At 40.2% G+C, this 121,046-nt stretch overlaps 1 protein-coding gene and 2 pseudogenes across 5 annotated transcripts; 1 reads left to right on the plus strand and 2 right to left on the minus strand.

The window, feature by feature from the left end:
- Positions 1-1,513: 1,513 nt before the first annotated feature.
- On the minus strand, positions 1,514-119,834 carry FKBP5 (FKBP prolyl isomerase 5). Of its 5 annotated transcripts, none has more exons than XM_025925310.2 (12): positions 119,700-119,834; positions 112,812-112,917; positions 59,512-59,637; positions 55,094-55,238; positions 39,469-39,611; positions 38,388-38,502; positions 22,068-22,224; positions 15,220-15,310; positions 12,689-12,772; positions 5,568-5,753; positions 3,622-3,861; positions 1,514-2,705 (listed from the first exon to the last, which is right to left on the minus strand). In XM_025925310.2, exons 3-12 carry the CDS (start codon positions 59,614-59,616, stop codon positions 2,598-2,600), a joined length of 1,374 nt encoding a protein of 457 aa, XP_025781095.1. In that variant the 5' UTR covers positions 59,617-59,637; positions 112,812-112,917; positions 119,700-119,834; the 3' UTR covers positions 1,514-2,597. The 5 variants fall into 5 exon arrangements, with proteins under 5 accessions (XP_025781095.1, XP_086562805.1, XP_086562803.1 ...); XM_086706679.1 differs by having other exon boundaries at positions 59,512-59,640; XM_086706677.1 differs by lacking the exon at positions 119,700-119,834 and adding an exon at positions 118,898-119,128.
- LOC112862981 (U6 spliceosomal RNA) lies at positions 96,529-96,626 on the minus strand (annotated as a pseudogene).
- LOC147580904 (large ribosomal subunit protein eL30 pseudogene) lies at positions 115,860-116,183 on the plus strand (annotated as a pseudogene).
- Positions 119,835-121,046: the final 1,212 nt, after the last annotated feature.

The raw sequence follows: 121,046 nt of genomic DNA on the forward strand, positions 1-121,046 counted from the left end.
ACATGCACACTTAAGCCAGAATATCCCCTGATGCATGCTTATGTTTTACATATTTATTAAAGGGCACTACGAAGTCTCTTCATTTCCCAAATGAACCTTACGATCAGTTAAAATGGCGGAATATCCACAGGCTGATGAGAAAACAAAATCCTCTGGTCTCTCTGATCATGTGGTTCATCTGCACAAAGATGCATCATCCTGCCACCTTTAGTCCCACGCTGGTTTCCAGCTGTCCTCAGAGCAAGGAAGACAATATGGCCTCCAGCCAATTTTCTGATGTCACATGTCTTCAACTTGGCCCCCATGGTTTTCCAACCAAAACAACTTTTCCTGAAGACTACTGAAGCAAAACCAAGAATAATGGAAAGTTTATGTCTGGTTGTTTTTAAAATTTATTTGAGGAACACAAAAAAGTGTATCTGAGTGATTTTTTTAAAAACAAGTTTTTAATTCATCATATGCTGCCTCACCACTCCATATGTAGTCTAAAAGATGGTTCAAACACATCTGATTTCTAGACAAATTAAGATCACTGAATTTGATATAAGAATATATGAAGTTTCTTCTCGAGAGGCGATGGGCACCCACAATCATATGCTCAGAACCACCCACACACCCCTTCCCTCCCCTCCCTGCACTCTTGCCCTCCCTACCCCCGCCCCCCCCCCCCAAATCTGGTGACCCATAACACACACCTGGGAGACAGTTGGCTGGGGTGATCTAATTTTTGGAATTGTTCTTTTGTTTGTTACCTGCAAAACACTAACTGGCCTTTTTAGGATGAAATCTCAGTATTGGCCTCATTGAAGTCATGCTCTAGTCAACAGAGCTACAAATACTAAACAGTTAAGCAAACAAAGCAAAATCAACTTTTGCTTTTCATATTTCCTAGGCGAGACTGGGGCTTTTGAAGAAATCTCATGAAAAAAGACAAAAGTGAGAAATTAAAAGGATTCTAGTTGTCAAAAGAGAAACTCACAATTTCATTCCGTTTGTTCCATGGAGCAGAGAACTGGTATAAAAGGAAATGATTTAATTTTTAGGTTGCCACGTGGGTCCTAACCTAACAACGAAAGTGTTTTGTTAAAACCACCATAAAAGTAAAAATGAAGTTAATTGCCAGTGTTCTTTAGGATTTTACAAATGAGATGTTCCAGGTTGGAGCGACTGTTTCCTTCAGTTGCAGGCGCTTTCCCACGAGAGCCTTCAGGCTGTGGGGAGAGAAAGCCACGCTCAATCTCGCTTACCCTTAAGGACCAAGATTCCACTGCGTGTACGTATTTTAAGACTTGCCCCGATTCACCGCCCCAGTACTGGAGCTTTCAAGGCGAGATGTGCCTGCACAGGAAGCGGTTTTCGATTCTTTTTCACAACCCACACCAGAACAAAGAAGCTATCAGCAGGAGGGGAAAGCTACTGCGTGCCAAACCTGCGAGGAAAACCCTTAATGCACAAGAGCAACTACTTATTTTTACAACTCCACAGATTTTGTTTTTAAAAATTAAGCTACTCATAGTAGTAAAAAGTCGATTTTTTTTGCATGATAGAGGAGTGTAAATAAAGTTCCATAAATCAGTATACATGTTTACAAGGCAGTAATTTTTAAAAGACAAAAACAAAAGCCGCGGCGATCCTAAGTGGATATGTAACTAAATCCACTCCAGGTCAGATATCCTAAGAACAAGTCTTAAATACGTAATAGCAATGGTCAGAATGGAAAGAAGAAAGTGAACGGTAGCAATGCTGGCAGGCAGGGCTGTCCTCCACATTTCTCCTAGAAGGGCCAGAGGAGGGGGGAAAGCATAATTCTGACGGCTATTTTCACGCTTCGGCATCTCAGAGCTTCACCTAAGGCAGGGAAAGCTAGCCCACACACTGCTCTGCTCATTACTGTCGCTAAAGAATGTTTTGGGAATGACAGGGTCCCTCCTCCAGGGCCAGGCTGGGTGCAGGAGAAACCCACTCTCCCAAGGAGGCTGGCTTAGGGAGGAGGGAGTTTGGCTGAGTCAGTGAGCCGGTGGCCTCTGAGGTTCTGGCTTTCAAGTCTGGCGGCTGCTGAGGACCTGAGGGGATTCCAGACGCCTCAACTGTGGGTTCTGTTGGTTAAAAAATGCTAGCACTTCAGTCATTTAAAAAAGCCAAACCTTCTCCTCCTTTCCCCCACCCAACTGTAGGAAAGGAGAAACTCATTAAGCAATTATTTTTAGGTTTCCGCAGTGCTACTGAAGTTCAATCGAATGTAAAACCTGACAGACAGCCCCAAATTGTTAGGATTATCTCAAGGGACCCTGAATTAGATGTCAAAGGCTGACATAAACTGAAATGAGCTGGACTCGAGCTGTTGGCTCAGCCTTGCCACACCAACAGTCATTTCTGTTTTGTTCCACCTGGAGTGGTCCCATGCCACCCCCTCGAGGAGAACACTGGGCAGCAGCAGGGTGGCTGTTTTCTGGGAAGCCACTGGTTTTGCCATTTGCTTCCAGAATCACACAGACTATAACAAACTTTACATTAAACACTGTTTAGTCCTGAGTAGGGTGAAAGCCCATGGAGGAGGGGGCCGAGTTCATCAGGGCTCTTCCCTCCTTGGCGTGGTGTCATACGTGGCCTCCGGCTTTCTCTTCCATCACTTGCCCCTCTGGTTCTTTTTCACGGCTGACGACCCCTTCTATAGTCTTCTTGCCCACTGCCTTACTGGCCTCTTCCTGAGGAAAAAATAAGAAATCAAGAGGGTCAGAGGAACAAGGAACTGAAACACTGAAGGAATTCCTGGCTCCTCCCGACAGGCCGTCAGGTGTGGAACGGGGACGCGACGACCTTACTGGGGTTGCCCGGCCGGGGAAGTCAGGACAGTGCTGCCAACAGTTGAGGGGGCAGCTTTCGCTTTTCCTGGGTGGAGGGGACTAGCCTGCCACCTGCCACAGGCATGGCTGCCAACAAGAGGCTGGGAGCGGGCGGTGAACTCAGGACCAGAGTACAACTCTGCTGTGGGGAGGCCGGCAAAGTAAAGGGTATGATAGCAGGGCTTCCCCATCACAGCCCATCCCTGGCAAAATGGGAAGTCTCAACAAAGACGTACTATCTGAAAAAAATATCTGATGTGCTTGACTTTTTTTTTTATTATATATTTTTTTAAGGTTTATTCATTTTTGAGAGAGAGAGACAGCATGAGCAGGGGAGGGGCAGAGAGAGGGAGACACAGAATCTGAAGCGGGTTCTAGGCCCCAAGCGGTCAGCACAGAGCCCGATGTGGGGCTCAAACCCACAAACTGTGAGATCATGACCTGAGCTGAAGTCCAGAAGCTTAACCGACTGAGCCACTCAGACGCCCCTTGACTTTTAAAAAATAATAAACTTTAGAACGTCTCTAGGGAACTTATTTTCCTCATTTCTTTCACGGATGTGTCAGTGCCTCATAACTCTTGTGTCTGGTGAGTAGAACAGCCCTGTTCTACTTCCAGATCCAAACCAGCCTCAGATAAGATCGGGTATCATTCTCCCCATTCTTGCATCTCTTGGGTTGTCTACCTGTCCTTGTGTCCCATGCTTAACCCTTTTTTTTTAAATTATCAAAAAAAATTTTTTTAATGTTTCTCTTGAGAGAGAGAGTTCTGTACATACCTTTGCATCCTGCTCTGCAAACTTCTTGAACATGTTGGCATATATCCTGCGGTCCCGCTCATTGTGCTCCTTTGCCTTTTTCTGGCACATGGAAATCTGCAGTCGCGCTGCCTTATTCTGGGGATTAACTTCCAACACTTTCTCAAAGTCGCCCTTGGCCGACTCAAACTCGTTCATGAGCAGCTGGGCTTCCCCCCTTCTGTACAAGCCCTTCTCGTTGGCACTGTCTAGTCCAAGGGCCTAGGGACAGAGGTCTACTTTTTAGAAAGGGTGAATGTAACTTGTGTGCTTTGAAGAAATTCAGTATTTAAGTCACTTACCAAAGCTTCTTGGCCAAGAGAATTGGAAAAAGCATATTGAAGAGATGGGGCTCAAGGTAATTAAATACTACCGATCAAAATCCAACTAACTAGGCCCATGTTAACTTCTGTATTTGATATGATTTCTATAAAGATTCCAAGGGGGCTTTGGAGGAGGCTCTTGAGAAATTCATTTTAAAATTCAATGGAAGAAGTAAATGCCCAAGAGTGGCTGAGAAAATTTTGGGAAAACAAAAATAACGAGAGGGGACTTGACCTACAACAGAAAAAAATACACTCTGAAACCACTGAAGAGTTTGCCAGTCTGTGTGCAAAGCGGAACAGAACAAAGCAGAAGCAGATTTATGTGTATGTACATTAAAAGATTTAGCAGTGATAAAGGCGGGAATGTAAATCGGTAGGGAAAGGGCTAACTTTGCAATAAATGGAGCTGAGACACTGGCTATGAACATGGAAAATGAGAATTAAGTTGTTACATCACATCAAAACACAAAAGATCCTAGACCGCGTATACCTATATGCAAAAACAAACCTCACCAAAATATAACACGGTTTACTTTTAATTCATTTTTTAAAAGGCATACCTAGGTAGAGTAGGTTTTGCAAGTACCAAACAGAATTATTTTTATCATCTTAGGGTAGGGAAGAGCTTTCTCATTAGAAAGGAAAGGACAGATTCGACTAAGTAAATATTTAAAACTTTCCTTGCAAGTGAGGAGAACAAGGTCCCTATAGTCAGATAAAGGGTTAGCAGTAATAATGTACAGACTGCCTCAGTCAATATGAAACAGACAAATCATCTAGTTGGAGGATTTGAATAGGCAATTCATAGAAGAAATGCAAATGGCTAATGATGAAAAGATGGATAATTTCATTAGGAACCAAGAAACAAAAATGAAAATTTTTTGTTGCCAATAATATTGACAAAAAAACCCCACGGATAATATCTAATAATCCTGTATTTTGAGAGAGAAAGGCAGCGAAGGGGCAGAGAGAGAAGAGAGAGAGAATCCCAAGCAGGCTTCATGCTGTCAACATGGAACCCATGAGGGTTGGGGCCTGAACTCACGAACGATGAGATCATGACCTGAGCTGAGGAGCTCAGGAGTCGGATGCTTAAATGGCTGAGCTACCCAGGGGCCCCTCAATAATCTATTTTTTGACTCCATATTCCATTCCTAGAAATTTAGCCTGTAGAAACAATGCCGAAAGTATACCTAAGTGACCTCTATGTAAGCAGCTCAACTCTATCATACTCAAGTCCTGAAAGGCTGAAGTTGAATCTGTTCTTAGTAAATTAAACATGAGGAGTTCTATGTCCAATCTGATACCAGATGCCATAGATTTAAGGAAGGTCATGGATGAAAAAAATTTTAACGAAACTTTTCTTCATAGTGTATTATCATCTAGGCATCAGAAAAGTCTGACTATAGTTGTAATGTTTCTGAATTTCCCAATTCATAAGGAGAAACAAAGAATCCCAAGTTAACAAATGAATATAACAAAGCAAAATGAAACACCACCCACCCCTTGGCTAAGAAGAAGCAAAGTAAGAAGACCAAGTATGAAAACGGAGAGAAAGACTGGGACTATGGAAAGTCCAGTTCACACGCAGACACCCTTTACCTTATCACAGCATTCAACAGCTTTGGTGTATTCTCTAAGCTTCAGGTAGCACATGGCCAGGTTCAGGAAGGCAGCCAGCAGAAATGATTCAGAAGCTTTAGATTCCTTCTCTGATAAGCCATATTCCATCTCTAACCAGGATACGATCTTCCCATATTGAATCACTGCCTGCATGTACTTGCCTCCCTAGGAGGAAAAAAAGCTAGGGATTACTTGTTGCACAGGGTCTGGAGGGGGTACAAAAGAAATATAAATTCAGGCCTCCCTGAGAAAACCAAATCCTCAAAATGAAAACAGCCCCCTCATACAAACCATGGTATTTGATCATTTCCTTTTGCTCTTAGGAGATGGGTATCCAGGCCCCTTTCCCCATTCTTTTTGCAGGGCCAGTGACCTGGGAGCTGATTCGAGACAGTGCGCTATAGAATGCTGTTCTCCAGCACGAAGGGGACGGCTCTCCCAGCAGGACGGCATCAAGGCTTTGGGTTACATTCTGGGTGTTAGTATTTCTCAGACTTTCAGAAGGCTGGGGGGTAGTTTTAGAGTAGATCAGTAGTTTACATGAAAGGAAATTACTCTTCCCTTTTCTCCTGAGAAGAAGCACTCCACAGTAGACTACATTCTGGCAAGTGCCAGTCACAAACACAGCGAATCTTAGTTATCTAAACTAGGAGTGGGCAAACTTTTTCTGTAAAGGGGCAGATAAAAAACATTTTAGGCTTTGCAGGCTGAACAATCTGTTGCAACTCTGTCAAGAATAGTGCAAAAGCAGCTACAAACAATATATAAATATACTCGATCCCTGAATAACACAGGGGTTGGGGTGCTGACTCCCCATGTGGTTAGAAATCTGTGTATATTTGATTTAATTACTTTATGTATTCATTTTTTTCTCATCATGACAAGTATACTCTTTAATCCCCATCACCTATTTTACCCATCCCCCTACCTACTACCTCTCCTCTGACAACCATCAGTTTGTTCTCTACGGTGAAGAGTCTGTTTCTTGGTCTTTTTCCCCGTTTGCTCACTTGTTTTGTTTCTTAAATTCCACATTTGAGTGAAATCATAGGGTATCTTTCTCTGACTGGCCTTATTTCGCTTAGCTATACTCTCCAGTTCTACCTACATTGTTCCAAATTGCAAGATTTCATTCATTTTTTTAAATGGCTGAATAATACACATATACATCCATGCCACTTCTTTATTCATTCATGTATCGATGGACACTTGGGCTGCTTCCATTGGCTACTGCAGATAATGCTGTTATAAACACAGGGATGCAGGTGTCCCTCTGAATTAGTGTTTTTGTATTTTGGGGGGGGGGGGGCTTAGCATAGAGCCCGATGCTGGTCTCAATCCCACGACCCCGGGACCATGACCTGAGCTGAAATCAAGAGTCAGATGCTCAGCCGAATGAGCCACCCAGGTGCCCCACTGGTTGTTCAACACATTTTCCACGTTATTTGTACTATATACAGTATTCTTACAATAAAACAAGCTCAAAACAAGCAGAAGTTATTTGGGAAATCATAAAATACATTTATGATGCTGAATTTATTTAAAAAAAGTCTGTATATAAGTGGACCAGTGTAGTTCAAACCCATGTTGTTCAAGGATCACTTGTAAATGTGTGTGGCTGTGTCCTGGTAGAATATTACTAAAACAGGCTGTAGTTTGCTGACCTCTGATCTACACACAACGGAAATACAGAGCTGAATAGCAGCATCCAATATAAATAACTATGAGACATAAATCACATAGATGTCAGCTAACTACATGAGAAAAATCTTTAATATACTGTTGCTCTAGTGATTATAATTTTAACAACTGTGAATAACAACTGTAGAGTCAATTCATGTGAGTTAACTATATGCTCTATACAAGAAATTATGGGGCTGAGATGACATGTTCACTGCCATTTTAAGGTGAAAGAAAGAAGTGACAGCCGGCAAGCACACAAATAAAATGGGAGCACAGGTGAGGAGTCGCCTCTGCAGGAGGTGACTCTTAAAATGGAAAGCAGAGGACATGTCCTACCAGACCTGTAGCCAGACCCCTGAGGATTTTAGATCCAGTGTCTGAGCCACCAACAGTATTCAGATCATGTCACTAGGATCCACCACAGTGAAAGCAGTGTGTGCATCTCAGTGTGGAGCTGTCTCCCCACGTGCACTCCAAAGCTCACCCAATGACTGAGAGAAAAATCACAGAGCAGATCTACCAGAATGTTCCTGTTAAAAAGGACTTCAAGTGGCTGGCATAAGACATGAGCTCCACCTGTAGAAAGAAGCCCTGATGTTGATGAGGATGGAGTAGAGCAGTTCCCCGCGGAAGGCCTACATCTGAAAGCAATGATGGCTACATCCCCCCGTGAACATCCCTCTTCACCAGTGACTTGTTTAGGGAACAGAAGACCTACAGAGCTCACAAGTTCTGCTGTAGAAGGGCAGTGCAAAAGAATTCCGAAGTGCTTTGAAGAAACAGTGTATTAGAATCGAAGTTTATTATCCTCCGTGCCTCAAAGATTTGTGATCTGGGTTATTTATAAGAATAGGAAACCAGGTCCGCTCAGAGTAAATGCTGAATTTTTTTTTAGGAAATTAGATTGTATGTGCTATGGACTGAACTGTGTGCCCCCCACCCCCATTCACATGGTGAGGGCCTATCTCCAACACAATGGTAGCTGGAGATGGGGCCTTTGGGAGGTGATCAGGCCTAAACTGGGTCCCGAGGGCGAGGCCCTCACAATGGACTTCATCCCTTTGTAAGAGACACCAGAGAACTTGCTTCCTCTTTCGCCCATGCTGTCTGTAAGCACCTAGGATAGTTCATCCGAGCACACAGCGAGGAGGAGTGCTCTCACACACACCAGCCCTGCTGGAACTTTGAACTTAGACTTGCACTCTCTGGAGCTGTGACAGATAAACTGTTGTCTCCATCACCCAGACTATGCTGTTTTATTATGGCAGCCCAAGGTAATGAGAACACTAACATCCTGTCAGAGCCTTAGACCCACTATTCCTTTTTTGGGACACTACACAAAAGTCCTCATGAGGCACCGGGTTTGTCATTTCTTTCCGTCACTGTCTTTTCTTTTGTGGATGGTGAGCAATCTGAGGACAGGAAGCGTGTCTTATCCCTTTGGAATATCCAAAGATACTGAGCACAAAGAGGCCCTGAGGAGAGGTGTGCTGAACAAATATTAAGGTCGAAGACAGAACTCTGGAATCAAAATGTTCTCTATGGTTGACAGCAAAAATGGAGAGGTGGGTAGAAATGAAAGGTTATCATTTCATTCAGGTTAGGTAAGAAGGACAGGTATTTTCCCTGTTATGCCTAGTTTCTTCTTCTTCCTCCTTCTCAAATGTACCTATTATCTTTTCTGATGATCTCCTAGTATATTGTTACAGGGAAAGAAAAAGGCCAGGGAGGACAGTGACCCAGAGCTTATCATTGCGGTAGGTTCTAAATAATCAGAATGGTACAAGGCTGTGGTTTCAAACAAAAAATCATACACACACACACACACACACACACACACAAAACCCCAAAAAACCAAAACCAAAGGAAAAAAAACCCCAAACCCCACAAAGTAACAGACTTCACAATGGTTTCTTTACATTTATATAGCATTTTAACTTCTTGAAAGCTCTTTCATCTGTATCACTTATAATTTTTAGAGCTCAACTTCTGACAACAAAAATCTTGTTTTGTGGTATTACTACTTCTAATGTACGAAAACAAGAGTTTTTCAGCTGGGGGTGATTTGCTCCCTGGGGGACATCTGGCAATGTGTAGAGACACTTTTTAGTTGTCACAACCGCGGGGGGGGGGGGGGGGGGGGGTGTGCTACTGGCATCCAGTGGGTAGAAACCAGGGAGGTCACTAAACATCCCACGATGCACATGACAGCCTCTCGGCAAAACAGAACAGCTCCAAATGTCAGCAGTGCCAAGATTGAGAAATCCTACACTAAGTGAATGAGAGGAGAAGAAAGGGAGGGTGGAGACTTCTTAGGAGTTTTTTTTTTTTTAACCTAAAACCCTACAATTCTAGATGACCTGTTAATAAATCACAGCGTTGGTTTTTTGGTTCAGCAAAGTCAAAACACAGCAAAGCCTGGTTTGTCTGAAAAGGGCTCAGCAGTCAATCCTTAACTAGCTTGCCTGAGAAATGCTTTTTTTCCCCGAAGGAGCACAAGGGGGCGCAAGAACCCCGTATCACTGCAGTGTCCTCAGACTTGCCGCTCTGCCTCCAAGTCAGAAAAGAGAACCACTAAACCAAGTAGGATAGTTAATGCTCTGGTCTTGCAGAACCCTATTCAGCTATGAGGGCAAATATCATGTCTGTTTAATTGGCCTGCACAATGCCTGGCACAATGGCATGCTGTTATCTGTTAATTCCGGAGCCTCTCCTGCCTTTCTTCTCTTTAGTGGTCAGGGGTTGATATGAGGGGTTTACAATCTAAACAGCAAAATTACTCCCATTTTAAAACTGAGTGCAGTTCAACTCCACAAAGGGGAGAAATTTACCCACTGATGTGTAAACCAAACCAAGAGGTCAACAAAAATGGAGCCGTAATGTACCAGATGGCACAAAATGTAGATTTTTATTTCACCCCATCTCTGCTCTCACCCACACATCTGGACTCTGTGCATGTGCACAACGTGCCAAGTCAAACACTCTGGAAAGATGAGGCCCAGGAGGGCAGTGTGGCAGATTGAAACCTGCCCTGAAATTTTAAAAGAGAGTGTGTACAGGAAACTACCTACCATTCTGAAGTCTTACATCTAAAACGAGGATCGCTGCTGGAATCTTTTACCTATAATTATGAAGGTGCCTCCAGGGAAGTTTCTAGTAGTACAAAATGTTCAGAGACATTCTGGGAGAAAAGTCTTAGGTCAGTGGTTCTGAACCTTCCATTAATTTTCCCCCAACAGACTAATGTTTTGACAGATTTTGTCTATCAAATTGCATGTTAAAAATAATATGTTCCATATGTGTGACCGCTGATCCAGATTTTATCCAAAGATCAGTAATTTTAAAAGGGTTCACAATATTATGAAATACACAAACCACTACTGCAATTGTGATGCCTAGAAGTGACAAAGTTAAGTCTGTACGGGCACTGAAGCACTGCTCTCTGCTACCGATCACTGACTCTGGCCATCTCTCTGTATATGTTTAGGATACAGCTATACAACACATGGCTTTGCCACATTATTTCAGCACCAATAATGTTCCCCAAAGTTCTGAGTCATCAGCAACCAATTAGAGCTTCTGAACAGCTGAGCTGTATTACTACACAGAGTTGACAGAGTTCTGTTCAACATGGCGAAAACTTCAACTCCTCCATCCCCAAACTATTAATATTCTATTTAGAAGCTGCAGGAAATATAAAAAATACAATAAGGACTTTTATAGACCTCCAGGTACACAGGAAACACCATTTAGGACCTATGGTCCCAAGGGATTTTACAAAAATTATTTCATTCCAGTGTATTGTGTATTTGAGTCTACAAATTACTCGTGGAATTTTACTTGAATAGCTTAGAAGTATCCAATATATTTCAATTAGAATTAAAAAAAACAAATCAAACTTGCTCTCAAGAGTTTCAAAACTCACAGAATTTTAGGGCTAGAAACAAACTTGGGGATCATCTAATCTAACTCTATGTATGACTTTTCACACATGAAAATAACCTCTTTGGACCTTAAACGCCTTTAAATCATTTTGAGCCATAAAGCCTGGCTTTCCCCATTTGGAGCTCAGTCCACCATTCCCCAATGCTTTCTGGTGATTGACACGTTATTTTAGTCTATCTAATAAATGGCTATAAATTAATGCAAATAATTATATATTACCTAAATCAACAGATTTCACATTTATTTAGCTATAACCCACAGCAAGAAATATGTTTTCAGTTATGATCCAGAATCCACTCACACAACAAATTTTATGATACAAAATTTGTCTTTACTACATTAATGCAATACACTTCCCCTAAATTGGGACCATGACCCAATAATGGGTCTGTTCTTACAGTACGGAAAACAAGGAGCACACGTGTTGCCCTCTGGCTGTGTGAATTCTGTGTTGATTATACACGGTCTCACATAATTCTGTAGTTGTTTCACTGGGGTTAACCTTGCTTCCCCTCCCTCCAGACAAGGTTGTCTGTGCAACAGCATGTCTTAGAGCAGCCGCTCCAGGAAGACTGGCTAAAGTACATTTATGTATCACCGTTTTAGACGGTTGAAAACATCATCTACTTTTTTTGCTCATGGACTGCAGTCCATGAAAAAAAGGAAAAAAAAGAAGAAGAAAGAAGAAGAAGAAACCTTGACAAAAACTCCGTTCTTTCACTTTCTGCTTGACGTGGAGAAGATGCTTTGCTGGGGCCGGTGAAGCAATGGGCAGAACGTTCTGGTCAGAACTGAATCAAGTGCTGTTTCTTTCTCTCTTTTATCTGGGGGTTTAAGATCTAAGCGAGAAAGTAACATTCCTAGATATTACAAGAATGGACTTTGGAGAAGCAACCGATAACAAATATCATGCAGGAGTTTCTCAAGATTCCTCACAAAACCAATGGCAGGATCATCCTGGCCACTGGAAGAAATTAATATTCTCCTCCTGCCAGTTTCTTCTGGAATCTGCAATTTCGCTTTCCTTTTGTCACATGCCTTAGCGGCTTCACCAAGAGAGTAGTAGAAAGGAAAATGATGGGGAACTTATCTCTATGAATTCTCACTTGCTACCAATTATTCCATTCATTCTTTGCTTCATTCCACAAACACTTACTGAGTGCCAACTACATCCCAAACAAGATGCCTTAGGTCCTGGGTGATACACTGGTGGGTGGACAAGCCAGACCTGGTCTGCCTTTATGGAGAGTTACAATCTAGGGTAGGATGTGTGAAAGAGGCATCTGTATTCCTTGTGTCACATTAATTCATTCCTTCTCACCACTTCTACACTGAAAATGACAGACTTGTAAAAATTCAGGCTTATTCTTACCCAGAAGTGTACTGACAGAATTCAGAGTAGGGATTATCAGCACAATTCACTGACCAATAAATTCTTTGAGATGGAAAAGATTATACGAGGACTCACACACCTTGAAGTACACAGTTCCCTTCTCTTTGACAATGGCAGCCTGCTCCAGTTTTTCTTTGGTGTCCATCTCCCAGGATTCTTTGGCCTGTTGTGTAAATTTGTAACAATGGTTAGATGAAGAGAGAAGGAAAAAGTATCAGCTGATGCCTGTAAGAACAGACAGCAGCTACTTCTAGGACACCCATGCCTCAAAACACACTGGGTTTTAAACTGCGTGCTATTGCCAGTTCACCGCTGGGTTAGAACTCACTTTCCATGATGACTAAGCTGCAGTGTGACCCATGTTGCTTAAGGAGGAGCAAGACAAAAATACAAGTGAGCAAGCTAGGCTGTTGTGTGCTGTTAAAGAGCATCTTCAGAGCTGTCCGGTGAGGACACACAGCAAAACCGGGCGTCCCTCCTCTCCCCTCCTGCACACTTCACCAGTAAACTGCCATTACAATTTCAGCAAACTGTTTCTCTCTAGCCTCTGTCTATTGACTCTAAAATGGGAACACTATGGTAGTCAAGTCACGGCTGTATATTCACAGAGAATTTTTAAAATTCCAGATCACGTAGTTGTCTTTCGACTCTGAAACCTCTTTGGACCAGCAGATAAACTAAAGCTTCCAAACTGTATCAACTTGCAGACGTATACCTGGGGGACTGAAGGAAAACATAACAGGGAGGGTAAAGCTGATGCAGAAATATTTCAAAGCCATAAACCAACGATTTTATGACCATCTGCTATTTTGTATTATGTGTATTATTGCTCTCCACCACTAGAGATATGAATCCAGGGACAACCGCACTGTCATTATGAACAGCTAGATTTAAAGGGACCATAAAGAGTCAACAGAACAATCTGGGATCCTTTAAAAGGGAAAAGGAAAAAGGCTGTGTCAGTGCTACTGACTACATAGGAATTATGAAACTTCAGTGAGTAACTGTAAAATTCTATTCAGAAAACAATTAGTGATGTATTCCTGCTGCCACCCACCTCACCAAGTGAATAACGAGAGTTACTAGTCTTTCTGGTTTTTAACAACTTAGCTCTTAAAGTCTTTTGTGGTTTTTAACAACTTAGCTCTTTTACTTAAAATTCTAGTCACAAGGGCTCTTTGCATTTTTATACCGAGTTCCGTCTTTATGGAGTATAAATGTATTCTTAATACTACGAGGCAGAGAACTAAATCCCGTTGCTTTTTCCAACAACATCACACTCTCGTGTGGTTTCAAGCATACGCAGCAGTGCTGCATGGAACATGCTCCTGGAGCAGTGAGCGTGCAGGGGCTCGTTACAGCACAACACAGTGAGAATATTCCGCGACAAGCAATGTCCACACAGCCGGGGATCGGAAGGGGCTGTGGGTTACTTGACTAAAATGGAAATAGGAAAGCCAAAGGTCTATATAATCACATGCTAAAGATTATTTTCTCTCTTTAATAATAAAAAAACTTTGTGCTATGAAGACAGTTTTGGAGGATCAGTGCTGAGCTGGAAGGCCTTCAGGAGAAGTGACCTGACAACAAGTGATGGTCACGACAGGAGCATGTGCTTGTTGTGGGGGCATGGTGGGTGGGGGGTACGATCAGGAACATTGCCGTTGGGGGCGAATCCCAAAGCAGTCTGCCCTGACTTTCTAGGTCCAAAGTTACAGCCCTCCGGGACGATGGTTTCCTTTTGGAGTCTAATGAAACATAAACAGTTACATTTCCAGTCCACAGCTTAACGTACAGAACACGGAGGCAGCACTGTGGGAATAAAAAGGGCACACGAAATGCAGTTCTCGGGGCTTTCAGGGAAGAGTGGGGCCTTGGTGATGCAAAGGGGACTTGGCCAGACACGGTAGCTAGTGCAGACATATGTGGTGGGTGCGTCTGGTGAGGCTGCTGCCGGGAGCCTCCAGAGGTGGGTCTGAGATAGAAACACGTTCGAGGAGGCACGCTGTTTCCGGAACCGAAGGCAACGGACAACCTCTCTTTTTTAGACTTGGACAGGTGGGAAAAGAGAAGGCCGCAGGGTGAACAGGTTTGTCTCTTGTGTCCCTTGTCACACAGCCTGGGGGCCCACAAAGCCTTGCCTTTTAGATTACAACTTGGAGCCACGTGAAGGCCTCTTCACAACTCCCGGGAAGGGTACGGTCCGTTCAGCACTGGAGAACTGCACCCCACGCCCCCAAGGAGCTGCTTGGCAGAATGTGAACCTTTTTGTCTTCAACCCAGGAAAAAAAGTACAAAAAGAACAAGTCTAGGAACAAATAAGGGAACAAGTCTTGGATTCTACCCAAAAAAAGTTAAAAAAAAAAAAAAAAAAAAAGGCTGACACATAGGAACAAAATCAGAACACTGAGCTCCTTAGCTGTAGATGAGCCGTGCGGTATCGGCGCTCCCGGGGCCGTGTCTGAGACCAGAGACAAACTTCAGTCACGAAAAGCACCGCATGCGAATAAATGCCATCTCCATCCACACCACCTGACAGGAGAAGTAACTTCTAGAAAGCGCATGGAGAAAACATCCACCATGACTTCGGAGAAGCTGGTATTTTCTCACCTTTTCGAAGCTCTTCAGTGTAACTTCATATATCAGCTCAGCATTAGGCTCAATGCCAAACTTAGGCTTCCCTGCCTCTCCAAAACCATATCTGAAATGGAGAGTAGAACAACAAAACTTTAAACAAACTGCTGTATTTCCAGGCACTTCCTCTGGTATTCTGAGGCAGCACGTTAGCACGGGGCTGCACACTTCACATACCACAGACCCCGCAGACAGACCAGATGTTGACCAGAAGCTACAGTGCCACGTATCACTGCTGTGTTGAAGAAACCAGGCTCGATTTAGCTTTCTTTCCTCCTTCCCAATCACACGTAATGTAACACCTGTGCTCCTTGGGGAAGCTTGCTTGATGGGATTTTAAACGTCACTGCCTTTTTCTCTCTGCTTGATTTTATATCTAGTTCTTTTTATAAAATAGCCATAGCTTGGCCATCAGGACTCTTCCCCGAAGCTTTATCAGCAGGAGGACAGAGAAGACAGGCACTGTAATTGTTACAACCTTGCTCGTCAGAGGCTATGTTTAATAAGCTTTTCACTTTAAAGTGCGGTCTCCTTCCGGCAGTAGCACTTCCAGTCAGATAAACGGGGGGAAGGCTCACACATCGGGAAGGAAATTCATCCTCCCAGTGTTTCTGCAAGACATTTAAAAAGCACACCAGAACACAGAAAAGATATAACAAATGTATCATCAAAAGGAACAGCCTAGCAAGCTCTAACACATCATTAGGAGAAATCCTCTCATAGTTCTGTGGCTATCACACTGGAAAACACTGTACCTTTTAGCCAAAACTTACTAAAGAAAATAAGGATATATAAATTGTTTTCTGTTTCATTTTGAGATCACATCCAAAGCATTCAAGAACATCCTAGAATGGAAGTTCTGGTGGTGTTTGGTCTGTCGGGTCCAACGGTTTTCCCAGCATTTAGTACATACAACGCACGGCATATTATCAAAGTGTTCACTGAGATATATTGTGTTCCCATCTGTTTCACGCCAAACTACTCTTTTTTTTTTTAAGGTTTATTTTTTTAAATGTTTGTTTATTTTTGAGAGAGAGCAGGCAGAGGCAGAGAGAGAGAGACGAAGAGAGAATCCCAACCAGGCTCCGCACTGTCAGTGCAAGGGCTCGACGCAGGGCCCAATCTCATGCACCATGAGATCATGACCTGAGCTGAAATCAAGGGTTGGATGCTTAAATGACCAAGCCACCCAGGTGCCCCTCAAGCCAAACTACTCTTAAGTAAATGGAATTGTACTGCAAACCTTCAGGCTATGGGTTGAAAGATGCCAAAACCAGGTCGATGCTAATACTTCTAATTTTCTCTGGGGTAAAAAGACTAGAGTTGGAACACTCATATTTTGCTGTTCACATCATTTTCTTTACCCCTTGCCTGAATTTTTCAGGAAGAAAATGCTTACTCACCTCCACTATTACACAAGAAAATGAAAGCTGGAGCCAGAGAGAGGCACAGAGACACAAAGAGAGCTGGTAGGAATGGGGCGTGGTACTTTTAATAGCAGGGCAAAGGGTATCTTCAGCTAAGAAATCAAAGAGGACATAATTATCAGTGGCCAATTTTAGGTAGTCATGACTAGTTCTCTACTTCAAGCTCTTAGACCCGTAGATCTCCTATTTTGTTTCTACCATCTGGTAAATAATGGAATAATCTTTGCTGGGACACAGGTGGGTGGGGGAGTCCTTGCTGATCGTGCTTGCTGAGCCCTGTGCTAAACGGGTACACACCCAGCACAGTCTGACGCCTGCCCTAGACCCGTGGCTCTCAATAGGGGTGATTTGAACCTCCCCCCCCTTCCCCCCGGGATAGCAAGCAGTGTCGAGAGGTTTTGGGTTTGCCACAACTAGGGGACTACTACTAGTGGGCAGAGGCCAGGGACACTGTGGAATGTCCTAGAATGACAGAGCAGCCGCCACAACCGAGAAATACCTGGCTCCAAATGTCAGCCGTGCTGAGGATGAGACAAACTGCCTTAGAGGAACTCACAGACAGAAGTCTCAAGGCTGGGGGTGGGGGAGATGCGGGTTGGGTCAAGGAAGGCATCAAACTGCCCTGAGTTATCAATGGGATTAAAGACAACTGAAGGAGGGTATTATTTCTGCAGTCTCTCCTGGGTTCAAACGAAGAGGTTCTGTGAAGATTTATGTGGAGAACACCAGCACGGGGAGGCCTAGGCTCACACCAAACTATTCTGGGAGCATCTAACCCGACCTTCCATGTTACACAGAAAGCTGTCTGACTTATGCCAGATCAGCCTGGGCAAGGAAGGACCCGGGGCACACATCTTCCTCTGACTGAAAGAACACCACAAGTGGGATTCCAGGACTTAACCCAAGGACAGGATGGGCTATAGTAGCAGAAGGAATCTGGTAGTAATGTTCTTGAATGAACAGTTGCAGACAGCAGAGATACAAACAATGATTACCAGTGGCAAGTAAGGCTTTATGGGCATAGAAGAAGCACTTGTACCCTAAGTGCTTACAAACTAAGGTGCAGAGAGACATGCTTCCAGACAGTCACACAAAGAGGCAGTAGCAGAGCCAGGACTTCAATTCAGACCCCATGTGTCCCCAGAAAACTGTTTATTTTTTAACCCGGACTGCCTCATAATTAAACATTATGGCTCTTGGCAGCCTGTGTTTTTGTCGGGGGTTGGTGCAGGACAGAAACATAAGGAAAGGGAGGGGAAAAATTGGAACTAGCCATACTTTAAATGAAAAAGAAGCATCGGTCAGTATTAAAAACAATATAAAGGGGGGCACCTGGGTGGCTCAGTCGGTTAAGCAGCCGACTTCGGCTCAGGTCATGATCTCACAGTCCGTGAGTTCGAGCCCCGCAACGGGCTCTGTGCTGACAGCTCAGAGCCTGGAGCCTGTTTCAGATTCTGTGTCTCCCTCTCTCTGACCCTCCCCTGTTCATGCTCTGTCTCTCCCTGTCTCAAAAATAAATAAAAATGTTAAAAAACAAAACAAAACAAACCAAACAATATAAAAGATACCGTCCCACTGAGGAAAAGAAAATGGGTTCTTTGGAAGTGTTTTATGAATTTACTGTGAAAACATCCTGCCAAGGAGTCTATCAGAGTCAGAGAGAGGTGCGCCCTGAGTGTCTTCTGGGGAGAATGGCACGCAGAGGACAGAGAAGAAATACGGAGCATGTATGTGCAGCAGCCACATTTACAGCAACACTGGGACGCGGTGTTCTGCGGTAAGTGGGGATCTGGACAAGGACACCCACCGTGTGCACATGCCTGGTGCGTGCGGACTGGCTACATACGTGGGCAACGTTACATAGTGCACGCGTGGATGGTCTTGTTCTGCAGAGCGGGCACCTCATGGGACTCTACATACTAACCAGCATCTCAGAAAACAGCACGTTCCTTTCTAACTACGCTAAATTATTTCCATAAAACTATGGAAAAGCTTTTAGACCTAGACATTTATGAAAATTTGATTACTCTTATGATTGAAGATTTGAAAAATCTACCCTATGTTAAAACAGGTCGCTGGGGCGCCTGGGTGGCGCAGTCGGTTGAGCGTCCGACTTCAGCCAGGTCACGATCTCGCGGTCCGTGAGTTCGAGCCCTGCGTCAGGCTCTGGGCTGATGGCTCGGAGCCTGGAGCCTGCTTCCGATTCTGTGTGTCCCTCTCTCTCTGCCCCTCCCCCGTTCATGCTCTGTCTCTCTCTGTCCCAAAAATAAATAAAAAACGTTGAAAAAAAAATTATTATAAAACAGGTTGCCTTGGGGCACCTGGGTGGCTCAGTCGGTTAAGCGTCCGACTTCAGCTCAGGTCACGATCTCGCAGTCCGTGAGTTCGAGCCCTGCGATGGGCTCTGGGCTGATGGCTTAGAGCCTGGAGCCTGCTTCCGATTCTGTGTCTCCCTCTCTCTCTGCCCCTCCCCCATTCATGCTCTGTCTCTCTCTGTCTCAAAAATAAATAAAAACGTTAAAAAAAAAAAACAAAAAAAACAAAACAGGGTCGCCTTTTCCTTGTGGTCTTGAGGGTAAAACAACATAGAAAGAGTCAGCACAATAGCAATAACAGCTAATATACTGAGAGTTTACATTTGTCAGGCACTTTGCAAAGTTCTTTACATGCATTACCTCATTTAGACCTCCACAACTTTATGAAATAGATATGGTTATCCCCGTTTTACAGAAGGGGAAACTGAGGCTGAGGAGTGTTAAGTGACTTGCACAAGTGGACCTAGATGACACGGGGCATGGCAAGGTTTAACCACTAATGATACGACAAACAATTTAAATGTGCAAGGAACCATTTGCATTAGTAAATATAAGGACAATTTGTTTCTCTTTGCCACTAAACTTGAGACATCTGCCCCCCAAATTGTCTTGTCAGCTAGGTTAAAATGTAACAAACTGATTCATACACTATTATATGCCTCCATGTACGCAGAATTATCCTCAGGGAGCTTAAATCTGAAAGCATACAGTGGGCATAAACGCCATTCTCTTTATGTGAGTCTAGGACGATAATTTTAGAATGCTAGATTAAAAATAATTAGAGATTACCTGGATATGGAGGAGATAGCCTCCTCTATTTTCCTTATAGAATGAGAGAAATAAGTTCACCTAAGCGTGAACTACAAATATAGAATAAATGTAAGTAAAACACACTAAAGTAGGAACAGAATAGTGGAAAAAGAACGATAGAGAAAAAGAAGGTATTAAATGAAAGGTGTCTCCGTGAAGGTTCTAAAAGGGTTCAAGGTGTAGAGCGTTTGCAGGCATGGCCAGAACCTCACCCGGGAAACAGGATTATGGCTCAAGAGTTAGGGCAAGGGGGGATATGCTGCTGGGCTAGCACTGAGGCTACACAAAGGCCAGCAGGCATATAAAAGGCACAATTCTACCTACTGGTAAGTGCAGGTCATTCGGATTGTCAATAACCCCAGATCCCAGTGACTGAAATCCAAGGAGCCAAGAGGGAGGAGACTCGAGATAAGCTGATGCACTTTCATGCAAACAGAATCAAAACACCCTGCTTTCTCTCAAGGGTCCATTTATCAAGATAGAAGGGTTAGATTCGTGGTATAATTTTAGGTCTAAAAATAATACCAAACATGTTTTCACAAGAGAGACTGTTAGTGTCTGATAGTTCTAAGCTGGGAAGTGCTAATGGATATCCTTATGATGGGAAAAATTTAGGCAAAAATGAGTCATCTCCGCTGCCTTTAGACCAGGAAGAACACTTTTTTTTCACCCCAGGGACTCTGCATAAGAACAGGTGGCACAAATTCAAGTAGTAATAAGTCATCCAAATGCTTCTACTTCCACCCCTCACATGTTTTACTGCCTCCCACTTAATTTGGAGAAAAGGAAAGAGGGGGCAAGAGAATCACATGAGAAGGGCCAACAGCTTCCTGTCTCGGCAATATGGCAGGCAAACCAATAAACAGCAAAAATTGCCTGTCAGTCCTATCCTTGACACACAACGATCACGGAAACAGCCTCGCAAATCTTTGATATTACAAGGCCCATTAATTCACTCCATGATCATATAGCCTGATTCAATTGTTACCACTGTTAGCATGAACTTCACTGAAAACACTAAAACAGTGATTGAAAAAGCAAGTGTATCCTGTTTTTTTTTTTAATTAAAATATAGTTGACTTACGATGTTTCAGGTGTACAGCATAGTGATTTGACAATTCTACACATTACACTAAGCTCACCTTAAGTGCAGTTACCATCCATTATCATACAATACTAGCACAGTATTATTTACTATATTCCCTATGCTGTATTTTGCATCCCTATGACTTGTAACCATAAGTTTGTACCTGTTAATTCCCCCTTCACCTCTTTCACCTAACCTCCCACCCCTCTGGCAACCACCAGTTTGCTCTCCGTATTTATGATTCTGTCTCTGTTTTGTTTGTTCATTTGTTCCGTTTTTTATATTTCAGGTATAAGTAAAATCATATGGTATCTGTCTTTCTGTCTGCCTTCTTTCACTTAGCGTAACGCCCCCTAGGTCCATCCATGTTGTCACAAATATAAAACACTGATGAAAGAAATCGAAGATGACACAAATGGAAAGATATATCATGCTTATGGACTGCAGGTATTATATTGTTAAAATGTCCACACAACCCAAAGCAATCTACAGATTCAACGCAATCTCTATCAAAATACCAATAGCATTTTTACAGAACTGGAACACACAAAATGTGGACCCACAGAAGACCCTGCACGACCAAAGCAACCCTGAGAAAGAAGAACAAAGCTAGAGGTATCAAAATCCAAGATTTCAAGACACACTACAAAACTGTGATAAGCAAAACAGTATGATACTGGCACAAAACAGACACATAAATCAATGGAACAAGATATAAAGCCCAGAAATAAACCCACACTTATATGGTCAATTAATCCACGCCAAAGGATGTAAGAATATATAATGGGGAAAAGACAGTCTTCAGTAAATGGTGTTGGGAAAACTGACCAGCTACATGCAAAAGAATGAAAGTGGACTTTTTTTTTTTTAATGTTTATTTGAGAGAGAGAGACAAAGTGTGAGTGGACGAGGGGCAGAGAGAGAGGCAAACACAGAATCCAAAGCAGGCTCTAGGCTCTGAGCTGTCAGCACAGAGCCCGATGTGGGCCTCAAACCCAAGAGACATGAGATAATGACCTGAGCCAAAGTTGGACACTCAAATGACTGGGCCACCCAGGCGTCCCGAAAGTGAACCACTTTCTTACACCACTACCACCACACACACACACACACACACACACACACACACACACACCCCAGTCCTTTAGATAACTTCACTATGTACTGAACTGGTATGCTGCTTACCGTGGTCCAAGATATAAAATACACTGTTCTTCCCGCTGCATTTTCTCCAGGGCTTTGTCAATTCCAATTGGAATGTCATGGTCTTCTCCTTCCCCAACGATGAATACCACATCTCTACAATCAAACATCCTTCCATTATAGCGGCCTTCCAGGTGGACTGAGGGAGAGGAGACAGGTCAGTCAACAAAGCTGCTCCGTAGGACTGGTTAATTTAGGGAAGTGATAAATGGTGATTTCCCTTTCTCATTTCATCAAGAGACAAATGGGTATATCTTGTTGACACTTAGTCTACTGAGTCTGAAAATTTAAGAGCCATCCTATTTCTAAGTTTAAACTTATACTTACCAGGAACTGTATCAATACAATAGCTTAGTGGATAATAAAACAAAGTGGAAACACAGGTTTAAATTAAACCTACCATATGAGACTTCCTCACCTATAATACAGGATCAAGAAATAGAATATTTAATAGTAACTATCAAGGTGCCACAAATTTAATTATCAACTATATAAGGGATTAAACATTTATAACTCCATCTTGACTTCAGAGGCTTAGATGAAAAACAACTAAACGGCTATTTCCCCAAAGCTATACAAAGGTTAACTGAATAAAAAAAAAAGCTCTTTAAAAAAAAAAAAAAAAAAAAAGAGTCTTAATCTCATTCACAAATATGTTTGAGTAAAAACAGAAAACCCAAAGCCAACATTATCAGTAACTGTATCATAGCTATATCCCTTAGTGGAGTGATAAATGTAAAGTGTGAAAGGAATCATTAGTCTACTATAACTTCATAAATCAAATTACTTAACCACCTCTTCTGAAATGTTAAAAGATCAATTTCTTGGGGCCTAATTTCTCACTTCACTCACACTCAGCTCATTTCCAGGGTAATTTCAGAACAGATAAGGAGCTTTTATATTTCTTCAAGACAAAATATGAAAAATGTATAGAGATATGTATATTTTTCTTGATCCGTTAGACTTTTTTCCTAGGATAAACAATTCTCTGAATCTTTCCAACTACTTTTCATATTAAAGATATTCATTCTTTTCCATTTAGGTCTTTGACTTAGTAAGAAAAATGAATGGCTCATACAACAGCACAACAGTCACCAAATAATACAATAATTTGTATTTCGTAAGAAAATTCTTTAACTTCTAGGAAACCAATTTGACAATAAATTTCATATATTAAAAAAAAAATGAAAAATTCTTTAACTTCTATAACATAATGGACTAGATTCAAATGTAACAATTTCCTAAAATGCTTTTCTAACACTGGTTTCTCTCCTTTAACTTGCTTTAGAGAGACTAAAAATCACTCACTCTGTTCTACTTGTTTCACGAGACAATTATGATTTTTGAAATACAAATTCAAGTCCAACTTAACTCTACTTTTGAACTATGTGATCTCAAAGGTCCTTTGAAGCTCTAAAATGCTTCAAAGCATTTTAGAATCTATGACCCAGTGATAGAATTCTTGATATAGGCTAGAAACGAGCTTCAAAGCTAATTCCGCAGTTAATCATTTGATCAGGTTACCTTTAGCCCAGCCCTGAGAAATGAAACACTGAAAAGTAAACAGTGGTGATATAGACATCAAGAGCCACAATGTCACATGGACATTATACCTTGAAGCTCTCTACCCTGTTCTGATTTACTAGGATTCATATCATCCTGATGTGTTTCCATCACAGACACAGGATGAAGTCTGAGAAGCTCGGGCCAAATTAGAGAGGGATGGGACTTTCCAAACAAGGGGAAGAAAAACACTGGCTCTCGGGGTGGGGTTGACATATAGGAATTTCACTCTATGTCCCACAGTCATAAATGTAGATGATCTTCTCTATTATAGTCACTTTTGGAATGCTCTAGATAAAATAAAACTCAATCAACTTATAGCACATTGAAAATTCTTTTTAATTGGAAGTATTTTCAAAATAAATTTATTATTTTCAAACATGTACTAGAGAGGTTCTGCAGGGAGTCTAAGGTTTAAGATATTTTTACTAAAATAAATAAAAGATGATGTTCTAAAGGAATTGAGAGTTCTGGAAAGTTTATGTTCTTAAATATTTTAAAATCTGCCCAGGAAATCTAATATAGACCAATGCAATGATACTTTTCACGAAAAAAAAAAAAAAATGCTGAGCAAAGTGAATTTCAGTCCTTGAATTGTGGAATACTCTCAAATATTGAGATTTATCATCCTGCTACCTCACAACTTAGCAGACAGATTTTTCTGTCTGAGGTTTATTGTTAGAAGTATCTTCCTCCCTAAAGGAGAGTACATTTAGTGGGAGAGGAAACTATCAGTACATTCATTGTGGTTTTTGGTTGATCAAGTTTGAATGTGTTTTCAAAACAGGAAATCCAGAGACTGCAAAAGATTCCTGCTCATGTGTCAGTTTCCTAGGCTAGTTTTCAGCTTGATGCATGTACTTGATGTTAAAATTACATAAATAATTTCAGAAGTTTTCTTTACATGGCACAACCCATCATATTAGGAAAAGAAAAAAAAAGATTGGCTACTAGTGAACATAATTGAGAAAGATAAGTGAAGCAAGCAAGCCAAAAAAAAAAAAGGTTCAAATTATAATGAAGGCAAGCAAACTATAATGAAAGCAGCTGGTCTACGAGAGACAATAAATGATAGAACCAATGTTTATGGCCACCTAGTAGAAAGGTAAAAATCTGCAATGACTCTTATACTTACTTACTACCTTATATATGTAATAATCTTTTCTTCTGGTAAATCTAACTCTTCTAAGTTGGACTTGGACACTATCTACAGTACCCTAAAATCTTAAACTGATACATGCATGTGCACAAACACACAGATACCAGTTCGTATGTACTTATAAAGCCACTACCTTTAAAAAAAAAAAAGATTTTAGGAAGAGAGAGAGCGCACGGGAGCATGTGAGCAGGGGAGAGAGGTAGAGGAAGAAAGAGACAGAACCTTAAGCAGGCCCCACGTTCAGTACAGAGCCTGGGACTCGAGCCCATGACCCTGGGATCACGACCTGAACCCAAATCAAGAGTTGGATGCTCAACCGATTTAGCCACCCAGGCGCCCCCAAACCTCTACCTTTTAATCTGGAATGTCAGAGTAAGAGAAGGTATCATAGCCTCGGGGGTATACAGCCCACTGATTCTTTAGGTCTACAAGTAGCAAACGCTATCGCTCTGTTAACTGGTTTCTAAACTTGGAACACTGGTGTGACAAGTTCTACAAGACTGCTGACAAGAACTCATACACCACCCAGGGGGCCACAGAAACCCCAGAACGGCCTGCCATTGTAGGGCCCCTTCACGGTGACAGAAGCAAACCTGCCTGGTTCCTACAGAGCCAGTGCCTTCTTCTTTTTTTTTTTTTTTAATTGTCTCAACAATTGGTACCAAAGAAAACTGTGGCAGCTCTGGTGAAGGAAGACCTGTGGTTGCTTTTGACCTTGCATCTCTTAGTGCAAATACTCACTTAATAAATATTTAATAATAACCATCATGACTCACTGGGAGCTCAGCCTCTAGGGCTCAGGAGGTCTGTTGCTAATTCCAACCAGCATGATTTACGGGAAGTAAATGATCTATGACGTGCCCAAAGAGAATAAAAGTACATACAGGATGCTTCTACTTAGGGCCTTTTTGGTAAAGAAAAAAATACACAAGTTAAAAAGGAACATTTTCCCTTGACTTAAAGTCTACGTAACTCCCCATGAAGTCAAACCAAATGAAATTACCCGAGCTTTGCTGCGCAATCCGAGTGTAACCACATCAAGTAAGCCGGGTCTGCTGCAAAACATCACTTAAACTGGAGCTCTGACTTATTGTTCTCTTACTGCCCTAGAGCAATTTTGTTTTGAAGAGCACAGAACACCCTGTTCTGAATGTGGCTGGCACATGAACTCGATGTGCTGACAGCAATTTGTACTCCGATTAAAATAGGGGGGAAAAGGAAAGAGAGTGCACTGCAGTAACAAAAACTGGAATGCAAGAACCCAAAAACTGTAGAATTTGTATTTTAGGAAGCAAAACTGAGAAGGAGGCTCCATAACCTTAAAAAAAAAAAAAAAAAAAAAAAAGGTGCTGTAAATGCTCCAGCCTAAAGACGTTAGCTCTGGTAAGTGTCTGTTTTTCCCTTTTCTAATTATAGTAGCTGGTGTCTGATAGCTTTGCACTCATTCCCAAAACAATTACTGGGTCATGGGGATCTGAATGGGAATGTTGTAATGGCATTACTACTAGACAAGACCAGTCATCTGGCCAGAGAAAACCAGGTTGTGACAGGTTACTACCACATGGCAAGGGTTTGTTCTGCTGCCTAATTCACGCCAAAATGAGTTTCTCTCTGCCTGCCTAATAGAGCAGAACATCCAAGAGACACTGGATTCTTAATGACCCCCTGAAAAGGCAAATAAAGAAACAGAGATGGATTTGTAACATCAGGAGAGGCATATTAATCACCGATTAGAAGAGAAATGTTCCCATCAAGCATGGTGGTCAAATGTGCCCCGAACTGCCTCCCTTCCTCCTCTGCACTGTTTTACACTAGTAGACATGAACAAATAGCACTAGACGACTGCTTACAGAACTGAGGGTCAGATGCTAGCTGAGAGCGGGCGTGGACCCTGGCCACTGGAACAGAATAGCCCTTATGCAAATGGCTTACAGATCTTCGTCTAAATAGTAAGCACACCCACGGCAATAAATTCCACACCAGCACACATCCTCCTCACGCATCTCTTTACACAGGTATAGCACTTTCGTCAGACCTGGGTGCCAGTCCCATTGTGCCACTTCACAACTGTGGCTTTGGGCACGGTCATCTCAATTACCTGAAGCTCAGTTTCATCCACAGAATTAGGGAAAAGAATATCAGCTAACTAGGGGCGCCTGTGTGGCTCAGTCATTTGAGTGCCTGACTTCGGCTCAGATCACGATCTCATGGTCTGTGAGTTCAAGCCCCACGTTGGGCTCTGCTCTGACAGCTCAGAGCTTGGAGCCTGCTTCGGATTCTGTGTCTCCCTCTCTTTCTGCCCTTCCCCGACTCACGCTCTGTCTCTCTCCCTCTCTCAAAAATAAATAAACATTAAAAAAAATAAAAAAAAAAAATTAGCTAACTCCTTACAGTGGAGAGGATCAAATCAGGGCCCAAATTAGAGCTTTTAGCCCAGCACCTGGCATTTGTTCATGCCTATGTCAGGGTACCTAAGATGTGAAAATATTGTCCTATGTGTGGATACACATAGATGATCTAAATGGAAGTTAGCTATGATTATTTTCCTGCAATTAGTGGTAAATTACGCCAGATTAAACATGTTTTAGAACTTTGGTACAAGCAACTGCTTAATGGCTCCACAGACAGAGCTGTCACAGTGTGAATAAAACTCTACGCAGGCAAAGGCAATGTCTTATAACTTCTTTTGTACCTCAGTGCCTACCACACAGTTCAAGGACAGAGAGTAAGTATTTAACAATTAATTTGAAAACAGGGCATTAAGGAACATGGTAGTAATTTCCACTCCTTATAGAAATTTTCCTTTTTGAATATATTAGTACTCCTATTTTTAACAACTTGCAAGGGCTATTTAAATTTTTCACTGATATGGAGCTTTTGTTTAATATTATTATTACTTTTTTATTTTTTAAACGTTTATTTATTATTGAGAGACATGGCATGAGCATGGGAGGGACAGAGAGAGAGGGAGACACAGAATCCGAAGCAGGCTCCAGCTGTCACCAGAGACAGCCTGACGTGGGGCTTGAACTCGCAAGCCGTGAGATCTTGACCTGAGCTGAAGTCGGATGCTTGACTGAGCCACCCAGGTGCCCCTGTTTAATACTATTCTAAAATGAATGATCCATTGGCTGTATTTTTTTAATAACAGAAAGGACTATTTTTTACTAAGATTTTACTCTACCTGAAGACTTGAAGCTACTGTTTTAGAAGGAGCCATATAAATTCAAGATATTTGAAAGAATAAACACTGCCCATTTTAGACCAAGTACCACACTACGTTATTTTGTGAGAACACATAATAAAGCAGTTTCAAGAATTTGCTCTTTCTTACTGGACAAAATTTACCAGGACATTCATAAATACTTCAGAAGCATGTGAAAAACAAAACCAAAAAAGCCTCATAGTTTGATCAGATCTCAACATGTGCATACATGAAATCATTCCTCTATTTCCAATTTTCAGTACCATGTTGTTTTTAATATTTATTATATTTTATTATATATATTATTATAAAGAACATTTATAGCTAGATTTTGTTGTTGTTTTAAACTTCTGAGAATTTTTGCCTTTAATAGGTGACTTTATCTCATCCATATTTTCGTAACACTATATGATTGGTTTTATTCCTACCATCGTATTTTAGGTTTTCTATATAATCTTTTATTTTTTTATAACTTTTATTAGATTGATTAAATTTTCCTTGTTCCTCTATTTCTTCACGTCACTCCAAAGAAAGTTTAATTTAATTTTTTAAATGTTTATTATTTTTGAGAGACACAGTGTGAGTGGAGGAGGGGCAGAGAGAGAGGGAGACAGAATCCGAAGCAGGTTCCAGACTCTGAGCTGTCAGCACAGAGCCCCAACATGGGGCTTGAACCCATGAGTTCATAACCTGAGCTGAAGTTGGATACTTAACCGGCTGAGCCACCCACCCAGCTGCCCCCCAATTTTTTTTTTAAGATTTTATTTTAAGTAATCTCTACACCCAACATGGGACTCAAACTTACAACCTTGAGATCAAGTATTGCACACTCTACCAACTGAGCCACAAGTTCTGGTTTGGAAGTTCTACATGCTATTCTTCCTAGCACCTAACATTACATTTTAAACAAATCACTTAAAGGTATATATACTTTTATCAATGTTAACAAATTAATCAGCATAATCGTCCCCTGGAATAAAACTATGGATGATTTTGCCTCCCCTCTCCACTTCCCATCTGCACATTTTGTTTAAATGACTCAGAAAACCTAGCTCCAGACTGTTAAGCCATTATTATTTTTAACATTATAGTTATGTCATTTCAGAGATCTTTCAAGATAAATGTATCCAACTTCACTGACATGTTATGGAAATTACTTTTTTGCTCACTAATGTTTCTTATGCCTTGAAGTCTTTACTTCTTGGTTTTGTTTTTTATGATGTTTTAGTATATCCTACAGTATATTTTTCAAAAAGGGCATGAGTCTGCATATTCCCAAAAGCTGATTTTGTTCTCATACTTAAATGATGATTTGGCTGAGGACAGAACTCTGGGGTCAAAATACTCATAGTCACAATGCTCAAAGCATTGTCATGTGGTATGCAGCGTCATGAGTTAAGAAATCTGATGTCATTCTGATTCTCCGTTCTTTGCACAAGGCTTGTTCCTCCCTGGAACAGTTCAAAATTTCCTTTTAAGCTGTGGAATTACGAAATTTCACCAGAATGTACCTAGGTGAAAAAGCACTCTTTACTGTTGTATGGCACTCTTAATCTTTTTTTTTTTTTTTTTAATTTTTTTTTTTTCAACGTTTATTTATTTTTGGGACAGAGAGAGACAGAGCATGAACGGGGGAGGGGCAGAGAGAGAGGGAGACACAGAATCGGAAACAGGCTCCAGGCTCCGAGCCATCAGCCCAGAGCCTGACGCGGGGCTCGAACTCACGGACCGCGAGATCGTGACCTGGCTGAAGTCGGACGCTTAACCGACTGCGCCACCCAGGCGCCCCATTAATCTTTTTTTTTTTTAAGTTGTTTTTTTGTTTAATGTTCTTATTTTTGAGAGAGACAGAGTGCGAGCAGGGGAACGGCAGAAAGAGAGGGAGACACAGAAGCCAAAGCAAGCTCCAGGCTCTGGGCTGTCAGCACAGAGCCTGACATGGGGCTTGAACTCGCAGACCATGAGATCATGACCTGAGCTGAAGTTGGATGCTTAACCGACTGAGCCACCCAGGCACCCCAAGGTCCTTTCAATCTTAAGGCTCTTCTATTTTCTCCAGGAAATTTTCTTCTATCACATGTTTGATTAGATTCAAATGGGCTTTGATTTTTCATCCCTACCTTCTTTCTTTGCCTTTTGTATCTTTGGGGTTTTTTTTTTTTTTTTTTTTTTGCTCTATGTTCTGAGATATTCTTGACTACTTTTTTATATTACCAATTCAGAATTCTGGGACTGTCCATTTTGCCTTTTGGCCCTTGCTCTGAGTTCCAATTTTGCCAATAATATTCTCAATTTCCAGAAACTTTATCCTCCTTTTCCTTTTTCACAGAAGCTGGTTTTTTGACTTATTAACTTAACGTCCCGTTAAACATCTTGAAAGATAATGACGAGTATTTTTAGAAGTTCTCTTCAGGGCACCTGGGTGGCTCAGTCAGTTAAGTGTCCGACTTTGGCTCAGGTCATGAGCTGATGGCTTATGAATTCGAGCCCTACGTCGGGCTGTGCTGACAGCTCAGAGCCCGGAGCCTGCTTCGGATTCTGTGTCTTCCTCTCTCTCTCTGCCCCTCCCCAGCTCACACTCTGTCTCTCTCTCAAAAATAAACAAACATTAAAAAAAAAAAAAAAAAAAAAACAGTTCAAAGACACTTTATGTCCTCAACCTCTAGCCCAAATCTTGACACACAGTCTTCTGAGGCGGATCCCTATTTTATTTTAGAAATCTGGCCTTACAGGCCTTAGCCTGCGAGCAAAAGACATAGCCAGACCCTATAGAGTAATTCTCAATCCTTGGCTGCAAATTAGAATCACCTGGGGAATTTAAAAACTTGTGCCTGGAGTTCCAGCCTGTGAGAGTTAGGATTCTTATTTAATTGGTCTGGGCTGAGGTCTGGGCATCAGGATTTTAAAAGCTCTCCAGGTAATTCTAAATTCAGCCAAAGTTGAGTACTGCTACTAAAGCTTACTGGCCCAGCTGTTCCATATTGTTTTATAACAACCCAGATGATTGCCCCATAGCCTGCTTTGGCTCCCTTGCACCAGCTAGCTGACTGTGAGCTTGGAGTTCTGCCCAAGCTTGTTGAGAAGAATGGTATGTACCTCTGCAGAGATCTTCTCTACACCTGTTTTGAGTTGGGTTCCCTGAGTCTAGTTTCCATCAGTCCAATTTTATCTACTTTACATATTCCAGAAATTCTTCATAATTTCTAATCCACTTCTTGCATTCTCCCTATTTTCCAGCATGGCTATGGATTTCTTTTTTTTTTTTTTTTTTTTTTTTTTATGTTTAAGTGAAAGAGAGCAAACATCATGCGTGCGGGAGGGACAGAGACAGAGCGAGAGTGAGAGCTACAGAGAGCATCCCAAGCAGGCTCTGTGCTGTCAGCGCAGGGCCCAGTGTGGGACTCAAACTCACAAACCCTGAGATCATGACCTGAGCTGAAATCAACAGTTGGATGCTTAATTGACTAAGTCACCCAGGCACCCCCTCCTTACTCTTTTTTGAAGTCATTCTCCAGCCCCTCTCCCATCTTACTCAGTGGGATCTGGAGAGGAAGAGGGGAGAGGGAAGAGGGAGGGTACTCCAACAACTCGAACTCTGCAGACGGCTCTGCTGAAAGGCTCACATTTGAAAACACTGTCAAGCGTCTGCATCCTTGCACTCAGATGTGGTGAAGCACTGTGAGGCAAGACAGCTACATACAGCCGGCATGTGGATGTGTCTACTCCAAGCAATGAAGTAAACAACCAAAAAATGTGTAAGACGGGTGACTTGGGGAAGGAGGAGCGGTAGGCTTATGTCAGTCAGATTCAATTTCTAAGAAAGCTAAGCTTAAAAGTGACAATGCAGCCATTGCTGGCGACTAAAATACAGTGACTAAAGCATCAGTCGCCATCACAGTGTCAACTGGACTACCTTAGAACCCTGTGGCTTTTTTAATGGAAAAAGGACACTGAGTAAGAATTACAAGATGGTCATCTTAACTGACATAAGAAAAAGCACAACAGAAGCTAAAAACCGACTTGCAATTATTAGGATCCTGACAAGAGAGGGCAAACATTTCTCTGAGGAAGAATAAATCCTGTCAACTAATGTAAGTTCTCTCTTCCACAACAAACAAATTAAAAGGAAGCAAAAGATCACAATTGAGTAAAATCCTTTTTTGATTCATTCCGTAACTTTATTCTTCAAAAACCAACCAACCAAACATCCTGGAGAAATAGGATTTAGGCACGATTAGTACTAAGAAGACATATAATTAATTTGAAGACTGTGTTAAAGGCAGAGGCAAATTAATCATGAGTTCCAGGTCAACCCTGGTAGAGCCAAAAGGATTTGCTGATGAATTGGATGTAGAATATAAGAGAATGAAGTGTCGAGGATTTCCTTCCTTAAATCTATTTTAAGGAAGCAAAACCAATTCTATAAGCATAATATAGAGGGTAGAAAAAAGAAATGTAATTTCCATCCTGTACTAGGCACCTTTCTTCATTTAACTGTCCACACAACCTATGTGTGTATAGGAGAAGATCATTCCCATTTTACAGATGGGAAAACTGGATGCCCATGGTTGTTGAGTAACTTGTCTAAAGTCGCAAGAATATCACTTAGTGATTCCAAGATTCAAAATTCATCTATCACTTCCAAAGCCTGTGTGCCCCTCCCTGACTACCCACTATACCTTCACACAGAAGTGACACTTTGTAACTCTTCTGTGTCTATAATGATATATTATAATTAAAAAAAATTTTTTTAAAGTTTTTTTTTTTAACGTTTATTTATTTTTGAGACAGAGAGAGACACAGCATGAATGGGGGAGGGGCAGAGAGAGAGGGAGACACAGAATCGGAAGCAGGCTCCAGGCTCCGAGCCATCAGCCCAGAGCCTGACGCGGGGCTCGAACTCACGGACCGCGAGATCGTGACCTGGCTGAAGTCGGACGCTTAACCGACTGAGCCACCCAGGCGCCCCTAAAAAAATTTTTTTTAATGTTTATTTATTTTTGGAGAGAGGGAGAGTGCGAGTGGGGGAGGGGCAGAGAGAGGGGGAGACACAGAATCCGAAGCAGGCTCCAGGCTCCAAGCTGTCAGCACAGAGCCAAACACGGGGCTCAAACTCACAAATCACGAGATCATGATCTGAGCTGAAGTTGGACGCCCAACCGACTGAGGCACCCAGGCTCCCCTATAATGATATATTGTAATGGATCATCATTGTCTCCTGTTCTCTTCACAGCAGAACTGGCTTTAGTTTGGGGATTTCTTCCTGGCTTTGAATCTAAGTGTTATGGGCAATGCTATGAAAAAAGGCAAGCTGGTAAAGACCTGAGAAGACTTTATTTTTTAATTTTTTTTTCAATGTTTTTATTTATTTATTTTTTTTATTTTTGGGACAGAGAGAGACAGAGCATGAACAGGGGAGGGGCAGAGAGAGAGGGAGACACAGAATCGGAAGCAGGCTCCAGGCTCTGAGCTGTCAGCACAGAGCCCGACGCGGGGCCCAAACCTACGAATGGGGAGATCATGACCTGAGCTGAAGTCGGACGCTTAACCGACTGTGCCACCCGGGCGCCCCAAGAAGACTTTAAAAGAACAAAGTGCTTGTGGTTTCTGACAGGCACCACTTTTTTTTTTTTTTTTTTTAATGTTTGTTTATTTTAAGACAGAGAGACAGGGAGAGAGAATCCTAAGCAGGCTCTGCACTGTCAGCACAGAGCCCGACGTGGGGCTCGGTCTTATGAACCATGAGATTATGACTGAGCCTAAATCAAGAGTTGGATGCTTAACTGACTGAGCCACCTAGGTGCCCTTGACAGGCACCACTTTTAAGTCAACCTTCTGTCCTCCTCCCACACACAGTGAACTTGTTTCAAAGAGGGATAAGTGAAAATACAATATGTTTTTATAAAATTGATTTGTTCCAGAAAACCAAATAGGGCTTTTGGATGAAAAAAGTAAAAATAAACCATTTACTCTAAACTTTCCAGAAAGTAAAATCTAACAAGATGAGAGACAAAAGATTAGTCATTACCCTTTTTTAAGATATTAGGAAACAGAAAAAGCAAAATTAGATAAAGAATTATTCAAGTATTTTTTTTTAAAACCCATCGATAGTATGTTACCCTCCGTACAAAAAGGAAGGGGACATAAAAGAAAAAAATACAGATACCTGCTCATTTCTGTAAAAGAAACACAAGAAGTATAAACCAAGAAGAAATGTGACTGGTGACCTACAGGAGGTAGGCAGGAAGGAAGGTGGAAATAATGGGGAAATGGGAACCGGTTAGTACAGAGGATGGGGGAATAACACTTCTGTGTATATCTTTTTGTTTAGTTTAGAACCATGGCACTGTTTCATCTACCCCAAACACAAATAAATAGTTAAAAGCAACCGGAGTGTGGGGGGTGACCCTAAATGGCATCCAAACATAACAAATGAACATAACTGCGTTATAAATAAATAACATAACCACACTGAAGGGAGTGAGAACACAGAACTAACCTAAGTTGGAAAACAGTGTTTTCAATGTATGCTCTAAGGCTGGTGACTACAGGAACTTCTACACAAATACTTCCTGCGTTTACGAAGTGCGTTTTTTGAAGGGGTGTGGGTTAGCAATTTTGAAACTACTTTCTGTGTAAACTACAATTAAGCAAATAAACAAATACATCGTGGATAGGAGAGAGAGGTTTCTCACTGCTGGAGAAAGCAGTTTTAAATAAGTGAAGGGAGAAGGTAAGGATGAACATGAGGTGCTGGATCGGAACTGCAGGCATGCGTATGTGCTCCTAGCTTTTAATAGACATACGGACTAACAGAGAACACGTACAGCTAATAGAGAACACGTAAAGCTGTGTACACGTGCCTTCTGTGGTACATCTATTTCCCAGCTCTGTCAAGTTAAGAAGCAATAACGTTCCACAGTGTGAGGATACCCGGCACCCAGATCTTGGTTTCTAAATACTGTTTTCTAATAAAAGAAATCAGAGCTCCTTGGAGAAATGGTTGATTCCAGCCCTGGGGTGGGGAAGCTACAAAATGAGCCTAGAGCATCTTGTACCAAAAGTAAGGAAGTGCTTAAAAAACAAAGGAGGGGGGTGCCTGGGTGGCTCAGTGGGTTAAAGGTCTGACTTTAGCTCAGGTCATGACCTCGTGTTCCTTCAGGGCCCGTGTCAGGCTCTGTGCTGACAGATCAGAGCCTAGAGCCTACTTTGGATTCTGTGTCTTCCTTTCTCTGCCCTGCCCCCACCTCTCAAAAATAAACATTAAAAAAAAAAAAAAAAAAAAAAGGATGTCTGTTGAAAAGACACAAAAGCTAGGTTAAGAACCTTTCAATGGCCAAATCTGGGACAATCTGACCAACAAAGTAAGAGTAGCAATGAATAATAACCTACAGAATAAAATAAATACCAATGACTCTACACTATTATAAATAACTGAATAAACAGGGAAGAAGAGGCAGATCTTCCTTATGGCAGAATTCCAATTAAATTGTAGAAAGAACGGTGGAAATAGAAAAATCACCATTAGGCAAATCCTACAGTAATAACTGTTGCATGGAAATATCACTCATGGATCAGGGGCGCCTGGGTGGCTCAGTCAGTTAAATGTCTGACTCCTGATTTTGGCTCAGGTCATGATCTCATGGTTCATGGGATTGAACTCCTGCTGACAGCATGAAACCTACCTGGGATTCTCTCTCCCCCCTCACCCACTTCTCTCTCTCTACCCTACCCACCCCGCTTTGTGCTCTCCTCTCTCTCAAAATAAATAAACTTTAAAAAAAAACAACATTCATGGATCAGTGTGTGAAGATGTGATGCAAAAGACACCTGCATGGTCTCCTAGTAGTTAGATCCCTCCCAAAGAGATACTTAGTAAGGCAAAAATAGCAACTTTACAAAGGAGAAACATGGAAGATCCCACCTTAACCAAGTGACCCAAGTTAACATCAATATCATGTACCTCCTGATAATGATGAACTGATAAGGCACGGCATCACTTACATGGTATTTAAAAAAAAACAAAAAATGCTTAACTCCAATCTAATCATGGAGAACATCAGACAAACCCAAATTGAAATATATTCTAAATAGGCCAGTTGTCTTCAAAAGTGTTAAAATCATGAAAAAACACAGGAAGACTGATAATTGTCACAGACTGGAGACTACTACTAGAGGGACAAAATATAGCACTGGATCCTGAATCTGACCATGACCAGAAGAGGACATCAGTACGGCAAATGAGGAAACTCACACAAGATCTGTAGAATAATATTAACAGTATTTTTTAAAGTTCATTTATTTTGAGAAAGAGAGAGAGAAAGCACACGTACGTGAGAGGGAGAAGGGCAGAGAGAAAGAGGGAGAGAATCACAAGCAGGTTCCATTCTGTCAGTGCAGAGCCTGACACTGGCTTGATCCCACGAACTATGAGATCATGACTTGAGCCAATACCAAGAGTCAGACGCTCAACCAACTGAGCCACCCAGGCACCCCTAATAGTTAATAGTATTTTATTGGTGTTAATTTCCTGATTTTGATAAATGCAGCACTGTGGTGAGGGATGATGTTACCATTAGGGGAAGCTGGATGAAGCATATAAGTGAATTCTCTGTACTAGTTTCGCAATTTGTCTGTAAGGCGAAAATGATTTCAAAACAAAGTTAAAAATAAGGACTCCCACCAAAAATACTACCAAAAGCAAGATGGGATTTAATTTAGCCTGCCCCAAAGTTAACTCTGCAATGGTAGTTTTGTGGCATTGCCTATAATTGGGAAAAGTTTTTCTTTTTAATTTGGTTGACAAAAGCCTCCAGGTTAAAAATATACAGTATAAATTGCTGAATCTGGGAGTTACTCTATCATAGGGAAAAAAACCTCTGGTTTTTTTGATATTTGAAAATATTCATAATAAAAAATTTAAATACCTGTTACAGATAACCTTCTTACATACTTGTTAATGTGCTGAAGATGATGATCTGTCATTCTGGTCACTTTCATAAACATTTAGAATTCTATCATGGAACATTCAGGGCTAATAGGACCTTAGAAATCGAGATGTCTACCCCTGTGTCATCGTAAAGGAAGCCAGAGCCCAGAAAGGCAAGGGCTAGTTAGAGTCTGCTGAAGCTAGAATCCTGTCTCTGGCTCCTGAGCTAGGTATTTCTCCAACATTATACATTTGAGCTCCTCTTCATTTATTCTAAAACTTACCAGGAATGATTGCTACCTAAAGACCTCAACAGCAATAGTACAGTAATACTATTTACAACTGTTTCCAACTAAATAAGTAACTCAATTTGAACTAATTTGCCAGACCCAAGGGAATGAAACATGCATCTCAAGTAGAATATACAAATGGTAAAGATAAGAAAATCAACCATTCTAGTTTACTGTTCTAAATGAACTCTTTATTTTAAATAGGCCTTTTATAATAGTTCATATTGTCAAGTACTCTCTTTTCTTAATGGAAGTATTTTTCTATGTTTTCTCATGACTCTCTTTTTAATGGTACTTCAAGCTCAGTGAATGGCGTCTTTCAAACATCTATCCATGCAGAAAGCACCTACCGAACACCCAATGTGTGTAGGGCACTGTAGGTAATGCTGGGAACAAAAAGACTTAAAAAGATTCTGGGCTTCAAGCTGTCTACTGGAGAAATGGGCAAACACTGACTACAACACAAAGTGACAAGCGGTGGGCGCCATGGTCCATACATTGTGCTCTGGAAGAGTGATCAAGTAATCGGTCCTTGGGAGTATCCTTCCCCCCAGTTTAGCAAGTAAAAAAAATGGAGTAGCTGTAAGTCACCCAATAAATGGCAAAGCAAAACATGAACCTAGATCTCCTGACAGAGAATGGAATGAACACTATTACCCAATTCTGATCTAACTAAAACGATGAACTTTTTCATCTTGAGACAAGCCAGTGAGACAGGTTTGAGAGCTCTGAAGGACATTACAATCCAACTGCTCTGTTCAGTAACTCTGTAACCTTGGGGCAATTTCTCTGAACTCACTTTTCTCACCTGGGGATAATAAATCTTATCTCGTAAGGTTATTTTGAGAAATAAATGAGTAAATCCATAAGGCAACTAACATTGTTGCTGGTACACCATGGAGTCCGTAGACTTGGACTTGATGGATAGGATTACATCTTCTGGGTCTACCGAAGCTGGTACAATAAATACCTAGCATAGACATGTTGGATGAATATTTACCAAATAAAGTCATTATTAAGTAAATGTTGAATTTAAAACTATTCTTGAGTTGAGCTATATTTAATTATTTCTAGATTTTTAAAAAGAAATCTCCATTTTATCCCTGTAAATGGAACCCAATTTTAAGGACTCGTTCACTGTCACAGCAATACTTACTTTCTACTGTAGCTCCTTCGTTTGGGTTTGAATATCCTTCTCCTTTCTGTTTGATTCTTCGGATAATGCCTCCATCTTCAAATAAATCCTCTCCTTTGAAATCGAGGAGCTCAATCTAGAAAGGAAAAAAAGATCTGGCTGAGAAAAGACCAAACAGAGCCAGCTTAACATACTTAAAGACAAGGACAACCGATTCTCCTTTCATTTTACAAAATAAAACTCTTTAATATTTATCTATGCATCTGTTATTGGAAAAGTAGGAAAAAAAAGAACGCTGCACTTTCAATACCTGGAAAGAGCCTTCACTTAACGATAATGTCTAGGACTGCATCCTGTGGGGTTGCAGTGCAAAGACAGACAGGAAATACTAGGAAAGCTGCCTTGTGGGCAAAAAGCCAGAGCTACAAGGTGCTGCCCTGAACTATTTTGTCTGACTCTAGAGGCCACCACCTTTCCACCCCAGATTCATGGAATTCCCTTTTGTAAATGTAAAAATAAATCCTATGAATCAGACCTACAACCAACTAAAGGTGTTTTTTGTTTTTTTGGTTTTATTTTGTTTTACCCAGTTATGACATTTCAGGCATTTCCTCCCTTAATTTTTTAATCACACTTGGACAGATCTATGTAATTCAACACAGAATGAATAATGTTATCACCACCTACTGCTTCTAATGAAAAAGCGAGACCAGTGACAAATTGTAAACCTGTATAATATGAAAGTATCTTACCATTTGGTTTAGGTATATTTCAACACTGGTCTGCCACATTTTCAACGTTGTCTTCTGGTCAACTTTGAGTATGTTATACTCACACCACTGACCAGAACCTTTCTTTTTAAGCCTGGTGTCTTTTGTTTATTTGGATATGATCGTTCAGTGCCAGAAACACGTTTCTAAGAAAGCACTGGCACACACCCCTTGGGTTTGTGGGAAACAATTCAAGAAGCCAAGCTCCAAAATAAATAAGTTGGATCTGATTCTCAACAGCAAGCTTAGCTCCTTGTTCCACTGCCTGTTGCTTCAGAGCCAGCACTATACTAGAACAGAGGCTAACAAGGCAACATCACACACACACTTACCTCAAAAAAGAGAGTTGCATTCGAGGGAATTTTGGGGAGACTGCCAGCAGAGCCATATGCGTATTCTGGTTTGCACAGTAAATGGCAGATCTCTCCTTTCTTCATGGTAGCCACCCCAATGTCCCATGCTTTGATAACTTGACCTACGAGAAAGAAAAAGGTGGTTGAAAGCAATAAGCCGTATTTAAAAATATTTAACTGTCATAAAACAAAAGTTTGAATAAATTTCCTTTACATTACATAATCAATAAGCAGGGGCTCAAAAAGAACCAAGAAATAAATTGATTAAAAAAATTTTTTTAATGTTTATTTACTATTGAGAGAGAGAGAGAGAGCGAGCGAGCATGAGTGGGGGAAGGGCAGAGAGTGAGGGAGACACAGAATCTGAATCAGGCTCCATGCTCTGAGCTGTCAGCACAGAGCCCAACGCGGGGCTGAAACCTGTGAGATTGTGACCTGAACTGAAGCAGGAAGATGTTTAACTGACTGAGACATCCAGGAGCCTCGCCCCCTTTAAATTTTTTAAATGTTTATTTACTTTTGAAGGAGAGAGAGCCAGCGAGCATGAGCAGGGGACGGGCAGATAGAGAGGGAGACAATAAACTGATTTTTGAGGGTGACCAGAGAAGATTCCCTGCTGAGAAGGAGAACAGTAGTATCAATTTCTAAGTTTCAAAGACTGAATCTTTGAAAAGTGGTAATAACGTAATCTTTGAAATGTAGCTGGGCTGCAGCTGTTGCTTAATTTACAATTTCAGCCATAATAAAGGGTGTTTTCTAGGTACAGATAGAACAAAAATAGTATGGAATGAAATGGAATTTGTCCTAAGGAAGCTTATAATTCAGTTGAGTAGACAAAAACAACAAAACAACTGGAAAAGTATAAATTGCATAAAAGGGCCCATGAAAGAGATCTCCAAATTTAGAAAAAGAAAAAAATATTTTTGTTTTGTTTTTAAACAAAATGGTTATGTGTCCTTTTGTCAAATCACAAGAACTACTGAACTCAGAATTTTTTTTCCTACTTCCAGGAAACTAAAAGTTGACTTTACTCCTCAACTGTAGAACTATTCTAGCGTACATAATTGTAATTATATCTTACAATAATCAGTCTCAAATCCTTTGGGAAACAAAAAATGTAGGTGATTTAAAGAGGTAAAATACAAAAATGAGGTACTATGTCAATCAAAAACTTAAGTACTGACAGCAGGATCAGGTAAACAATAAATCCCAGCAGAAGTGAATTTTTTAAAAGTTTATTTATTTGAGAGTGAGACAGTGTATAAGAGCAGGGGAAAAGCAGGGGGAAGGGGGAGTGGGAGGAGGGGGGAGGAGAGGGGAGGAGAGGAGAGGAAAGGAGGAGACATAATCCCAAGCAAGCTCTACACTGTAGTGCAGAGCCTGATGTGGAGCTCAAACCCACGAACCACGAGATCATGACCCGAGCCAAAGTCAGATACTTAACCGACTGAGCCACACAGGCGCCCCTGAAAGTGAATTTTGAAGAAAGCTATCATCTTGAACTGTGGTAGGATATTAGAACAAGACGAATTCTATACTTAAGTAGGTAAGTAGGGATGGATAGAACATTCCTGACTCAGGACTACAGCTTGTCTTAAGTATTGTAATTTTTCAAAAGATCAGATACTGTAGTTAAAAATGTTTAAGTTATACATGCCTATTATTCAATCACACACGAGAAAAAACAAAGTAAAAGGGCATCCATTCCCTCCTTGTAAGAAGACACTGTTTGTTGTTCCTTTTATACCCTTCTGGTGCATGCTGTACAGCATATCATGCATTTAATTCTGCTTTTTATTCAATATATATCTTGATCTCTGTCAGCAGAAAGGAGGATATGCATTATTTTTAGGATATGCATTTTAGAGGTTAAAAATGTAGACTGTTTTAACCACAGACTACCTGGATTCAAATACCAGGTCTGCCCCTTATAAGTAATGTGTAAATTATTTAATCTCTGTGCCTCAGTCTCTCATCTGCAAAATGTAGACAATAACTGTGCCTGCCATATAGTTGTTATGAGAATTGTTAGATAAAATCTGTCAAATGCATGACATAATGACTGGCATATGATATATACTTAAGAACAGCTGTCATTCAGGCACCTGGCTGGCTCAGTTGGTAGAGCACGTGACTTTTGACCTTAGGAACAGGAGTTCAAGCCCCACGTTGGGTGTACAGCCTACTTCTAGAAATAAAAATAAACAAATAATGAAAGAACAGCCATCATTATCATCATCATCATAAATACAAATATACAAATATTTGTACAACATTGAATACAATTATTAAATGAGATCTAGTTCATTCTAAATGACAGCATGATATTCCAGTCACTCTCCTATTGAGAAACATATTAACAGTAGTCTAAATAAGGATATGTGTCCATACAGGATTGTCTACTTTGTGTGAGAATATTTGGAGAATATTCTAGAAATGCAATGGTGATGTGCACTTTCAATTTGACGGACGTTGCCCAACTGCCCTTCTAAAATGGCTATATCGATTTATTTTTATTTTTAAAAAATGTTTATTTTTGAGAAAGAGCACTTGCAAGTGGGGCAGAAAGAAGGAGACTGAGGATCTGAAGTAGGCTCCAGGCTCTGTGCTGACAGCAGAGAGCCCGACGCAGGGCTCCAACTCACAAACTGTGAGATCATGACCTGAGCCAAAGTCAGACACTTAACCAACTGAGCCACCCAAGTGCCCCAGCTATGTCAATTTATACGCTCACACATGGTTCTATTGTGAAAACAGTCCAGAATCATCAGGTGAAATGTAAAGTCTGCTGTTGATAGGTTGCTTTCCTGTCACTGATGCTTGGAGTCGGCCCTTGAGGAACATTTTTTTTCTTTACTATCAACTCTGGTATTTTAAGACATACTTGTCCAGGAAATCTTTATATTGTGGGGGGGGGGGGGTGAGGGGTGAGGGGGGACTACTGTACATTTTTTCAAGTTATTTAGCCAACTACTGAGGAACAAAAGTCCAGCTATTAAGAATACAAAGATGGCCATTCCCTTCTTCCTTCCAAGGAAGGTGCAATGTAGTATGGCTAGTGGAAGAGAATGATAAGTGCACTCTTTTTGCTTTTGCTTTAAAGGAAGCAATGGTAAACACCAACAAAGAGTATAAACAAGGGGCTTTTTGCTTTTGGATGGGGGTTAGAGCAATCAACAAAAGCCCAATTCATTGATAAGATCTACTCTATGCCTAGAAGTTGGAAACATTAGCCTGTGGATTAAATCTATAGGAGCCTTGACCTAAAAAATTCATGCCTGTGCCTTTGCTTTTCTTCTCATTTAGAACATAAATCTTCTCTTACATCGAATTCCTAATACTGAATGAAAACACATTAGCAAAGAGCCAGACTGGTATGAACAGGTATATGTTTCTAAAATAGTCAATCCAGGGACTTTCTTTTTTTTTTTTTTTTTAATTTGTTTGTTTATTTTGAGAGAGAAAGAGAGCACGAATGTAGGTGTGAACAGGAAAGGGGCAGAGAGAGAGGGAGAGAGAAAAGAGTCTTAAGCAGGTTTCACACTGTCAGTGCGAGCCCGACACAGGGCTAGAACTCACGAACTGTGAGACCCTGACCTGAGCCAGTCACAAATAGGATGCTCCACCCACTGAACAACCCAGGTGCCCCCAGGGACTTTTCTTAAAAAGTACTTCCCCCTGTTGTGATGACTACCGGGTGATGTATGAAGTGTTGACTCACTAAATTGTACACTTGAAACTAATATTACACTGCATGTTAACTAACTGGGATTTAAATACAAACTTTAAAAAAAAAAAAAAGTATCTTCCCCCGATTAAAAAAACAAAAAGTAACAATACATAGTTATTATAGAACACCTAGAAATTACAGAAAAGCATAAAGAGTAAAATAAAAAACCTCTGAAATTCCAGCATCTGGGGTAAACTGTCAATTTCCTGGTTCATTTCTTTCCAATTATATGTTCACTTGGTTTGCATTTAAAATTTTTACATATACATTCTTAAAATTCTGGTCATAGTTTATTTGGTTTTGTGATCTACTCTATATTTCACACTCAATGAGCATTTTCTTGTTAAAAGACAGTATTTGAAAAATGACCTAATAACTATCTCATCTTCTGATTATAATTTCAATTACATTAATAAACATTTAGGTTCTTCCTTTATTCTTCTGACTTTTATAAAGTTCTGATGAACTGATGGATGAATGGATAAAGAAGATGTGGTATGTATATATGTGTGTGTGTGTGTATACACACACACACACACACACACACACACACACACACTTGGCAATCAGAAAGAATGAAATCTTGCCATTTGCAACTACATGGATGGAACTAGAGGGTATTATTCTAAGCAAAATTAGTCAGTTGGAGAAAGACAAATATCATATGACTTCACTCATGTGAGGACTTTAAGATACAAAACAGATGAACATAAGGGAAGGGAAGCAAAAATAATATAAAAACAGAGAGGGGGACAAAAACATAAGAGACTCTTAAATATGGAGAACAAACAGGGTTACTAGAGGGGTTGTGGGAGGGGGGGATGGATGGGCTAAATGGGTAAGGGCATTAAGGAATCTACTCCTGAAATCATTGTTGCACTAGATGCTAACTAACTTAGACATAAATTTAAAAAAAAAGTTCTGGTGAACAATTTTGCACCTACATCTTTGCGTAACTTTTTCTGTATAATAAAAGCCTCTTACCTGATAATCAGAGCTATATAGTTGGGAGGTTAATTTAAAATGTTGCTTGGGATTCTCGCTCTCTGCCCCTCCCCTGCTCCCTCAATGAACGAGTAAATCATTTGCAATTTACAATGTGGGTTTCTTTAAAGTGGACTGAGAACCAGAAGATACTTGTAAAGCAATCAGTACATAGAATTCTTCTGGTAAAATGTGTTCTGAAGGGCTTGTTTTTGCCTTTTACCCATCCCTAATTCAACAACAATTTACAAAATGCTTTTAGCAATTTACCTTAGTAAGGCTTTCCAAAAATGTCCAAGTTTTCACAGAAATAATTCCTCTTTCTTTCTACACTAATTTAAGTGTTTTATATATTAATTAAATTATATAATTACAAAAAGTACAATGGCTATAAACAGGTTTCAAGTGATTCTTAGTAACAGTCCGAGGAAGAAAAATGCAGGCCCTAACATCCAGAAACCGCTGGACACTGACAGCTAGGCCTTACTGATGTCTGAAGCTGGCCTGGGAGAACCTAGGCCGTGCTATTCTCCCGGTGCACACAAACAATCTCACTAAATACCAACATCAGACAAGGTCACTCTGAGACCATGAAAAAGTGAGACAAAACAAAAACACTTCAAAATTTTGGACAAAAAATAAGGTCATTGTGCAACCTACAAAATACCAAATATCCCCCTCTCCTGGCAGCCAGGAGTGACTGCTGCTTCCCCAGCAGGTAGGGCTTTAGTCTCTGGTCTAGTTGGCCTTCCTCCTGGATAAGATTTGTTAAGATCCCCAAAGAATCACCCCACATCCTAGCAATGTCCAATCCAGAGCAAAGGAGCTCTTCCTTAATCCCTTCCCCAAATCACCCAATACAAAAGCCTAAACCCTAAAATAAATCCCTTTGAATACTCTTACTGAAATACCACACAGTCTCTCACGTGCATTTTACCTCTACAATGAGTAACCAACCCGGCTTGTTCAATGACAGCTATGTTCCTAGTGGTCTATGGCTGGAGGGCATTGACAAGGCACACTCAATTGGCTGAAGCACAGTGTAGGACCACACCACAGAACAGGAAACCAGCAGTATTGCTCAACATCTTTACAAACAGAACGGGGAGCATCATCAATCCGGGGTTGGTTAAGCAAGCTTCTACCATACTTTCTTAGGTTCAATTTGTAGAAGCAGAATTACGGGGTCAAAGCATAAACATTTTATAGATTCTTCTTGATCTTTAGGATCATAATTATAGGCATCATGTACCAAAAATATATAATTTGTTCTCACACTTGATCTGGACTTCCAATTTTACTAGCTCAAATATAATTTATCAATTTCAGGAGTCCTATTTCATTTGAAACAATAACTGAAATAAAAACATATATTTAAACAAATCTATAGCATAGCTACCCCTAAGTTTAAAGGCTCTCTCTACATATGTAACCACAGGCAAATGAAAAACTTAAAAGTATACAAGAAGACTAGTATCAAAGCAATGAACTGTACTTTTTTCTTGCTTCTGCAAAGTGTAATCGAAGAATACATTTTAAGACATAAAATTTTATAGGTTCAATGTAGGTTCATCAATCCTAACAAGTGGATCACTCTGGTGGAGGGTGTTGTTAAAGGGGAAGCTATGCCTGTGTAGGGATGGGAGATACATGAGAACTCTGTACCTTCTGCTCAGTTGTACTGTAAACCTAAAAGTGCTTTAAAAGTCAATTCTACTGGGTGGCTCAGTCAATTAAATGTCCAACTGGGTGGACAGTCAATTAAATGTCCAACTGGGTGGACAGTCAATTAAATGTCCAACTTCAACTCAGGTTATGATTGTGTGGTTTGTGAGTTCGAGACCCACGTCGGGCTCTGTGCTGACAGCTCAGAGCATGGACCCTGCTTTGGAATCTGTTACTCTCCCCCTCTCCCTCCCCCATTCATGCTCTGTCTCTCTCTCTCAAAAAAAAAAAAAAAAAAAAAAAAGTTTAAAAAGTCTATTAAAAAAATCATAGGGGCGCCTGGGTGGCTCAGTCAGTTAAGCATCCGACTTCGGCTCAGGTCATGATCTCATGATCCGTGAGTTCGAGCCCCGCGTCAGGCTCTGTGCTGACAGCTCAGAGCCTGGAGCCTGCTTCGTTCGGATTCTGTGTCTCCCCTTCTTTCTGACCCTCCCCCGTTCATGCTCTGTCTCGCTCTGTCTCAAAAATAAATAAACTTTAAAAAAAATTTTTAAAATCATATTAACAAAATTTAACAAAGTAACCCAAGTGTCCGCAGATAGATGAATGGATAAAGATGTAGTTTATATACACAATGGAATATTATTTAGCTATAAAAAAGAATGAAATCTTGCCATTTGTAACAATATGGGTGGATTTACAGGGTATAATGCTAAGTGAAATAAGTCAGAGAAAGACAAATACCGTATGATTTCACTCATATGTGGAAACAAATGAACAAAGAAATAAAAGACAAATAAACCCAGACTTTTGAATACAGAGAACAAACAGTTACCAGAGGGGAGGTGGGCAGGCTATGGGCAAACAGGTGAAGGGGATCAAAGAGTACACTTATCGTGATGAGCACTGAGTAATGTACAGAACTGTTTATTGTACACCTGAAACTAATGTAACACTGTATGTTAATTACAAATTTTTTTAATGTTTTTTTTTTTTTTTTTGAGAGACAGAGAGAGACAAAGCACGAGCAGGGGAGGGCAGAGAGAGAGGGAGACACATAATCCAAAGCAGGCTCCAGGCTCTGAGCTGTCAGCACAGAACCCAACTCGGGGCTCAAACCCATGAACCATGAGATCATGACCTGAGCCGAAGCTGGAGCCTTAACTGACTGAGCCACCCAGGCACCACAACACTGTATGTTAATTATACTGGAAAATAAATAAATTTATAAAATAAAAAATCAGATAACACATTTTAAAATACATTTTGATTTAATCATGAATACTTTCATTTACAATAAAGACTATAGTGACCACTTTAGAATATTCTGATTTTTCTCTTTATTGATTTAAAACATTGTGGTAAAATACAGGGGCGCCTGGGTGACTTAGTCAGTTAAGCATCCAAGTTTGGGTCATGTCATGATCTCACGGTTCATGGGTCTGAGCACGGCACCAGGCTCAAAGCTGACAGTGCAGAGCCTAGGAATTCTCTCTCTCCCTCTCTCTCTCTCTCTGCCCATCCTTGCTTTCTCTTTCTCTTCCTCTCTCCCTCCCACAAAATAAACTTAAAAAAAAATTGTGGCAAAATACACGTAACATAAAATATGCCATCACAACCATTTTTAAGTGTACAGATCAATACTGTTACATATATTCACACTGTTGTGCAACCAGACTAAAACTTTTTCATCTTGCAATGCTAAAACTCTACCCATTAAACAACTTCCCATTTCTTTCTACCCCAAGCCTGTGGCAAGAATTTCATTTGACTCCGTTTCTGTGAATTTGATTATTCTAGATTCACCTAGATGTCAGGGGAATTATGTATGTTTTGTTTTTCAAAAGCTATTATTTTTCAGTTATCTCTACACTCAACGTGGTGCTCGAACTTACAACCCATAAGATCAAGAGTCACATGCTCTACCAACAGAGCCAGCCAGGTGCCCCATATAGTATTTGTCTTTTCATGACTAGTTCACTTCACTTAGCGTATCCTCAAGTTCCATCAGTGTTGTCACATGTGTCAGATTTCCCTCTTTTTTAAGGCTGAATAATATTCCACTGTATGTATACACGAATTTATTTATCCATTCATCTAGAGATAAACACTTGGGCTGCTTCCATCTTTTGGCTATAATGAATAATGCTGTTAACAAACAGGAGTGTACAAATATATCTCTTTGAGACACTGCTCTCAGTTCTTCTGCGAACATACTCAGAAGTAAAATTGCTGGGTCGTGGGGTAGTTCTATTCTTAATTTTTTGAGGAAATGCCATACTGTTTTCCATTGTGGCTGCACCATTCTACATTCCTACCAACAGCATACAAAGGTTTTCAGTTTCTCCACAGCCTTGCCACATGCTATTTTATCTCCCACCTTTTTTTGATAGTAGCCACCCTGATGGGTATGGGGTGGTATCTCAGTGCAGTTTTGATCTGTATTTCCCTAATTATTAGTGATGTTGAGCATCTTCTCATATGCTAGTCAGGCCATATATATATATATATATATATATATATATATATATATATATATATATATGCACACACACGGGGAAATGTCTTTCATTGCCTATTTTATGATCAGTTTATTTGTGGTTTTTCGTTGTTGATGAATTATAGGAGTTCATTATAATGACAAGGGATCAGATATTTGCAAACAGTCTCCCATTCCATAGGCTGCCTTTTCACTCTGTCATTGTATCCTTTGATGCACAGCTTTTAATTTTGATGTAGTCCAAGTTATATATTTTTTACTCTTGTTGCCTGTTGCTTCTGGTGTCCTATCTAAAAAATCATTGTCAAATACAATGTCAAAGCTTTTCCTCTATGTTTTCTTCTAAGAAAATATAGTTTTAGGTCTCGTGTTTAGACCTTTGATGCATTTTTTAGTTAATCTGTGTATATGGTGTAAAGGCTACAACCTTCACTATCTTGCATGTGAATATCCAGCTTTCCCACCATCATTTGTCAAAAAGACTGTTTTGTTTTTTATAATTTTTTTAATGTTTATTCATTTTGAGAGAGTGAGAGGGGGAGAGGGGCAGAGAGAGGGAGACAGAGAATCCCAAGCAGGCTCCACACCATCAGCGCAGAGCCTGAACTGTGAGATCATGACCTAAGCCAAGACCCAGAATCGGACGCTTAACTGACTGAACCACCCCACCCAGGTACCCCACTGAAAATACTGTTCTTTCTCTATTAACTAGTCTTGGCACCCTAGATGAAAATTATTGACTATTTAACTTTTAAATGTAGGTATGCATTTGAAATATGAGCATATTTAAAATTCTACAGGATGAAAGATGTATTATATAGAAAAATACTTTTTAATGTAGGAATAGAGGACAAAAAAGATAAAATAATTTTGCTGTAGAAGGGTTTCCATTCAAAACAGAAGAGTTGATACTCTCTTAAATATAAGCATAATCACTAATAAGTTTCAGATAATTAAAAACACACATCTGATTTATTCCTGCTTTACCTTCATTGAAGGATTTCCAGGACTTAGTACAAATTTCTGCTATTTTAATTCTATGAGTATTTTGCTAATATTTTCTATTAAAAAAAAAGAAAATTGCATATCATTATAAAATGGACAACGTCGGGGCACCTGAGTGGCGCAGTCGGTTAAGTGTCTGACTTTGGCTCAGGTCATGATCTCGCGGTTCTTGAGTTCAAGCCCCACATCAGGCTCTGTGCTGACAGCTCAGAGTCTGGATCCTGCTTTGGATTCTGTGCCTCCCCCTCTCATCCCTCTCCCACTCACACTTCTCTGTCTCTCAAAAATGAATACACGTTAAAAAATAAAAAAAATATATATACGGACAATGTTTTTCTTCTTTTTATACTAGATAAAGCAAATTAGCTTTTCCTATTTACTTTTTCCTCTTATGAATTGTTTTGGTTCTACTTCAGAATGTCTTACAAAAGGGCTCTGATAATCCTCTCTACTCTCTACCAAAAGTATCTTGATTATGAATTGAACAAATAAATTTACATTTTAAGATTCTTCTAAGGTGATCATGCCTTCTGTTACATTCATTTTTGGCAGTTCTCTGATTACTAAGAAAACTGATCACAGGAGAATATCTTCCCATTCTCATGGCTTTATAATTTTTTTAAAAAGAGAGGGAAAATAGGAATGGTAGCATAATCTGTCCTGGGACAGCCTCATTAAGGATTAACATCAACTCTGCCAGGCTAAACTGTTAGATACTTGAAGGCAGGAGTCGGGTCTTGATTATTTTCTATTTCCTAAAGAATTATAAACTATAATACCATAACATTATACTCAATTAAACAACAGGGTCCATGCTATAATTTTATACAAATGGAGTTAGAAATTTGTTAGCTTCCCACGGTTTAGTCTCACCCTGCCCCAACAGGCTTCTCCCCAGTATCCATTAACAGAGCAATGGAAATCAAAAGCATTCTTCCTCTACTGCAAAGCACCAGGTAAAGCCAAAGAACGTACTTTCTCAAAGTTTGCTGTCTTTCTGGCTCACACTTTTGGAGAAGGTTAGAAAAATTAAATATTTTGGCCTAAAAGCAATCCTGAATACTCCTAAACTGCATGTAAAACAAACAAACAAAAACCCAGATGTTAAGGATATATTTAAGTGGGAGCAAAAGCATCAACAGAAATTTAAAGGGAGCGCATGGTTAAACCACAAACAACCCACAGGAAGTTGGCTACATGGTTACCCATTACTAGTAGTGCTTTACCAGTTGTAAGATGTTGTCAAGACTTAAAGTGCATGAAAAAAACATACTTCAATTTAAAAAAAAACAACAAACTTTCAAAATAGGAATTCAACCCATAAACATCAAGCAGGTAATAGCAAAAATTTTGCTTTTTAAAAAATTTTATTTATTTATTTTGAGAGAGAGAGAGAGAGAGAGAGAGAGAGAGAGAGAGAGAAAGGAAGGGAGGGAGGGAGAGAAAGAGCACGAGCTGGGAGGGGCAAAGGGAGAGGGATACACAGGATCCCAAGCAGTCTCCACGCTGTGAGCGCAGAGCCCAACACGGAGCTCAAACCCATCAACCACGACATCATGACCTGAGCAGAAACTAAGAGTCAGACACTTAACTGATTAAGCTACCCAGGTGCCCGCAGAAACTTTGCTTTTGATAAACCTCTGTAACTACAGCATTCCTGTAAGAAAAGTGTCTGTCTGATGTACAGCAGGCACTCAGTAAATTCTGCTGGATGAGGACCTATTTCGTTTTTGTACCCAGTTTAAGCTAGTTTTAAACCTTAAGATACATACACCTTGAAAGAAATTGCTTGTGTTTGAATCCTGGCCCTACCACTTTATTGTATAACCATGGGCTAATGGCTTACTTCTTCTCTCTGTAGTGTCCTCATATGTAAACAAAAAACCCAAACCAAATGAAAACAAAAATGGTCAATCATAATAGGAAAGCCATAAAAAAAATTTGACTTCATCAAAATTAAAATTGTTCCTTTAAAGACCAATTAAAATGAAAAGGCAAGGCAGGGGCATCTTGGTGGCTCAGTTGGTTAAGCATCCGATTTTGGCTCAGATCATGATCTCACAGTTTGTGGGTTCAAGCCCTTCATCAGGCTCTGTGCTGACAGCCCTGAGCCTGAAGCCTGCTTCAGATTCTGTGTCTCCCTCTCTCTCTCTGCCCCTCCCCTGTGCGCACTCTCTTTCAAAAATAAACATTTAAAAAAAAACCCACAAAAAATTATAAACTGCCTACCAAAGTTTCTTGCTTTATCTTAGTCTTTTATGGTTTTCATTCCTGCACTCTTTACAGAAGGTACAAGAATGAAATCATAGCCAGAATTAATCTTAATGCTTTTCTACAGATGCCTCCTTTTTAGAGGAGCAGGGAAGGTTAGGTGGCTTACTTATGTTAACATAACACAGGGAAGAGTGAAGATAGGACCTCTGGCTTCCTAACAGCCAGGTGGATGCTCTCCCCAAGAGACCACACTGTCTCTAGACAGGTGTGTCATAGGTACCAAGTCAACTGAAAGCTGCCTCTTTTATCTCTGCTCAAAATTCTAGGAAACATAAAAGACTCATTCAGCATAGGGTAGTTTATTAAGAAAATGCAGGTAGAAAAGATAGCAGCATAAGTTCTTAGCAATTCTTTTTTTTTCCCCCAGTTCTTAGCAATTCTTAGCAAGTCTACTTGCAAAGATAGCTGCTGAAGAGACTTGTTGGCTTAAATCCATCAACTTCTTTAGGACAGAAATTCAAAGGGTAGAGTAAGAGTTTGAAGGGGGCAGGGGGAGCAGTGGAAACACAGATGTCTGATGAGGCCATTTACTCTGAGGTCGTCTAAATTAAATGCTGATGCCACAGCCATGCTGGTGGCCCTGGAGGTTCACATCTCTGAATCAACAAAAAAGAAAAAAAATTCTAATTTAACTGTCAATCATTATCCGCTTTCTCGACAAAAAGAATCTGTATTTGATTGCCATCGTACTGAAACACAAGATTAATCTCACATGAGCCACCAACTCACTGAAGACCCAAAGGAGAAGGGAGCAGTGGCGCACAGGCTGCACCAGAGCCCGAGAAGGGTACAGCCGGACAAGAAGCAGGAGTCACCAGGACACAGGCCTGTGAGTACCAGGAAAGGCAGGGTACAAGAGAGGCAGAAAGAGTTTAAGTCTGCAGTTCCTCACTGGCTCTTTTCTTTCCCAGACCATGCCTGGTTAACAATTCATTTCAGGTGGTACAGTAAAAAATGAAAGGGGTTATAGTCAACACTGAGCCATGGTGGTAGACCAGTGCGGGGGGGGGGGGGGGGGGGTCCAATCCTTTTCTCCCACACTTAATCTGGGAATGAACTAGAGATCTGTTCTATCTGTAGCAGATAAGAATTAAAAACATTGGTAACTCAGCCACTAACTTTCAATAAGCCACATGGTCTGCAAAGTCTAGTTTGATGTATGGGCTATTATTCTCACAAGATTAAAGAAAGTACTAAATTAACTAAAGACACGCAAAAGCATTTGAAAATGAATTAGTAAAAATAACACTTAAGACCTGAAAATAGTGCTTCTCAACCTTTTTCCTCAGGACCCCTTTAATCTTAAAAATTGAAGACCCCAAAGAACTTGTTTATCTATCTACTGATATCTACCACATTAAAAATTAGTTACTTACCAATTCAAAAATAGTACATTTACTATTGAAAAATAGTAACAGCCTCATATATGTTAACACAAAAAAAATTTTTTATTTTTTTTTATTTTTAAAAAAAAATTTTTTTTTCAACGTTTTTTATTTATTTTTGGGACAGAGAGAGACAGAGCATGAACGGGGGAGGGGCAGAGAGAGAGGGAGACACAGAATCGGAAACAGGCTCCAGGCTCCGAGCCATCAGCTCAGAGCCTGACGCGGGGCTCGAACTCCCGGACCGCGAGATCGTGACCTGGCTGAAGTCGGACGCTTAACCGACTGCGCCACCCAGGCACCCCAAAACAAAAAAAAAATTTTATGAAAAGCAACTATATTTGTAAAAAATTAGTGAGAACAGCATTGTTTTGCAGTTTAACAAGTGTAAAACGTGTCTGACTTGACAGAAGACAACCAAATTCTCATACCTACTTCTGCATTCATCTGTTGCAATCTGAGTTTAAATCTACAGAAAAAATCCAAACCCAAAAGATAGATAGGTGGAAAAGGTAGGAGTACTTTAACGGCCTTTTCAGATAATTATGAATATGATCATCTGAGAGGACATGCAAGCTGGACAAGTGGCAGTTTCATAAAAGTTAGTTGCAGGGGCGCCTGGGTGGTGCAGTCAGTTAAGCGTCCGACTTCAGCCAGGTCACGATCTCGCGGTCCGTGAGTTCGAGCCCCGTGTCAGGCTCTGGGCTGATGGCTCAGAGCCTGGAGCCTGTTTCTGATTCTGTGTCTCCCTCTCTCTCTGCCCCTCCCCCGTTCATGCTCTGTCTCTCTCTGTCCCAAAAATAAACGTTGAAAAAAAAAAAAAAAAAAAGTTAGTTGCAATGTAGAATCTGAAAGCAGATCAAGGAACTTTTCGTTAATATTATGTTACATTAAAATCCATTGATCTAGCCTGCAAAACGAATGGATCTTTTTAGTCACACATGATTTTGTAACATCTTGTATTGGGTAAATATTGGTTCACTGAGTTACACAGATCTTCCACACGTTAACACATTTCACTGGATGATATTTTAAAAACCACATTCCTGAACATCCATCGATCTCATCAGAAGTCTTTTAAGTTCTGGGAAGCTGTCAAGCTCACCGTGGCAGATACAAATTTCCCAGAACTAGAATTTTCATTTGAAAACTCAATGGTTACAAATACTCTCAGCTGTTTTCCTTGAAGTGACAGGTTCGCTTCAGTCATTTTTAAGAAAGTTATCTGCCAAATACTGAATAATCAAATCCAAACAATAACGGTTTGCCCTTTTTTTTCTTTTTCTTTCTTTCTTTTTTTTTTTTTAACGTTTATTTATTTTTGATACAGAGAGAGACAGAGCATGAACGGGGGAGGGTCACAGAGAGAGGGAGACACAGAATCTGAAGCAGGCTCCAGGCTCTGAGCTGTCAGCACAGAGCCCGACGCGGAGCTCGAACTCACGGACTGTGAGATCATGACCTGAGCCGAAGTCAGACGCTTAACCGACCGAGCCACCCAGGCGCCCCCAGTTTGCCCTTTCTAATAAAGATGGTGTTTTCTGGAAAAATGCACCTCATTCAGTTCTTCACTCAGGTTAAGTGCACGAGTGCTTTCCCAGGAGACAACCACTGTCCTCGGGTACAGAAGTGTGCCCTGTGCGCCTCCCTGTCTGTCACAAAACAGCAGAACAATGCCAAAGCCAAGGATTAGGATTTAATACAATTGGTATTTTTTACACTGTTATCAAGGACATTAAGTGACATGGGCTTCCCTTCTTTTTCTTATTTAAACAGTGAATGAGGGCATCGAAGAATATCGGATTACTCATATAGTTTGGTGCCGTAGCCCAGATCTGTGCTAACGGCAGCAGCAGTTTTTACCACTGTAGCTTTTGTACCATCAGTGCGAATGTCAACACGGTAAAAAGCTGGACAACATCTTAATAACATTATGAAAATAACTTTAACATTATAGACCCCCTAAAAATCTACTAGCTCCTATACAGGATCGACCAGCTTCTATATAATATAAATAGCAATAAGTCTAAGCAAAACACAACTCAAAAAACACCCTCTTACCTTTGCCAAGACTAAAGACAAACGGTTCGTTTCTATCATGACTGGAATCAAATTTCTTCCCATTTGACAATTTTCCTTTGTAATGGACATAAACTTTGTCTCCAATCATTGGCATTTCCTCACTATTTCCCACTCTTTTGACAATCTGGAAAAGACAAACATCAAAAAAAGGAGCTGATTTTATTCTAATCAAATAAAAAAGGTCACAGAATCCATTATACATTACCCAGGCAGATTTGCAAATAATTACCTGTCCTTTCTCAAGGCTTCCCTCCCAGTTCTCTCAATAATGCTAACTGTTAGGAAACCTTCCTATACTACTCTAAATCTTTAATGCTATATTTAATTTCACTGTCAAGCACACTATCCCCTCAAACAAAATAAGGTAATAATATAACCAATAGATCCTGCTTCATGCTTTGACACTAAAATCTCTCAAAACATAGAACCAGTTCACATATAAACTGAATCAGAACAAAATCTCTCAAAACATAGAACCAGTTCACATATAAACTGAATCAGAACAAAAAGATGAGTGGACTTTCAAAAATCTTCAAAAAGAAGTCTAAAGCAAGTTTCAAAAGGTGAGATTTTATTTACTTCCCTCTTTTGCTAAAAACATTACCTTTTGACTAAATTCCACTAGTTTGGTTTACTTTCAAAAAGCTCAACTTCCTAGTATAACAGGTTCCATTTCCTTTTATATGAAGAATATTCAATGTGCAAAAAACCCAGCATCACTGCATAGTTTGATATGATACTGAAAAACTTGTTTTCTAGTAAAGCAAATGCCAAAAAAAAAAAAGCTCCAGGCTGAAAAATATTTAGCTGTCATAAAATCCAGTATACTTATTTTGTTCTTGGCAGAGTAGGCCACTAATGCAGTTGGTCAGTTCTGGGAAAAGAAAATCAAATCCAGGCGTGTGGTGGTATAATTTATTGTGTCAATCACCTATGCCAAATTAATCATCTTTATTAGGTAACAGAGGATGGTAGCTCATGCCCAAGAAACATCGTATTAGGGGAAGAGTCTGAAACTTTATATAAAGAATTCAATCATTTGCTCCTAAGTTCTTTAAGTTGTGTCCTACCAGCCCTGCCCTCTTATCACCATGTAAACACGGTAAACTTCTATTCTACAACTTTCTTAGTTCAAAGGTCCAGACATTGTTTAAAGGAAAAGAATTGGAGGAGCCTGGGTGGCTCAGTTGGCTAAGTGTAGGACTCTTGACTTTGTTTGGCTCAGGCCATGATCTCAGGGTCATGAGATTGAGCCCAATGTTGGGTTCCGCACTGAACATGGAACCTGCTTGAGATTCTCTCTCTCCCTCTCCTCCCTCATCCACTCTCTCTCAAAAAATAAAAAAAATAAAAAAATAAAGATGAGAATCATTACTGCAACTCCACTAAAAACCTGTTAGAACTAATCAATGAATTCAGTGACGTGGGAGGATTCAAAATCAACACACAGAAATCAGCTGTGTTTCTATACACTTGTTAAGAAGGAAGTAATGGAAAAACAAAACAATCCCCAAAATGCAAATCAAACCCACGAGACTTTACCTCACCTTTTAGAATGGCTATGATGAGAAAGAGAAGAAAAAACAAGTGCTGGTGAGGATATGGAGAAAAGGGAACCTTCGTGCACTGGTGGCAGGAATGTAAATGGGTGCTGCCACTGTAGAAAATAGTGTGAAGTTTCCTCAATAAATTAAAAATAGAATTACGATACGATCCAGCAATTCTACTTCTGGGTATTTATCTGAAGAAAACGAGAACGCTAGCTCAAAGAGATCTATGCACCCCATGTTCAGGGCAGCAATATTTACAACAGCTAAACCCTGGAAACAATCTAAGGATCCATACACAAATGAATGGATCAAGAGAAATGTGGCACATATACACACAGTGGAATGTTAATTCAGCCACAATAAAGAACACAATCTTGCCATTTGTGACAACATGGATGGATCTTAGGAGCATTATGCTAAGTGACAGAGAAAGACAGACACTGTGTGATCTCACTTATATGTGACATCTAAAAAAGCTGAACTCATAACAGAGAATAGAATGTTAGTTGCTAGGGGCTCTGGGTAGGAGGAAATGGGAAGATGTGAGGAGGTGCCTTAAGCAGTTGCATTAAGGAATGAATTTTAGTCTCGATTCATTTTAAAAATGTAAGCTCCACAGTGTAATTTTATTTTCCTGAGCTAGTCACTGACTTCCCAGACGTGCCTTGGTCTTTTAAAAAGTTATGTATGTAATAGGGAATAAACGAGGTTACTACAGATGAGGCACGGTGCTAAATGCTTTATATAATCCCAGTAACTCTATGAGGGAGGTAGTAGTATTGTTCCAATTTTACAATGAGGAAATTTCATCAAAGAGAGGTTAACTACATCGCCCCATGTCGCACAGTTAGTAGACTATTTAATCTTAACCAAAAGCCCCATGGTGAAACCTAAGGCTCTAGACAGTGATAAGTGATATGATTTAAAGGGCTTACAATCTCAAAATGCGTCTTACAAGCCTAAAAATCTTATCAGATTTACTCCCTGGAAGAAAACAGGGCTGGAGGCAGGTTGAGGAACATGTTCTCTGCATGGGTGGGCACACTGAAAACATGAAAGAGAAAGACTTAAATAGAGCGAGGAGATGCTGCAGACTGCCTGCACAATTTCTACTGTCTCTAGAAGTATCCTGGAGTTTGGGGTAAGGAATTCATATAGTTATAGACTGAGAAGCCCTCTGAAAAATGAGAGCATGATACAAATCTATGGCATAAAGCCCTTATTTCTGTAGTTGAAAGTCTTCCAAAATTTGGCTTAGCATGTAGCAAGCTAACGGTAAAACAACTACATTCGGAAGATTCAGGCACAGAAAAAAAAGCTTTCACACAAGCAAGATCAGACAAAACAAACTAAAAAATTCTCATTTACTACTGCTGACACATGGAGATACTAAAACTCACTTAGTGATAATACTTAGAATGTGGGAGATCATATTTTCAGGGAAAAATAATTAACTATACAAAACTTGTCCATGTAACAACAATGTAGGAGAAGGCATGACTTAATACAACTAAAGCATTTAACCTTCTCTCAGCTGCAGTTTATTAATTTATATGGAATTCAAATATACATTTTCCATCAATAAAATGGAAGGATTAACAGGTGCTCTGGTCGTCTCACAAGACCACTGTGAGATACAAATAAAAAAAAGACAAAAAGACACAGGGGCACCTGGGTGGCTCAGTCGGTTGAGTGTCCGACTTCAGCTCAGGCCACGATCTCACGGTTTGTGGGTTCGAGCCCTGCGTCGGGCTCTGTGCTGACAGCTCAGAGCCTGGAGCCTGCTTCGGATTCTGTGTCTCCCTCGCTCTCTGCCCTCCCCCCTGCTTGTGCTCTGTCTCTGTCTCTGTCTCTCTCAAAAATAAACAAACATTAAAAAAAAAAAACACTATACATAGAAATGACTAATTACACAGTGAAAACCATACACAGTTTTTACTTTTAATTTTTAATTTTAGAGAGGGAGAGAGTGCGAGCAGGGCAGAGGGGCAGAGGGAGAGAAAGAGGATAAAGCAGGCTCCACACTTAGCATGAGCCCAAAACAGGCCTCAATCCCATGACCCTGGGATTACGACCTGAGCTGAAACCAAGAGTTGGACACTCAACCGACTGAGCCACCCAGGTCCCCTGTAGTGTTTTAATGAGGAAAGCTAATTCTGAAGTAAGATATATTCTAGGATGAAACCTCACAAAATATCTTCACTGCACAAACAAGAATCTGTATGTAAAAACAATCCTTTTGAACCCTGCAAGTTGGCTTTTCTTTTTCCTTTAGTAAGTCTTCTGGATTGTCATTAGCTAGCTTTCACGTCCTTAAATATTACGTTAAAATAACCACCCATGCATACACGCTGAGAACTGGGGGACTCTAAGTCCTACGTCATTTGGATCTGGCCCCCAGATCTGTATTTCCTATGATCTAGGATACTGGGCAGGTTAATTCACCCACCAGGGCCTCAATTTCACCATCTCTCTGGGAATAAAAATAAACCTCGGGGTGCCTGGGTGCTCACTCGGCTCCGGTCATGATTTTGCAGTTTGTGGGTTCCAGCCCCACCATCGGGCTCTGCGCTGACAGGGTGGATCCTGCTTCAGATCTTCTGTCCCTTTCTCTCTCTGCCTCTCCACAGCTTGTGCTCTCTCTCTCTCTCTCAAAAATAAACCTTTAAAAATTTTTTAATTAAAAAAATAAACCTCAAGTCATGAAGACGAAATGAGAGTTTAGCACTTAGTAAGCCTCAGTGAACAACATCCACCTCCACCTCCGACCAAAAACACAAACATCTTTATAAATAATCCTTCCAGGTAGGAAATTTCCCTACATGTCATTCAACCTTGTAACCTCACCTTTAATACTCCTCTATCTTTTTTAGAGGTAATATCCTCTCCGCGTTCAGCCACAGCTGCTGCTGGGTTTTCTCCATTGTTCTTGGCACCTTCATCAGTAGTCATGGTCTTTTGTTAGTAGAAAACCTGCTGAGAAGAAATGTATTTTAGCTAGGAAAAATATCACTGCTTTAAGCACCTGAAAATGCCCCTACGAACTGGGCTCTCCCTGATGTAAGATTTACGTGGGGCCAATAAGGTTAAACGGTGAAAATGAACACAAAAACATTTGCCGCAGGCATGTATTCATGTCATGAGGCATGTAAATAAAACATCATCCAGTTCTTCAGCTTCCTATGCAGCGCTGGCCCCAATTAGAGAGCAGTACAAGTCGGGTTTGGTGGTGATTACATTCCTTAGCATGATTACACACTGAAAAGCAGTACTTCCGGAACTTTGAAAATGTCTTTTTCCCACAGCCATATTCTTAACAGAGGATCAAGAACGTATCAGGTGACCTGTTTTTAAAAAACAATATATCACAGTGGCAAACAGAACAGGTTTTAGAAGCTCACAGACCCCAGTCCAAGTCTTAGCTCCAGCGATATGTTTGACACCTGCAAGCCTAATCTCGCGGAGCCTCGATTTCACATCTGTAAAAGGGACAGAGTACTTTGTTCAGTTACTGCAGGCGTTAGTGAGATTCTGTGTGTATCATGTGAAGAGATTAGCACAGGATCTTAACTTAAAAATGTAAGCATTTATCATGCTTATTACTGGGTTCTCTACAGGGCTACCCTACACTTTTCATTTCCTGCTCAAAATACCTATGGAAGGAGGCTCTCTCTTCCCTAGCATGGCATTCTGAGGCCCTTCACAGTCTGACCTAACCTGTCACAGGCCCAGCTTCCACCACTTTCTTTTACCGTATCTCACGCAGCTCATGCCAAACCAGAGCAGCCCCTCAGCCATAATAAGCCCTGTGCTTTCCCACCTTGGTCCTTTCGCTCACTTTTTCTTCCTCCCTAGACATGTTCCCTCTCAAATGCTTCCCCCGGCATACCAACCTTGACTCTATACTTGGAGGCTGTCTGCACTTCTGTGTGCTTCCCTAGCTCTTCCCTTGATGTGCTGCCTATAATTAATATATTTATAAGAAGACATACTGGTTTGATTTAAAACGTCCTTGAGAACAAGGGCCATGCTTTGTTCATATTTGGAACCCACAGAATGCCTCTACCTTTCAGAGTGCTAAAACAAAAAAAAGCAAGGAATCTGGGGCTCCTCACGAGCTGTTTGATGTCGGCTATCTTTCACTTCTCTCCGTCTTTCCCCTCACCTGTGTAATTAGAATAAAAATAATAACTTTCACAGAGTGATCACCTGGATTAAATGGTATGATATGTATTTTTAGAAGTATACCTTCCAACATTAGCACTTACTGTTATTATCAGTCACCCAAATGACAGACACTTTTTCATACAAGGCAAGCCAGTGTTACCAACAGGCTAATCGATAGATGAAACAAAACACACCTGAGTGGCTCCTACCATGATTAATTCCATACTGCTTTCCTGGTTGAGCAGGGAAAGTCAAGAATTAACCACTTCTACAGCTATTCTGCATTAGGCTAATAATGGATCTAAAGCTCCCTAAAGTCAATACATAATAATAATATATTGCCGTGTTTTAACTCATTTCCAATTGACCCAAATATACTTCAGTGTCAACAAAGACACAAATCAAATTCGGCTGTGCCCAAAAATCTTCAAAGAGAACACCAAAAACCAGGGGCTAAGCTCCTTTGCTCTATTTCTAGTACACTTTATACCAAACACAAAAGATCCAAATGCTTGGCTCAGGATAAGGGAGAGCCCAGAACAAAGCATTCTCAAACAAACAACAGAAATTTAGTGCCCAGCTGTATGTGATGCTACGTTAGATAATTAAGAAAATCACATGAACATTGTTGGTTCCCAGCTTCTAGTAACCTATTGCTTATAACAGACTTCTCTAATGCATAGGAACTTGTAGAAGCCACCTCCAAAAGAGAGGGAGACAAAAGATTTTTAAAAATATTTTGCAAGTCATGAATCATATTCCTGGAAAAATATATGTACCCAAAAAAATTTCCTGGGCTTCATCAGTAGACGTCCATCAGTAGACCCCTGGCAAAACTCTGAATTAAATCAATGAACAAATTACAATAACCAGGTGGAAGGTTCTAAAGGAGTAGGACAGTCACAAAGTCTCAAAGCATGAATCTAGATTACTTAATAGAGGAAAAGGGCTTTCCAATGAAGTGATCTGACAGCTATTCCTTAGCACAAGTGGTCTGCATCAAGATCGAACTGTGTACTACCAAAAGTAACACAAACTGATATCACTGTGCCTCCTGATGTGGTAGAATGGCAAGTATACATATAGTAATCCTACCAAAAGTATTTAACCTGAAACTAATCAAGAAGACAAGACAAAATTTGTTGTGGAATATTGTAGGAGACAACTGGCCCAGACTCCTTAAAATGTTAATGTTATGAAAGATCCCCACCCAAAAAAGACAGAGGTCCTGCTCTGGTTTAAAGGAGACTAAAGACCTGTTTCGAAGGGACATATGTACCCCAGTGTTTATAGTAGCACTATCAACAACAGCCAAAGTATGGAAAGAGCCCAAATGTCCATCAATAGATGAATGGATAAAGAAGATGTGGTATATCTATACAATGGAGTATTACTCGGCAATCAAAAATGAAATCTTGCCATTTGCAACTATGCGGATGGAACTGGAGGGTATTATGCTAAGTGAAATCAGTCAGAGAAAGACGAGTATCATATGACTTCACTCATATAAGGACTTTGAGACAAAACAGATGAATATAAGGGAAAGGCAACAAAAATATAAAAACAGGGAGGGGGACAAAAGAGACTCTTAAATATGGTGAACAAACAGAGGGTTAGTGGAGGGGTTGTAGGAGGGGGGATGGGCTAAATGGGTAAGTGGCGGTACGGAATCTACTCCTGAAATCATTGTTGCACTATATGCTAACTAATTTGGATGTAAATAAACAAACAAACAAATAAATAAAGGAGACTAAAGAGACACCACAACCAAATGTGATGTGTGATCTTTGGCCAGATCCTGGATTAGGGAGACAAAAGTATCGTAAAAGTACATTTCTGGGAGAATTAGAAAAACTTGGAAAAGTAAGACTGTACATTAGATTATTATTACTTTATAATGTCAACTTTCTGGGGTGTGATACAGTAGTAATGTTTTAGGTAGAATAATATTCTCATTCTCAGGAGGCACATGCTGAGGTATTTAGGGGTGAGGTGTCATGAAGTCTGCCACTTACTTTCAAATCATTTAGGAGAGTGTGTGTGAGCACAAATATCACAAAAAAACTAAAAGCTTTGAGAAAGCATGGCCACCACACATCCAAAGACAATGCCTTTCTTTTCAATGCTCATCAACTGGGGATCAGCTGAACTTTTAAATGAAAATATTGTCAATCAAAAAGCATTTTCTTTTGCTTCTAATCCAAAGGGTAGCAAACAATGGCTTGCTAAAATTCAATAAATAGAAAACCTGTAAGCTGATCTGCTAACTTTGTAAGTCTCACTTGATCAAGAAACTTACTCTTCATTTTTGGTTCTAACACTGCAAGGGATACAGGTGATTTCAGACAATGGTTCTAAGTAGTATGGAGTTGCTAAGAAGAGGAGTAGCATGAATTATTAAAACACAAAGATAAACAACAATAAAACTGTTTTCAACGTTCAAAGGCAGATAAATCTGGAAGAATAAGGAAAAAAATGGAACTTTCCAAGTTTTTTCCCTTAATTCCAGTTATGTCATTTGGGGTACAGATTTTTATAAGCAAACAAAACAAATTTAAAAAAAACCCTTTTTCCGGGGAACCTGGGTGGGTAGCTCAATTGGGTAAGTATCCGACTCTTGATTTCAGCTGAGGGGATGATCTCACAGTTCCTGAGTTCAAGCCCCGAGTTGGGCTCTGTGCTCGCAGCACAGAGCCTGTTTGGGATTCTCTCTCTCCCTGCTCCTCTTGCTCGGGCACGTGCACACGTGCTTTCTCAAAATAAACAAACATTAAAAACAAACAAACCAACAAACAGCTTTTTCCTTGGGGTGCCTGACTGGCTCACTCTTGCAACTCTTGATCTCGTGGTTGCTGAGTTGAGTCCCATGTTGGGTGTAGAGATTACTTAAATAAAAATAAAACTTAAAAACAACAATGACCTTTTTCCTTAATCTAGTTTATATGAAAAAAGGCAGGAAGAACAGACAATTTCTAAAAACCGGCAAGACACACTGAGAAAGTTTCACTTTCTTCATGAGAGAGCCTTTTCTTCTCTCCCCTACTCTCGGTTTATTCTGGATTTAGAACCACTATGTAGCTATGGATATTAATCTAGGATAAAGCTCACTGTTCTGAACTGTCCAAAGGGGGGAAACTGCTACCCGGCACATCAGAGAGGGAACACACAGTTCTGTTATGGACATGCCAGATAAGCAGGCACTCTCCAAAGCGCCAGTCCGCAAACACCTGAGACATAACAGAAAAATGAGAATACGCTTACAATTTCACCAACAGCGTACTGAAAAATTCAGTCAATGTAACTAGACTGTCAGATTCCCCAGATGAGAAGTCCTTTTAAAGCGTATCCACTAACTCCCCATGTGTATTACTTACTGTGTTGTTCTCTGTTAAAATATAGATAACTTGTATCAGGTTATCCTACTGTCTACCAGGAGAGTTTTCAGAAAGATTAAAAAAAAAAAAAAAGAATATAGGAACTAGATACTTGGTTAACAGCACAGAACATTACAGTAGCATTCTTTCTACGTAACACAGATGCCTGAGCCATAAAGGTTTTCAGCCTCCTAGAACTAAAACACAAAAGAAAGAAAACACACAAGGAAAGAGGTATATACCCTGGGGCTTAATTCATCTTAATGCAGTAATTCATCTTAATTTTGAATATACTCGAGTGAGGATGAACTGAAAAGCCCTCGCTGACTTTCTTTCTAATTTTTTTTTTTTAACATTTATTGATTTTTGAGACAGAGAGAGACAGAGCATGAATAGGGGAGGAGCAGAGAGAGAGGGAGACACAGAATCTGAAACAGGCTCCAGGCTCTGAGCTGTCAGCACAGAGCCCGATGCAGGGCTCAAACTCACGGAGTGTGAGACCATGACCTGAGCCGACTTCGGTCGGATGCTTAACCGACTGAGCCACCCAGGCGCCCCTGCCCTTACTGACTTTCAACCCAGGCCTCCGTCAAACATTCAAGTCCAGGAACACACCAGCATGTTAGGAGGAGTTCCCAGACAACAAAAGATAAATATGCATGCAGAGGAAAGAAGACCACATATGAAGACAGACTATGCATCTCTATAAAACTGCACACTGCATTTAGCCATGTACGTTCCCCCAGGTAACGTCCTTCCTCCACACTGGGGAGGGGAATGGAAAGATGATGAAGACTACTGCCACGTATGCCCGTACATTTTTTTCTCCTTCAAAAAAGAAACCTGTGAAAAATGGCCAATAAGCATATGAAAAGACGCTCAACATCATTAGTTATTAGGGAAATGCAAAACAAAATCACAATGAGATACGTAAAGGGGAAAATGATCCCCTTCTTTCCTTCTAGGTTCTTAGGCTGGTCTAACGATTAAATTTACCTAAGACAGATTAACAGGAGGGAAAAAAAAAATTTTATACCTGTGAGAACCCCAAAGATAGGAAGCTCCCAGACACTCAAGCAAGTGAGGCTTATAAGCCATCCTGAGCTATGGAAAAGGGGGTAGGAGTCTAGAACTTCAAGGAGGAGGAAGACAATTCACAGGAAGATGGGAGGAACAGAGGTTTTATAAGCAAATGTCTGCCCTGCCATGCAGATAAATCTTTTTTATATAAAAAGTTATCTCTGGTATTAGCTCTCTTCATGGTACAGGCCCTCTATGTAAGTTTTTTTAGGCAGTTAAGGGAGAGGTAGAGATAAAAACAAAAACAAAAACCAAACGTCTTCCTGAGTCTATCAGACCTCGATTGCCTTCAGCTCAAAATAATCCACATGCCAAAGTGGCATCTTCTGGGGTCACATATTCTGCCCCCCTCTTAGATACCACTTCACACCTATTAGAATGGCTATATGAGAACTTAAAATTATGAGTGTTGGGGAGATGTAGACAAACTGGAACCCTCATGCTTTACTGGTGGGGATATAAAATGGTGCATGCCCTGTGGTTCATCAAAATGTTAAACACAGAATCACCATTATGATCCGGTTATTCTACTCGTGCAAATACACCCAAAGGAAGTGAAAGCAGAGACGTGTACAGCAATCTTCATAGCGACACTATTCATAATGGCCAAAAGGTGGAAACAATCCAAGTGTCCATAAACAAGACATGGTGTGTGCATATATGTATTATTAAAATATCTGGCCATAAAAAAATAAAATTCTAACACATGCTACAACATGGATAAACCCTAAAAACATTATGCTAAGTGAAATAAGCCAGACACAAAAGGGCAAATATCACATGACTCTTTCATGAGGTACCTAGAACAGGCAAATTCACCAAGTCAGAAAAGTAGAATAGAGAATTACTAGGGGCTGGGGGAAGGGGAATGGACAGTTGTTTAATGCGTGCAGAGTTTCTGTCTGGGAAGGTGAAAAAGTTCCGGAGAACAACAGTGGTAATAATTGCACAGCAATGTGAACGTATGGTCACCGCACTGTACGTTCAAAGCTGGTAAAAACTGTAAATTTTGTTATGTGTACTTAAGTACAATCAAAAAAAGAAACAAGAAAGAAATCTGAGGCGAGAGCAGATGGAAATTCGCAGAACAGTCAGCCAGACTTAACTTCTCTTTAATCCTCCCACCTTCACCGTGACTGAAGACACCTTTCTCGTTTCCAGTGTGCATCCAAGGTTGGGAACCGAGTCTCCAGCAGTGACTGCTGCATCAATTCTTCAGAGACTGAAGGCTCACATGTCCGGTCAATGAGACAGCAGAGCAAAAAGAATTCTAAATGGGATTACCACTTTATAGCTAGACACTATTTCCTCCTTCATTGTATCTCTTAGATACATACGACCCTTTGGTCAACTCACTTTTCTCAGTTCAAGCAGTTACTGAAGAAAGCAAAGTTAACAGACCAAATTTATAATTACTTCTGTCACTGACCACTTGGATGAATTACTATTCTCATTAAAAACAAAACAGAACAAGAACAAACCCTAGAAAATATCAGACCATCCAAATGTCAAAGATTGGAGGACAGTACTAAATTATCAACTTTCTCCAAGATGACACTGGAATCACAGAAAAATTTGTAAAGCTCTAACTGAGCTGGAAAACAAAAAGTGTGTCACTGAACCAGAAGGCAGAAGGGATCAGACTAAAGGAGAGAACAAAGAAGCGCAAACTGACTTCTAAATACCAACAGTAAGAGACCAGCTCTTCCCCATGGAGTCTGCGGTCAGCGTCACAAAAAAAGCAGGAGTGGGCCAGAGAAATTAAGTAGAGAGACATGTCTAGGAAGAGAGCAGAAGCGGTGTTTGGGTCAGTTAGGCCAGTTAGGTTTCCTTCCCTCCCTAGTGCACAAGGTGGCTCCCATTCTTTGTAGAAGAAATGGGGTTTTCTTTATTCTTGGGGTTCAGACAGATCACCAAGATATACTGTGGTATTTGTTTTCTTTCCTTAATTCCTGCAGGGCGTTGATATCCTGGCCCTCAACTGCTGAAGGTGAGTCTTTGGGGGATCTCAGGGGAGGTGCTACTATTATTTCTTTTCCTTCCATGTCTGTCCTCTGCCTCTAAAAGTCTTGCTAGACAGACTGTGGACATCTTGGTTCTAGCCTTCAGATCTCTTAAGCATGTTTCTAAACATGGGATAAATATTAGAATCAACTGGGAAGCTTTAAAAAGCCACTGATGCCTGTACCCTATTCCCAGAGAATCTGTATATAATTGAGCTACGCTGGGGCCAAGGCATCAGTGATTTTAAAAAGTTATCTCAGATGATTCTAATGTGCACACAAGGTTGAGAGACATTGAGCTTTTCTCTTCAATTCCATCGTTGGCTTTTGGTTCTATATTCTAAGAGATTTCCTTTGACGGAATTTATAGATCACTATTTGGTTATCAACTATGTCCATTATTTCATTTATTCTGTTCAAAGGATCTTTTATTTTTTATTGTTTATTTATTTTTGAGAGAGACAGAGAGCACGAGCAGGGGAGGGGCAAAGAGGGAGACAGAATCAGAAGCAGGCTCCAGGCTCTGAGCTGTCAGCACACAGCCTGACACGGGGCTTGAACCCACGAACCATGAGATCATGACCTGAGCCGAAGTCGGATGCTTAACCAACTGAGCCACCCAGGCACTCCTTTTCAAAGGATTTTTATAAACAGTGTTTTTGATTTCTGTACACTCTTATCATCCGATTGAACATTTTTCTTAGCATGTCTTTATTTTGTAGATGCAATCACTTCTCAAACATTTAAGGGTTGCTCTTAGGATAAAATGGGACATCTATGAATAAGTCATTTGGCTAAAAGTTTTGTTTTTCATTTTGCAGGGGGAACATTGCTGACAATGTGTATCCCCTAGTATCTCCCCTGGACACTGGGCAGTGGTAAAGGTTGAAAGGTTAAGAAAGGGAAATGAGGGCGCCTGGGTGGCGCAGTCGGTTAAGCGTCCGACTTCAGCCAGGTCACGATCTCACGGTCCGTGAGTTCGAGCCCCGCGTCAGGCTCTGGGCTGATGGCTCGGAGCCTGGAGCCTGTTTCCGATTCTGTGTCTCCCTCTCTCTCTGCCCCTCCCCCGTTCATGCTCTGTCTCTCTCTGTCCCAAAAATAAATAAACGTTGAAAAAAACAATTAAAAAAAAAAAAAAAGAAAGGGAAATGAGAGAAAGATAGCGTATTCCAAGTTAAAAGTTAAGTAGAAGGGGAATGTATAAAGATGTGAAAGTGACAAGGGAGCCATTTGATTTGATATCTGTGCTACATTTATAAAGGGAAAAGGTAAAATGCTTTAGGCAAAAGGGAAGTAGAGAGCACAGACTTAAAAAGAGAAAAGGACCAGAAAGACTTAAATATACAGAGGAAAGAGTCAGGAGGAAACAGAAAAGTAATGACTTAAGAGTAGGAAGAACACAAGTGTACATTTGTTAATCACTTAAACATTTATAGATTGCTTAAGTTACCGCTAAGTTAACCATATGGCTAAATAAAATATGCTCAAGTTTTTCCTCAATAGAATAACATGGGAGTGTTTAAATAAAATTTGGCAAGGGGCGCCTGGGTGGCTCAGTCGGTTGAGCATCCAACTTCGGCTCACGTCATGATCTCATAGTTCATGAGTTCGAGCCCCACGTCGGGCTGGCTCTGTGCTGACAGCTCAGAGCCTGGAGCCTACTTCAGATTCTGTGACTCCCCTCTCTCTTCCCCTCCGCTGCTCACGCTCTGTCTCTCTCTCTCAATAATAAATAAACGTTAAAAAAAATTTTAAATAAAATTTGGCAAATTCACACTACAAAAATATAATGCAGTCTTTGAAAAGGATGAGATAAATCTAGATAGTACAAAATGACTTAGTTAAGAGTCTAAACACCAGAAACATCCAAATAGCTGAATTAAGATTTTATAAATGCTCATCCACTGTGGGGGGGGGGGACACTGTAGTAAATGAAGTGTATTGTTACGGTGCATAGTGCCCAGTGCCCAGTGGTGATTTGGTCCTCTGGGTTGTTTAGGGGAAAAAAAAAAAAAAAAGTCAACTGATGATATCACAGAGGATAATACATGTGACAATGTGGTATTATTTTAATTGTATCAACCAACCACGGTTCCCAGTTTGTAGATTTTGCCATGTGCAAACATTTTACAGCACTGGATTACAATTATGCAAATATAACATGTCAAATTTTTTTATCATGGTTTTTTCTCAGAGTTAAGATAGCTAAATTCCAGAAATAGTAACATAGAACAGGTAAGGTTTTAGCCATTCCAGATAAAATAACCTTCTAATAAGGACATGAAAAGATGAAAAGATGTCTAAGATGTCCTATTAAGCAAATGGCGAGTTGCAAACACTCTGTAATATGATCCTATTTTTAGAAGGAACATAGGGTGTATGTGTGTATAATATTGCTTATATACACAAAAAGTTTGGAAAGATACCTACTATTACAACAGCCAGTAAAGACAGCTCTGGAGAATGAGATCTGGGAGGAGAAGGGTAAGAAGGAATTTTCACTTTGTAATTTTATTTTAGATAATTTAAATAGTTTAATGCTGAGGATCTATTACTTTCATATTTTTTCTTAAACTTAGGACAAAAAGATGAAATACTTCATGATTCCACTCATCAGAACTTTTTATTTTTTTCTCTTCAATTTAATGAAAACATTTTGGAGTGCCTTTGATGCAGAGGAAGAAAACTCTGATTGAGCAAAGAGTCCTTGTGAGACACCCAGAAGGCAGTCAGACACGAGGCCTGAGCTCAGAAGAGAAGTCTGCATGTTCACTGGGAAGTTACCAGACTCTACATGGAAATTAAGATGAAAATATACACAGTAGTTGCAATTACTACTAAGCAAATAAAACCGTGTTCTCAAACTTATAATGTCCAAGCCCCACTTCTGAGTACTAACACCCTTAGAGATACAGTTGAACAGCTTAAAAACCACAAACCATCCCCAAAGACAGCAATATTACCAATGAGAGGTTTAAAAGATCTCTCAGCACTGGGGTGCCTGGATGGTTCAGTAAATTGAGCATCTGACTCTTAATTCCGGCTTAGGTCAACATCCCAGGGTCGTGGGATAGAGGCCCATGTCTGGCTCCATGCTGAATGTGGAGCCTGCTTAAGATTCTCTTCTCTTCCCCTCTGCCCCTCCCCTGTTCGACAGTGTGCCATCAATCAATAAGATCTTTTAGCACTTTGAAAGCACTAGTCCTCTCACTGTCCTTTAATACCATACCATGGTTCAAATATAACTATTTACTATTCTTTTACCTCCTCAGGCAAGCATGTGAATGAATCCTTCCCTGGTACTTGACTTCAGGCATTGCCTCTTGGCTGTGACTAACTAACTGTAGCCTGCTCCGCATCAAGCCATGAAACCCCCTTAGCCCCAAGGTACATCTGATAGTTATCGTTGGTCAGACTTGTGGTAGAGACTGCTAGCAGTTCTCAAGTCTCTTTTTCTCCACTTCTTCCTAATTAATAAAACCCCTAGTTTTTAACTGAACACAAAGCTTCCCAAATGAAGCCCCAATGTCCTCCCTTACAGCTAAATATGGCCATGTAACTAAATTCAGGCCAATGGGATGCAAGGAAAATATAGCCATAAAGGAACAGGTAGCCAGAACATTATAAGAACACATGTGAGTTAAAAGCTGAAAGATAAGTGGCCATTCAACAAATATTTACTGAGCACCTACTATGTGTCAGACACTGTCTGAGCCAAGGGAGATAGAGCAGTAGTGAACAGAAACAATTTCTATCTCCTCAGAACTTACATTCTGGTAAAGGTAAAGACAGGAGTAAGCCTTTATTACCTGTTCATGTTTTTGATAGAAAAATCAAATTTCTGGGGCTCAGTCAGTTAAGTGTCCGACTTCAGCTCACGATCTTATGGTTCATGGGTGCGAGCCCCGCGTTGGTCTCTGTGCTGACAGCTCAGAGCCTGGAACCTGCTTTGGATTCTGTGTCTCCCTCTCTCTGCCCCTCCCCTGCTCCTGTTCAGTCTCTATCTCTCAAAAATAAACAAACATGAACAAAATTTTTTTAAAAATCAAAATTCTACCTGTGCCACAGTGGAAGATTATCAACCTGGGTCGGTTCATAGGGTCAAACAGTTTGCTTCCAAGTCTGCTGATGATTTCTAAGAACAGGCCAACAAGGTAACGCATGACAAAGGTCTGGAAACACTGTACATTGTGTCCCACTCATTTGTGTACCTCTATCTACCACCTAGCCTAAGTGAATGGCAAAAAAGCACTCAACAAACACTGAAATAAATGAATTGTGGTTTTCAAAAGTAGTCAATATAAAAATGGTAAAATATAAGATGCTAGAGTAAGGAGTCAGTACTGAAATATCATTACCAGTTGACTATATTCCCTCTCCAAATCTACTATGAAAAAATCTAGAATTACACTGTACCTGAGTGTTCAACTATAAAAAAAAAAAAAAGTAAAAATAATATTCTGTTCTAATCAGGAACAGTAACTAACAAAACCCTGGCATAACTAGTATATCTCTGAAATGCACTGTAAGTACATGTCTGTGCATATATACACATAATAGATTAATCTTTTGAGAGAGAGAGAGAGAGAGAGAGAGAGAGAGAACACGTACACAAGTGAGTAAGGGGCAGAGGGAGGGAGTGAGAAAGAGAATCCCACAAGGCAGAGAGAGAGAGAGAGAGAGAGAGAGAGAGAGAGAGAGAGAGAAGAGGGAAAGAGAAAGACAGAGAGGCAGGGCTCACCCAAAGCGGGGCTTAAGCTCACCTAATGTGGGACTCGAACTCACAAACTGTGAGATCATGTCCTGAGCCAAAGTCAGAAGCTCAATGACTGAGTCACCCAGGCGCCAGTAGATTCATCTTATTAATATCAATTTGGCTTACACACAGGCAGTAAGAACAGAACACTACACCTAGCTGTCTATCTCTTGAGTACACATTAAATAGCAACTAGAGGAAGAGATGGTTCCCAGCTGGAACGCAGAGAGAAGAAACCTAGTATAAAAGTTCTGCATAATACTGTATCCCCTTATAGTACTGTCTCATTAAAGCACTGTAATATAAATGAAGCAGATTTAAGATAGGGCCTTAATACATGTTTTCCAAGGTCCATTTTTTAAAAATTTTTTTAAATGTTTATTTTTGGGACAGAGAGAGACAGAGAGAGAGAGACAGAGTAAGGGGTGGGTGGGGAGAGATGAGCAGAGAGAGGAAGAAACAGAATCCAAAGGAGACTCCAGGCTCAGTCTGAGCTGTTAGCACAGAGCCCAACATGGGACTTGAACTCACAAACCGCAAGATCATGACCTGAGCTGAAGTTGGACACTTAACTGAGTGAGCCACCCTGGTGACCCCATTATTTTTTTAAAGTACTTTTTAAGCTTTTTTTTTTTTTTTTTTTTTGAGAGAAAGATAGAGACCAAGTGGGGGAGGGGCAGAAAGAGAAGGAGACAGAATTCCAAGCAGGCTCCATGCTGCCAGCGCACAGCCCAATGTAGGGCTCAAACTCATGAACAGTGAGATTGTGACCAAGGTCCATTATTATGTCCAACAGAAAAACTGTATGAGAATAGCATTTCACGTCTGTGAACAAAACCTTAGGTAGAAGAACAGAAACCTTGGCTACCTTAAATCCCCACCATACAGGTGCAGAAGGAGAACAGCAGCTGAAGACAGAGAGGGGAAAGAGTGCTGCTCTCCAGATTAATGTCCAGGGACTTCTGTCTGGGCACTGGGTTTTCAGAACAAGTATCTTCCATTACAGAAGAGAGAGGCAGTGTTTGGGGAAACGTCTGGAGAAAAATAGAATCTATAAGCCTGTTAACAGGGGGAGAGTATGGAAAATTATTTTTGATGTATCCCACCCTCTCCCAGAACCCTCCATTTTGCCTTGGTACTTTCCCCTGTATGCATATCAAGTTACTGACCAGTGAAGTTTGTTAATGGGACTTACTCCATCCCTTAAGGATCAGGCTCTTAGGACCTTCCTAGAAGACAAATTAATCCCATAATCAATCCTGTCAACTAGACAAAGATTCGTCTATCTCCCTACGTAAACACCCTCTTTGGATAAGTGACTCAGATATTCCACAATTCTGGAACAAATTTCTCATTAAAGGGTATACATACAGTAGAGCACTGAACCACGCCTGAATGTAAACTATGATCTATTGCTAACTAGCTATGGAATCTTTGGCTGTCGCTCAGTTTCTCCATCTATAAATTTCAGGAGGTTAGAGTAGAATGACATCTAAGATTTATTCCAACTAATATTTTATATTTAGAATCACTTTTTGGTGAGTAAATACATATTTTACTTTATGGGAAAATGAGATTTGAAATGTGGAAGGGAAAACAATTCCCAAGGAATGGAAAAAGTTACTTTGGTATTATAGAATTCACTTTTCACTGCAAACACTCTCCAGCAAAACACTATTAATTCTGAGCTTTACCACCTTAGATACTGCATTCGTATTTTACAGCTGCAGTAACAAATTACCATACAACACACAGGTTAGGTAATACACATTTATTATCTTATAGTTCGGAATCAGAAACAGATCTCTCTGGGATAAAATCAAGGTGTAAGCAGGGCTGCAATTCCTTCTAGAAACTCAAGGAGAAAATCTATTTCCTTGCTTTTTCCAAATTCTAGAGGCCACCTACATTCCTTGGTTCATGGCTCCTTCCTCTATTTTCAAAGTAACAATATTGTGGTGCTCCTGGGTGACTCAGTCACTTTAGCATCCAACTTCGACTCAAGTCATGATCTCAGTTTGTGAGTTCGAGCCCTTCATCAGGCTCTGCACAGGCAGCATGGAGCCTACTTGGGATTCTCTCTACCCTCCCCCCACCCCCACTCTCTCTCAAAATATATAAACTTAAAAGAAATTCAAAATAACAATATTGTATGTCTCTGATCATTCTTATGCAGTCACATTGCCTTCTGATCACAGCCAGGAAAGTTTCTCTGCTTTCTTAAATTTCTTAAGAATCCCTGTGATTATGTCGGGCCCATTTGGGTAATCCAGGATAATCTCCCCATCTCAAAGTTTTTAATCACATCTACAAAGTCCCTTCTGTGTAAGGTAACATATTGACAAATTCCAGAGATTAGGATGTGGACATATTTAAGGGGCCATTATTCTACCTAACATAGATACCTGGTCATCCAATCAAAATCCTAAGAATTTTTCTCCCAAGCCCAGAATACTTTTGACTTCCTCCATTTTCTCTTTAGGGTTCTTATAACATTCTTTCCTATTTATCATCCAGTTGAACAACAATATTCTAATCTGACAATAAAATTAAACCTAACATTTGATGTATATCATTCTGAAAATTCCTTTAGAATTTCAGAAAGCCTAAGTTGGAACATTTATTATAGTTTTTCAGTTTCATGATAAATTAAAACTGTAAGTAAACTGGAACACCTGGGTGGCTCAGTCGGTTAAGCGTCCAACTTCAGCTCAGGTCATGATCTTGTGGTTATGAGTTCGAGCCCCATGTCGGGCTCTGTGCTGACAGCTCAGAGCCTGGAGCCTGCTTCAGATTCTGTGTCTCCCTTTCTTTCTCAAAATAATAAATAAATGTTAAAAAAAAAAACAAAAAAACAAAAAACGAAGTAAATTTGATCATATACAATGGACCTGTTCCTACCCCAAACTTAATCACTGAAAATTATTTAAAAAATTATTGAGTCCCTTATGTGATTCTGAAATTTGAGCAGCACAATATAAACACTGAAGAACACACAAGTACATTTGTTTTAAAATTTTTTTAAGGTTTTTTTTTTTTTTTTTTTTGAGAGAGCAAGAAAGCTCAGGGTAGGGGCAGAGAGAGAGGTAGACAGAATCCGAAGCAGGCTCCAGGCTCTGAGCTGTCAGCACAGAGCCTGACGCAGGGCTCAAACTCACAGAGTGTGAGATCATGACCTGAAGTCCGACACCCAACCAAGTGAGTCACCCACGTGCTCCACACAAGTAATTTTAAAAACAGATTTAGTGGGGAGCCTGGGTGGCACAGTCAGTTAAGTGTCCAACTTCAGCTCAGGTCATGATCTCATGGTCCGTGAATTTGAGCCCCGTGTCAGCTCTTATGCTGACAGCTCAAAGCATGAAGCCTGCTTCGGATTCTGTGTCTCCTTCTTTCTCTGCACCTCCCCCGCTCACTCATGCTCTCTATCTAAAATAAATAAACGTCAAAAAAAATTTATGGGAATGCAAGCTGGTGCAGCCACTCTGGAAAACAGTATGGAGGTTCCTCAAAAAAACTAAAAATAGAACTACCCTACGACCCAGCAACTGCACTACTAGGCATTTATCCACGGGATACAGGTGTGCTGTTTCGAAGGGACACATGCACCCCCATGTTTATAGCAGCACTAGCAACAATAGGCAAAGTATGGAAAGAGCCCAAATGTCCATCGACGGATGAATGGATAAAGAAGATGTGGTGTGTATATATATACAATGGAGTATTACTTGGCAATCAAAAAGAATGAAATCTTGCCATTTGCAACTATGTGGATGGAACTGGAGGGTATTATGCTAAGTGAAATTAGAGAAGGACAAAAATCATATGACTTCACTCATATGAGGACTTTAAGAGACAAAACAGATGAACATAAGGGAAGGGAAACAAAAATAATATAAAAACAGGGAGGGGACAAAACAGAAGAGACTCATAAATATGGAGAACAAACTGAGGGTTGCTAGAGGGGTGGTGGGAGGGGGGATGGGCTAAATGGGTAAGGGGCACTAAGGAATCTACTCCTGAAATCATTGTTACACTATATACTAACGAATTTGGATGTAAATTTTAAAAAATAAAAAATAAAATAAAATAAAAAGAAATAAAGAAGGTACAACCCTTAAAAATTTTTTTAATAAAAATAAAAACAGATTTAGTGACATATATTTAACATACAATAACTTGCACATATTTAAAGTACACAATTTGGTAAGTTTTGACATAAGTACATATATCTGTAAAGCCATCACTACAACAAAGATGAGCATATCTGTCATTCCAAAAAGTCTTGTGTCCTTTTATGATTCATTCCTCTCCAGCTCACATCTCCAGACCTCTAATCTGCTTTCTGAATAGTTTATATTTTATAGGATTTCATGTAAATGGAACCATGTCTCTTTCCTGGCTTTTATTACTGTAATTATATTGAGACTCAAACACATTACAGTGTGTATCAATAGTTCCTTCCTTTTTATTGCTGAGTAATATCCCATTGTATGAAGACAGTGCAAACTGTATTTGCCTGCTGACGCACATTTGAATTATTTGCATACTGATACACATTTGGACTGTTTTCAATTCCTGTCTTTTACAGATAAAAATGCTGTGAATATCTAGGTACAATCTTTATGTGGTCATGTGCATTCAACTCTCCCAGATAAGTGCCTAGGAGTAGAATGGCTAAGTCATAGGGTAGGAGTACATTTTAGGTCGTGAAGAAAGTGCCAAACTTTTTTCCAAAGGGGCTATAAAACCTTGCATTCCCACCAGATCAGGTGCTCCACATCCTCACCAACACTTGGTACTGCAAGCCTTTTTAACTGAAAACATTCTAACAAGTTTGTAGTGGTATCTTATCGAGGTTTTAATCTACATTTCCCTAATGATATGGCTCATCTTTTCATGTGCTTATCTGCTATCCATGCATTTTCTCTGGCGAAATGCCCACTTGTATCTTTTGCCTATTTTTTACTGGGTTGTTTTCCTATCACTGAGTTTTGAGAATTCCTTATATATTCTAAATAAGTCTTTAACCAGAAAAGTGATTTGTGGGGGCGCCTGGATGGCTCAGTCAGTTAAGCGTCCGTCCGACTCTTGATTTTGGCTCAGGTCATGATCTCGCGTTCGTGAGTTCAAGCCCCGCTTAGGGCTCTGCGCTGACAGTGCACAGCCTGCTCGGGATAGTCTCTCCCCCTCCTCCCCTGCTCTCTCTATATCAAAATAAATAAGTAAGCCTGAAGAGAAAAAAGAAAAAGAAAAAGAAATGGGATTTGTGAATATTTTCTCCCATTCTGTGACTTGTCCTTGCTCTCTTACAGGTGGCTTTCAAAGAGACGTTAATATCGATATAGTCCAACTTATCTTTTTTTTTAAATAAATCATGCTTCTGTTATTGTATCTTACAAACCTTTACCAAACTCCAAAAATCACAAACATTTTTTTCTAGAAATTGTATAGATTTAGGCTTTAGATTTAGGTCTATGACCAATTTTGAATTAACTTTTTATGTGTGATGCAAGGTATGATTAAGGTAGGATTCATTTTTTTTCTATAGGAGTACCAAATTGTTCCATTTATTGAAAAGACTATTCCTGGGGCACCTGGAGGGGCGGGGGGGGGGGGGGGCTCACTCAGTTAAGCAGCCAACTCTTGATTTCAGCTCAGTTCACGATCTCCTGGTTTTTGAGTTTGAGCCCCGGGCGGGGGGCACTCCGCTCACAGCATAGGGCCTGCTTCAGATCCTCAGTCTCTCCTTTCTGCCCCTCCCCCACTCATGCTTCTTCTCTCAAAACTAAATAAACATTGAAAAGACCACTCTTTTTTCATTTAATTTCCTTGGTGCCATACTCAAAAATTAACTGACCGTATTTTTTTCTGGACTTTCTGTTCTGTGGATCTATTTGCTCATCTTTACATCAATACCACTGTCTTGATTAACATAGCTATGATAAGCTTTAGAAGTCCTCTCTGCTCTTAACCAAAATTGTTTTGGCTCTTCTAGGACCTTCGCATTTCCGTACAAACTTTAAAACCAGCCTGTCACTTTCCAGAAATTGCTGGTTGGGGATTTTGAGTGGGATTGTACTGAATCTGTATCTTTATAGAGAACTGACAATATTGAGTCTTCCAATCCTTGAACATAACAGCTCTTCATTTATTTAGGTTTTCTTTAATTTTCCTCAGTAATATTTTATAGCTTCCACTGTAGAGGTTTTATACATCTTTTATACAATTTATCCTTAGGTAGTGAATATTTTTTATTTTACTGTAAATGGTATTCTTTTAAAATTTCAACCTCTGACTATTTATTTGCTCATATATAGAAATACAAGTGACTCTTCTATATTCTTGTATCCTGCAACTTTGTTACGTGCACTTAATTGTTCTGGGAACTTTTTTTTTTTTTTTTTTAAGAAATCACACAGAATCATGTCATCTGTAAATAAAGTTTTACCCTTCTCTTTCAATCTAGATGTCATTTATTTTTCTTGCCTGATTGCACTGGCTAGAACCTCCAGTACAATGTTGAATAGAAGTGATGACAGTGAACACCTTGTCTTGTTCCTGTTCTTAGAGGGAAAATATTCAGTCTTTCAGCCTTAAGTATGATTTCAGCTATTGATTTTTCATAGATGCTCTTTATCAGATTGAGGAAGTTTCCTTTTTTCCCTAGTTTGTTCAGAGTTTTTATCATCACCACATGTTGGATTTTGTTAAATGCCTTTCTGTATCTACAGAGTTGATCGTATGGTTTTTCTTTTTTACTTTGTTATTGGGTACATAGTCTCTGCCCACCACCGCCTTATCTAAAGGAAATATATCCCAAGACCCCCAGTGGATGCCTGAAACTACAGCTAGTACCAAACCCTATATATATGATGTTTTTTTCCTATATGCATGTATCTATGATAAAGGTTAGTTTATAAATTGGGCACAACAATAGTAACAACAATAACAGCAATAACAAAATAGAATTATAGCATACTGTAATAAAAGTTATGTGTGTGGCACCTGGGTGGCTCAGTCAATTAAGTGTCCGACTCCTGATTTCAGCTCAGGTAATGATCTCAGTTTTGTGAGTTCGAGACCCATGTCAGGCTCCGTGTGTGCTGACAGTGTGGAGCCTGCTTGGGATCATCTCGCTCCCTCACTCTCTGCCCTTCCCCTGTCATGCTGTCTCTTGCTCTCTTTAAAAAAAAAAAAAAAAAGCTACGTGAATATGGTCTCTTTCCCAAAATATCTTTTTTTTTAAAGTTTGTTTATTTTTGAGAGAGAGACAGAGTGTGAGAGGGGGAGGGGCAGAGAGAGAGGGAGACACAGATTTAAAGCAGGCTCAAGATTCTGAGCTATCAGCACAGAGCTTGACACGGGGCTCAAACTCATGAACCATGAGATCATGACCTGAGCTGAAGTCAGAAGCTTAACCAACTGACCCACACAGGCACGCACACACCAGAAACATCTTTTTTTTTTTTTTAAATTTTTTTTTCAACGTTTATTTATTTTTGGGACAGAGAGAGACAGAGCATGAACGGGGGAGGGGCAGAGAGAGAGGGAGACACAGAATGGGAAACAGGCTCCAGGCTCTGAGCCATCAGCCCAGAGCCTGACGCGGGGCTCGAACTCACGGACCGTGAGATCGTGACCTGGCTGAAGTCGGACGCTTAACCGACTGCGCCACCCAGGCGCCCCAGAAACATCTTAATTGAACTGTATTTGCCCTTTTTCTTGGGAAGATGGGAGATAAAATGCTTATACAATGAGATGAAGGCAGGTGAATGATAAAGGCATTGTGATGTAGTGTTATGCTACTACTATTGACCTTCTAAGGTATACAACAGGAGAACCGTATGCTTCCAGATTCCAATTGGCCACAGGTAACTAAAATCATGGGAAGTGAAACCACAAATAATGAGGGATTACTGTTTGCATGCCTGGGACAAATCTCATTTGGTCACCATGTTTTATCTACCTTATATGTTGTTGGAGTCAATTTGCTAAAATTTTGTTAAGAATCTTACGACTATGCTCATAAGAGAGATCAGTCTATAATTTTTTTTCTTGCAATGTATTTGGATGGATGGATTTATTATTTGGTATTTAATTTTTTAAGCAATCTCTACACCCAATGTGGGGCTTGAACTTACAACCCCAAGATCAAGAGTCACATGCTCTACCAACTGAGCTAGCCAGGGCACCCACCCATGTCTGCTTTTAATATCAGGATAATACTAGTATCAAAGAACAAGTTATGAAATATTCCCTCTTCATCAATTTTATGGAGGAATTTGTTTAAAACTGGTATTATGACTTCTCAAAATGTTTGGTAGAATTCATCAGGGAAGGTATCCGGGCCCAGAGTTTTATTTGGGGGGATTTAATGTCTTTAATAGATAAAGGATTATTCAGGTTGCTTGTTTCTTCTTGAGTAATCTTTGATATTTTGTCTTTTTCAAGGAATTTGCCTATTTCATCTGTCTAATACACTGCCATAAAATAATTAATGCCATTGTCGTATTTATCCGTTTAGTAACTATAGGATCTACAGCTTTGCCAACTCTTTTCTTCCTGATACTGGTGACTTACGTCTTCACTTTTGCCTGATCCATCAGACTGGAGGTTTATCAATTTTACTGGTCTTCTCAAAGAGTCAGCTTTTGATTTCACGGACTTTATATTTCACTAGTTTTGGCTTTTAGCACTAATTCATTTCTTCTGCTTACTTTGGGTTTAATTTTCTCTTCTTTTTCTAGTGTCTTAAGGTGGAAGCTCAAGACATTGATTTGCAACCTCACTCCTCTAATACAGACATAATATTTTCCTCCTAGCACTTGTATTAGCTACTTCCTGCAAAATTTGATACACTGTTTTCATTTCCATCCAGTACAAAATACTTTCTGAATTCATGTTTGATTTTTTTTTTTTTTCCCTTTGACCCATGAGTTTCTTAATTAGTTTCCAAATATTTAGGGTTCTGGAAAAGACAGTTTTCTGTTATCAATTTAAAATTTAATTCCCTGCTGGTCAGATGACTTATTTTTTTATGATGTAAGTAATTTTAAATTTATTCACACTACTCTAGGGACAAAAATGTGGTCTATATTGATAAATCTTGTATGTGTAATTGAGAAAAATGTATATTCTGCTGTACTAGGTAGATGTCAAATAAATGTCAATTAGGTCAACTGGCTGATAACGTTTAAACCTTCTAACTCATTACTGATATTTTGTCTTCTTGTTCTATCTATCAATTGAGTGGGTAAGGTACTGAAATGCCCAACTATAACTGCAGATCTGTTTCTCCTTTCAGTTCTATCAGTTTCTGATTCATATATTTTGAAGCTTATTAGGTACAAAAATATTTAGGACTATTAATTCTTTTTGAACTGACCACTTTATCACTATGAAACGGCCTTCTTTATTCCTGGTACTATTTATTCTCTGCTCTAAAATCTAGTTTGTCTGAGGGGTGCGTGGGTGGCTCAGTCGGTTGAGCATTGAACTCTGGCTCAGGTCATGATCTCACAGTTCGTGAGTTCCAACCCCACGTCGGGCTCTGTGCTGACAGCGGAGAGCCTGGAACCTGCTTTGGATTCTGTGTCTCCCTCTCTCTGCCCCTCCCCTGTTCATACTCTTTCTCTGTCTCAAAAATAAACATTAAAAAAATTAAATAAAATATTTAAATATGCTATATATCTGTATTAGACATTCTCAATCTCTCCTATACTGCCTTGAAAATATGGAATACAGTCATAATAAATGTTTTAGTATCTTTCTCCACTAACTCAATCATCTGTGTCTCTGTTTCTACTTACTGATTTTCCTTCTCAGGGGCTGTATTTTCTGTTTCATTCCAAGTCTGATATTTTCCACTGGAAGCCAAATGTAAATTTTACCTTGGTGAGTACTAGATATTTTTGTATACTTATAAATATTAAGCTTTGTTCTGGGATGCAGTTAAACTACCTGGAAATAGCTTCATCCTGCAGAGGTTTTTTTTTTTTTAAGCTTTGTTAGATGGGACCAGTGTCTTTAGTTTAGGGCTACATTTGCCCTACTGCAGAGGCAATACCTTTCTAAGTATTCTACCCAATATCCTATGACTTATATCTTCCTCTCTGGCTGGTGGGAACACAACATAAGAAAGAATCAGATTACTCCCTCTAATCATTTTGGGTGGTCTGTTCTTGACTTTGGGTAGCTTCCATAAAACACAACTGATCAGTACTCAACTGAAGACTTAAGAGGGACTCTGCAGACCTGGGAGTTCTTTGTGCAGCTCTTTCTTTTCCAAAATGTAGCCACCTTTGGCCTCACTGGCCTCCAGCTATCACCTAAACTCAAGGAGACTGCTGGGCTCTGCATGGGAACGCCCCCCCACACACCGGCCCCCCACCAACTTCCTTACACTGTAGCCTGGAAATTCTCTCCAGGTAGTAAGCTAGGATAACTAACTGTAGGCCTCATCTGTTTCTGGTTTCTTGGTGATCACTGTCTTATGCTGACTGTTGTCCAGTGTTTCAAACTTCATATATTTTTTCTGGGGTTTTTTTTTGTTTGTTAGAGTAAATCAATCTCTGTTAATCCATCTTGGCCAGAAGCACAAGTCTATGAGTACATTTTCAAGCCAGAAAAAGGAAGATACACAGCTAAAGGAAAGAAAGAAAGAAAGAAAGAAAGAAAGAAAGAAAGAAAGAAAGAAAGAAAGAAAGAACAGGAAGGAAGAAAAAGAGAAACAACAAACCACAAGTATTATGAATGGAGTTTCAAGTAGGAGAAAAAGTGATAAACACTGTTTAGAACAGATTTTGAGTCTGAAATTTGAAGGGTATAGGTTTTTCATGACATTAAAAAAGTCAAAGCCTGTAACTGAGGGGTGCCTGGGTGGATCAGTCAGTAAAGCATCCAGCTCTTGGTTTCAGCTCAGATAATGATTTTGTGATTTGTGAGAAAGAGCCCTGCGTTAGGCTGTGCTGGCAGTGCAGAGCCTGCTTGGGATTCTCCCTCTCTCTCTCTCTCTCTCTCTCTCTCTTTCTGCCCCTCCCCCTCTCAAAATAAATAAACTTAAAAAAAAAAAAAAAAAAGCCTGTAACTGATAAATGAATCTACCTCCAAAAATGGCAGGTACTTTATCAGCCAAAACTATGAAAATTTCTGGAAATCTGGGTAATTGCAGTCTCTTTTTTCCTTTAATCTAGTAAGAAATGATTGTTTTAAACATTCCAAGAATAAAAAAAGTGTAACTTTACATTTATAAAGGCCATTAATATACCACAATTAAAAAACTCTAAATTAGGGGACCCCTGGGTGGCTCAGATGGTTAAGTGCCTGACTCGTGGTTTTGGCTCAGGTCATGATCTCATGGTTTGTGAGTTCAAGTCCTGCATAGGACTCTGAGCTAACAGTGTGCAGCCTGCTTGGGATTCTCTGTCTCCCTCTCTCTGCCTCTCCCCTGCTTGCTCTCTATTTCTCTCTCAAAATAAACAAACATTAAAAAGAAATCTAAAATAAAAGAAAAATTCCCTTCTTTTGATTAATTCAACTGAAAAATACACAGTGAAAATCACCTTAATACTTGAAAGTCATAATGCTACAAAAGTTAGCTTGTGGTTGACATTGGTATAAAACTTGCTTTTGTTTTAAAACAAACCTCAAATGGACAATATGCAAAATCTCAATATTCTGCATTGATGCAATATGAGATACAATAATGTATCTCAATATACTGAGATTTTAATATTGCTTAAAGTGGAAAGAAAACTCCCTATTTAAATTTTTTTTAATGCTTATTTATTTTTGACAGAGAGAGAGACAGACAGACAGCGCATGAGTGGGGGAGGGGCAGAGAGAGGGAGACACAGAATCCGAAGCAGGCTCCAGGCTCTGAACTATCAGCACAGAGCCCTATGCAGGGCTCGAACTCAGACCACGAGATCATGACCTGAGCTGAAGTCGGACGCTCAACCGAATGAGCCACCCAGGCGCCCCAAGAAAACTCCCTATTTAGAACACACACATGTTGGGGCGCCTGGGTGGCTCAGTCGGTTAAGTGTCCGAGTTCAGCTCAGGTCACGATCTCACGGTCCGTGAGTTCGAGCCCCGCGTCGGGCTCTGGGCTGATGGCTCAGAGCCTGGAGCCTGCTTCAGATTCTGTGTCTCCCTCTCTCTCTGACCCTCCCCCGTTCATGCTCTGTCTCTCTCTGTCTCAAAAATAAAGAAACTTAAAAAAAAAGAACACACACATGCTGCAGAAGGACCTACAAGCAACATAGGAACAGCAGTCTGTCACCAAATCATATGGCTTGCTTCTCTGTGTATTTACTTTACTTTTTTAAAATTTTATTTATTTTTGAGAGAGAGAAAGAGAGCATGAGCGGGGGAGGGGCAGAGAGAGAGGGAGACACAGAATCAGAAGCAGGCTCCAGGCTCTGAGCTGTCAGCACAGAGCCCAAAGCGGGGCTCGAACCCATGAATCACAAGATTACAACCTAAGCCGAAGTCGGATGCCCAACCGACTGAGCCACCCAGATGCCCCTCTTTTGTCTATTTAAACTTGTAACCAGTTCTAGCACCACTTGTAGATATCTGCCCTTAAAAAGCATACAGTGTCACAAGAAAACAACATACATAGATGCAAAAGAAACAGACAAAACACAAAGGGGCAGAGAAGGCAATTATGAGTGCTGCTTGGATGACCTCCTTCCCCCTGCTCCCCTTCTTACTTTCCAAAGTGGCATCTGTGGCTCAGACTGGATTATTGGGAGCCTTGCCTTCATGCTACTCATCTGTCACTCATTCCAGTTATCAATGTCAATTATACAAAGTGGCCAGATTCCCAAAATTTCATCTAAAAGTTCTGAGTAAAGTTCTAAGCTGGGGTGCAAGGGAGGGCTTTTAATGGAGAGTGAGAAAGCAGAGAAAAAACTGAAGAAAGCTAACTGGAAAAAGAAAGGAGAATTAATCAAGAAGCTGAATACTGGGGGCACCTGGGTGGCTTGTCAGTTAAGCATCCAACTCTTGATTTCAGCTCTGGTCATGATCTCACAGTTCATGAGTTCGAACACAACGCGGAGTCTGCTTGGGATTCTCTCCTTCTCCCCGCCTCTCTCTGTCTCTCCCTCTCCCCGCCTCTGTCACTCCCTGGTTTGTGAACTCTCTCTCTCAAAATAAATAAATTAATTTTTTTAAAAAGCTGAATATTAAATCTGAGACTGGCTCATTCTAACCATAACCTTAAATCCCAGCTCCTCACCTTCACACATTCTTCCTGGAAAGTTAAGTTAACTTGGTTTTTTATCTACAGAGCCAAGAGTTGCCTCTTGAGTTAAAAGGTTATTCTATTAGCCAAAACTGAGTTAAAATTATAAAATTTAATACAGTTATATATTACAGAAAGTTTCAGAAATAAAGAGGAAAAAAATCATAATCCCAATATTACAGTATAAGGGTACCTTCTTTTAAACAGATATTATTTTTTAGAGCAGTCGTAGGTTCACGGCAAAAACTGAGTAAAATAGCCAAAACAACCTTGAGAAGAACAAAGCTGAGAGAACTCACACTTCATGGTTCCAAACCTTAACTACAAAAGCTCCAACATCAAGACAGTGTGGTAGCAGAAATAAGGACAGACATTGATCTATGGGATGGAATTGAAAGCTGAGAAATAAACTCTTACATTTATGTTCAACTTGTATTTTTTTTTTATTAAAAAATTTTTTTGATGTTTATTTACTTCTGAGACAGAGAGAGACAGAGCATGAGTGGGGGAGGGGCAGAGAGAGGGAGACACAGAATCTGAAGCAGGCTCCAGGCTCTGAGCTGTCAGCACAGAACCCGACGCAGGGCTCGAACTCCTGGACCACAAGATCATGACCTGAGCTGAAGTCGGGCGCTCAACCGACTGAGCCACCCAGGCGCCCCTCAACTTATATTTTCAAAATAGTTGCCGTGACAACTCAGTGGGGGAAACAAGTCTTTTCAACAAATGGGACGGCTAGATCTCCAAAAGCAAAAATGACAAAGTTTGACTACCGTACCTCATACCACATACAAAAAGTAACTCAAAATGGATCAATAACAGCAATTTAAGAGCTAAAACGATCTACCTCCTAGAAGAAAGCATGGGGATTGTAAATCTTCACGGAGCATGAATTAGGCAATGGTGCCTTATGTGAAAGTGAAAGCACAAGCAACAACAAAAAAACAGAAGAGACTTCATGAAAATTAAAAACTTCTGTGCTTCAAAGAACACCATGAAGAAAGCGAAAAGACGTCACACAGGATGGGATGAAAATCTTCCCAATCACTTATCTGATAACAGGATTGGTATCTAGAATACTTTAACTCCTAAGAGAGATGGGAAAGAAGGCAGAGTAGGAAGATCCTGAGCTCACCTCCCATCACGGACACACCGAGGTAACAATTCCATGTGATAAAACTCACAGTAAAAATGATGTGAAGACTGGCAGAACAGATCTTCCACAGTCGAAAACTTAAGGAGAAGACCACATCAAGGAGAGGAGGGGCAGAGACACAACTGGTGAACCAAAACCCCCAGGGCTGCAACCCACCGCGGGAGGGATATCACAGGCATGAAGGAGCCAGGAGACCAACCCCCACAATGGGCGCCCCCAGCCCTGGGACCTGCACGGGAAAGATGAGACCCCGTAACATCTGGCTCTGAAAATCAGGGGGTCTTATTTCTTGGAGAATCACAGGGCCACAGGAAACCAAGACTCCTCTACTAAAGGGCCATGGTACTACTATCACCCAGTCTAAGACCCAGCACAGAAGCAGAGTTTGGAAAGTACCTGGGTTTTAAGTGAAGGAGATTTACTAATTGTTAGAACATGTGCTGGAGAGGGCAGGAATCTGCAGGAACCTTCCTGGAAAACAGAAGTCTGAAGGGTCCCACATTTCTTGCCCTCCTTCAGCTTAGCTGGCCAGACACTTGTGGGAGCCAGTTTTGACACTCTCTACCTACCTTGCAAGCGTGCTAGCCCAGCCCTAGCATTCCCCTGTAGACCTGCCCCACCTGGCAGGCTCCCCTCCAAAGTGGATTCCACCGTACCACACCTGAAGGGCAGTCTCAGTCACGACCGACATTCCTGCGGAGCAACTACTACTCTGCCATACCTGGCGGGCAGCCCTAAGCTGAGAGGCAACCCTCTAAGCACCCCTCCAGACTTCTGCCCTGAAGAGTGAGGAAGCTAGCCCCATGCACCAGCATGCCCATACTAGCTACAGCAGGGTCTCTGGGCTAGCCGTGGGAATAAAGGCGGGGCGGGGGGGAGGCCTGCCCACCGGTGCACCCAGAGGTAGAAGCCAGTCATTGAAGACAGCAGGGCTGAGGGCTCGTTCCACCCACCAGCACATCCCAAAACTACAGCTGTAACCACACAGGAGGCACACTCTGTCAACCAGTACCCTGCCAGAGATTGCAGCCCGTCGCTGCTGACAGCCAAACTGAGGGCCAGCCCTGTCCACCAGCATGCCCACAGCAGTCACAGCCCATCCACAATAGATGAGCGCACACTACTAACACAGGGGACACCTTTAGAACAGCTGGTTACGGTGACGGGGTGGGTGGGGGGCTGCTGCACTGATGGACACTACAGGATATCTTCTACATAAGGCCATTTACTTTCAGAGCAGGAGATATAGTTGACCTACCTAATACACAGAAACAAACAGAGATTCAGACAAAATGAAGGGACAGAGAAATATGTTCAAAATGAAAGGACAAAACCCCAGAAAAAATAAATGAAACAGAAGTAAGCAATCTGCTGATAAAGAGCTCAAAGTAATGGTCATAAACAGACTCACCGGACTTGAAAGAAGAGTGAATGAACTCAGTGAGAACTTCAACAACAAAATAAAAAATATAAAAAAGAACCAGTCAGAGCTAAATACAATAACTGAAATGAAAAATACACTAGAGAGAATCAACAAATTAAAAGATGCAGATTAAAAGATGCAGAAGAATGGATGAGAGATCTAGAAGACGGGAAAGTGGAAAACCAAACTGAACAGCAAAAGGAAAAAGATATTTTTTCTTTAATGAAAGTAAGTTAAAGAGAACTCTGTGACAGCATCAAGCATATTAGCATTCACATAACAGGGGTCCAAGAAAGGGGTAGAAAACTTACTTGAAGACATAATAGCTAAAAACTTCCCTAACCTGGGGAAAGAAACAGACATCCAAGTCCAGGAATGAAAGAGAGCCCCAAACAAGATGAACCCAAGGAGATCCACACCAAGACAGATAATAATTAAAATAGCAAAAGTTAAAGAAAATCTTAAAAGCAGCAATAGAAAAGCAAACAGTTACATACAAGGGAAACTCCATAAGACTGTCAGCTGATTTCCCAGCAGAAAACTTTCAGGCCAGAAGGAAGTGGCATGATATATTCAAACTACTGAAAGGAAAAAACCTAAAGCCAAAATATTCTACCTGACAAGGTTATCATTCAGAATTGAAGGAGAAATAAAGAGTTTCCTAGACAACAAAAGGTAAGGGTGTTTACCACCACTAAACCAGCCTCACATTAAAATGAATTCTTTAAAGGGCGCCTGGATGGCTCAGTCGGTTAAGCGGCCGACTTCAGCCCAGGTCATGATCTTGCGGTCCGTGAGTTCGAGCCCTGCATCAGGCTCTGTGCTGACCGCTCAGAGCCTGGAGCCTGTTTCAGATTCTGTGTCTCCCTCTCTCTGACCCTCCCCCGTTCATGCTCTGTCTCAAAAAGAAATAAACATTAAAAAAAAAAATTTTTTTTTAAATAAAATGAATTCTTTAAGTGGAAAAGGGCATAACTAAAAAGAAAATTATGAAAGGAAAATATTTTACTGGTAAAAGCAAACACACTGTAAAAAGTAGATCACTTATAAAAATAGTATGAAGTTTAAAAGACAAAAGTAGTAAAATTATAAAAAGTTATTTAAAAATATAATGTAGGGGCGCTTGGGTGGCTCAGTCGGTGAAGCATCCAACTTCTGCTCAGGTCGATCTCATGGTTCCTGAGTTCAAGCCCCGCGTCCGGCTCTGTGCTGACAGCTCAGAGCCCGGAGCCTGCTTCAGCTTCTGTGTCTCCCTCACTCTCTGCCCCTCCCCTGCTCACACTCTTGTCTCTCTTTCAAAAATAAACATCATAAAAAGAAATTTTAAAAAATATTATCTAAAAATAAAATATCAGACAGAAAACATGGACAGGGAAGTAAATATGTAGTACTTTTAGAATGTGTTCAAACTTAAGTGACCATCAATTTAATCAATACTGTCATATACATAGATCGTTACATATGAACCTCATGGTAACCACAAACCAAAAACCTGTAAAATGTATATATATATATATATATATATATATATATATATATACACAAAAAAATAAAATAAAATAAAATAAAGAGAAAGGAATCCAAACATAACACCAAAGAAAGTCAACAAATCACAAAGGAAGAGAGCAAAAGAAGAAATGAACAGAGAACCACAAAAACGACCAAAAAACAATGGACAAAATGGCAATAAATACATACCCATCAATAACTTTAAATGTAAATGGATTAAATGTTCCAATCAAAAGAAAGAGGGTGACAGAATAAACAAGATCCACCTATATGCTGTCTACAAGAGACTCACCTCAGAACTAAAAAAAGACTGAAAGTGAAGAGATATAAAGGTATTCCATGTAAATGGAAGTGGGGAAAAAAAAACTGAGACAGCAATACTTATATCAGAACAGACTTTAAAACAAAGACTGTAAGAAGATACAAAGAAAGGCATTACATAATGTTAAAGGGATTGATCTGATAAGAGGGTATGACAATTGTAAATATCTATGCACCCCACATAGAGGCACCTAAATATATAAAGCAAATATTAACAGACACAAAGGGAGAAATTGACAGGAATACAACAACAGTAGGAGATGTTAACACCCTACTTACATCAATGGATAGATCATCCAGGCAAAAAAAATCAGTGAGTAAACACTGGCTTTGAACAACATATTAGACCAGATGGACTTTGAACAGATATATACAGAACATTCCATCCAAAAACAGCAGAATACACATTCTTTTCAAGCACAGATGGAACATTTTCAGGATAGATCACATGTTAGGCCATGAAACAGGTTTCAATAAATTTAAGAAGACTTAAATCATACTAAACATCTTTTCCAACCACAACAGTATAAAACTAGAAATCAATTACAAGAAAAAAACTGGAAAAAACACAAAACAAAAACTGGAGCCTAAAAAACATGCTACAACCAACCAATGGGTCAAATTAAACCAAGGAGGAAAAATAACTGGAGACAAATGAAAATGGAAACACAATGGTTCAAAATCTTTGGATTACAGCAAAAGCAATTCTTAGAGGAAAGTTTATGTGATACAGGCCTACCTCAAGAAACAAGAAAAATCTCAAATAAACAATCTAATCTTACACCAAAATGAACTAGAAAGAGAATAGGGGGCGCCTGGGTGGCTCAGTTGGTTAAGCGTCCCACTCCAGCTCAGGTCATGGTCTCACGGTTCATGAGTTTGAGCCCCACATCAGGCTTTGTGCTGACAGCTCAGAGCCTGGAGTCTGCTTTGGATTCTGTGTCTCCACCAATCTCTGCCTCTCCCCTGCTCATGCTATGTTGTCTGTCTCCCTCTCTCTATCTCTCTCAAAAATAAGTAAAAAAAAAAAAATTAAAAAAAAAAGAGAGAATAAAGACTAAAGGTAGTAGAAGGAAGAAAACAATAAAGACCAGCGTGGAAATAAATGAAATACAGGCTTAAAAAACAACAGAAAAGATCAATGAAACTAAGTTGGTTTATTGACAAGATTAAAATTGACAAATCTTTAGTCAGACTCTTCAAGAAAAAATGAGAACCCAAATAAAACAAAAAAATGGAAGAGAAGTTACAAACGAGACCATAAAAATACAAAGGATTATAAAACACTACAACAAAAAATTATATGCCAACAAATTGAACAACCCGGAAGAAGTGGATAAATTCTTAGAAACATACCTTCTTCCAAGACTGAATCAAGAAGAAACAGAAAATCTGAACGGACCAATTCTTAGGAACAAAATTCAATCAGTAATCAAAACACTCTCCACAACAAAAGTCTACGACCAGATGGTTTCACAAGTGAATTCTACCAAAACATATATGTTAAAAACTCTATCCTTCTCAAACTATTCCAAAAAAAAAAAAAAAAAAAAAAAAAATAGAACAGGAAAGAAGGAAAGAATGCTTTCAGATTCATTTTATAAGGCCAGCAATTACCCTGATACAAAACCAAAGACACTACCCTACCCCCAAAAAACTTACAGAATACCTTAATGAACATAGATGTAAAGACCCTCAACAAAATATTAGCAAACCAAACTCAAAAACACATTAAAAGGATCATTCACCACTACAAGTGGGATTTAATCCAGTAATGCAAGGATGGTTCAATACATGCAAATCAATCAACATAATACACCATGTTAACAAAATGACAAATAAAAACCAAGATCATCTCAACAGATGCAGAGAAAGTATTTGACGAGGCCACCTGGGTGGCCCAGTCAGTTAAGTGTCTGACTCTTGATTTTGCTCAGGTCAAGATCCCAGCATCATGGGATCAAGACCTGCGTCAAGCTCCACACTCAGCATGGAGCCCACTTGGGATCCTTTCTCTTCCTGTCTCTCTGCCCCTCCCCCATTCTCATTTTTTCTTTTTCTCTCTCAAAATAAACTTCAAAAAAGTCCTTAAAAAAAGAAAAATATTTGACAAAATTCCATTCATGATGGAAAATTCCATTCAACAATGTGGGTAGAGAAGAAATACAGCTCAACATAATAAAGGCCATACATGACAAACCCACAACTAACATCATATTCAACAGTGAAAAGCTGAAAGCTTTTCCTCTAAGATCAGGAAGAAGGATGCCCACTTTCACCACTTTTATTCACCATAGTACTGGAAGTCCTAGCCACAGTAATCAGACAAGAAAAAGAAATAAAAAGCCTCCAAACTGGTAAGAAACATGTTAAACTGTCACTATTTGCAGATGACATGATCCTATATACAGAAAACTTTAAAGACTCCACCAAAAAATTATTAGAAATAATAAATGAATTCAGTAAAAATAGCAAGATACAAAACCAACATATGGAAATCAGTTGTATTTCTATAAACTAATAACAAACTATCAGAAAAAGATAATAAGAAAATAGTTGCATCAAAAATAAGAACATACCTAGGAATAAATTTAACAAAGAAGGTGAAAGATCTGTACTCTAAAAAAACTGCAAGATATTGCTGGAAAAAAAAATGAAGACAACATAAATAAATTAAAAAGTTATATACCATGCCCATGGATCGTAAGAATTAGTATTATTAAAATGTCCATACTACCCAAACCAATCCACAGATTCAATACAATCCCTATCAAAATACCAATGGCATTTTTCACAGAACTAGAAAAATCCTAAAATGTGTATAGAACCACAAGAGACCCCAATTAGCCAAAGTAATTTTGAGAAAGAGGAACAAAGCTGGAGGTATTACAATCCCAGATTTCAAACTATACTACAAAGCAATAGTAATCAAAACAGTATGGCACTGGCACAAAAGGAGACACACAGATCAATGGAACAGGATAAAAAGCCCAGAAATAAACCCAAGGTTCTATGGTACAATGAATCTATGACAAAAGAGGCAAAAATATACAATGGGGAAAAGACCATCTCTTCCAATAAATGGCGTTGAGAAAACTGGGCAGCTACATACAAAAGAATGAAACTGGACCACTTTTTTATACCACATACAAAAAGAAACTCAAAATGTATTAAAGATCTAAATGTAAGACCTGAAACTATAAAACTTCTAAAAGAAAACACAGGCAGTAAACTCTTAGACACTGGCCTTAGTAACTTGTTTTATATATGTCTCCCCAGACAAGGAAAACAAAAGCAAAACACAAAACAAAACAAAACTGGGATATCATACTATAAAGCTTTTCCACAGTGAAGGAAACCACCAACAAAACAATAAGGCAACCTACTGAATGGGAGAAGATATCTGCTGATGATATATCCAAAATATATTAATGCAAAATATATAAAGAACTCATACAACTCAACACCAAAAGACAATCTGATTAAAACCTGGGCAGAGGACCTAAACAGATATTTTCCCAAAGAGGACATATAGGCGGCCAACAAGTACATGAAAAGATGCTTAGCATCACTTATCAAGGAAATTCAAATTAAAACCACAATGAGATATTAACTAACACCTGTCAAAATGGCTATTATCAAAAAGATAAGAAATAACAACTGTTGGCAACAATGTGGAGAAAAGGGAACTTCCTTGCATTAGTTGTTGGGAATGGAAATTGGTGCAACCACTACAGAAAACAGTATGGAGGCTCCTCAAAAAATTGCAAGTAGAAATACCATATGACCCAGTAATTCCATTTCTGGATATTTAATCAAAGAAAACACTAAATGAAAAGTATACTGGCACTCCTATGTTTACTGAAGCACCATTTACAACAGGCAAGATACAGAGGCAATGCAAGTGTCCATCGATACATGAATGGCTAAAGAAAATGTGGTGTGTGTACACAATGGAATATTACTCGGCCACAAAAGAGTGAAATCATGCATTCGCAACATGTATAGACCTAGAGCATATTATGCTAAATAAGTCAGACAGAGAAAGATAAATACCATCGGATTTCACTTATATAGAGAACCTAAAAAACAAAACAGAAACAGAGTCATAAATATAGGAAAAAAACCTGATGGCTACAAGAAGGGAGGGAGTTGGAGGGAGTTGGAGGGAGTTGGAGAGAGGTGAAATAGGTGAAGGGGATTAAGAGGTACAGACTTCCAGTTATAAATAAGTCATGGGGATGAAAAGCATAGCATAGGGAATACAGTCAATAATAGTGTAATAACTTCATTTAGTGACATAGGACTACACTTACCATGGTGAGCATTTCATAATGTATCTAATTTTCACATCACTATATTGTACACCTGAAACTAATATAATGTCAACTATACTTCAATAAAAAAAATCTACAACTCAGTAATAAAGAAAACAAACAACCCAATTAAAAAATGGGCAGGGGTGCCTAGCTGGCTCAGTTGTGGAGCATGTGACTCTTGATCTCGGGGTTATGAATTTGAGCGCCACAATGGGTACACAGATTACTTGAAAAATAAAAGTTAAACAAATGGGCAAAGTATTCACATACACATTTCCTCCAAAGAAGATACATAAATAGCAAATAATCACATGAAAAGATGCTGAGGGAAAGTAGGGAAATGCAAATCAAAGCCACAGTAAGAGACCACTCCATACCCAATAGGATGGCTATTAGAAAAAAAGATTGTAACACTAACAAAAATGTAGAAAAAGTAGAACCCTCATGCATTGCTAGTGGGAATGCAAAATGGTACAGCTGCTTTGGAAAACAGTGTGGCAATTCCTCTAAAAGTTAAACAGTTATCATCTGATCAACAGCTCTAAGACAAATGAAAACATGTCCACACAAAACCTTATGCATCAATGTTCATAACAGCATTATTCATATTAGCCAAAGAGTAGAAACAATCCTAATATCCATTAACTACTGAATGGGTAAACAAAATGTATATTCATGCAACACAATATCATTCAGCAATGAAAAGCAATAAAGTACTGATAATATGCTACATGAACAAATCTTGAAAATACTATGCTAAGTGAGAGCAAGACAAAAAAATACCATATATGCTATGATTCCATTGATATGAAATGTCCAGAACAGGCAAATCTATAGAGGCAGAAAGTAGAATGGTGGTCACTGAGAGTAATGGTTAGAAGTAGGAGTGACTGCTAACGGGTGTGACATTTCTTTTGGGGGTGACAAAATGCTCTGAAGTGGGATAATGGTAATAGTTGCACAATTTTGTGAATATATTGTTGAAATCTTTTTATTTTAATGTTTAATCATTTTTCAGAGAGAGAGTTTGAGCGGGGAAAGGGTAGAGAGAGAAGAGGACAGAGAATCTGAAGCAGGCTCTGTGCGGATAGCAGCAAGCCCGATGCAGGGCTCGAACTCACGAATGGTGAAATCATGACCTGAGCCAAAGTCGGAAGCTCAACTGATGAGCCACCCAGGTGCCCCACAATTCTGTAAATATACTGGAAACCACTGATTAACACACCTTAAAGAGGTGAATACCAGGCTATGTGAATTTTATCTCAATACAGCTGGTAGAAAAATTATCTTCTTGAATGGACATTAGCTCCTAACATACATTCTTCCAATGTATCTATTTTATGTAACACTGCTGTGAACATTTTTGTGCCTAGGCATTTATCATACTATATAATTAAGAGTATGGATTCTTGGGGCACCTGGGTGGTTCAGAAGGTTAATAAGCAAGCATCTGACTCATGGTTTCAGCTCAGGTCATAATTTCACAGTTTGTGAGATCGAGTGCCATGTCAGGTTCCATGCTGGCAGCGTGGAGCCTGCTTGGGATGCTCTTTCGCTCTCTCTCTCTCTCTCTCTGCCCCTCCCCTGCTCTCACTTGCTCCCTCTCCCTCCCTCTCTTAAAATAAATAAATAAACTTAAAAATAAAATTTTTAAAAAGAGTATGGATTCTTGGTGTGCCTGGCTGATCAGTTGGTGGAGTGTGTGACTCTTGATCTCAGGGTTGTGGGTTCGAGGCCCAGGTTGGTGTGGAGATTTAAAGATAAAATCTTAAAAAAAAAAAAAAAGAGAGAGAGAGAGAAAGTATGGATTCCTTTTTTTTAAGATTTTATTTTATTTTTTACGTTTATTTGAGAGAGAGAGAGAGAGCACAAGCGCAAGCAGGGGAGGGGCAGAGAGAGAGGGAGAAACAGAATCCCAAGCAAGTTCGATCTCACAAGCAGTGAGATCATGACCTGAGCCAAAATCAAGAATCAGATGTTTAACCGACTGAGCCACCCAGGTGCCCCAACGAGTATGGATTCTTAACAGTCTGCTTTAGTGGCAACCCTGGCTTGACAACAATAGCAGCTACGAGTGCTGCTTGGGCAAGTCACCCAACTACTTTGTGCCTCAATTTTCCCGTCTATCACATGAGATTAACAATATTCACACCTCTTGGAATTTTGAAAATTAAATTAAGTAAGGGCTTGGCATGGTGACTGTCACACAGTAAACTTTCAAACATTAGTAGTTATAACTGTCATCCTGGTTTGTATTATTTCCTTTTTTAATTTTTTTTTTTTTTAAATTTTAGGGGTGGGGGAGGGACAAAGAGAGAGAGAAGGAGAGAGAATCTCAAGCAGGTTCCATGCTGAGTGTGGAGCCTAATGCAGGGCTGGATCTCACGACCCTGGGATCAGGACCCAAGCCAAAATCAAAAGTCGACACTCAACCAACCGAGCCACCCAGGCATCCCCCCCTTTTTTTTAGTTTTGTTTTTTTTTTAATTGAGATACAACTTACAAAAAATATGGAATGCTTCATGAATTTCCATGTCATTTTTGCACAGGGGCCACACTAATCTTCTCTATCATTTCTACTTTATTTTACTTTGTTTTCAAGTTTTATTTTATTTATTTGAGAGAGGCAGAAATAGGGGAAGTGGGCAAGGGGCAAAGAGAGGGAGAGAGAATCCAAGCAGGTTCCGTGCTGCCAGCACAGAGCCCAACGTGGGGCTCGAACTCACGAAACCGTGAGATCGTGACCTGAGCCAAGACCAAGAGTCAGACACTTTACAACTGAGCCACCCAGGCACCTCTCGTTCCAATTTTGGCACACGTGCTGCCAAAGCAACCACCACATTATTTTCTCAAGATGGTTTCTGGAAATGGTGTCACTGGGTCAAAACCCATGAACATTTATGTTTTCGAATCCATTTTGCTAAACTACATTCCAAAAGGGGTGCACCAATTTTTGGTGCCAATAGTAAATATAGGAGAGAACCAAGGTAACCACACCATCATCAACATTATGTCACAGTAAGTTTTTTTGGTTAATTTCACAGCTGCCTCACTTTGGTTGTTCATTTTTGCTGCTTTGCCTTCAGCATCTTGAAACCCAACAGTTTTCTACTTATGCTGTGAATCCTGTACACCATGAGTACCTACTGAATGCAAAATCTGAGCAAGCCGCTATACTGGGAGCCACAATGGAAACTGAAAGGAGCAAGGCCAAGGATTTGGGGTGAGGTGGGGCAAAGAAGCATTTCAATTCAAGATAACTGATTAAGTACGAGAGAGCTACAAAATATTTGTAAGGGCAGGGGAAAGATGGAGGTTTATAAAGCAGGGAAAAGAAGGCAGTATTCCAGCTGGTTCTTGAAGGATGGACATTAATTTCAAGTGGCAAGGGTGTGGGGCAAGAGCAAAATCAAGGCTGGGAAAAGAACACAGCACATTCCAGGACTGTGGCTCGAGTACAAAGTTGCTAGGGGAGAGGGAAAGGTGAGAGAACAAGGCACAGAGTGCCCTCGGAGCACAAAGAGGACCCTCCAAAACACAGCCAATGACTATGTGCGCTGAGGGGGGGGGGGGGGGGGAGTTTCTCAAAGGGCAAATAACATGCAGAAAGACACAAAGACATGAATCATCACGGCCCATCCAAGGAACTGCATGTAATCCAATTTGGCTAAAGTGGAGGATACATGTGGAAAGGATGCCGATGATACTAAATAGGCAGAAGCTGACTGTGAAGGACTGTGTGTGCCAGAATAAAGCATGTGAACTTCATTCCAAAGGAAATAGAGAACTGAAGCAAAGAAGTGACAATCAGACTAGCTTAAAAAAATTACTCTGGCAACACTCCAACAGCTTCCCATCTCACACAGAATAAAATCCAAAATCCAAAATCCTTCTTGCACTTAACACCCCGCATGCTGGTCAGTGGCTCTCTCTGAAACTGTTTCCTATTACTCCTCCTCTCACTCACCGTTTTTGCTACACTGGCCTTCTCGCTACAGCCTCCAACATGCCTCTCTGCAGGGCTTCTGCGCTCACTCTTCCCTCTGTCTAGAACTCCTTCCTCCCCCAGCATAGTTGGCTCCCTGACTTCCTTCAGGTAGGTCTCTGCTCAAATACTTACCAGAGAGGCCTTCTTTATTACCTAATATAAAAGAACAAGTAACTACAGCAATCAGCCCTACCATTTTTTCCCTCCACTTGCCACCTTGCACAGTGCTGGTAAGAATGGTAAGTTCCATGACGGAGCCTCTCTCAATAACCCTGTGCAAAACAGGAACTGTTCTTGCCATTTCCAGGTGGTAAAATTAAGAGGCACGATATTGCTGGTGAACAGTGAAACCAGGTAGAATGACTCCTGAGGCTGCAACTCTAACCGTTTCACATAGTATCAGAAGTCCTGTTTGATACTGTATCATTTCCTGTAAGTAGGCTCCATCCTGACAAGCACTACGACAGTAAAAACTCTAAATTCACACTATGTCCTAAAAATATATGGATTCTTACCACTGGTTATTGGCCAAGTTTCAAAAGCCAGGAAACATTTTTCTAAACCATCAATTAACTGCTCAAGGCTGTGATGTCCCTCATTGAGGCCTGGATTTATGCACCTTAGCCCCTGGGGCCTGCTTCCAGCTAGCTGAGTGAGCCCCATCGGCTGGATTGTAAAGGAGTTGCATTGGGTCTCCTGTGCCCCATCTCCCTGCTTTGTTTTCCTCTCACTTCCTTGGCCTGCTGCTCTGGCCAGGAGCTCAGTGCCTTTTTGCGCACCCCTTCACTCTCTTTCTGAAAAAGCTGTTTTCAGTAAAGATCTGATAAACTCATTCACTCTCAGGTGACTAATAATACCTTAAAAATGAGGGGGAAAAATGTACAAGGTATATGGACTTTACCCAACCATAAGCTGTATTTTTTTGTTTAGGACCCACAGATATTAAGATGAAAAGATTTTATGAAACTAAAAGGAACAAGGCATACGACACCAAAACTCAAGTATAACTTCAGGAATAAAATTAACTCCATCTTTAAGATAACCATTAAAATTTTCTGAGGTATCACTACCAAAAGAAGAACACAGCATGTGCCTGGAAAACATCAGGTAAGTATTGTATCATATGCAGATATAAATCCTGATTCTTTTCCTGCTCCCAATTATTAATTTCTTCTTTCCTTGATTTTTCTTTCATCCCATCTCCCATTATTGAGAGTACCCCTTTTCAAAATGTAGTTCTCAATCAACTGCTCTTCCCCTGTCAACTGCATCTTACCAGAACTTACCACTCTTAATTCCAACTACTACCTGTATTATAACCAAATCTACTTCTAACTTCTCTCTCTTCCCTTCTGCAGTTTTTTTAATGTTTATTTATTTTTGAGACAAAGCATGAGCAGGGACAGGCAGAGAGAGAGGGAGACAGAGAATCCAAAGCAGAATCTGTGCTGTCAGCACAAAGCCTAATGCAGGGCGTGAACCCAAGAACCGCAAGATCATGACCTGAGCCAAAGTCAGTTGCTTAACCAAGCCATCCAGGCGCCCCTTCCCTTCTGCAGTTTTGATCTCGAATTGCCTGACTATAAGTAGAACCCTTTTATGTCCCTACCTTTTCAAAGAAAACCAACTTTTTCAAAATTATCCCCTTTTCTATTTACTTCATCATCTGTATTATCTGGCTATTCTCCTAGGTTTACAACTTTAATATATTTTTTCTCCATTTAATCAACAGGACTTGCCAAATACTCATTGTGTTTCCTACTATCCTTCTTTCCAAATCCGCATCTATCACCATATTCTGGGTTTTCTTCATTTCCTTCCCGAATTACCACAGTTCTCCAGCTGGCCCGCCTACTTCCAGCCTACTCACTCACTTCCATTCATTCTATACATGCTGCCAGTAAAGCCTCTCTCACACAGTACAATTCCAATTCAAGGACTTTAAATAGTTCTCCAGCACAGGTCCAAACTTCTCAAACCAGCACTCAGGGCCTTCTACCCCTTCAGACTGTCACTAATAAATGTTTATCTTACACATTCTAAGACAAAACCCCAGAAAACCAACATCTTCATCTCCCATAGCCAAATAGTGCAATGCACACAATAGGTCTATAGACAGTACAGAGCACCTTCTTTCACTTGACTTCAACTGATCACCTCAGGCAACAGGAATCTTCTGAACATCTCAAATTAGTATGAGAAGGATTCATTTTCTCAAGATGAACACTTCTAATCAGCAAAATGAAAACGTACAGTTATCAGTAAATTACACCCCATATCCTTAATGAAAGTACAAAGTGGTAAATATTATTTTAAAGGTGAATTTGCCAGTATCTATAAAAGGTTTAAGTGCAAAATATTCTTTAACCCAGCAATACTTCCAGGAAATTACTTGTAGATATTCTCACAGAAAAAAAATTATATGCAAAAGGACATTAAGCACAACACAGTTGTCATAGTTTAAAAAAAACACATGACACAACTGAAGCCTCCTTACTGGACTATTATTATACAGCCCCACCAATGGAATATTATACAGCAACTAAAAATAAAGCAGCAGCTGTAAATGAACTGATAGGTAAAGATGTTTAAGAATGACCTAAAGGGAGAAAAAAAAAAAAAGCAAATCACAGAACAGAATGTATATTATTATTCTATTTGTGTAAAGAAAATGCATATACATTTGTGAATGCAAAGAAATATCTGAAAAGAAATATAACAAACCACTAATAGTAGCTAATTCTGGGAATGGGATTCAGGGAAAGAAACAAGAGATTTTCACTTTAGGGGGTGTATGTGTATGTATACATACATACATACAAACATATCCTTTTTTATTTAACTGAAGTGTAGTTGACATACAATATTACTTTCAGGTTTACAATACAGTGATTTGATATTTATATACATTATGAAATGCTCACCACAATGAGTAGTTATCACCTGTCACCACACAAAGTTACTACAATGTTATTGACTATATTCTCTATGCTGTCCTTTACATCCCCTGATTTATTTTATAACTACAAGTCTGTGCCTCTTAATCCTTCACCTTTTTGCCCATCCCCCCACCCCTCCCTTCTGATAACTACCATTTGTTCTTGGTATTTAGGAGTCTCTGTTTTGTTTTTTAGATTCCACATAAGTAAGATCATAAGTATGTGTCTTTCTCTAACTTATTTCACTTACTATAATACCCTCTAGGTCCATCCATGTTCTTGCAAACGGCAAGATTTATGGCCGAGAAATATTTGTGTGCGTGTGTGTGTGTGCACACACGTGTATATCATGCCTTCTTTATCCATTTATCTCTTGATGGACACTTAGGCTGCTTCCGTATTTGGCCCCAGGGATGCATATATCTTTTCAAATCATACCTTTTTAAACAATAATCAGTATTAAATATTCACTTAAGAAAAAAGAAACAAAAAAAAAATAGACTTTTTTTAAAATGTTTATTTGAGAGAGAGACAGAGCATGAGTGGGGAGGGGCTGAGAGAAAGGGAGACACAGAATCCAAAGCAGGCTCCGGGCTCTGAGCTGCCAGCACAGAGCCCAGCACAGGGCTCAAATTCACTAACCGTGAGATCATGACCTGAGCTGAAGTTGGGACACTTAGTTGACTGAGCCACCCAGGAGCCCCACAAAAAAAGACTCTTAAATACAGACAACAAACTGGTGGTTGCCAGAGAGGAGGTGGGTGGGAGAATGGGTGAAACAGGTAAAGGGGAGTAAGGGGTACAAATTCTAGTTACAAAGTAAGGCATGCAGATAAAAAGTACAGCATAGGGAATATAGTCAATAATACCATAATAACTTTGTATGGGGACAGATGGGGATTACACTTATCATGGAGGGCACAGAGCAATGCACAGAACTGCCAAATTGCTATGTTGTATACCTGAAACTAATGTAATATTGCATGTCAATTATACTTAATAATAAATTTTAAAGAGAAAGAAAAGGCTGTGACAGCAAAGGCTCTTAATTTTGGATGAATATAATTCATCTTGATTATCCATGGTGCAAGAAATATGAACTACTCAAAATGCTTAATGAGAAACTCATCCCTTCATTCAACAATTATTTATGGAATACTTACTATGTGCCTGATGATACTGACAAAACAGTAACAAGAAAAACCTAGTCCATGCTCCCTAAGAGCTTATAAAAAGGTCTTTTGGTCTCCATTTTTCCCATTTCCCCTGTAAAAGCCACTCTGCCTTCCATGTCTGTGTTCTCATTATGCCTATGGTTGTTCCCCCAAAAAAGATACAAATTAATAGGGCAATTGTATCAAACAAAAACAAAGGTTTTAAAAATTGACTCCTATTCCCTTCATAATTAATTCTAAAAGTTACTAGCAGCATAATTTGTAGAAAGAACAGTTCAACAAGCACACTTTAAAATAAATAAAAGTAACCTAGGAGCACTTGAGTGGCTCAGTCAGTTAAGCGGTTAAGCGTCTGATTCTCGCTTTCCGCTCAGGCCACGATCGCACAGTTCAAGTGTGAGCCCCACATCAGACTGTGCAATGACAGCGTGGGAGCCTGCTTGGGATTCTCTCTCTCCCTCTGCTTCTGCCTCTGCCCCACACCCATGCTGCACATACATGCACTCTCTCTCTCTCTCAAAAACAAATAAAAAAGGAACCTAGATGCTAAATGAAGAAAAATCAAGAACATTTGAGGAAGGGAAAAATGTTATAGGAAATATTAATTTTCTAAAATTTTTTTTTCAACGTTTATTTATTTTTGGGACAGAGAGAGACAGAGCATGAACGGGGGAGGGGCAGAGAGAGAGGGACACACAGAATCGGAAACAGGCTCCAGGCTCTGAGCCATCAGCCCAGAGCCTGACGCGGGGCTCGAACTCACAGACTGCGAGATCGTGACTTGGCTGAAGTCGGACGCTTAACCAACTGCGCCACCCAGGCATCCCAAGAAATATTAATTTTCGTCACTAACTTATACATGTTTCTAGATTTTTGTACAATGAACATGTACTGCATAAGAAGTTCGATAATATAATATACGTGAGAAGTATAATAAGGTCTTATTCTTGAAAAAAAACATCTATTGCAACAAAAGAGCAACTACCGCACACGGTTCAACTTTTTCACCTTCCATCCCAGCCCGTGTGGTCTGGCCTTGGTGAGACTCCTTGTTTTGTCAGCCCCAAGTCCATTCCTCCCCTCCTCTGCTGGAAACAGCATTCTGGGACTTTCCACCGGGGAACCATGTTCCCCACCTCCTGGAGTGGAACCAATCCCCAATCTTTGCCAGTCATTGCTTTCTACCCCCTTGGCTGCCACGACAGTTTGGAAGTGAACATGTGACCGTAACAGATATAAACCAAAATCAATCCTGACAAGATACTAATTCTAATGAGACCATTAAAATGATTTATAAGTACTTATAAAATGATTATAAGTACATATAATGCAGCTGAAATTCCTACAAAGAACATTGTAAAAAAAAAAATAGGATTCTCATTTAATGTGGCAGTGAAATCGTCATTAGTTACCTCTTTTGTTGAAATATACAACAATGGAACAGCAACAAAAATACAATTGTTAGAAAAATGTCCTCTTCCACTATGTTAAAACTTCCTACTTGTCTCAAAGAATAGAATGTTGAAGCCATATAAATCACATCCTGTTAAAACAGCTATGTATAGAAACAGAAAATACAGGTTCCAGGCATATACGTTAATCGCATCTCCTCTGACAGAAATTTACAAAATAAGTTCAAAAATAAAGATTCCAATGGTAGTATTTTATGAGGCACCTAAAATGCCACAATACATGAAAAAATAAAACTTAACATACATTTAACTTTTGAAGTCATTTTAGTCAATTATTTTCAACACTAAGAAAATACAGAACATATTAATAAATTATAGGGAAACAAAGTTCAACTTGAGAAAATAAAACTTACCCATCAGAACTTCCTAAAAGTAAAATGGACTACCTTGTAAAATAGAGACCTCCCCTTCCCAAGAACTAAACTAAACCCCAAACTGCAATTCTCTGAAAACATGACATCCTTGAAGAATTTGATAGATGTGCCAGCTGTTTTATTTCTTGAAAGCGTATAGTTGAACACATATAATAATCTGTTGCATTTTTTTCTAGCATTGCACAATTTTCCTGGCCCGCAATGCACATACTGCATCCATTATCATATTTAAGCATCTGACAGCATTGTTACAAGAATCCATAATATTCGTTTCTGACTAAACTCATATATAAATTTTTCAGGCTTCAAATGGTCATGGATTTCAGTATCATATATATTTTTTCCACAAAGTCTCAATACAATACATTTCCTGAACTTTCAGCTTTCAGTTTCCTGTTCGTCAATGGCTACAATTCTAGAAGCAATACATAAATACACCCCAGCCATGGTATTTCCACTTTGACAACAGTGGACGTGAACTTAGTATGACTAAACATAACTACAGTGCGTATAAATGATACAGGACAGCTAACACAGCAATAGCAGAAATTTAATAGTTTACAAAATTGGAAATATAAATTATACTACTGATATAAGAATGACAATTACAAGTCTCTTTCTTTCTCAATGTATGAGAATTACAGGACTTATACCAAAACAATTTTCCAAATACAAAAGAAATTGCAGATCACAAAGCAGATTAAAAAAAATCCCTTCTCCCTTCAGAAAAGGGAAGACAGGAAAAAAAGAAACCAAACCATGGGAAATATAGTAAGTAAGTGACTGGATACAAAGCTTTAAGGATATGGGAGAAAAAATTTGTATACATCTGTGGATTATACAATTCAACTTCAGTGTTTAAGAATGATAAAGAAAAATTAGTACTTTAGTAAAAATGAATCTAGTCCAGGAGCCTACTTTCTTTGAAGGAATACAGCAGGATAAGCAGAGGTCTGGGGCATTTTTAGGTAACTCATGCCTTTTTCTTTCTGTAATCATGGGAAAGACTATAGAACATTGTTACCAGTTGCAAAATGATTCATGATAAAAGTATACTCAAAGTGACTAAGAAGTATTTGTACACCATGCAAATTTTCAAAATGCAGTAAGGACATCTTGCCAAAGTTCAAACAATACCTTTCAAGGGAAAAACACAGTGTGATAATCATTTATTTGGTGGCTTGGAATGGACATTATATACAAGAAAAAATTATCTACTCTATAAAAAGGGAGTATTTATTGAGCATCTCGAGTGACCAGAAACTAAGTTTAGAGCTTTACAAATCTTCCATTGTAGGGGCGCCTGGGTGGCTCAGTCGGTTGAGCGGCCGACTTCAACTCAGGTCATGATCTCACAGTCCATGGGTTCGAGCCCCGCGTCGGGCTCTGGGCTGACAGCTCGGAGCCTGGAGCCTGCTTCAGATTCTGTGTCTCCCTCTCTCTCTCTGCCCCTCCTCCACTCACACTCTGTCTTCTCTCTCTCTCTCTCTCTCAAAAATAAACATTAAAAAAAAATTTAGGGGCACCTGGGTGGCTCAGTCGGTTAAGCGTCCGTCTTCAGCTCAGGTCATCATCTCATAGTCCGTGAGTTCAAGCCCCGCATCGGGCACTGTGCTGACAGCTCGGAGCCTAGAGCCTGTTTCGGATTCTGTGTCTCCCTCTCTCTCTGCCCCTCCCCTGCTCACACTCTGTCTTTCTGTCTCTCAAAAATAAATGTTAAAAAAATTTTTTTCTTTAATAAATAAATAAATCTTCCATTATCCTGCATCTACATAGGAAAACTGTGTAGAAGAAAACAATGCTGAAATAAGTTTCTCACCATTATTTGTGGCATATAATAAAATGTAACAGGCTGGAGAAGATGTCGACTCAAGAGACTACTGTAATAGAAATATAGGGTTGGGGGCTGCAAGGCCAAAGTACCAGAGCTCCCAACTCTCCATGCTAATCGTACAAGCACATCAATCAGTAAAATGATAGAAACAAAAAGTCCACTTTTTTTGAGAATGCTATTTATGTTTACAACGCTACTATAATTCACAACTCTAAAAATGAAAGAAAGAAACCCTTTTCTTCTTAAAGCAGATTTTGGAGTTTTGGTTTCAAATATTACTTTAAGAATAGTAATGCTCATCCAAGAAATGTAATCATGGGTTTCTCATTAAGAAGTGTGGGGGTGCCTGGGTGGCTCAGTCGGTTGAGCAGCAGATTTCAGCTCAGGTCATGATCTCACGGTTCATGAGTTCAAGCCCCACGTCAGGGGGGGGTCTGTGCTGACAGCTCAGAGCCTAGAGCCTGCTTCAGATTCTGTGTCTCCCTCTCTCTCTCTCTGCCCCTCCCCTGCTTGCTCTCTGTCTCTCTCTTTCTCTCAAGTAATAAACATTTTAAAAAATTTTTTTAAAGAAGTGTGAATTACATGGTGCCTGGGTGGCTCAGTCAGTTAAGTGTCCGACTTCAGCTCAGGTCATCATCTTGTGGTCTGTGAGTTTGAGTCCAAATCAGGCTCTGTGCTGACAGCTCGGAGCCTGGAGCCTGCTTCAGATTCTGTGTCTCCCTCTCTCTCTGCCCTTCCCCACTCACACTCTGTATCTCTCTCAAAAATAAGTAAACATTAAAAAAAAAAATTTTTTTTAAGTGTGAATCACTATCACATTTTTCTTGGTAGTAAAATTATTTTTTATCTTGGTTTTTAATAGTAATAGTAGAAAAATTATTGGTAGTTCTACTGTAATTACCACTCAGATGGTTGAGAATCACACTGGATAGGACAGCAAAAAACACAAAAAACAAAAAACAAACAAAAAAAACCAGCCCTAGTTTAGCTCTCAAAGGTGCAGGCTTGCTCATTAATTAGCTGTGGATCTTGAACATGTGACTGTACTTCCTCTGGACATCAATGTCCTCATCTGTAAAACAAGATGGCTGGACTACAGGTTATTTCCCTCCCTTCCTCTCTTTCTCCCTCCCCCTGGCCCTTTCTACATTATGGCTTTAGTGATTTAGGATCTAGACTGGGGTTTCTGAGGACAGAGAGGAAAATCTGGAGAAAAGGAGTAAGGATTATGTAAACAACTAAAACATGGAGAGAAAAAAAGTAAAAGAATTCACGTTTACAAAAAGAAATGGACAAATGGTTCAGGAAGGATCATGAGTTTCATTGTCAAAATTAGTTTAAACACAAGTTTCAGTTATAATGAAATCAGGAAAGAAAGTGAGAAATGCCAGAGTGCCTCACAAATAAGCCAAGATATCCTCCCAAGTTGCCTCAGTACCTATAGAAGACTTCCTAACACCGGACTTAATCATTCATAATCCTGCCCCTACATAATCACCAGCTATTTTCCAACAAGTTATTCCCCTCAGCCAATTTGGCCTCATCATTTCCAACAAAAATCTAGAATATCTCCCGTTGGTTATCACTCAGTGTTCTATCTGAAATGCACTCTCTCTCCTCTCAACTTGTACTACTAATTTATCATGCTCTCACCATGCCTGAAGCACTTCTCGGTGCCCGACATATACTAACTCATTTAATTCTCTCAACGATCCTGGGAGAGGGGTGAGTAACTGTGCTTGAGATTACACAGTAGCAGAGCTATAGCATTCCGTTTATAATTTGTAAGAGCCTGTTCTCTTAGCTTGCTAACTAGTCCTTCAGAGTTCAGATCGAGTTGTCACCTTTCTGAAGTTCTCATCTGCTCGGCAATTATTCCTGCCCCTCGAGTTCTTAAGTAAACCACTCATTTGCCACTTACTGTGGGGCCTAGGTTGTTGTTTATCTTTTGTGCATATATTCTATCTTTTCTAAGAACAGGCTCTTGTCTCATTTATTCTGTAACAACACTACTTAGAACCTAAAAGAGCCGAATGCCTGAAATATAAAGGTGCTTGTTAATGAAACTATGATGGCATTTAATGATTACTGAACACATATACCAGACTCTGGGCTAAGTGCTTTATAGACACTGTCTCATTTAATTCTCACAACTGCCCCTCCTCAATATTACAGGTGAGGAAACGGGGCTTAGAAGAAGCTCTGTCTGTTGTCCAATCTCTCCAAATGGTAGTGACAGTCTTACTGAAAAGAGTCTGTACCACACTCTTCATGTCCAGCCTACCAGAGAACACCTTGAAGAAAGAATCCGTCCTAACCGCAATTGAGCTCAACTAGTGCTTAGCCTACAGCATGCCCCTGAACACAAAGGATTCAGGATCAGAGGTGCACCTCCCCGCAAGAAATTCACAGTCCATTAGGACTCCAGGACCAAGCTGTCACTGGCAGAGTCACCATCGTCAAGACTTCAATATCTTAACTTATAGTTTAAATCATAATAGCAAATTAATCCTTAGAAACTCTCATTCACACCACTCATTCTCCCTTCAAGCTCCCTCACTCCCTTTATCTTTGGACTCCTCTGTCTAGCTTTATGTACTATAGAGTAGAAGGGTCCCGTTAATCCTAACAACTATTAGGATATCTAAATTTAATTTGGTGATAGCTCAGACTCAAGGGTCTCTCTGATGAATACCATGCCACAATGAAATATGAGCAGTGAAGAAGAGCTAGAAAAAACAGCAGTAGCAAAAAGCAGTGAAAAGAGGAATATGAAAGTCAACACTGTAAAGACAAGTAAAAGCAATAAAAGAAAGGAAATGGACACAGATACAAGGTAGAAAACAGGAATCCAGAATAAACTCAGTGGAGAAACACAAATAACAACATTAAAATCTAATCCAATTTAGGAATTCTGACTCCTTCTATAATTGTTTCTTTTCCTAACCTCTGAAGGAAATAGAAAAATATGTATATGAAGCAATAGCTGAAAAACTACTAGGAACAGTACATAAATTAGGAGGTTTTTTTTTTTTCTGAGAAACCATTCCTTTTAGAATTTCAGAGATTCAAAGAAATCTTAAAATACTATCTAATCTAACCCACTCATTTTACAATTAAAATAAGGCCCGGAAAGGTTGATTTTAATTTGCCCAAGACCATACAGCTACTTAGTAGCAACACTCTTGAATCTCATTCCAAGGTCTGCTCCCCCAGACAAGGCTTCCTAGCAATGTATTTTACTCCTCCATTTTCCACTCTTAATAGCTATTAGTTTCTGCGTAAGTATCTCAGAATCCACATTTTATTCCTAATTCCCATAGAATAAAATAATCAGATATTCTGGATTATGTAAAGCAATATGGAATTTAATTCTTTTATTCCCTAAGTCAGTAATCTCAAATTGAGTCCTGGTTCCTACCAGGAGGAAATTCAAACATTTCCCAGAAGAGCAGAAAGAAAAAAAGATCTCCATAAGCTAACCAAAGGCAAGCCAAGTTGATAAACTACAACCCGTCTGGAAAGGAATCAGACCCAAGGCCCCTGGAGGCTGGATGACAGCTAATGAGGATCACTTACTTTCCTGTTTCTATTTTATACCCTCCTAACTAACCTCAGGCTCCTATCTTTCTGACAAACTTCAATTCTAGGAGTCTGTAAAGAAAAATAATGAAAAGAGTATCATGTCACTTTCAGCAGAAGTAGCTTTTAGACAGGAACTATCTTGGTCAGGAAATATGGCACAAGGGACAAGAGAAGAATTTTAAGTAACCCATACACTGGTACTTTTAGCCTTAAAAACACCAAGAAGTCATCAGAGTGTATAATATACACTTAATATTTCCTCAACTGCGAAGCACTTGAAGATATTATGGCCTGGAAGGAACTCATCCTGGGCCATTTCTGTGGTCTAAGAAAGGCTGCTGCTTACACCCTACCCCCTGCCCCCCACAATAAACTGTGGGCCCTGCCAGTCACCGTTCTCCAAGTTATTTGAGCTGAGTGATTTTCAAGTCTTATGTATCATCTTAGTTTAAATACAGTGATTACTCAGGCCTTCAAAATGATGTCTCTGCTATAGAGGGCTGACTGAAGCCTTCTCTGAAAGAGATAAAAATGCCTTAGTTTACTCTAGAAACATAGCTTAATTTTGGTATGTATCAAGTTCATTATAGATTAGGGATAATCTCCTACTTCAACATGTTAACCAAATTAGGATAATTGTACTAGAAATGAAAAGGACAAAAAAATAAAGAAGACATTATAAAGTCAGAAACAAAGTGTTTTAGTGACTCACTGAGCTTAGTTAGGAAGTAAAGGAAGAGTGAAAAATGACCGACAAGAATAATGGAGTTATTAACAGCTAAAGAGGAAAACCGGGAAGAGCTTTCTGGCTGGGGATGAGGGGCGGGGGTGTTGGTGTGCAGCTTCTACAGAGATGGTATTTGAACAGATTTAGATTTAAGTCATAGGTGAAAATCTGGGCCTCAAGTTTGGAAGGCCTCAAGTTTAAACAGAAGATACATATTTGGGGCCTAAAAGCACAGCAAGGACCAAGTTTTTAGAGAAAGAGAAGGATATAGAAAAAAAACTCTTAAGGGGCGCCTGGGTGGCGCAGTCGGTTAAGCGTCCGACTTCAGCCAGGTCACAATCTCGCGGTCCGTGAGTTCGAGCCCCGCGTCAGGCTCTGGGCTGATGGCTCAGAGCCTGGAGCCTGTTTCCGATTCTGTGTCTCCCTCTCTCTCTGCCCCTCCCCTGTTCATGCTCTGTCTCTCTCTGTCCCAAAAATAAATAAACGTTGAAAAAAAAAAAATTTAAAAAAAAAAAAAAAAAGAAAAAAAACTCTTAAAACAACGGCATTCCTCAGATAATACACTTTGAAGATGACCTAACCTTCCAGATGAATACTTTATTATGTAGATACAGAATATCTGGACTGCTTTGTTCTAAACGAAAAGCTAAAACATTATTTTTTCCTCAGGCTATGAATTGACAGAGAGAAGCTAAAGATTAAAACAGTTTCATAATTACTATTTGTCCAAAGTCAAGTCTCTGAACTAAAACACACTGCTTCTGAAGTTTCTGTATTTATAACAAAACTTTTGGAAAATACTAAGAGAAAAATCTGATGCACCAATACCACTACCATTTTATAATATTTGTGAGAACTTAATGGTCTTAAAAGCACACTGGGAGCACCTGGTGGCTCAGTTAGGCATCTGACTCTTGATCTCGGCTCAGGTCACTCATTATTATCTCATGGTTCATGAGATCGAGCCCCACACTGGGCTCTGTGCTGACAGCGCAAAACCTGCTTGGGATGGATTCTCCCCCCCGCCCCCCCCCTCTCTGCCCCTGCCCCATGTGCACATACACTCTCTCTCTAAATAACTTAAAAAAAGAACAAAAAAAATGTTGATAGTTAATACATCTGGAGAATAGGTAGAGGTTCATAATACTATTCTCCCCAGGTCTGTGTAGTTTAAAACTTCCATTATAAAAAAAAAAAAAAAAGCCTATCTACAGATATTTTTAAAATTCTATCTGCAGTTAAGGTTTGACAACTAAAACAAAAACAAAAACAAAAACAAAAACGGCTTGACAACTTGAACCAAAATCCTAACAGATAAAACATTTCAAATGTTTTACTCATTCTTAATAGACCAATGAAATTTAGTGTGTATGAAAGGGAAAAAAGATCCTGTGTCATTTTAGAGAAACATGAATACGTTCATTAAATGCAAAACGTTCTTTTATCCCTGTTGCTTGATGTTGGACATTTGTTATTTTGCTTTTCAATGAACTTACAATTTTTGCTGAAGAAAATATATAGTCCATATAAATGTATGATTTTCGTTAGTAAAGGCAAAATAAACATTCATCCCCAGTATCAATGATTGCTTTGTTGAACCTGCTGGTTAGTTGTCATATTATTTCAAATATTTTCCACTCTACTAAGTAATCAAATAAACAACTTTTTTATGTGGATACAAAAAAAAAAAATTAAAAGAACCAAGACCCATAAATTATACCTAACCCTAACCTGTAAAAAAACCCACACATTTAAAAGTATATAAACTGGGGCGCCTGGGTGGCTCAGTCGGTTAAGCGTCCGACTTCAGCCCGGGTCACGATCTCGTGGTCTGGGAGTTCGAGCCCCGCGCTGGGCTCTGGGCTGATGGCTCAGAGCCTGGAGCCTGCTTCTGATTCTGTGTCTCCCTCTCTCTCTGCCCCTCCCCCGTTCATGCTGTCTCTCTCTGTCTCAAAAAAAAATAAATAAACGTTAAAAAAAAAATTTTTTTTTAAATAAAAAATAAAAAAAATAAAAGTATATAAACTAATAAGTAGAAGGGTAAAGTTGAATGTTTTTAACAATTACCAAAGTTTTAGCTAGGATTTAAATAGATGTAGTTTAAACCAAATCACTCTAGAGACTCTGACAGCACTGCAACTAATGGAGAGCAACAAATTTACTGCTTAGATCTGCCACTCGCTGATAACCAAGAATAGTTTATACAGTTTGTAAGCACCTATCTTTCCTCCATATGATAAACAGCACCACCCAAAAAAAGACAAGCAGATTTGTTTGCCTCCTGTTCATCTGGTAAGTTCCAAGACAATAAAAACTATGCATGTTTGTGCAAAATCTAGCACACTGTAGGTGTGCAACGCTTAACAGGAATAATCACACCCTCACTTCCCAGAAAGCTATTGCTAGCTATCAGTCCCATACTCTAATAAGGCAGGCTTTCCTTGCTGATACTTCTGCTTTGAATCACGTTCAGAACCTTGTTTCTTCTAACAGAAATAAGTCACCATGAAACTTCAGAGAGAAGCAGTATAAATACACATATACAGAGACAAGAGATCGTCACTGATTCTCTTCTCCATCATCATTAAAGCACTCCTTAAGTCTGAATCGAGGTATTTCATTTTGCAGATAACAAGATCATTCTCCAACAAATTTTTGTAGCTCTTTTCCTCATTAAAGTAAAAATTACATACCGTAAAATGCCCAGATCTTAAGTAGTCAGCTCAGTACGTTTGAACAAGCGTGTACACCAACAACTGGTGAATCTGGGCGTTCCTTGGACTAGGTCTTGCAATTTTTCTGTAAGTTAAAAATTATATGAAAGTAAGTTACCCAAAAAGCGTACACTTGAATTTCCATTACCTAAGTCAAGCTACAGAATATTTCAATCTCCTTAGAAAGTTCCTTTTTGCCTCTTTCCAGTCAACCACACTCTTACCCAGAAACCACTGTCCTGATTTCTATCAACATACCTAAGTTTCACCCGTTCTTGTATTTTTCAAAAATGGCATCATTTGGTACATACTTATGCCTGGCTTCTCTTGCTCTGAATAATATTTCTTGGATTCATCTATGTTGTGCGAATCATTAGTTCATTTCTACTGTAAAAAAAGCTGCCATGAACATTTTACATCAATCTTTTTGTGAATATGTACTTTCTTTCTCCTTGGTGAAATAAGATTTCATTTAGAAAGGGGTGGAGGGGCTCACATATAAATAAGCCTGTAAAGTCATGTAGTACAGATAGATGGACTCATTACATAGTATAATTATATATAGGAAATATGTATACAGTTGTATAAAATACAAAAAAATAAAACATAGGTATTTTACCTACGCGTGTGTATATAAATGAATAGATTCTGAGAAGTCCAACTGGGGCCAACAAAGATATATTTCTTTAAATGTATAAAGTTCACAGTGAAAACACATCTAACGTGGGAAAGCTGTCCATTTCAGTTTTTCTTCATAAGTATTTTTTTTAATGTTTATTTATTTTTGAGACAATGCGAGAGACAGAGTGCAAGCGGCAAGCAGTGAAGGGGGCACAGAATCCAAAGCAGGCTCCAGGCTCTGAGCTGTCAGCACAGAGCCCGACGCGGGGCTCGAGCTCACAAACCGTCATGATCTCCATGACCTGAGCCGAAGTCGGACACTTAACCGACTGAGCCACTCAGGCGCCCCTCTTAGTATTATGCTTTAACCTAAGAATAATTCAAAAGAGAAACAGATTTCTCTCCATATAAGCTACTGTTACCTCCACTACACAATCATTTTCTATGCGAGGAGTAAAACCCAAAGTATGTGTTAAAAGTACAAATTGTATTTTATCGTCTTGCTTTTTTAAAACAAAGTTAAGGGGCGCCTGGGTGGCTCAGTCGGTTAAGCGGCCAACTTCGGCTCAGGTCATGATCTCGCGGTCCGTGAGTTCGAGCCCCGCGTTGGGCTCTGTGCTGACAGCTCGGAGCCTGCTTCAGATTCTGTGTCTCCCTCTCTCTCTGACCCTCCCCCATTCACGCTCTGTCTCTCCCTGTCTCAAAAATAAATAAACGTTTAAAAAAAAATACTTAAAAAAAATAAATAAAACAAAGTTAAGGGACGCTTGGTGGCTCAGTCAGTTAAGTGTCCGACTTCGGCTCAGGTCATGATCTCGCGGTTTGTGAGTTCGAGCCCCGCATCGGGCTCTGTGCTGTCAGCTCAGAGCCTGGAGCCTGCTTCGGATTCTGTGTCTCCTTCTCTCTCTGCCCCTCCCCACTTGTGCTCTGTCTCTCTGTCTCTCAAAAATAAATAAATGTAAAAAAAAAAAAATTTTTTTTTTAAAGTTAAACAGGGAAATAATCCATTGGCTGATACTTAACATGGGTAAAGACCATCCCATCTCCATTGAGAATATATTCTGAAAAAAGCTCAATCCCTAGGATGTTTTCTCCATCCCAAGAAGTAATTTACCACAGCATTAAGTCTATGAAAGACACATCCTGACTCTGAAATTCTACTGTGTAATTGCAGCTAAAAGTAGAGGAAGTTCTTTAATTTCTAGTGATGGTAACATTAAGAAACATACACATAAATCTGATTTTTGAAGTCAATTTGAAACTCCCAACCCTGCTGTTGATAATCAGATTATCACTTTCAGGGGACTAAAAGTGTCTCCTCATTTAACATTACCCATAAATTGCCAAGATGGAGGCAGAATGCTACAAAATGTCCTAGAAATTTACCACTGCCTGTTTTATAAAGGTTTGCAACTATCAATGGGAGAAAACAACCCACTTCTAATGTTTGCTCTTTGTTCACCTTTTATTCCTCCTCCCCCAAAATGAGCAACTTCAAAAACATACCATTCTAATGTACTACATTTTTAATCTTAAAAAATATTCTTAGCATTTAAATGGTCCCTGACTTTCACAGGTGTGTAATTATTTACTTAACCCATTATTCACTCTGAAAATACATCATTTTCCAATAATTGTACCATTTTCTAAAAAAACAAGGAAAACAGCCTTGATTAATTGTTACAAAAACCAACAGTGGCTCTAAACCACTACAACTCTCAACTGTCATCATCTTTTTCCTGACTGTTTTAGAGAATTACAATTTTATTCTTATTTTTAAAATATCTTTCTTCCAGACCAAGAGCAGAAAACAGGTACAGCAATTGTGTAGACCCCATACTCCCTCTGGTGGTCCTTCACGCTCATTAACTAGATGTTTTCCAAAAGACTAGAAGTAAATACTAAATTAAGCATAAAATGAACTTGCCCCATTTAAGGACATAGTCTTACATGTTTAAGTTTCAGCAGAATACAGGGTAATTCTCTTCATAACAAATTGTGAGGTACAAATTATTTTGAGAGCTTGAATTTTAGTGTTTAAAATACTGCTAAATATCCTTAGTAACCTGTTATACAAATTAGTTACAAGAGTGAGTTAGGCCCTACTATAATTATTTTAAGCTCTCTTTTGACGGAAGAGTCATGTAACGGTATCTTATTTGCAAATTAAATCGCACTTAAGTGGCTATTGTTTTAAAGTCAATAGTTATTTACATACCAACAACCACTCAGTGTATGTCTCCTCCGTATGTAAATTTAATTTTCTTTACACTTTGGGGATATATTATCAGAAGTCAAAAAAAAAAAACAAAAAAAAAAAAGCACTATAGAGCCTTTCTCACTAGCTCCTTGGCCAGGACTGGAGACTGCTCTTGGTTGGAGCTGTCCCACACCTAAGGCAGGAAGATGGTAGCTGCACAGAAGTCCTCACTGGGGTCAATTACCTCTAGGCTCCAAGTTGATATGATAAGGGGACAGTACATGATGGGGTACAAGTAGATAAAATAATCAGACACGGCCAAACTGGTCATCCTAGCCAACAACTGCCCAGCCTTGAGGAAATAAGCACTACACTATCTTGACCAAAATTGGGGCCCAACACGCAGCGGCAAGAATACTGAATTGGGCCCAGCCTGTGAAAAATACTACAGAATATGCACAATGGTTATCACTGATCCAGGTGATTCTGGTAACACCAGGAGCATGCCAGGAAAGACTGGTGAAAAGTAAACCATGCAAAATTTTTCTTTAAAGCTGGCCAGAAATAGGGGGGGAAATGCACTGTAGAAAATTCAGACATGTACAATAATGAGAAAGCAAAATAATTACTAATCAAGTATGTTAGAAAGTTCAGGAGTGCCAGGGTGCCTCAGTCAGTCACAAGCTGAACGTGGAGCCTGCCTGTGATATTCTCTCTGCCTCTCTCCCCTGCTCACATGTGCTCTCAACCTCTCTCTCTCTCTCTCTCCAAAAAATAAAAGAAAAAAGACAAACTTTTGTTTAAAAAAAAAAAAAAAAAAAAGTTCAAAAAGTTTCAGAGTGCCTGACTGGCTCTATTGGTGGAACATGTAACTCTTGATCTCAGGGTTGTGGGTTCAAGCCCCACACTGAGTAGACAGCTTAAAAAAAAAAAAAAAAAGTTCAAATTGTTTCAGAATTATAAAATGTCTGTATTTAACTGTTCAGCATTGAGTAATCACAGAATTTGGTGTGCCAAAATATGGACAATATAGATTTTTCTTTAGGAACTCTGAAAAATTAATTAAAGGCCTATACAGAGATATTCTTAATGCTAGGTGTAACATGCGTACTGCGGTCAAATAAAGCCATATTCATGTCTAACATGGCCACTTGATTTATCCTCAAATTAGCTATTTTAGTATATATCCTTGTTTCTTTGTGCCTTTCTTCATTCAAAAATATTTGCCAACCCCCAAACAACAAAAAGAACCACACCTGAGGATAAATGACTTAAACACTCAATATGTTTATTGTGTACATAAAAGAATTCAACTTATGCTTAATTCTGAAACTGAAATGTGGTTGATAATTTTGATATGGTCTACCACAAGTTAAAGTGGACCAAAAAAACCAGTAAAATATCTAAAAACTGAATTTGAATATGGGCTTTTAATAAAGTTCCTAAAATATGCTTTTGTGTAAATAAAACTATGAAATATAAGTTTAATTTACTATATGTGGTATATTTAAACATCACCATATGATAAGGATTGTAATAATTATACATAGAAAATTACACATACTAGTTAAAACTCATATATTCCTATACACTTTAAAGAACAATTATCTAAGTCATCCAAAACAAAGAGAACCTCAGACCTATAAGATTCCTTACAACTATTTATGTAGAATAAAACCCACTCAACACGACGTGCCACTGTTGAACAAATCTCCCCTAAGCATCAAAAAGACAACTCTGCTTTAATAGCAATAACTTTTTCTACAGCTACAGAATGAGGATGTTCTTTCTTCTCTAGACTGATTCGTTCTAAGCTAAGAAACCTTTAGGAAACTAACCCAAAATATGTGTTCTTTTCCAGCCCAAGAACAAACAGAAAATTGAGGATTTAATTAGTTGCCTAATCCAGTGTTTTAAAAGGTTTTCATGTTGAACTGGTTAAAATTATGGGGTTTTTTTTTTCTTAAAAAAACCACCCAAAATTAAAGATTAAAAAAGTATGTATTTGTTTTGTTAAATGTTGTAAGGACAAAGACCTCATAACACTTAACCCTGTTGTTTTAGAGATATAAAACACTTCATAAAGACCATCTCTTTGATTTTGTTTTAAAATCCCAGTCACAACTAGCCTATTGGTTAAAGAGTTCAACTTTAAATGATGTTACTAAATAGCTAGGTACATAATAAAATAACCATTCAGTGAAATATTAATAAAGTAGCATAATTAAATCAAAACTATAACGTTGCTTTTAAAAAGTTGCACCCCTCTTAAATATAAGTCATCCCCAATAGACACAAAACACACGTTAGAAAAAAATTAAGCTAAATCAAGTTACTCACAAATAAATTTAAATACATATAAACTACATTTAAAAAATAATTATGTACTATTTTTAAATGTATTTTTTCTGTAGATGCCCTACATTGGTCAGGTCCATAATGGTGGATTAAGTAAGTGGAGGTCAGTTGGGAGAGAGACGCAGAAAAGGCTAAGTGAAAGTACGACAAATAAAAATTTCCCAAAAAGAATAAAAATTCGTTCAAGTCTATCCTTGACCTTTGATTCATACACCAAGAGAAAAAGCTACTACAATTCTCTAAAGTAAAAACCCCTCTGGGGTGGGGGTGGGGGTGGGGGCGGGGGGGCAGAATTCCACAGACTATTAAAAACACTTAACCAAAATATGCCTTGACTTTTCCCTTGTCCACAATCTAACAAAATGGGAAGACAATGAAAATAAACACTCCTGTCTACTCCCATTTTTCCAAAGAAAGCTCCCATTCAATGCTAAGCCTTATTCCACTGGAAAACATACTCCTGAAAAGTAAATCCAAAACCACGAGCTCAAACTACTTCATGCAGAATTTACTGAATGGCGGCCAAACGTTGTACACGCTGTCCTGAACCACCCTGAAGGGTATCTAGACTTCTGCATTCTCCATTTACTAACTTTGTACCTTACTATGCTTTCGCCACCACTGCAGAAACCGAATTTTTAAAATAAGACCATGTTCCTCCAGGCTCGTCAATGGAAAGAATGCAATCAATCTGCACGTTGACCCCCTCAAACGGTTGGTGTTTTTTGCTTTTTGTTTTAAATCAATACCGGGTTGGACTCCTATACTATTGCCAGTACACCTTTTCAGACATCAGTGGAAGGAGTTCTAACGTTCCAGGAGTGAACCAAGTCAGGAGCCCTAAAACAAGTTGGAACTGGCTTTCACCTGGCACGAGAATAATCACCTGTTAGAAAGGCGCTGCACTGGCACCCTTCAAGAGCGGCTGAGAGCCGGGATGCTGTATCCCAGTCACTTGTCCCATGGTGGCAGGTGAAGGCGGCGAACACGCATCCACACCCACCGCCCCGGGAGCGCAAACCGAAAGCGAGGAGCGCAGCAGCGGGACACTCCGTTATCCTCACCCGCCACGGGCCCCGCCAGGTGTGCGCGGCTCCATCGCGCCCGCGGCGTCCCGGCGCACGGCTCACCCCGGCTCGACTTCGCCCGCCGGCCCGGGCCCCGGAAGGCGAAGTTTCTCTCCCGCCCGCGGCGGCGGCCGCTCACGCGCCGCCCGGCTCTCCGCGGGTCCCGCAGCCTGCTCCGGGCGGTCGCGGTCACAGGCGCCGGGCCTCGGGCGAGTCGGGGGAGACCGACGGGAGCCGGAGCCGGGACCTGTCACCTCGGGCAGGAAACAAAAGCCGGGTGAGGACGAGCGGGCGCGACCGGCCTCGACTCCGCGAGGGGGAGCGCGGCGGGGGCGGGGAGCGGCTCTCGCGGTCGCCCGACTCCGCGCCTCGCGGAGAGAGCACCGACCCCGCGGGCAGGCGGGGCGCGGAGGGGCCCCGCAGTTGGGCAAGGGGCATCCGGCGCGCTCGCCTCGAGGCTTCCCCCGCCCCGTTCGCCCCGAGCCTGCCTCTCTGGGGCAGGAGAACCGCGCGTGAGGGGGCGCCGAAGCGGCGCGGCGGCGATCTGACCGCGAAGGAGGGAATTCGGTTCCCGGGGCGCCGCGGCCGCCCGCCCCATCCCTGCGGCCATGGCGCCGGTACCTGTCGCCGTGGCTGCTCCTTGGCCCCTTCTCTCTCCGCCTCACCCTCGCGCTGCTCGGCCCCCAGCCCACCCAGCAGGCCGTCCGCGCGCCGGACGCCGCCGCCCGAGACTGGCAGCGCCCGCGAACCGGCCCGAATCCCCGGGGCAGCGCCCGGCGCGGTCCCGCCCCCGCCGGCCGCAGGACCCGTCTTCGATAGGGCCCCGGGGCTGTCAGTCCGCCCCCAAAAGGCGCGCGGGCTGTCGCTCCGCCGGTCCGGATTGGTGGCCGCGCACCGTCTATGCAAATGAGACTCCGCCCCCGTCCATTTGCACCTCCGCCTTAGTGTAAACTCCGCCTCTCCACGCCAGCCCACGTGTCTGGCCCTTGGCCTTTGTGGGGGCCGGCGGGAAGGGATGAAGGAAACTGACCCATGCCCCTTCACACCGTCTCTTACCTTCAGAGAAACTCATGCCTAAACAAGCTATTGACTTCACATCTGAATCGTATCTCTGAAAGCTCTGCCTTGCTGCCTGTTTGCCAGGCCTGCCCAAAGGATGGAGAGGGGCAGGCCGGGATGTTTGTGTCAGGTAAGCAGACTAGGTTAGCCCTAGGAAGTAAAAAAAAAATGCCCCGTTGGGCCTCGGGAAAATCCCATCTTGAGAACCAGTTTAGCCCGTGGTACTTCCCCATGGACACTAAATGACTGTGAAGACTATGCTCTCCCCTGGTTTTCTGCCTTTCAAGCATGAGACACCAGGCCATTGAGACAGCAAAAGACCTTAAAAAATATTGGTGTTCTCTGATCCCCTTTTCCCATCGCACCACCGCCCCCACTCCCCCATTAGCAAAGGGTAGACCCGCTGAGCAAACTCAGCTTCAAGAGGGGCTAAGCTCCTCCAACCAGAAGGCTGGCTGCCTCTGAGTAGTTCCCATAGAGATTCAGATGAGGAGATAGAACTGGCTGCACCTGGGCTTTAGGGGGTAACTAACTCAAACCCCTCATTTTTGAGGAGACAGAAACCTAAAGTCTCATAGCTATGGGACTTAATAGTCACCTATGGAAATCTTATGTCCCATAACCAGATCAGAAGCCACATCTCTTAGCTCCAAATCTGCTCTCTGCGCTATGTCACGTTGGTCATTTAGGTATTTTTGAAGACCCTCTTCAACAAATCACCATCCCTGCCTTCAGGACGTGGTGCCTGGGGAAAAAACAACTAGAACCAACACGGAAACCTCAAGAGCAAAGAAGGCCCTGACTTAATGCCTAGAAGCTTCCCTTTTTACCAGATGCCAGGGAGAATCACTGACACAATTTATTCATACATTAATTCAACAAGACGTGGGTGATTGAATCCAAATCCAA

Source organism: Puma concolor, chromosome B2 (genome assembly GCF_028749965.1).
Source record: "Puma concolor isolate L17-30 chromosome B2, mPumCon1.1.hap2, whole genome shotgun sequence".
Lineage (NCBI taxonomy): Eukaryota > Metazoa > Chordata > Mammalia > Carnivora > Felidae > Puma > Puma concolor.

Bases quoted from the DNA above. Each gene is read 5' to 3' on its own strand.
- FKBP5 (XM_025925310.2), bottom strand. From the start codon at position 59,616: ATGACTACTGATGAAGGTGCCAAGAACAATGGAGAAAACCCAGCAGCA. The intron at 55,239-59,511 runs GTGAGGTTACAA...TGTCTTTTCCAG, and splicing joins AAGATAGAGGAGTATTAAAG to ATTGTCAAAAGAGTGGGAAA. The intron at 5,754-12,688 runs GTGTGTGAGTCC...TTTTCCTCCTAG, and splicing joins AGGGAACTGTGTACTTCAAG to GGAGGCAAGTACATGCAGGC.